This window comes from Taudactylus pleione, unplaced genomic scaffold (genome assembly GCF_031769625.1).
Source record: "Taudactylus pleione unplaced genomic scaffold, aTauple2 ptg000842l, whole genome shotgun sequence".
In the NCBI taxonomy this organism is placed as follows: Eukaryota; Metazoa; Chordata; class Amphibia; order Anura; family Myobatrachidae; genus Taudactylus; species Taudactylus pleione.
In genome coordinates, this window is record NW_028285244.1 from 4,341,052 (window position 1) to 4,485,230 (window position 144,179).

The window sequence follows — 144,179 nt, forward strand, 5'->3', positions numbered from 1 at the left end:
GTGCACAGGGCACACAGTGACATTGGTGTGAGTGGTGGGTGAAGGCGCTGCTGCCACCAGGCTGTATAGCGCTGCTGGTCACATGGGCCACTCTCGCGACAGGATCTCTGTGCAAGGCAATACAAGTAGAACACCTCAAATAAGAAAAATTTTGGCAGAAGCGATTTCATAGTGGGTGAAGCCACGGCCAGCAGCTAGTTATGAAATAGATTGGCTCTAACACTGTATGGGATTTATTCATATGAATTCAGATTTTTATGTCACTGAAGTGGTTTGAAGTTTATAATATACTTTAATATTTTGGACCTATTATGCGACTTTTGACAAGGAGATTAAAAATGTTTTTAGAAGACTTATGGGATGGATGTACTATTCTGTTGTTTGAGAGTGGATTAAGGGTCTGATTCAGACCCGTTCGCTAGCAAGCACTCGCTCGTAGCGAGCAATGTTTTTGAATGTGCGCATGCATATGCTTCGTATTGCACGTGCGCGATCTAGAACGAGCGTTGGCGAAACTCTCTCTTGCCAAGCATAGACAGCCCAGCTGAATGAGTGACAGGTCAAACTGTTTGTGGGTGGTAACAGGGGCAGGCCACTGGAAACGGGGGAGTGGAGGTGCGAACACAGGCGTGCTTGAGATTTTTAATGCCGTTCAGAGGCGAGCTTAATTATCAGCCAGCATCATAGGACGCGTCACTTGCTAGAAATATACACTGAAGTGCTTGCAGTGCTTGCGGCAGGGTATAGTCAACCTCAAGTGTTGCGATCGCTTCCGATTGTTCTCGATGTACCAATGGTTTCATGCACTTCCTGGAGATGACGTACGCAAGTGGGCGTCTTTAGAGCGGCTGGTGGGCATCTACATACAAAAAGTGATCACTCACTAAAACAAAGTGGGCGCGCTTATGACTTGCTCAGCGAGCGGCTGCCCTGACTTCACTTAGCCGAATTTCCATACGCTCGGAACGAGCGATCGCATCTAGCGAATGGGTCTGAATCAGGCTCTAAAGCTTTACAATATATGAATTTCATATTGTTACATTTTCCTTGAAAATGTGCTACTAAGGTCAACAATACTGTAAAATAAATTTGCGCCACAGTAAGAAGAATATTTGCCTTGAAAAATACATGAGATAGGACATTGTTCCTGAGATATTATTTATGAAATACTTTTTCCATACAATATGTGTGAGTTTTGTCAAATTTAACACAGAGTAGTGTTTACAAATTGACTACACTTAATTAATGAAACTCTTACCAATAAATTTAATAAAAATCGATTTTGCCCAATTTGATGCTTTTCTGCGATAACCCGTTGATTTTGCAAAACTGAGATTTACTAAAGGCAAAACCGATGGGAAATTGCATGTCAAACTCAAACTTTAGACATCTATAGAAAGCATTAGACCACAGGTTCTCCAACTCTGGGCCTGATTCAGACCCGGTCGCAAGCGCTGAGCGCTCGCAACCGGGTCGATGATGGCCCAGAGCGCATGCGTACGACGGAGCCGGCTCTGTCGTGCGCATGCGCGAGACCCGGATAGCGACGTGCAATCCATCGCTCCGGGTCTCGTACCAAAGGGGGCGTGCTGTCGATGTTGAGTGACAGCACACCCCCTTTGGTGGGCGGGCCGGGGGGGTGGCTGCCCAAACGGAGGCATTCCCATGTGAACCCCTACTGTTTGGGGCCGGCCCCACTGACATCACAAGTGATGTCAGTGGAGAGATTCCGGCTCTGTTAGAGCTGAAATTTCTCTGGGGCTTGCGGCAACGAGACCCAACCACAAGGGTCTTGTCACAAGCCCGATGGTTGCGATGGTCTTGACCATCGCGACCATCTTCCTGGACGCTCGCTATAGCTGTGGGTGGTCACCCACAGCTATGCGAGCGGCCAGGAGGCCGTTCTAAAAAAAAAAAGACCAGCCCTGATTCAGAGCGAGCGCTCTGTCAGAGCGTCGGGCTCTGAATCAGGGCCTCTGTTCTCAGGAACCCAAACAGTGTATGTTTTCAAGGTCTCATAGAATCGCAAGTGAAATAATTATCTCCACCTGTGGATCTTTTAAAATGTGTCAGTGAGTAATGAATACACCTGTGCACCTGCTGGGAGACCTGGAAAATGTGACCTGTGTGTGGGGTCCTGAGGACCGAGTTTGAAAAAAAACTGCATTACACCATCGGTTAAAACATTGTATGCTTTATATAGACCACAATAGAAGTCACGGATTTGCTAAGAATCGTGTAGGTAAAAACAATTAAAAGCACACCAAAATCGCATCTGAATAAAAGTATTAATCAGATGCCTGTAAAACGTTCTCACCTTCATATGACCCTTAAGAAACTACATGGAGATGTAATTTATCTACAGGAAACCCACCAAAAAAAAGATTCACATCCCTCACTGTCCACCAAGGCTTTTCCTACTGTGTGGTATTCCAATCACGTATAATGGGTGGCAATTCTTCTTCGCGGTCCCCTCCTATTCCAACTGCTGGACGCAAAATGCGATAATGAAGGTAGATACATTATGATTCGAGGTAGGATTGGACACGAGGTTACACTGGCTAACCTATATGTCCCTAATATCGGCCAGCCCAGATTTTTTTGCAATTTTTATCATTAACTTTTTTTATATAGACGGGGTAAGACTCTATGGGTGGAGATTTCAACTCAGTTCTTTACCCACATTTAAATCAGGTCTCCCCTCAGGTAGAAATACGGCACTGAACTCTTCCGCACTACATAAGTGTATAGCCAAGGCTCGTCTGTTTGATGTTTGGCGCTCCCTCAACCCCACCACTCGAGACTATACTTTTTATTCTAACCCTCATGATGTTTACTCTCATATAGATTTGTTATTCTGTTGTGCGTCTTAATCACAAACTGCTCATCGTTCCTCTATTGTCCCGAACACATGATCTGATCACTGTATTTTAGTAGCAGTTTTTGACCTCCTGAAATCTACAAGGGGTAGGCCTTCCTGGAGACTAAATGATACCTTGTTAAAAATTCCTCAGTTCCAGGAAACTGTTAAAACCAAACTCCAAGATTATTTTGCTTTAAACCTCCCCAGTGAATGTAGCATGTCTACAATATGGGAGGCCCATAAGGCAGTTATACGAGGAGATATAACTCAGTACGTCTCTCGTAGAGAAAAGGAACAGGAACAACGTCTTAACTCTCTAACCACCACTATTGCGAAATTGCATAGGACACACAAACGCACCCTTTCTAAAAATGTTCTGTCTCAACTTTCTCAGGCCCGTGCTGAATTACAATCCCTTCAAGTTGAGAGGCTTGAACGCTCTATACGCTGGGCTAACCAGAAGTTTTTTGACAAAAGTAATAAAGCTCACACTTGCTTGCCAAGAAACTTCGTGCCAAACGGGCTTCCCAAGCTATCTCTTTTATTAAAGATTCCTCGGATAAACCAACCTACGACCCCAAACATATCAATAATATTTTATTGAAATATTATGAAGCATTGTACAATCTGCCTCCCCCTCCTCTTGTTCATGTTGAGAAATGTCAGGAGTACTTAGATTCTTGTAATCTGCCAAAAATTGATATTGCTTCTCGCAAATTGTTGAACACTGATATTTCTTTAGAGGAACTAGAAGCTGTTATCAAATCTCAAAAGCCATCTAAGGCATCGGGTCCAGATGGATTCCTGATGGTGTACTATAAAATAATTGCTTCCCAACTCATGCCCCATATGATTGAACTGTTTAATAAAATTATGCACGGCACGCCATTTCATACCGACTCAACTACCTCTTGGATTGCAGTCATTCCGAAATCGGGTAAGGATCCTTCCCTATGCGCTAGCTATAGGCCCATTTCCTTATTGAATACTGATATTAAATTGTTTGATAAAATCTTGGCCAATAAACACCATTTTGGCCTCTCTAATTGACCCTGATCAAGTGCCTTGGACAATACGAGATGGACTATTAATGTAATTCAATGCAATAAACCAGGGCTCAAAACAAGGTTAATGCAATCAACATGTATAATAAGCATAAATTTTAATCATACAGACAAATAAATACTAAATATCAAAATACGCATATATATGCGCAGTTCTTGGTGGTATCTGAATACACAGTAAACCACAATAAAATGTCACAATATGATCCAACATGTACTGCTGAAATTGCAAAATTGAAAGTTTATGAACTGTAATTTCAGCAGTACATGGTGGATCATATTGTGACATTTTATTGTGGTTTACTGTGTATTCAGATACCACCAAGAACTGCGCATATATATGTGTATATTTTAATATTTAGTATTTAATTGTCTGTGTGATTAAAATGTATGCTTATTATCAGGCCCGCTGAGAGCTGCGGTAATAGGGGGCGTGGCCTAATCGTGGGAGGCGTGGCCACGCCCCCTTCCCCCCCCAAAAAAAGATTTGCAGTGCCACGAAGCGGCGCTGCACGCTGGAGAGGGGGGCGCTCTGGGCCCCCTCAGCCCTGCTCAAAGCCAGGGGGGGCGCGATCAGTGTGATCACTCCCCCCCCACAGGCTTAGGAGACTACTGTGGCTGCTGCTCAGCAGCCACGAGCAGTCTCCACTGCAGCTCAGCACACGCTGTGTGCTGGGCTGCTGTGAGGGAGGGGGAGCGGCACCTACCCGGGCCCCCGCCGGGCCCCTCAGGAAGCCCGGGCCCCGGTAATCTGTACGAGCTCCCCCCCCCCTCTCGGCGCCCCTGCTTATTATACATGTTGATTGCATTTTCCTTATTTTGAGTGCTGGTTTATTGCATTGTTTTTCCATTTTGTGGAGGGATTGACTATCCCTTTTTTCCAGCTGCTCTTTTGTTATTTGAGAAAACATTACTGAGAGCGCTCCATTGGTAGCTGTTGTTACCTTCTAGTTATTAATATAATTCACCACATTAATTCTGCCAATCCTTCCTCGGTTGTTCTGGCCCCCGACGTGGAAAAAGAATTTGACCGCATTTCTTGGCCTTTTTTATTTTCGACAATTTCTTCTTTTGGTTTCCAGGGTCATTTTATGTCCGCAGTTAAGGCATTTTATTCTCACCCCTCATCTTCGGTTATGACCAACGGCCTTTGCTCCCTTCGATTTACCTTGTCTAATGGTACACGCCAGGGGTGCCCACTTTCACCGTTAATTTTTGCTCTATGCATTGAACCACTGGCGGCACGTATCAGGGCCAATGTGAATATCGGGGGCAAAACCAGTACAAAATATCTCTGTTTGCAGATGATGTTCTACTGACATTATCCACCCCATTGGTGTCTCTTCCCAACCTACAAACTGAATTATTATTATACGGTTCTCTCTCAGGTTACAAAATGAACCATTCCAAATCGGAAGCTCTTGCTTTAAATACTTCTCCCCAATTTTGGACAATACTGGCCTCTAATTTTTAATTTCTCTGGAGATCTTTAGCTATTAAATACCTAGGAATATCTATCACTAAAACTTACTCTTCCCTCTGCAAAGCTAATTACATCCCTATGATTAAGACACATACAGTACACAAGATCTAGACAGATGGAATCGATTGTTTATTTCATGGATAGGTAGGATAAATGCAATTAAAATGAATTTCCTCCCTCGTTTATTGTACCTATTTCAAACTGTCCCAGTAGCAGTTCCCCACTCAGCCCTCGTCCTCCTGCAGAAACTTTGCAACAGATTCATATGGGATGGACATAAGCGTTGCATTCGTAGATCTATCTTAGCTAAGAGTACAGTTTCGGGTGGTCTCAGTATATGTATATTACAAGACTACTATGCGACATGCCAACTCAACCATATCGTTTCGTGGCATTCTGTAAACGGACTCAAAAAGTGGGTGGACATTGAAAACTCTTTTCTCAAAGGAGGGAATCTTGGCTCCATGATATGGCTTCCCAAGTCGTGCAGACCAGCCTCGGCTCTTTCGGTCCCAACTATTAACTTTACTATACGGTTATGGGATAGGATTTGCGCTACTCACGACTTACCCTTACACACACCTCTTACCCTTCCCTATTGACCCTGATGTGGCACCATCCTCTGTTTACCATGGGCTGTGAAAATACAGTTGCGACTGTGTGGCGTAACCGTGGTATTGAATGCTTTACTCATATTAAAGGTCCGATTGCTCCCTCCTCATTTTCAAATCTTCAGCTTCAATATGGCCTACCCTCCTCGTGCCAATTTCAGTACCTTCAAGTCCTTAGTTTTATCCATTCTCAAACCAAATCTTCTTCACTACGTATGCCTACCCCATTTGAACAGTTATGTCTCTATTCGATTAACTGGAAGGGTAACATCTCAATAATTTATCATCATTATCTATGGAGGATGAGAAGTGGGAAGAGATCAGATTGCGTACAACCAAGGCCTCCATTAATGTATCAATCATAGAAACATGCTACAAAGTCTACTCCCAGTGGTATTTTGTTCCCACTAACCTCCAATTAATTTTTCCGGCCATATCTAATTTGAGCTGGAGGTCATGTGGGAGAGAAGGCACTTATCTCCACACATGGTGGACCTGCCCTGCGATACTCCCTTTTTGGGACCAAGTTCGTTCATTGACCTATCGTGTTCTTGGTTTTGAAGTGACATTGGTTCCTGTAGTGGCCCTGTTGAACGCTCCTATACCTGAGATTTCCAAATCTCAGGAAAACTGCTCGTACACATTTGCAATACAGCCAAATCTCTAATAGCCAAATATTGGAAAGATCATATCCCACCACCGCTATCTGCCCATGTGGCAAAGATTAATTTCATAGCTTCCATGGAGTACATTACCAGTTTGCAAAATAATGGGGTTGTTAAGTTTCAGACAATATGGTCTCCATGGTTCCAATCTCAATCTTTATCTATCCCTGGTCTCTGCTGAACTTTACATTCCCCCCCCTCCCCAATTTCTTGCCACACTCTACTCTTTTTTGTTATTTGCTATTCTTTATAATATTATCAATATTTTGGTGATATCTAGTTTAATTTTCCAATTTTATATTTGATATTATGTCAATACGATTTGGAATTTTAAACTGTTTTATACAACTGTGCAGCAAATATTCGTTGTATGCTTTGGTTGTTTTCTATTAATTTTGTAACCAATATTGTATGACGTATTTTTTTTGTGTCTTTTGGTTGTCTGATCTATTTTAATAATCAATAAAAATGTAAAGATTAAAAAAATAGACCTGCCTGTAAGCGGTGGGTTTCCCCCGAGTCTGGCACTGCTCTTAATGCCCCTGCACACTCACACACTGCAAACAAACAGACTACTGTGTGTGTTGCTCTTGTTTGTTTAAGTGAACCTGCATTTTTTTTCTCAAGGAAATCTATCACTGCAGTATATTGATTATTTATCAAAAAGATACTCTACTGTAACTGAGCTGCACCCCAAGAAGACTTTTCCTACTAAAAACTTGCAGTCTTTTCTAATTCAATTTAGAAATCTTGTGTATTTCAAGAAGTGTGTGTTAAAACAAGTGACACAGAGTATATTACTATTCTGTGTACGGTGGTATACCCTCATCACCTGCACACTATGAATTCCTACCTATCTATACACCCTAAATGTCGCTATTTAGTGTTATAAGTTGCACAAGAAATAATTGCTTTCCAGACTTTGATTGTGTTTCCAAAGCACAAAAAGATATTATTCACCAAAAAGCAGATAGTTACACGCTGTGCTCTAAATACAACTAGCGCAAACAGATTATACAATCACTAGGTACAGTCGAATACATACGCATGCACTCTGAATCCAGATTCCCGGCATCAACTATGAAACCTCCCTCAACAGCAAAGAAAAGATGACTGACTAGCAGATTCAGGGTGCTTGCATATAAACCTTTGCAGAGATAGGCAATACAATAGAACAAGTTGGCATAATCCCAGTGGTTCTTCTTCCTGGTTCTCCTGTTATGATGCAGTTCATAGGTCAGTTTGTATTGTAAAACTTCAGCCTCCAACAGCTTCTTTGTGTCCGTTTTCCCGCCGAAGAACAAGTCTAAACTGGCTAATTACATTACATAAACAGAGTACATTTCAATGCCTATCTCTCTATGATCCATAATTCCCAGACGCATGTTGCGATTTCCTTGCCGATGGAACCGGAAATCTGCAAATAAACAGTGGTTGAGAATGGCACCAAACACGGTCTGCTTATCATGTACTAAACCTGAGATCTTAAATATAGTTGCTTTATTACATAATTAATAATGAATAAAACCTCGGATATTAACCTTAATGCTAGGGAACCTTTCTATGTAAGCGTGCAAAGTGTAAGGATATTAAGAAAAGATGCTAGTTAGCGTTGTGCGACTACGTGTTTGTGAAGTACACCGTGGTGCGTGTTTTGCAGGGTTGTTCATATTATATGATTTAGTAAATGTATGTATTTATATAATGAGGACTTTTAACATTGTTCTATTGCTTGGGAATTGCACGACGCTAAAAACTAGCATCGCCGTATGTACTTATAATGTGTGAGATTCGCTAAAATGGCGCTGAGTGGCCATTCGCAAAATGGCGTCTTGTTGCCATTCGCAAAATGGTGTTGTGCAGATTTTAATTTTAACAGATTCTGTCTCAGCTAATCATCTGGCTTCGACAATCCACCCTTTGATAGCCAACAACATGCTATCGCACTCTTATTTTTTTTTACATTTAATTTAGGCTTACATTATGACATATTATTTAATGTTATACTATGGGATGGCACAAGGTGGTTCTTAAACCATCAATAATGTGTCTCTGGGGGACATAAAACTACCCTTATATGTACATCGCGGATCTTGGGAGATCATGGGAAAGATGTGGGGATGCATCTAACCCATAAGGGGATAGGGACTTACATTATTTAAGATGTTTAAAATAACATTTCATAATACAATTCATGCATGTCTAAATCTATACATCATCTGATGGTACATTCTAGTTCAGGGTTGTAATGTAGTCCTACATTTACCTCAGTATTCATATTGTTACTACTGACCACCATCATAATTTCATTCCTTTGATTTACCTTATCTTTACATTTTCCATATTTCAACACAGTAGGCACACATTTGACACATAAGCCAATTACTATGATGACAACCAATATGAGGATCAGGAGTTTATCTATACTAGTAACCATTTCCTGGACCCACTCTCCTAGACCGGAGAACCATTTCACTGGGTTCAACCATGAAACCCATTCCTCTACCTTCTCCTCTACTTCAGCCATTGAAGCATTATGGTTCTTCCAAAATTCCCATTTCAGCTGCAGAATTTCATCCATCTTCCAGTCTATCACCTCCTTGGGGTCACTAGTAACATATGTAATATATGTGCAACACTTTACACTAAATTGGGTGGCCAAAGTTACACAATACCCTCCAGTGACAGCTGATAAATAATTTAACACTAGCCTATGTTGCACAAGTTCTTTCTTATAAGCTTGTAACTCCCTACCTGTATACCTAAATGTGTCATCATACATCTCGGTGATATTATCTATTAATTTAGCAAGATCTTGGATATATCTAAAATTTAGTGTACCCCAAGCGATCCTCGTGGGATCCAATGTGACTAAAACTTGAAAGCCAGTTGTTTAACTAATCAATTGTGTGGCTTTATGTACATCACCAGATATCATATTTCTTTTGTCTCTATGTTCATACTGTGTGTGAAGATATGGTGATGGTGTGTTTTTATGAATACCAAGCATTTCACCATGTGTAAGGGTCATAACCTCTGGGAGTACTCTTCCCAGATAACACAAACCTTCGGAACTCGGAGAGAACCACTTATACGCTTTTCTACCACATATAAAATTAATATCGTGGAGAACATAAGGGATAGTAAATCTCATTATAGTCACACACATTTCCCTAGCAAGTGGGTTCTCCCATTTGACTCATGCAAGTTTCTGGTTGTAATACCTTGGCACAATACCCTTCTGGTACCCTACCAACCATTCCTTTGGTGGAACTTAGTGTATGTATACCAGAAGTGTCTTCCACTGAGTCTAATTGTGCGTAAGAGTTCAAGATTTATAGGCTCACTATCAGCTCTTAGTGAGAAGGTCATCGTCTGGTTATTCCCCGTCACCTCCCAACTTCCTGGTTTATTGAAGTTGGTGATGTTCAAACATAAAAGTGATTTATCTACTTGGTACTGGTGGAGTTTAGAATGAGGAGGTTTGGATTTAAGAAATTTTCCATCCAGTGCATCCCCTCTTTGCAGTTCTAAGACCTCAGAGACATGGGAACGGCACTAACCCTGCATTATGCTAATCCTGAGGCACATGAGAACACACCCAAATGTCAGTCTGGTTTAAAACTTTGCCCACCATAGTATGATAATCCTATAAAGGATACCAACCCCAATACTGGTTATACTTAGGCTGGCACCGTTGGATGCATCTCTCATTAACTACAGACCCACAAAACTCACACATACAATAATCCTCAGATGATAGACCTTCACACTGTCTCCAAGTTTCCAGAATAACAGATCTCTTAACAATTACTGTACTGGGTTTGGTCAGGTACCGCCCTTGTGACTGTATTGCTCCTTCTCCCAACTCCACTCCATTGATATCACCATCAGCTCCCCTCTCCGTCCTCTGTCCTCCGTCACAGAAACCAGAGATTCCGAAACAACCCAAGATAATGAGAACTCTGGGAGAAAACACAAAGATAACAACAGCAGACCAATCCATTGCTGAAAACAATGATCTACAAATTTCTTTAGCTCAGGTGTCTCACTGTAACTGACTCGCAATTGACAGGTCTACGTTATCTGCCTCGATTCCGCCTTATCTCTCCACTGGTTGGTTGACCTTCTTACAGTGAGTGGAATGGACCCAGGTATCTTTCTCCGCCACTTTCAATGAAGTTGTACTTGTCAGCAACATCTGATACGGACCTTACCACCAATCTGTCAAACAACCTGAACGCAAGAAATTTCTAATCATAACAAATTCTCCAGGTTCAACATCATGACAGTTTGTTTCTGGCATATCATGTGACAACAATTTCAGTTTCTGCTGTTGCTGCTTTAACTGTATACTCATTGTTAGAAGATACCTTACAGTAACCTCGAAGTTACTTTTCAAATCTTCCTGCGGACTTATAATGAAATGAGGCTGTCTACCAAACAGTATTTCAAAAGGGGACTGATTGAGAGGGGGTCTAGGAGTTGTCCTGATACTATGAAGGACAAGTGGTAGTGCTTCTGGCCACCCCAGTCCAGTTTCTGTCATGATCTTACTTAATTTATTTTTAATGGTACCATTCATCCTCTCCACCTTGGTGCTGGCTTGCGGTTCAACAGGGGGTGTGAAGTCTACTATTAATACCCATCAACTTACACATGTTTTGGAAGATATCACCTGTGAAATGAGTACCCCTATCACTGTCAATAATTCTAGGTATACCGTATCTGCATACAAACTCCTGAACAATCTTCTTAGTAGTAAACGCAACAGTATTAGTGGCAGCTGGGTATGCCTCAAACACATCAGTGCACACTAATACATACTTGAGATTCCTGCAGGGTGGTAATTGGATTAAATCAATTTGTAATACCTGAAAAGGTCCATCAGTCGCAGGATTGTTGGATAGCTCGGCGGGGATTGTTTTCCCAATGTTTTTCCTCAAGCAGGTCAAACAGGAAATTGCTCTCTTTTCCGCTTGAGAAGAAAAACCCGGTGCATACCAGTATGCTCTCACCAACTTGCACATACCTTGCTTTCCCAAGTGAGTCAAACCGTGCGCTGCCTCAGCCAGGCTTGGGTAGTACGCCTTGGGGACCACTGGCTTACCTTGTCCATCTCTCCGGAGTCCAGAGGACTCCTGCCCACATCCCTTAGAACTCCAGACTGCCTTTTCCTGAATGGAACACAAATTTGGCATCTCAATTAATATTTGCATATTAATCATTTGAAACATAATTTGGTTAATTGGTATGTTCACTTTTAACCCCGCTGCCCATTTGGCAGCTTCATCTGCCCTGTTGTTGCCCAGTGACACTGGATCATCCTCACATGTATGGGCTTTACACTTAATTACCGCGTTTGCCTTAGGCAATTGGATCGCTGTCAGTAGTCCTTTTATATGCCTGGAATGTGTGACTGGTGTACCTGCTGCTGTCATAAAATTTCTCAGACGCCATAGAGCACCAAAATCATGTACCACCCCAAAGGCATACCTAGAGTCAGTGTAGATATTAGCAGATTTGCCTTCTGCTAATTCACACGCTCTTTTTAGTCCACCAGCTCCACCTCTTGAGCCGAGTGGGGTGGACCAAGAGGTTCGGCTTCTATGATGTCTTCATCATTTACCACAGCATAACCTGTACATAACTCTCCAGTGTCAGTCTGTCTATGACAACTCCCATCCGTGTAAAATGTCACATTTACATTTTCTAAAGGTGTATCCCTGATAGGGGGTGTTTTGTTTCCTTTCCTATTTTTCCATTTGTACGCCCAGGCCGTTGCCAGCCTGTTTAATCCCAATATATCTGAAGCAAATTATTCTATTTTTCATGTAATAACTATCAGGTTATAAGTAACATAAATTTATGAACTTCGCAAAGTGTTAACCAGAATTATATACCTTTTAAATCATTTGGATAATTTCCTTTCATAAAGATAACGATGCACACAAAGTGTTATAAGTAAAACGTTTTATATATCAAATCTTCATAAAATCAATGCTTGTTAAAATACAATATAGACGAGAGAGAGAGATATATGTATATATGATTGCCGAGTGTGTGAGTGGGGGTTGTTGGGACCCTTTGTCCTATTGTTCAAACCGCATGGTCTCTGAACACAAACTCCATTTTGAAAACTCACATTGAAGACTCCCATAATGCCATGTTCTGTAATACCAATACCTTCACCCACTACAACTGTGTAATATCTTTTGACCAAAACAGTACATTATATTGTATACTAGTGTCTAATATTTTCAACTTTCCTGATATAACACTAATACTAGCCTATGATTACATCCACTATACTATACAAGTTTTTCAGATACTATAACGTTGTATAATACATATAAGCTGATTCCTCTGTAATAGTTAAAATACCAGTATACAACTCATAGTACACAATTCTATCATAATACTATAAAGCATCCACCAACCACATGGACCAACTTCAATTTCTATTAGAGACATGGGTCAATGGGGGACGGGGGAGAGCACATGGAATTTCCTTTGTTCATACCACATGGAGGTAGCATCTTTAAATTCCCAAACTATGATAATATATAACTTCACAATACTATCACAACATGGCCAGCAATCCGCAACTCCCATGGAACCACAACCACTAGCTGATATCAAACAAATATACATCTACAGATTGCAGCATTTCACCCAATCTCCATCCCAATCTCAACTACACAATGATACAGTCAGACCACAAGAATACAACACACACCAAACCCATCCCACTCAGACTATGCCACTGTCCAAGCACATGGGAAGGAAGGGGGAAAAAGTACACCTATATCACAGCCAGCTATATGTATAAAACTGAACCCAAATCACTACAAACTATCTATACAAGCTATAAACAGATTAAATCAAAGTTAGTTACAAATACCCATTATAGGCTAACTAATGTACAGTTTACTTAGCCATTATGAGCAGATATCTCCAGGCGATTGAAGCTGCATCTTGGCAGTCTTCTGGGGAGAAAGTCTGCTGTCCTTGTGTCTCCCTGGTGTGTCCTTGCAAGCATGTGTGTTTCTCCAAGTGTTTGTGTCTGCATCTGTGTGAGATCCTTCCTGTGTCTCTGTAGAGTGTTTGTGTGAATGCCCTCCTCCCATTCCTCACCTGTGGGATCTTGCCCATAAAAGGACATTCAAACCTTATTGTATAGGGTCTTAGGCAGGAAGCTGTGTCTCTTAGCTAGGGTAAACAAATGCTAATTAGATTGTATTGTGAGCTGGTTTCTCTGTTGATATTTCTAAGCTCTGGGAAAATTATCACATCTCATTTATATATTTTGGTTTTAGCTGTATAAGGAATTATTATTATTGATTTTAATATACACACTGTAACATTTCCCCCTTTTGTGAGTTCAATGACATCTGACAGTTGAACTGACATAAGCTTGTGTATTATCACTATTTTAGTGTATGTGTTATGTGTATGTTCGTTGATCGTACAGGTGGTGAGAAGAGAGAGAATTCAGTTTGGAGAGAATCATAACAATGTAATTTTCACAGTTCAAAATAAAAGGTAATGAAAGGGCGGAGAAGTAGCGGTCCTCTCCTGCTTCGCATATGTAGATGGAAAAAACCTTGTTTGAGAGTATGTAAGGATAAAAAATCTTTCATATGTGAACCAAACCCTTTCCTAATTTTTATTAACATTTGGGATCAAAAGCCTATAGTTGTCATCTTCGCCACATGGGATGAGGGCGCACTTCTGGAGTGTTGTCATCTTGGACATCTGCTTTGGATGATCCGTATCCTGGTCCTTCCGATCTGTTCCATCTGATCATCTTCCGTTCGATCATCTTAGGGCTTGTGTAGTCATCTGTCAGGAATATCGTCTGTCTGCAGCTGGGCCTTGTCAGCATCTAAATAAGAAATTGAGAGATATCAGTACTTTTGAATGTCTCCATCTTTCCTACCAAATCTGATGTCTTGTCTTCCATCCGATCTGTCTGCAGTCTTCAGATATCCTGTTGTTGACTTGACTTGCCTACATGGATGAAAAACAGATTCTCCGTGCATTAGAAGTCCCTCCCACCCACTGTGATAGTTTAGAATTTTGTCTGCTCCATATTGGAGTTTCCAAAAATCACATATCATTAACATTGGCGAGTGTTACAGACTCAACTTTACATCGTCTTCTCCACTAGGTGGCATTCAAGATCCTACAATGCCTTTGTTTTTCTCATTTTCTATGAAAATCTCCAAAAAATATCCCTAATCTGGGAAATTCTAAATTTCCAACCTTCAAATACCCATATAACACCCCCCCTTTTCTCCTGACAATAATCTGTGTATTAATTGTTGAGGAGAATCAGGGAAGTCTTGGGCCATTTGACCTACTTTAACCTGCATGTCGATGTTCCGAGAAAATAGAAAGAAATGTTAGTTTACATAATACAGACATGCCAATATGTAACTAAATCTTATCTATTCCAAACATATAAACTGTTAATAGATATAGCCAATTGATTTAGTAACAGAAAATCATCCTGTGGAACCTGTTTAAATAAAAGACCATTTTAAAACAACCTTAAATGTAATTTTTTTTCATTAAAAACCCTTAGTAATACCAGGCATTACCACCTCTGCTGGGAAATGGATGTGTATTTCCCCTTCTACTACTCCTCCTCCTAGGACCTGAGAGTGTCCCTACTGGTCACAAGAGGTAAAACATCAAAATTACAACAGGTGTTTTGGGGGAAAAAAAAAACTTACATTCTGCTGAGTTATTGTCACTGCAACAATTTAAAACAGTATGATCATATGCATATTTTTATGATCTATGGCAGTCCCCCTGTTCTGGTGAATGAAACCTCCACCATTGGGTTATCCATAATACCTACATCACAATTTAACTAGATTTTACAGGGATTTATGAACACAACAATATCACGTTTGTGCATGTTACTAACTATCACTTGAGATCTCTAAGAACTATTCCTTATGACCTGTTACCAATTACAACAGTTCCGATGTCATTTACCACATAAGTCACTTTATGAGAAATACACAATATTTTCAGCTATTAATATTTTCCAAGATCCTACAAAAAAGACCTTGTCCACCCATCTTCCAATTCCTATGAATTTGGTCAGGGGTTGCAATACTTACTTATTAACACTAGGGGATTTTTGAATCCTCTACTCCAATATACATATTTATACCATTATACTTTACCTGTATACACCTGGGATTTTAAAATGAGCAGGATTTTATACCACCTGTCTGTTTTTAACCCATATTATACCATATACAGTCTTTAGAACAATTGCATATACCATAAACATTGTTATAAGCATAAAGGTTAAATCCATTATCACCTGTAATCAGTATCATAAAGACGTCTCCTTATTTACTGCAGTAATGACAAATCTAGATTTCCTTATTCCTGCTTTTCATATGATATCCCTACTTCTAAGGAACATCCCATGTCTAACATTCTGAGTATTACGCATATCACATTGTTCTTAATATCTATAATGTAACGTATATCGCTGTCTAAAAAAATCATATTTCCTGCAGTCATATATATCTACCACATGACCTGTTTACCTAAAGGGAAACAATTATTTAGACATCCTAACATCTGTGGTATCTTAAATTAAATTATCCATTTTTACCTTTATTACAGACTTCGCCGACCTGCGATTCAGTCTTTTTAAACCATATTCTGCTTACCAATATATATAGAACGATTATTACAGGACTCATTGCAAACCTGCTATATGATCCAATTAATCATGCCCTGCTTAGCAATACATCACCTGATTCTAAGCTTCACACCGGTGTTACCTATATATATCTGAACTAAATAAATGGGTTAAACACAAATACCTCCCTTTGCGAGTTCCTTAATCTATTTATGGAAATCCATATCTATCTGAGTTATGACTAGTATACAGGGTCAGACTGGACCATAGGGGTACAGAAAACCTCTAGTGATCCCCATTGTTCCAGTCAGACACTGCTGGTGTATTACTTTTTCCTGTCTGTATTGGTGGAAATGAAGTCCTCAATCCTTACTAGATTGGAGAATTTATTTTACAGATCTGAGATCAGCCAGCGAGAGTAGCTAATTCACGCCATTCACAGATTCTCAGTGCGCGCTTCTCTGCTCAAAATTCTTACCGCGTCGCCAAAATGCAGTACCCGCTCAGACAACTATTAAAGACATGCTTCTGTAGGAAGTAATGGTTAGAATTAAAACAACAGAATGCCATACATCATAAGCATCTTAAATCTCTTTGAACCTTGCTAACCCTTCCATACAGTTTTCTTACGTATCCTGTCCTATGCCTCCAGACCCCAGACACTGGGTCGTCATCGCTTATGCTCTATGCATGTATAGCGACCAAAGCTTCATGTGAGCTAAACATGCAAGCTTTCACAGGGCTAATACCGCCCTTATATTCCTTGATAAAACACATCAAGTCCCTGATTATCTTAATGTATTATGCATATTACGCAAACCTTCAAATCATACTCAGTTATAACTGCAAGACTATATGTGGTTCACATGCGATCTAATACACAGATAATACAGTATAACACACCACATGTTATAACTTACTCAGAAGTGGATTTCTTAACCTAAAATCTATAAACTGTTGTATTGCAAGGATTTTTCAGAAGTACATACAAACTCCACACACAAAACCAAGATCATGTGTACAGCACAAATTTCTGTTATGCAGCCATGTGTGTGTTCAGTAATGCCATATTACGCAGGTTCCCTGTTTTCCGAGATTGTGTATAAAACTCCCCCCCTTTTGTTCAAAATTAGACATTGAGAACAACAGAAGATAATACATGCAAATCATGGTTCACATTGGTGCTGAATACTAGCTCCTGTATAAATCATGATTATTCTACCAAACATCATAAAATTTGCCAATTGTAATGTATGTTTGTGACATTATCATAACACACGACATTGGAACAATCCTGCAATACATTGCAGTACAATAGGTAAAATACTTTTACCATCACTAAGATGAATTTCCAATTTACATTCATTTGCTTCAAATATATGAAACATTTTTGTTTTCTGCGATTAATTATGAATTCTCCAGTACTTTAAAACATTGGTACAGGTACAGTGCATGTTTTAATGTGTGACCTTAATGCACAAGTTTCACTGCAGATATGCTGCAGGGTGAGTTAAACAGAAATGAATGGAGTTATATACTGTGAATGTATGTGAGAAGTGTACATGCGTGTGTGTATGGGGGGGATGTGATATTCTGTATGTATATTTTAAGGGATATAAATGTTTTCCTGCACTTCCGGCAGATTAATATCTATAAATAAATTGTGGATTGCAATCTATCAGGGAAAACAATTATTTGTGTATATATTGGCATGTGTGAGTTGTGTGCTTTTGTTTTGCTATGAATGGGGAATGGTGGAGCCTCATGGTAATGCAGCCATGATGTTGTAGAGATCTATTGTACCAAGTGTGAGTGTGTTTATTTTTTTGTAGTGTGTTATTGCAGATATGATATATGCAGCACAGAAAGGGTTAATACAGGGTACCTTGAATATCCAGGAGTCACCATTGCTTAGAGCCTGCTGTTCACTGTAATTTCAGGCCTTGCAGTCCTGCCAAATATGCTTGTTGGAAAGAGAAACAGTTACATATCTTGTGCAACCATTCAAAAATTAAAACAAACATACTGTGAGAATTATAATTAAATCAGGCATCGCTGGATTGCCATTTTACAAGTGGCATCCTATGTACAAACAAAAAAACTAACACAAAAAAAAAAAAATGTGGGTTCTCTCTGCCTTTTTTTTTAATTGTGGGAATTAAAATTGTAAACAGCAACAATTATAAGTTACCACAATTATAAACAGACCTGTTCGGGGTGCTAATGATGATTTCCACAATTTTAAAAGCAGACTTGTTCGGGCGCCATTGCTAGGGGGTGGTTTGTTTCCTTTCCTATTTTTCCATTTGTACGCCCAGGCCGTTGCCAGCCTGTTTAATCCCAATATATCTGAAGCAAATTATTCTATTTTTCATGTAATAACTATCAGGTTATGGTGCATACACACGGTCAGATTTTTCCTTCAGATATGAACGATAAAGATTTAAAAATCGTTCAGTCGTTCATATCTGAAGGAAAATCGTTCATATCTGACATGCCTGAACGATGGACGATCAACGATGCGCGTTCCCGATGGTCAGATAACGATTTCTGACATCTGATGTGTTTGCAGTCAGACTTGGACGATTCCATTCATTTTAATGCAGTCAAAAATCGTTCAATCGTTCAAATCGTTCAAAACTTTGGTAAAATCGTTCAAATCGTTCAAATCGTTTAATCGTTCATCTGACAAATCTGACAAGTCTGACAAATCTGACCGTGTGTATGCTCCATTATAAGTAACATAAATTTATGAACTTCGCAAAGTGTTAACCAGAATTATATACCTTTTAAATCATTTGGATAATTTCCTTTCATAAAGATAACGATGCACACAAAGTGTTATAAGTAAAACGTTTTATATATCAAATCTTCATAAAATCAATGCTTGTTAAAATACAATATAGACGAGAGAGAGAGAGAGAGAGAGAGAGAGAGAGAGAGAGATATATATATATATGATTGCCGAGTGTGTGAGTGGGGGTTGTTGGGACCCTTTGTCCTATTGTTCAAACCGCATGGTCTCTGAACACAAACTCCATTTTGAAAACTCACATTGAAGACTCCCATAATGCCATGTTCTGTAATACCAATACCTTCACCCACTACAACTGTGTAATATCTTTTGACCAAAACAGTACATTATATTGTATACTAGTGTCTAATATTTTCAACTTTCCTGATATAACACTAATACTAGCCTATGATTACATCCACTATACTATACAAGTTTTTCAGATACTATAACGTTGTATAATACATATAAGCTGATTCCTCTGTAATAGTTAAAATACCAGTATACAACTCATAGTACACAATTCTATCATAATACTATAAAGCATCCACCAACCACATGGACCAACTTCAATTTCCATTAGAGACATGGGTCAATGGGGGACGGGGGAGAGCACATGGAATTTCCTTTGTTCATACCACATGGAGGTAGCATCTTTAAATTCCCAAACTATGATAATATATAACTTCACAATACTATCACAATATGGCTAGCAATCTGCAACTCCCATGGAACCACAACCACTAGCTGATATCAAACAAATATACATCTACAGATTGCAGCATTTCACCCAATCTCCATCCCAATCTCAACTACACAATGATACAGTCAGACCACAAGAATACAACACACACCAAACCCATCCCACTCAGACTATGCCACTGTCCAAGCACATGGGAAGGAAGGGGGAAAAAGTACACCTATATCACAGCCAGCTATATGTATAAAACTGAACCCAAATCACTACAAACTATCTATACAAGCTATAAACAGATTAAATCAAAGTTAGTTACAAATACCCATTATAGGCTAACTAATGTACAGTTTACTTAGCCATTATGAGCAGATATCTCCAGGCGATTGAAGCTGCATCTTGGCAGTCTTCTGGGGAGAAAGTCTGCTGTCCTTGTGTCTCCCTGGTGTGTCCTTGCAAGCATGTGTGTTTCTCCAAGTGTTTGTGTCTGCATCTGTGTGAGATCCTTCCTGTGTCTCTGTAGAGTGTTTGTGTGAATGCCCTCCTCCCATTCCTCACCTGTGGGATCTTGCCCATAAAAGGACATTCAAACCTTATTGTATAGGGTCTTAGGCAGGAAGCTGTGTCTCTTAGCTAGGGTAAACAAATGCTAATTAGATTGTATTGTGAGCTGGTTTCTCTGTTGATATTTCTAAGCTCTGGGAAAATTATCACATCTCATTTATATATTTTGGTTTTAGCTGTATAAGGAATTATTATTATTGATTTTAATATACACACTGTAACAATCCCGTATGTCAGGTCTTGCAGTAAAGGTTTGATTCAGATATTCCGTACAATCATGTGCATCAATATACCTGCAGAACTCACCTTCTGCCAGCGACTCACCTCTCTCCACCCTTTGTGCATCCTGTTGCACATATGGTAAATATGTTGCTGGATTTAACGTACTGCACCGTTTGATGGTGATGTTTGCAGGTGCTATTAGGGCTAGTTCCCATTTTGTGAACCTAGCTGAGGAGACATGTCTGGTTTGGGCAGAATTCAACAAAGCAGATACAGCATGGGGTGCATAAACAATCATATCATGGCCTAATACTACATCCTCACTCTTACTGACCAATAGAGCAATTGCTGCTACACTTCTTAAACACGTTGGTATTGATCTTACCACAGTGTCCAATTGTCCACTGTAGTATGCTATGGGCCTACTGGCGTCACCATGTTTTTGTGTGAGGACACCTGCTGCACAACCATTAGGTTCCGTACAGTACAAATCAAAAGGTTTTTCATAATCAGGTATTCCCAATGCAGGTGCTCTTGTCAGACTATCCTTAAGATTAAGGAAAGCCTGCTCTGTTTCCTCTGTGTGTATGACAAGATTGGGCTTTGAGGAAGAGACTAAGGACCTCATTCAGAGTCGGTCGAAGCGGCCGCACGGTCGTACGGAAAAAGGGTCCGGATATTCAAATGATTCCCTCGCAAGTTGCGTCCCTAAGTTCGGATCGGTAGTTGGCCGACCAAGGGGAGGAAGCGGTCGGAAGACAAAAAAATACGCCCCCTTCTCGTACGCATTGCACGTCATCTCCAGGCATATAAGGATTAATCGAGACCATCGGCACTGGTCGTAGAGCTTAAGGTTGACCATACCCTCTCTTAAGCTCTACGATCATGTCAGTGTAAAAACCTCCCATGTCACATGTGCCATGACGCTACTTTGTTAATTATGCACTCCCATAATCCGTATGCACTCCCATAAAACGCCGTTCGCATAATGAGGCACGCCTGTGTTCGGATCTCCACTCCCCCATTTTCAAGCACCTTCCCCTGTTACCACCCACAAATGCCTCCATCTGTCACTCAAACTACCGACCTGGCTGTGTTCAAGGAGAGAGAAATTTCTGATCGTAGCGGCTAGTTTGCGCACGCATTGCAAACTTTATGCATGCGCAGTATAGCGAACATCGGTGGCGTACGACCGTGCGGCCGCAACGACCGACTCTGAATGAGGTCCTAAGTCCTGTAATGGCAAGGCCAAAATAGAAAAACCTGGGATCCACATTCTGCAGTATCCACACATTCCCAAGAAGGTACGGATTTGCTGTTGGTTCTGCGGCAGTGTCATGGTCTGTATGGTTTGGATTCTGTCAGTGGTCAGATGTCGTAACCCCTGGGTTAGGCAATGTCCCAAGTATTTAACGCTGGACTAGCATGGCTGTAGTTTGTCCTTAGCAACCTTGTGTCCTATATGCGAGAAATGATGCAACAAAAGTTTAGTATCATTTAAACATGACATAAACGAATCAGAACATAACAATAAATCGTCCACATATTGTATTAGAACAGATCCATTGGCAGGTTGAAAAGATTGTAAACAGTCGTGTAAGGCCTGGGAGAAGATACTGGGGCTGTCTATGAAACCTTGGGGCAATCGTGTCCATGTGTATTGTACCCCCTGTATGTAAATGCAAATAGGTACTGACAGTCAGGATGAAGAGGGACAGAGAAGAAACCAGAACAGAGGTCAATGACAGTAAAATGGGTTGCATTTGGTGGGATCTGCATGAGAATAACAGCTGGATTCGGCACTACGGGGAATTGGCTTTCTACTACCTTATTAACCCCTCTAAGGTCCTGTACCAGCCTGTAACCCCTCCCACCATTCTTCTTCACAGGAAAGATGGGACTGTTTGCTACACTTGCTGTACGGACTAAAATTCCCTGTTGTAATAACCGCTCAATTATGGGTTAAACCCCTATCTCTACCTCCTGTTTTAGCGGGTACTGGGGAATTTTTGGAGCTTGCCTACCGCTTTTTAAATTTACCATTACGGGAGCTATGTTTGCCATCAATCCAGTGTCCTGTCCATCTTTGGTCCAGAGGGACCCCGGTATCTGAGATAACATTTGTTCTACTTGAGATGGATTTTTATCTGAAACAGTAGAGGGAAACATTAACCTTTGGGGAGTGTCTAATATATCCCTCACCTCATGCGCCACTCTCTCTGGGTTATCTAAGAATATACCATCAGGGGTACAATATATGACACATCCCATCTTACATAACAAATCCCTTCCCAGTAGGTTAGTAGGGGCCGCTGCTGCCAGGAGAAAGGAATGCCTGGTATGCAATGGACCGATAGTAACCTCTGCAGATTTAGTTAAAGGATAATGTTGCACTTTACCCGTTACACCCATTGCTGGTACTGTCTCGCTGGTCATCTGTAAATTAGATGGAGATTTTATCACTGATCTGGTCGCCCCTGTGTCTACAAGAAAAGAATGTTTAGTACCAGCTACGTCAATTATCATTACAGGTTCTTCTCTAACATCCCCAGTTAACCTGACTGGCCGTAGACTACAGGTATGATATGTCCCCTAGGGTTGACTCTCACTCTTCAATACAGCATTTAAGGCCACAACTGGAGCAGGTGACTGTGGAATATTCCCTGCATTCTGCATATATCCCTTATGTGGATATCTAGGTATTACCTGGTTAGGGGGTCTTACCCTCTTCACCTTACAGTTCGTAATTACATGTCCCACTTGGTTGCAGTTAAAACACCTTCGTGAGTGGGGTGGGGGAAAAGGTTGTTGTGTGGGTTGGGCAGTAGAGAAAGATTGTGAGTGTGGGTAAGGATTTTGAGGGTAATATGGTGGCTGCAGGTAGTATGGATTTTGTGGCTGTGTGTAATAAGTGGGGCGGGCTGTGTTTGTGGCGGTGCAGGATTGGTGAGGGCGTGTATCTCTGCAGGTGCATGTGTGTCTGGTAGCTGTTATGGTATATTCATTCCTTCTAGAGCTTGAATGCTAACAGCCATTAGCTTCTTGCTCTGGGTCACTCTCTTCTTGAGGATGTTTTTATCGTGCTCAATAGCAGACTCCCTGAGTGTGTCTACAGTAACTCCCCTCCAGCCAGGTAGAGAGGTCTGGACTCGGGTCTTTAGATTGTCTTTAAGAGCATCCATAAGTACTGTGATGACCATTTCCCTATGGTGAGTGCTATCTTTAATATCTTCTATCCCAGTATACTGGGTGATAGTCTGCAGAGCTCGGGTACAGTAATCTTCTGCAGATTCACTCTCTGTTTGTTTTATGGTGAAAATTTTACTCCAGTTAACTACTACCAGAAAATATACACCCAATTGAGTTATTATGCGGGTAATGTTACCTTGGTTAACCTCATCTGTTAAGGGGTCGTCTCCCTCCAATACGCAATATGTGATAAACTTTTTCACGTCAGTATTGTGTGGAAGACACGCCCTTAACACTATTCGCCAATCTTATTGGTTGGCTCATGAGCATTACCCAAGTTTTTCACAAATCTTTGGCATTTTGCTAATTACTTCTTAAGGTCAGGGAAGTCGGTCATTATGGAATTTAGGCCCTCATTCAGAGCCGCTCGTTAGCGGCAGTACGCTCGTTCCGAGCGATGTTTGCACATCTGCGCATGCGTACGGTTTTTAGTACGCATGCGCGAACTAGTCAGTGCGGCCGAAAATCGTTTGTACGCTATATTGCGAGTGCCTGCTATTTTGAGTGACAGAATGAGGCGTATGTGGGTGGTAACAGGGGAAGGTGCTTGAAAATGGGGAGTGGAGATCCGAACGCAGGCGTGCTTAAAGGTCAAAACGGGCGTTTTATGGGTGTGTATATTTAAAACAGCAGCGTCATTGTCCACGTCACTGGGTTATTTTATAGCCAGAACTGCTCGCAAATTTGTGGTAGCAAACACCAACCACAAGAATAGCGAGCAGTTCATACGCTGGTCGATGTACTCGATTAATCTAATAAATAGCGGACATGACGTATGGTGCGAGCGGCCAGGGGGCGTTTTTAACAAATAAACGAGCGTATGTTTTGCTCGTTCGTTCAGACTTAGAGGTGTGAACAGACTGCAATGTGCGTACGGATCATTTGAATAGCCACCCCTTGTTTTTAAACGAACGACCGCAAATAGCGAACGGCTCTGAATGAGGGCCTTAGTTCAGCTTTTGTCCAAGGCCAATGCATCACTACATCTCTTGTGGGCACCACACCTTTCGCATCCGGATTCCCATTGGGAACAGTTATTGTCCAGACGGGATATATGCCTGCCATAATGCTACCTTTGGCTGAATTACCTAGTTGAGGGTTCAGCCTACTGCTACTACGTACGGTATTAGTAATCTCCCTACTGTTAAAGCGGGGGTTAATACTTCCTGTATGGGTGGGGCTACCTCCATTTCTGGTACTAGAGAGGCAGCTACCTGTGCTTGCTGTGGTGGTACATTTAACATTTGCAACATGGGAGAGAGCGGACATCACAACAGGGTCATCATCTACATCATCAACACGTTCCTTATAATTACTTAAGAGAGGGTACAGGTTACATGTTAAATTTTTATGGGTTTTTACATCGACTGTACCTTCACCCTCATCCGCATTGGGCAGTGGTGGTGCGCGTGAACTACTGACATTACCTTCCACAACGCTACCTTGCTGTGCATGTGCGCTATTTTGCGGTGTGCACGCAATGCTGTTTAGCGCTGCGTGTGCACTACCCTGCATCGTGCATGCAATGCTGGTTTGCGTCGCATGCACACCCCTAAGCCACGTATCCCCCTTGTGCTGCCATAGCTTTAAACAATCGTTATACTTTATTTTTTTCTTTCGAGAGTGCACCATACAGATGCTATCTCGGACATTGTTCAATATCTCCTTATCAAAGCTGCCAATTCTGGGAAAAGGTCTTACACTCATTCTCGTCATCTTAAACCATACATCACAATACATAGTTGCATACGCACCGTACTTAGTATGTATTATATGCCGTGCCGAACCAATCGGCGCTTCCAAGAGCAGCACATCATGTAACATCTCTACCGTTTGCTTGGCTCCCATCTTGGGAAAATAACACTAAACTTTTCAATAGAGATTTAAATCGGTGAAAGAATGTCAAGGCTACTTTCACTTACCTGTGGCCGCACCCACACACCTATAGAAGAATAACCAGGCTGCTTCCACGCACCTAAGCCCTTTTCGAGTACTTTGCACTGCTAGAATTTAAGCATTCCAATAACACTTACCCTTTTCAGTGATTTCGTCCACCACTACTCGGTTCACAATCACAAAATGCCACAACTGTGCGGTTCAATCACAATGCCCAATAACCATAACTGATCACTGGATGCTGCAATCACACTGAGAGCCGATACCTAACACAAAACAACAACTGCACCAGCTGTGTGTATAGACTTCAGTATCTACTACCGAGCCACTAGGCCGACACCAGGCACCTAGCCCCTAAGGGTCCTACGATACCCCTAGCTAGGGAACATGTTACCCCTACCAACACACGTTCACTGTTACACAACTTTCTCCTGCGCAGAAAATTAAATGTTTTCCCATATATGGCAGCACCGACTAAGATCTTTAAAACAATGCTATCACGCTATCAAAATCACAATGCAATCTCAACGGCTTGGTTTAAACACACGGCAGCAATACAGGAAATACATATACGCTATTGTGCGACTAGTCGCATTCACAATAATGCTACCGCTACACAAAACGTATTATTAACCTTACGCTATTGTGCGACTTCCCCTTTTAACATGAAGTTTTATCAATGAAGGAAAACAAACTTTTTCCTTTCTGGTCCCTGGATTCTAATCAGCGCTCCTTGAACTCACACAATAATGGATAGCGGTCTCTCAGCAACAAAGTGGTAGCAGGTATTCAAAGGCACAATGCATTCTTTCCTGCGTATGGCGCCTCCACCCTTCGAGATCGATAACCGTATGTTACCGTGTGAATGGTAGCGTGATTTCACTACGAGCCCCCAACTATGAATTCCTACCTATCTATACACCCTAAATGTCGCTATTTAGCATTATAAGTCGCACAAGAAATAATTGCTTTCCAGACTTTGATTGTGTTTCCAAAGCACAAAAAGATATTATTCACCAAAAAGCAGATAGTTACACGCTGTGATCTAAATACAATTAGCGCAAATAGATTATACAATCACTAGGTATAGTCGAATACATACGCATGCGCTCTGAATCCAGATTCCCGGCATCAACTATGAAACCTCCCTCAACAGCAAAGAAAAGATGACTGACTAGCAGATTCAGGGTGCTTGCATATAAACCCTTGCAGAGATAGGCAATACAATAGAACAAGTTGGCATAATCCCAGTGGTTCTTCTTCCTGGTTCTCCTGTTACGATGCAGTTCATAGGTCAGTTTGTATTGTAATAGTTCAGCCTCCAACAGCTTCTTTGTGTCCATTTTCCCGCCGAAGAACAAGTCTAAACTGGCTAATTACATTACATGAACAGAGTACATTTCAATGCCTATCTCTCTATGATCCATAATTCCCAGATGCATGTTGCGATTTCTTTGCCAATGGAACCGGAAATCTGCAAATAAACAGTGGTTCAGAATGGCACCAAACACGGTCTGCTTATTATGTACTAAACCTGAGATCTTATATACAGTCGCTTTATTACATAATTAATAATGAATAAAACCTCGGATATTAACCATAATGCTAGGACACCTTCCTATGTAAGTGTGCAAAGTGTAAGTGTAAGGATATTAAGAAAAGATGCTAGTTAGCATTGTGCGACTATGTGTTTGTGGAGTACACCGTGGTACGTGTTTTGCAGGGTTGTTCATATTATATGTTTTAGTAAATGTATGTATTTATATAATGAGGACTTTTAATATTGTTCTATTGCGTGGGAATCACACAATGCTAAAAACTAGCATCGCCGTATGTACTTATAATGTGTGAGATTCGCTAAAATGGCGCTGGGCGGCCATTCGCAAACTGGCGTCTTGATGCCATTCGCAAAATGGCGTTGTGCAGATTTTAATTTAACAGATTCTGTCTCAGCCAATCATCCGGCTTCGACAACCCTAAAACAATTCTTGCAAAGGACACCAGTTCCTGGTACCTGAAACAATTGCCAGTTTTTGTATAAAGACAGGAATTATTTTGAAAACATTGCATAGTGTGTTTCCCAGTGGCAGCTACTGGGTACAGTGGTATCCCCCCCAACATCTGCTAGTGTAAAAAAAAAAAACAATAATGGATCAGTTGATAGAAGAGCAGGAGAAACCCAGTACTAGTGCTGCGGCTGCTGCCAGTCATAATACTTCTTCAACATCAACTAAAAGTGGTCAAGGGGAAAAAATGTTTAAGAAAAGGCACCTGAAATCTAAACAATATTTTACAATTACAAAGAAAAAAACAACACCTCTGACAATAAAGGGAAATGTTTGAGGATATAGAATGGAACCAGTATTTGTAGATATCAGATGGGACCGATGTTTTGAGATATTGGAAGGGACTGATGTTGGGAGATATTGGCTAGGACCAATGGAGGCAGATAGAAACAAGTCTCTCTGTTGTAAAACCAGACTGGAGTGTTAGATGGAATGGAGACTTGTAACCAGACTAGAGTGTTAAATGGAATGGAGACTTGTAACGAGACTTGGAAATGGAATCACACGGACTGGAACCGTTCAGATACAAAGTGCCTGGGAGCTCAGCACAGAGCTGTAACTTCAGCAGAGGCAACGTTGTATTGGCAACAGAGGCCAGTCAGAATAAAGAATTTATAAGGAAGGATACCCAGGGATTGGATGCTATGATCAGCTGGTCTGGGAGGAAAGTGACAGTCCAACATGGCTGCACCCATACTGTGGTTTAGGAGGGATCTCTGGCAAGCAGCTTGTGTGCCATCATGCTGGGAAGACACGCTATGAGCAAGGGGCTACGGAGAGCCATCTCCATGCTCAGTGACAGGACACTCTAGGGCCCAGAGTCTACTGATGCTGCGGTGGCCGGCCAGCCACATCAGATGGCTGCTGGCCACTGTGGAGAGAGGATGGGGCCCTGGACTGGGAATGCACATGGGCCCCCTCCTCTCTTAGATGCCCCTGGGGGAGGGGAAATGTGCCTTAGTGCAGCACAGTGGTGAATACTCTCCATTTTATGCAAGCTACTGAAACCATTTGATATAGTAACCAATGAAGTGAGTTCAGATACTGCCAGGTGATTCCGTTAATTAAACTACTGGAAAAGCAGCTAGAGAAAATGAAATTAAGTGATTACTCTAAGTATATTGGACTTGTAGACCAAGTTTTTTTATTCGCTTCACAAGGACCAAAGGGTTTGCAACATCTTGAAACTGGATCACTACATTTTGGCAGCCATGCTTGATCCTAGGTTTAAGTCATATGTAATGTCTTTCTTTCCAACTGACACAGATCTTAAGAGATGCAAAGAGCTCCTTGCGAGCAAGTTGTCAATTCAAGTGGCACATGACACAACGACATCTCCTACTATCTCCTGTAAATGCTGCTGCAAGGAAAAATTGGATCTTTTCCAAGAGACCCACTGGAAATGAGGATGAGTCAACTCAGTGCACCAGAGTGAAACATCATTATGACAACTGGTCAGGCTTGAAAGAATTGTCCACAATTATTTACACCTCTATCATGACTCAATCTGATACAATAAGCATCATTAGAATGGTGGAGCATTATTTTAATGACAATGTACAAATTAACATCTCACAGTCCTTTTGAATAATGAGAGGTAAAAAAGGCAATTTGAAGCAGGGACGTGGGATGAGGTCAATGGATGAGGAGGCACTGGCTAATATCAAAGCCAGATATACACACACATATGAACCTACCCCACTAGCACAGATCTCCCCCCTCACATAGATCCCCACACACACTGATTCCCAATAGCACAGATCCCCCTCACACATATCTCTCACTAGAATAGGAGATACTCCCTAGAACAAAAGATTTCCCCCCACACACACAGATCTCCCCCTAGAAGCAGAACCTCCTCACCTTTTTCTCCTTTGTGTGTTTTTCTGTCAATTACAATAAAGTACAGAGACTTCTGTAATGGTGAATTCCAGTGGGGATGAACTAATATTGTGTGATTATGATATCAACACTGATGAGGATGATAATGGCATCTTCAACTGTGACAATTATTAACAACACTGTTAGCTGCCTTAAATCCATTGGTAGCTTGGTTTGTGGGGGCCCAAACAAACCAAGCACTTCCACCACAAAAGTGGCAGTCCCTGTTGCTGAAGTGCTTGGTTTGGTAAACTTTAATATACAATATAAGGGTGAGTGGGAGGGTCCAAGAGCAATTCCATCATGCACCATTTTTCATTATGGACTTTGACAAGATTGTGTGTTTGACAGGTAGTGTATATTACTGTACTTTACTGGGGCATTCATGTTTTTTGTATCTTGCAATGCCATCCTTCACCAGCTTCTCATCCAGGTGTAAAGGTCTTGTTTCCTGTAGCTTCTCCACCTATAGAGAATAGTATCATTAAATCATATAATTAGTAAGTAATTATCAACTTTGACTAGGCTGTTACTCTGCCTTGAACCCTAAGGCCTGTGATTTGCTGTTTGGATTCAGTTTCCACTTTAAAAATCTCATTGGCATTTTGGAAGCTTGTTTTTTTAAAAGTGGTTTCCATGTCTCTGATTTTTTATAGTTATATTAGTACTGTAATCAATCAATCAATCAATCAATCAATTCTTTACCTGGCTTCCAGTAAATACTTCACCTCCATTTACCTGTGCTGGCCACAGCCACTGATCTAGTTCTTGACTAAGGAAAACATTCAACAGCATTGTATAGTTTATACTAAACTGCCATCCTGTGTGCCAATATGTTTCCTAGATGTGCAATATTCTTTCTTAAAGTGCCATGTGCCTGTGCCGCTGCTCTGTTGCTTAGTTTAGTCAGCCAGCTTGCAGCAGCCTTTGACCAATATGGATGAAAACAATATTGTGAGCTGTGAGGTGGTCAAAATTTACTGGAAATGGAGATTATTCATGTTAATAATATTGTAGGAAAAAAAGCAGGCCAAATTACATGATTTTAGCTGTTTTCTAAATTTTTATCAAGAAAAAACCATAACAAAAAAGAACCAAAACACTTGAGGATGGTTTTGCCAAAGCTAAAAAACAAAACCTTTGAGGGTGGTTTTGCCAAAACCAAAACATGGGGATCCGCGCACATCGCTAGTATTGAGACGCCCACCAGCATCTTTGTAAATGTAAGCATCAAAAAAAGTATCAGCATTGGTCGTAGAGCATTCGATGTTAGCAGTCCTGAGTAACTCTATGGCTCCCAGAGCAATATTTCTTGTGTATGGGATCAGATGCAGGATGTGATATGGCCCCAAAATGGTCGCAACACATATGCGTTTTAAGCCGACACTCTCCATTAACACCCCCATATGTTCCTTGTTTGTCAATCACACTGCAAAAAAATACTCCCTTGCGAGCGACTACCATAACTTGCCTTGATACATGTGCAATGTGACTCAGGGGCATGCGCAGATGGTCAATAATCGCTCAATTGTGATAAGATCGGCATAGTGTACAACTTTGAATCAGGCCCATAGTTTCTGGCACCAGGTTGCTGTTGCACACACTCTTTTATTTGGCACAACACACTTGACTTCTGCACACTTGACCATGAAGCCTTCTAGGACACTTATGGCAATGAAGTTTGTCCCCAAATTGGATACAAATAACGCATTTTGGATGTTTGCGACTATGGTTTCATCTTTTATTTTTTCGGGTGCACTGTGATTGTCCCGACTTTTATGGCTGTAAGCACTGTCTATAATCCCTCTTACTCTTACTGAGGTTAGGTTTAGGCACTAAGGGGGGAGGTTAGGGTTAGGCACCGTGGAGAGAGGATTAAGGTTAGGGGAGGGAGAGGGTTAGGATACTGACCACCAAAGTGTTGATATTCTAACCCTGTCGGGATGCCGGCATCGGGATTCTGACCGTAGAGATCCCGAACACCGAGATCCCATACCGAACCCTTATCGGGGTGGTGGTCACAATAGTTCTCATGTGGAATGTGAAAGTAACTGTTAGGTCACACAGAGAGGGTAACAGGTTACAGGGTGACAGGTAACAGTGGTAACCCAGCGGTATCAGTGGTATGCAGAATAGCGTTATTGCATGGGTTAACAGTGTTAGAAGTGGAGTGCGCTGCTGTACAGTCTCCAACAACATGGCTTCTCAAGGAACACTTTTGTTTCCTTACCAAGATGGTTGCCGATACTCAGGCGCTGCCATCTTGTTTACTGTGTTTGGGCAATATAGTAGAGGACGGCTGTCCTACTCTTAGCTCCTGAGACCTGAGACTAGAAATTGTTATTACTGTTGTTCCAGTGCCTGCACCGTTACCCCAGCATATGAGTTAGTTACTGGCTGGTGAGCTGCCTGACCCTGCTCCGCTTCATACTAGAAAGTGACCTGCGTAACAATGAGTACTGCTGTACACCAATAAACCACACAGCCCTGGATAAATTCACACAGGGACAAACACAGGATTATATATATATATATATATATGTATATATATATATATATATATAAAAAATGCAAGGATTGCACACTTGTGTATGAATATATCTGGAGGGAGGTGCTTGGTAATGGTATGTAACATTGTAGCATATCCAAAAAGGAAAAACCAGCACACAATACGTAATATGAAAATAGAAAGGTAGTATTAGGCATATACAATGGCTTCAATAAGTACCTTGGCTCACATATTTGAAAGTGCATTTAGTGCATGAAAAATAGTAATACATTACAAAAACTTGTATGAAGCCATGGTGGTGTGGAGATGGCCCGACGGCACAGTTAGCATCAAACTGCAGTATGATTCTGTGCCTCGTGACGAAGGTGCTGTTGTGCACCGAAACGGCCGTCGGGCCATCTCCACACCACCATGGCTTCATACAAGTTTTTGTAATGTATTATTATTTTTCATGCACTAAATGCACTTTCAAACATGTGACCCAAGGTACTTATTGAAGCCATTGTATATGCCTAATACTACCTTCCTATTTTCATATTACGTATTGTGTGCTGGTTTTTCCTTTTTGGATATGCTACAATATATATATATATATATATATATTGTGACAAGAATCACATAGACCAGGTAAAATCCATCAGCAGCTTTATTTCTCATCACAGGCAGGTATACAGGATATGGCAGTTTCACTGGCAAGATGTTACACAAAGTCTTCCAAACAGCAATATACTTCTCCAGTGGACTTTCAGGTCCAGGACCCCTAACACTAGTCATCCCCTGGGCCTATAATCTGGGTGACTTTCTCACCATCAGGATCAGTTTCCCCAGTGTCTCTGCAGCTGTTAAACCAGCCTCACACAGGTGTCTGTAATCAGCTGCCTTTCCAGGCTCTGATTGAGGCAACACCTGAATTGGACATTTCACATACCTAATGCCTTTGCTCTGCCAAACATGGGAGATCTGGACATTCCACATTCACTTCATGTGGAACTATGCTGACCCTGTCACAATATATATATATATATATATATATATATATACTCTGTGTTTATTTTATTAATCACATAGGGGTAAATGTACTGAGCCTTGGCGATAGATAAAGTAGAGAGATAAAGTACCAACCAATCAGCTCCTAACTGATTGGTACTTTAACTCTCTCCAAGGCTTAGTACATCTCCTCCATTCACACATAGATTGATATATATGTATGTATATATATATATATATATATATATATATATATATCAAACATGGATATATAACATACACACTAACACATATCCATACATACATACGCTATCATATACATAAACACTAACACATACATACACACTATACATACACATATATACACACTACCACATACATACACACTAGCACATACATACACATATATACACACTACCACATACATACACACTAGCACATACATACACATATATACACACTAACACATACATACACATATATGCACACTAACACATGCCTATACACTTAAGCTTGGTACACACTTAATGATGTATGTATATGTACCCAGCGATGCAACGGACTTCTGCACTGCTGATGGGCCAACATATTGGGTGGCCGGTACACATTAAACGAACCGGTGCCCGGCCTCTCCATATGTCAGCACCAGCCTGCAAGGGGTCATCAGCCGGATTGTCAGATTGACCTGCATGTAGGGCCGAAGTTCTCCAGCGGCATCCAATTAGTGCCGGGAGAGGGCTCGGGTAAGCCCACACTAGTGACAAAGTGCTGTAATTAGGTAATTAGGCCACACACCCATTTTCAGTCACGCGCAATATAACCGCATGCAGGTAACGGGCGCATAAGTCCCGTCTTGCACAGGGCGCATCTCCCCCTGAAGCCGGCCCTTACACAAAGAACAGTCTGTGGATACACTGAAGTGAGTGCCAGTAGCATGACAAATAATGCCACATAGAGGGCATGACGCATGGTAATTAGGCCACGCCCCAATGTTGGTCGCATAGGGCTGACCTGATATATATCTGTGAATGACGTAATTCACAGACATATCTGCTGTACACACCTGACGATGCACTACAGATATATCGTCCACTCAATGGAACGGGCGATATACAGTATCTGTCAGTGTATGCCCAGCTTAAGACTAATGTCCCTAAATATTAAATAATGACCGAACAATGGACAGGATTGGGGTGAGAAGCAAGAGGGACAGGGGAGGGGGGGTGAGGGGAGGAGTGAGGAAGTATGAGAAGGGGCGAGTCAGGGGAGGTGAAGAAAGGAGGGAGATCTAAAGATGTAATTGGTATAAATCATATTCATATGGTGCCTGGGGTGCAGTGTTGTGATAGCTGAACCATCGGGATGCCATCTGCCGGAACCCCGGCATAGTAATCCTGAACCCCGAGACAACACCAGCGTCAAAATCCCGACATGACTCAAGATGATGACGTTGGAATCCCAGCAGACAGCATCCCGATCGTAAGGACACCGCGGAAAGGTGAGTATCAGCCGCGGGTGGGGGGGACGCTTAGGTTTGGGCGCCCCGGGGGGTGTTAGCATCAGGCTGCTGGAGGGGAGAGGTTAGGGTTAAGCTCCGGGCAGGGGGGGTTAGGTTCAGGCACCACCTAGGGAGTTTAGGGTTAGGCACTAAAGGGGGAGGGTTAGGCACTAAAGGGGGAGGTTTAGGTTTAGGCACTTACCAGGGGGGTTTAGGGTTAGGGTGCAGGGTAGGGAGGGTTAGTATTAGGGTACATGTAACTATGGTTCAACATTACCTGTATATGTTGCTGTGCTCTTCCCACGGTTACAATTTTTTACACCTTACACATTATATACAGTATACTTAGTTAATAGAGTGTTTGTATTCTGTCAGTGCCTCCACCCAAGTCATTTGGATACCAGGACTCTCTATAGCAGACTTGGGAATGCTATATACAGTAGATATGGGTACTCTATAGTATTGTTTAGTTGACAAACCTTCTCCTTCCAGTCCTCCCTTTACATAGTTGAGTGCATAAGATGAATCACATTTTATTTAGCTGGAACTCTCCTTCCATATTAGACAACACTATGGCCCGTATTCAATTAGGTGCGAAAAGTCCCGGACTTTTCGCATGCCGGACTTTTCGCCAACATCGCTGGTTTTCCATGCGAAAAAGTATCGCGCTCGTCCCCGCTTATCCCCGTATTCAATTAGAAATCGGCGAAAGCGGCACCCGGCAAATTCTGACCTGGCGTAAAGTGCTGTCAGACTTGAGGAAATCAGCCTGACACCCCCAAATGATGCACTGACATTGGGGATCACTATAGATCCCCTGAATATCCCTGCTGATGGTATTTGGGGTACTTAAATGCTCTCAATAGCTGCTAATTAGCATCTCTGCAGAAGTGGTGAAGAATAGCATTAGCAGGTTTTTTGCTGAAAATAAATAGTGCCAGCAAATTTGGGGTACATTAAAATGGGTGCTAGGATATTTTATAGTTGCTAATGTGAAGTTTTAAAAAATGTAAAAAATCCACCTGCCGCAAACACCTGCAATCTTAAATACACCTGGGGCATACTTGGGGACCCCCCTCGGAGTCTATTTTGCTAGTTTTTAATTTTGTCCCCCAACTTTGTACTTTTTCGCCCCCTTTTTTGGAGTGTTCTTAAGGGGGTTTTTTACTTTTTTTTGACACAGTTTACCATTGGGGGCTGTCCCAAGGGTGTAGGATGGTTCCCGCAAGTTTGCACCCCAAAACCCCAATTTTGCGCTTTTTTTCGACAGCTTTCATAGGCAAATCTTTTTCACCTAATCCAATGCATTGACTTTCCGTCTTGGAATAGAATACGGGGATAAGTTTTCGCCGGGCTAAGTGACGTCGCCAGCTACACTTTTTAGCAGAAACTGACTTTTCGCACCTAATTGAATACCCCCCTTTATCTCAGAAGATGATCCCAATGGCTTATCGAGGAAGAGACAAGTTATGTTACATCAATAATCTTCCAAATGGACAGCAATAACACCGGCAAGTAGATACTTTTAGTGTTTCATCACAGTATATACAGAATATATACTTATATATAGATAAGAAACCTTAATTTGATTTACCAATGACTAATTAGGGCACAGATATGAGTTAACACACACACACACTATTATTGCTCATTACCACTCTATTCCTAACTAGCTAAATGAGTTGGTCCGGCACATATAAATAAGATTATGCAGACAACTTTTTCATAGTTCGTATAATACAAGCGTCCATATATGCACAACGTGGTTGTGGTATTGTCGGTGCACTTATTGGTAATTTTTTAACCGATGCAAGCTGGCTTGTTGTTTGCTTTAGTTCAGGACCTACTTTATAACTTGGTATTAAGTCTAAAATAGGGGAACAGGTAACTCTCCTGAGACTGGTTCAATAAGAAGTAATGTAGATGAAATCAGAGGGGTCACTAGGGCTGGTGTCACCCGGTGCTAGAACTCATGGTGACACCCCCCCCCCTCCCCCACCCAAAAAAAAAATTGCTGTGCAGCTCCATGAACTCTCCCCAAATACCAGTCCAGCTGACACATTTACACAATGCCCCCAGTAGTGGTGCCTCGTACGTTGCAGTGACCGCCAGATAATACAGAGAGCGTCGTAGTAACCGCCAGATAATGTAGAGAGTCACAGTGAATGCCAGATAATGCAGAGACCATCATTGACCCACATATAACACATAACATGAATACACCCCTTACACACACAGAAACACAATAATTATACCCACGCACATACATTGATACACCATCCCCAGCATAGACAGTATTACCTCCCCAAGTTAAAAATAAATACACCCTTCCCCATTGAATATGTATACCATCCCCCTAGGTCTGATGGGCAATGTCGCTGACAAAGCGTAGGAGCACCCCTCGTCAGTGACATAGCGGGTACACACGGGCCAATGTGCCCGATATGTACATATCTTCTAGTGTGTACCTGGCATTAGGTTTAGGGAGGGGGAGGTTAGGTTTAGGCACCAGGGGGGTTAGGCACTAGGTGGGGAGGTTAGGGTTATGTACTAGAGGTGAGAGGGTTAGGCACTAGGGGAGAGGGTTAGGCACTAGGGGAGAGGATTAGGGATAGGCACTAGGAGAGAGCATTAGGGTGCGGGGAGGGGGAGGTTAGGGTTAGGCACTAGGAGGGGAGCATTAGGCACTAGGAGGGGAGCGTTAGGGTGCGCGGAGGGTAGGTTTAGGCACTGGGGAGGGAGGATTAGGGGCTATGGTTAGGGGTATGGAGAGGGGGAGGGTTAGGCACTGGGTGGGCGGTTAGGGATAGGCACTAGGGGGGAGGTTTAGGGTGCGGGGAGGGGTAGGTTAGGTTTAGGCACTGGGGAGGGATGGTTGGGGGTAGGGAGAGGGTTAGGATACCAACTGACAGGTGTAGGTATCCTAACCCTGTTGGGATGCCGGTGTTGGGATTTTGACAACCAGGATCCTGAACGCTGGCGTCCCTTACCCATCCCAAAGGAAACGCTAGGTTAGGTAAGCAAGACATATGGGGAAAGGGAATGAAAACAGAACTCCGCACAGACCAGGCAGTAAAGACCATGCCAATAAGCCATGAGGTTTATATAAAAAAAAATAACTGACAATATTTCTCCTCCAGAAGCAATTACAGAGATTAAAGGTGCCCACACACATACCGACTTTTCATCCAATTTGGCCGATTTCGACGAATCGTGACGACAGATCATGTAAAAAATGGCCAAATCATGAGTTTCTACACTTGATCACGATGCCGATGCTCGTCCCCGCTCGTCGTACCTCGCATCTTCAGATCTGCCGTGCTGTAGGGCAGATTTGCCAATCTGGGATACAATGCACTGGCTGCAAGATAGATCTTAAGTCAGATTGGACATTTTTAACTCCAAATCGTGACCACGACTGCCTGGGGAGAGTTCAGGGGAAATCGTGTACATTGGCTGATTGGGAGCAAGTCGGTATGTGTGTGGGCATCTTTAGTTTAGTGAACTTGGTAAAACAATGCACCACTAAATAGGAGATAAAGCATAGGGAGAACACAGCCCCTGCAGGCACAGGTATACTGAACACACACACACAATGATAGGTAATGCCCCCCCCACATTCACTGAATTATTTACTTCCCATTACATCTACTGTATACATTCATAATAGAGCATAGTCGCTGTGCTGGCTGCTGCTGTCTCCCAGTTCCCTCTCATCCTCGCTGACTGAGAGGTCAGAGGGTCACGCTGGGAACAGGCAGGGACAGTGTACAAACTACTTGCCAGTATTCAAGTGTAATCAACAGTGTTTGAATACACTTGTAAACTGGCAAATGTTTTGTAGACTGTCCCTGCTTGTTCCCAGCGTGACGATCTGTCAGACAGGAGCGAGGAGCAGAAGCTCAGCTGCCATCCATCCACCCCGGAGGCTTCAGTCAGGCTGATCAGTAATCAACCCACTGCCTCTAGCGCTCGCACCCCTGCCCCACATGGAGGGGACTGTATGAAGAGCACAGACGCACTTACTGTATAGTAGGCTGCCGCTGGCTGTCTCAATGTGACAGGCGTAGCGGCAGCCGGCAGAAGCAAAAACTGTCTCAGCAGCTGCTGCAGGGAGAGCGCCTCTCCAGTCTGGCATCTCCCTGCAGTGCAGGACCTGCTGAGCGGGGGGCGGGGACGAGTCGGATTTTGGAGTCACTCCCTTGGAGGGTGACACCCGGTGTGGTCTGCAACCCCCTTGTAATGGTACCGGTCTGGATTTAATGGTACCTGTCTGTCTGTAATCAGCGTGAGCTTCCTAACGCTGTCTATGATTCAGCCTCCTCCGAACGGACCTGAAGTATTCGCCAGGCTATCCTTGTAACAGTTGGTAGTTATAAACTGTCTAGGCTTAATTAGTTGGATGACACTAAAGGGGCCTATCCACTGGGTGACCTGAAAGCGTGCAGACCTTCAGGTCGCCGAGGAACGGTGCCCGCACTGAACTGCGTTCACTGAACGTCATTCAGTGCAGGAGACCGACCTCCTATCTCTGAACATGCCGAACCTGAAGATCGTCGTCAGGTTGACGGGCATGTTCCGTAGATAGTCGAGTTCGGCAAGGACCCAGTGTGCACGCACACCGCTGGTCCTTGCCGGCTATCCATTACATGACTTTGTGAAAAATACAACTAAAACCTCCTAGAGACATGTTACATTTATTGTATTTGCATTGATGCAGGCTGAGGGGTTAGTCAGTAATTATCTGTGTCCTTAAATTTAGAAGTGACATTTTTAATGCGCGCCGCATCCATTCACACTCCGGGGGTCCGGTACCGTCGCACAGTTGCAGCGGTAGGGGGTCCCCAACCTCCTAATTTGACCACGTGCAGGCAATTTCGGCCCACGGGTGAAACAGTAAGGGCAATACTGTCCCGCTGAAATCGGGAAGCTGGGGTGGGGTGCGCCCTCTATGGGTGGCGCCCCTGTGCGACCGTACTGATTGAACACCCCTAGATTCGGCCCTGCATATGTCCTTTTATGTGCTGCAGTGATTTCCCCACTATGAGACATACTTGACAATAGAGAGGACAGTTTTTTGCAGTGCTGTATACACTTAGGCAGTCTCCATCTCCTGTGCCTAGTCCCCTGTCAGTCTCCATCTTCTGTGCCTAGTCCCCTGTCAGTCTCCATCTCCTGTGCCTAGTCCCCTGTCAGTCTCCATCTTCTGTGCCTAGTCCCGTCAGTCTCCATCTTCTGTGCCTAGTCCCCTGTCAGTCTCCATCTTCTATGCCTAGTCCCCTGTCAGTCTCCATCTCCTGTGCCTAGTCCCCTGTCAGTCTCCATCTTCTGTGCCTAGTCCCCTGTCAGTCTCCATCTTCTGTGCCTAGTCCCCTGTCAGTCTCCATCTTCTGCGCCTAGTCCCCTGTCAGTCTCCATCTCCTGCGCCTAGTCCCGTCAGTCTCCATCTCCTGTGCCTAGTCCCCTGTCAGACTCCATCTCCTGTGCCTAGTCCCCTGTCAGTCTCCATCTCCTGTGCCTAGACATTTGTTACTGTGCTATAACAGTTATAATTACTAGACAACTGGTAATGTGTTATATCAGTTATAATTACTAGACAAATGGTGCTGTGCTATATCAGTTATTATTACTAGACAATTGGTGCTGTGCTATATCACAACCTCCTCTTTCTCTGACAGGACGAATCACCGCAAGCTGTATCACTCCGCCTCTCACTGCAGCTGTCACCGCAGCAATAAAGTGGTCACCTGGGCACTCCAAAAACTTCTCATGGGTCCCAGCAGTTTACAAATAAACTACTACAAGCAGAGCTATATTAGTGAATTGTATACCATTTGTTTTAGTACATGCTAATAAACCAGACTATTAGTAAAAAACAATACATGCATATATTAGTTACTACAGGCAGGGTTAACAATGTTTTTTTTCCAGAATATCTTCCCCATTAGTGATGGGTAGTTCACAAATGATCAGTTCAAAATGAACTGATCTTCAAAATGAACTAGTTCATTCAGGCCCTGATTCAGAGCCGGACGCATAGCTGTGGGTGACCACCCACAGCTATAGCGAGCGGCCATGATGATGGTCGCGATGGTCAAGACCATCGCGACCATCGGGCTTGCGACGAGACCCTTGTGGTAGGGTCTCGTTGCCGCAAGCCCCAGAGAGCTTTCAGCTCTAACAGAGCCGAAAGCTCTCCCACTGACATCACTTGTGATGTCAGTGGGGCCGCCTCCATCTCATGGGAACGCCTCCATCTGGCCAGCCACCCCCCTAGCCCGCCCACCAAAGGGGGTGTGCTGTCACTCAACATCGACAGCATGCCCCCTTTGGTTGAGACCCGGAGCGACGGATTGCCCGTTGCTATCCGGGTCTCGTGCATGCGCACGACAGAGCCGGCTCCGTCATGCGCATACGCTCTTGGCCACCATCGACCCGGTTGCGAGCGCTCAGCGCTTTCGACCGGGTCTGAATCAGGCCCTCAGTTCACAGCTCTGGCAAAGATCAGTTCATCAGGAGCTAAAACAAGTGGGAGGAGCTAGACACAGTGACAGAGAGAGCACAGCAGCTCCATTAGGCATGAGTCAGTACTGCTAAATGATCACAGGTGGCACTGTTATGCTCAGACTATGGACCTCATTCAGCGTCGATGTTAAGGCCCTGCGCACGCGCAGCGGCCGCACTGCACGTGCCCAAGCCCCGGAGCGAGACATCGGCTGTCGATGGTGATTTGTAGGCGGGGCAGGGGGGTGGCTACAAATGCGGAGGCATTCCTGATGGATCGCTTGCCGTTTTGTGGGCGGCCACACTGACATCAGCAGTGGGGAGCTTCCTGATCGATCAAGCTTGCGGTTGCCGGGACCCAACCTTAGGGCACCCTGTAGTCAGAAGCAGGGGCCGTGGATGTTGACGGTGCCGCCCACCCCTAGCTACGGCTCTGGTTAATATTACTAGACATTTGTTACTGTGCTATAACAGTTATAATTACTAGACAACTGGTAATGTGTTATATCAGTTATAATTACTAGACAAATGGTGCTGTGCTATATCAGTTATTATTACTAGACAATTCGTGCTGTGCCATATCAGTTATTATTACTAGACAATTGGTGGTGTGCTATATCAGTTATTATTACTAGACAATTGGTGGTGTGCTATATCAGTTATTATTTATTACTAGACAATTGGTGGTGTGCTGTATCAGTTATTATTACTAGACAGATGGTGCTTTGATATATCAGTTATTATTAATAGATATTTGTTGCTGTGGTATATCAGTTATTATTACTAGACAATTGGTGGTGTGCTATATCAGTTATTATGACTAGACAATTGGTGGTGTGCTGCATCAGTTATTATCAGAGCCGTAACTAGACTTTTTGGTGCCCTGTGCCAGAAAGAGCATTGGCGCCTCCCTTATTTTTCAAGGGACATAATGCACCCAAAAAAGGGCCATGGCTTCATGGGAAAGGGCCAGGGAAGAGATAGGAGAGACCAGGAGATGCTGGGGATGAAATAAGAGGATGCTACAAGCAAGAATGATAATAAACAGAAATTTGACAGGCCCAAACAGTGCCCCCTGACCTGTGGTGCCCTGTGCGATGGCACCAGCCGCACTACCCTAGCTATGGCCCTGGTTATTATTACTAGACAGATGGTGCTATGATATATCAGTTATTATTAATAGATATTTGTTGCTGTGCTATATCAGTTATTATTACTAAACATTTGTTGCTGTACTGTATCAGTTATTATTATTAGACAATTGGTGGTGTGCTATATCAGTTATACCCCTGTCATACACCAATTTCTAGACAGGTGGTGGTGTGCTATATCAGCAGGGCCGGTGCGAGGTTCCCTGGCACCCTAGGCAGAATTTTAGCCTATTGTGTGTCAGTGAGTATAATGGCACTGCAGACAGTATAATATATACTCTGTCTACAGCGCCATTAGTCATGACACTGACGCACATACACACAATATACAGTGCTATATATAATATTACATACTTAATATAATATTACATACTTATTAAATTATATTCCACTGCAGGCAACTCTCGATTTAAACATCCATTCTCTTCTCCTCAAGCAAAGTTGGAAGTACAGAGGCAGCCTAGGGGGCAGATGATTGATTCATTGGATTAACCAATGCGGCCTGCACGTGACGTCAGCGCTGGCGCTGACACAGTAGGCTAGGGCAGCCTGACTGAAAGCGCCAGATACAGGGCAGACGCTGTGGCTGCAGGGGCCGGGGAGTGAGGAGACAGTGTGCGTCCGCAGGACGCTACAGGCAGCACTGCTGCCCCCCCCCCCCAATCATGTCATGACCGAGTGTACAACATAGGCAGAAGAGCAGAGCTGTGCCTTATGGATTCTAGCTGATCCACTACACCAAATTGTCGCTTAATAGCGTAATGAGTCGCACAAGAAATAAATGCTTTCAGACTTTGAATGTGGTTCCAAAGCACAAAAAGATATTATTCAATATAAAAGTAGATGGTTACATGCTGTGATCTAAATATAATTAGCGCAAATAAATTTATACAATGACTAGGTACAGTTGATATACATATGCATAAAACAGTGATTAAACTTCAAAATACAACCATACAATGAAAGAGAGAGAGAGAGAGAGAGAGAGATAAATGTCTGCTGGGAGCACATGTCCAAGATGGCTGATGTGGGGGTGTGTGTGTGTGGGGGGGGTTGGGAATGACACATGCCCTATTGTCCAAACCGCATGGTCTCTAGACAAACTGCATTTTGAAAACTCACATAATACACTCCATTTTGAAAGTAAGAAAACTCACATTATGTTGTAACTCTGTAAATCATGTATCCATTAATGATCACAATTATAATAACTACAACAAACTTTTTGTACTATACAACAACAAAACTGGGTAGAATTATAACTATAATCACAAGACTATTCATTCACAACTTCCATGAATCAAGCACATGTTTCAATGGGGGGAGGGGAGTATCACATGTAATGCCATTGTCTAACCCACTTGCTGGTAACCATCTTTAACAAAAACTGCAGTCTCTATCTTACACACGGTTATTACTTATACCATTCAAAGCTGTTATTAATTAAACTTCCATGATATAACACTGATACCAGCCTATGATTACATTCATGATACTATACAAATTTATTCAGGTAGTGAGCACCATATAGTAGCCAAAATACCAGTACTCACAGTACACAATTCTATCATAACACTGAAATTACACCAAACCTATGCCAGTCTTATAGCCATGATCACACTACTAGTAATTCACCATTCCATCGAATCAAGTACTTGGTTCCAGGCCCTAACACAGCTCACCAGCGGATCTCAAACAATTATATCAACCAGCACCAATCATTACAAATACCATAGTTCTGTTTCACATATTACAAAAACTCCATAATCAATCCCTTTCCTGCATGCTGATAATACAACCAGTATAAACAGACAATTGTACACTGCAGCGTGGATGATAACATTACAGACTAGATCACACTATATCATCCACTGTATGCTAACACAGACTTATGAATTCCTTTAAACAAACTTGTTACATACAATCTTTATAAGCTACATTACAGATTAACACACAACTAGCTACAGATACCCAAATAGACTAACTACTGTACAGTTTAACAACAATATACTTAGCCATATTCCAGGAGTACAAAGTCCCATTTTTGGTTGTCTTGTGAGAGGAAGACCTCTCTCTTCCAGTTCCCTGCTCCAAGTGTGTCTGCTAACATGTGTGTTCTCAGCCTATTTCTCTATGAGTGTCCCCAGTGTGAATGCCATACTCATGCCCCTCACCTATGAGGCCGTTTCCATAAAAGGGCATCCCAAACCTCCACCTTGAAACTCCTGTCCCAACAGTGTGAGAGCAGGCCACTGGTATACAAATGCTAATTAGAGTATAGTTTCAGTTAGCCATCTCTTTTGATATGCTGGTTTCTATGTAAACTTGTTCTGACTCTCTCTGGAATATGTGAAATACACATATATATATTTTTGATTCTAGTTGTGTAAGGAATTGTTTTTATTATATATTGGTCTTAATATATTCTATATTATATGGTGATATTGATATACCCTCTGTACAAAATGCAAACAGGCAAACACAATCTCATTGACTTTTGATAAGGGTCATAGTAGCATTCAACAGTTTCTTGGACAATTAGTATGATGTCATTAGGGGTAGTTCTTGGTCTTCTGTTGCTGCTTTGTTCTTGGTTTTCCCGCTCTTGGTATGCCAATCTAAAGGGAAATACTACATACATAGTACATTTCTATCACCTAATATCTTCATAATCCATAACTTGCAGATGCATTTTGCGATCTTCTCACCGATGATACCGTAAATCTGTTGAGACACAGTGGATCAGTACAACACCAAACACGGTCTGCTTACCATGTACTAAACCTTAGATATCAAATAATCTTTATTTCATAACATTAATAATTACTGAATAAACCTTGAATATTACACTTTAATACTAGGGAACCTTTTATGTAAGTGTGCAGTGTGTAAGTATTGGGAAATAGGGAAAAGGCGCTAGTTAGCGCTGTGCGACTATGTGTTTTGTGGAGTACATTATGGTACGTGTTTTGCAGGGATAATCATTTTATATGTTTTCGTGACTGTCTGTATTTACATGGTGAGGACTTTTAACTTCTTTCTATTGCGTGGGAATCGCATGACGCTAAATAATAGTATCGCCGTATGTACTTATAATGGCGAGTTTCACTAAAATGGCGCTGGATGGCCAGTCGCAAAATGGCGTCTCATTGCCATTCGCAAATGGCATCGCACAGATCTAATTTTAAACCGATCCTGTCTCAGCCAATTATCCGGCTTTGACAGCCTGTACAAGGGGACAAGAGCAGTGTTCAGGCTGTGTTATCCTTTCAGCCTCCTCCCTCCCCTACTCTCCCCCCTCTCCTGCCGTACAGTGTACAGTACAACACAGGCAGAAGAGTTGTGGAGATGAGACTGCAGTGTCCGTCCTGTGTTATGCTTTCATCCCCCTCCCTCCCCTGCTATCCCCCTCTCCTGCCATGCAGTTCACAACACAGACAGGAGAAGAACTGTCAATTAGACATAGCAGTGTGTGTAACTTACACGTTCAGCTAATGCATGCATTGCACAGTACAATCATTCTGTCATTCTGAGCGGTGAGCGGTGCCCTCCAGTGGCCGCCACTGATAAGCTGCCTAATGGTAGCACCTGCCCTGTATATAAGTTATACCCCTGGGTTTTTGCTGGGTCTACCCGGGTCGCAGCTCAGTGTAAAAGGGTCTCTGAAAAATAACCCACAATCAGGGGCATCTTAAGAGAGGAGGGGGCCCATGTGCATCCCCGTGCTGGGCCCCCTCTTCTCTCCCTGGCGGCCGGCAGCCAAGTGGCGTGGCTGGCCGGCCACCGCAGAGTCAGTAGACTATGGGCACTACAGTGTGCCCAGAGTCTACTGCGTATGCACAGAACACCAGAAAAATTGCCCCGGCGGCCATTTTATAAATGTTCTGTGCAGTGCTGACACCCAACGCAGGACCACGGACAGGTGACTTTTAGACAATATTGGTGCAAGGTGTGTGCGGTGCAGGGCCACTCTGGACCCGGCGGCCCACGTGCACCACACACCCTGCACCCATTAAAGATACGCCCCTGCCCACAATCCAACCTAGGTAGCTACCAGGGTCGGGCCCAGGATGGACCCGGGTAATGGTGCAGTGTAAACGGCGCAACCCGTGTTATCCAACCTGGGTCATGCCTAAAATTAGCTGATTGGTGGTTGTGGAGCAGTCACCTCTCACTTTTTATGACCTCACAAGTTTAGCAGGGCAGACCCAGGTGCAGTGTGAACGGGGCTGACCTGAGAATAACGCAGATCGATGGTGCTGTGTAAATGGTGTCTGACCTGGGTTGGAACCATGTCTTAAAAACCCAGGTCGGGCCTGGGTTTTTGGTGGAAAAGAGCTATTATTATTACTAGACCGTTGGTGTTGTGCTACATTAGTTATTATTACTAGACAATTGGTGGTGTGATATATCTGTTATTAGTACTAGAGATTTGGTGCTGTGCTATATCTGTTATTATTGCTAGACAATTGGTGGTGTGCTGTATCAGTTATTATTACTAGACAATTGGTGATGTGCTATATCTGTTATTATTATTATTAGACAATTGGTGAAGTGCTTTATCAGTTATTATTGCTAGACAATTGGTGGTGTGCTATATCTGTTATTATTACTAGACAAATGGTGCTATGCTATATTAGTTATTAGTAGTCAATTGGTGCTGTGCTATATCAGTTTATCAAGACAATTTGTGCTGTTCTATATCAGTTTTTACAAGATAGTTGGTGGTGTGCTATATCAGTTATTATCGCTAGACAATTGGTTGTGTGCTATATCTGTTATTATTACAAGACAATTGGTGCTGTGCTATATCAGTTATTAGTAGTCAATTGGTGCTGTGCTATATCAGTTATTACAAGACAATTGGTGCTGTGCTATCTCAGTTATTATTACTAGACAATTGGTGATGTGATATATCAGTTATTATTGCTAGATATTTGGTGCTGTGCTATATCTGTTATTATTATTTACTAGACAATTGGTGATGTGCTATATCTGTTATTATTACTAGACAATTGGTGCTGTGCTATATCAGTTATTATTAATAGACAATTGGTGCTGTGCTATATCAGTCATTACAAGACAATTGGTGCTGTGCTATATAAGTTATTCAAAGGGCAAGGGAAGAATCTGCACAGAGCTTTTTTCAGATTCAAATAGACCAACCATAAGCAATCATTACTCAAATGGTATCATTCAAAAGTCGTTGGTGGTGGTCCCATAGCCCAAAAAGACGATATGTACACAAAGAGAAGAGAAGTAGGGCTGGTTGCTGGGGCACTCTTAGATAAATACAATTAAAATATAACTTTTATTAAATATAAATCAATAAGATATATGGTACCATATTTCCCCCAAAGAAAGCCAGTCAAGTACACATTGATCTGATTAAAGTACAAGATCCTGAGGTAATCCTCTGGCGAAATATTTAACAAATTATTACCATTCCAATGGGTATGCAAGTATTAATTAGGAAGAATAGAAATATTTTATCATAAGATGGGTATAGCAAATAGGAGTATGGTTGTGGTGCTCTGCCAATCATCATTAGGGTCCCATATATTCCTCTTTAGCCTACGGCACCTGGTATTCCCTGGGGGTCTCCCCTCCAAGTACTGACCAGGCCTATCACCATTTAGCTTCCAAGATCAGGCGAGATTGGGCACTTTAGTGATGTATGGCTGTAGTGATAGTCCTATGAGGAAAGATAGATTACCCCCGCCTAGGCTAGAGCAAGAACACATCTAAAAAATATAAATGTAGGACTATCACAATGAGAAGTCCACTTTTTAATATTAAAATATTGTGTTCCAAAAAAGTTGACGCATGAGCATACTTTAATTGTTACACATAGATTGTACACCAACAGTGTCAAATAAATGTGCAGACAAATATATGTATTATGGTTATAATTCGTGTAACAATTTTCAAAAGAGTATAATAAAACACACTTAAATCCAAATGGGATATTCACAGTGAATGCATATATATTACCAGATATCGCATAGTACCCTATATGGCTCACCCTTAATAGAAGATGTCATAAGACAGATAATATCAACTGATAGTGAATATCACAATTGCCTTAAAAATTCTATTACGATAGTTGAATTTCTTAGCATACATGCATAGAAGGTAGCCTACTATTAGTTAGATGAATGCCCAAAAGGGTAAGGTTATATATACTTTACACAACAGCATATATATAAAGCTAACTGCAGGACATGCTAATCCTAAAACAGGTGCATGTCATATAAATATAATCACATAGAGTCATTGCATCCATATAGATGTTTAGTGTGTTTTTCACCATGTATCTCTCTAGGTTACTAGATATATGTGCAGCATATGTTAAAAAGCTAATTACAGGACACACTTATCCTAATGCAGGTGCATAGCACTGTATCCCCTTATGTTGCTCAATATATGTATCATATGTGCATGAGACTAGTTGCAAAACATATTAATCCTAGAGCAAGTACATATCCCAGTGGTTTGGTAATATTAGTCTTTGCAGCAGGGAATAAATAGCCTGCTCCAATAGTAAGCCCATATATAACTGAAATAAACGTTAACCATCTTGGCTAATACGATACCATTCCCATTGTGGTGGGAGCCCAGGGTCCAGTCCCTGCACTGACTGTTTGGTTCTCCCGTTGTGGTAAAAGATGAGAGGATGCGCGTTTCGCCCGACTGAGGGCTTGTTCACCTCGTGTGTGTTACGTCACACACAGCCGCTACTTAAATAGAAAGATTATTCATGTCTCCCGTCTTCTGGGAGATGTCATCGGATAGTATTAAGTTACCCGGGGGATAGGCCACGCCCATCGTTTTCGTCCCTATACAATCATGTGATTGATTCATGCAGCCAATCTCAGCAATAGTGGAGTGAAGCATGCTGGTATATGTAGTCTTATTCCACATAGTTAGCAATTCGGAATTGTGGAGTAAAGCACTGATAAAATAAAGCATGCTGGTATACGTAGTCTTATTCCACATAGTTACTGTTCAAAATACAATGATAGATTTAAGATATATGTATGTATATACAAACAAAAATTTAAGTCTTAGTTAGTCTTAGATAGAGGGATTGAAAGGGAAAGCAAAAGATAAAAGGTGTTACCCTCAAACTTATTTTCCTTTTACTCGGTATGGTTCATATGCCATAATACCATTTAGGGATAAATGTGGATAGCTCTCATATAAATCAGTAGGCTCGATCATACTTTTAAATATCTATCAGAATCCAGGTTCATAGATCTTTTATAGTGTACATAGAAAAAATGATAGTATAGTCAGATTATATGAATCTCTACCAAGGAATACAGCCTGTGGACATTACTAACAAGATATATTATGTATTTGTTAATCAGCAGACATCTAAGGTCTCAACTGCATCTTATTAACCCTTCATACACTGCTGCTTAGTTTATCAAATTAGTGTGAATACCTTGTTTACTGATCAAGTAGTTTTTGTGGGGAAAGGGAAAAAGAAGGGGGTTATCTATATATTAACAAAAATTTATATAGCATAAATATTAAATCTAGACTCTTTTAGAGATAGGCTTATTTATTAATAATACAATATGATGACTAACTGATCCTCAATCAGTGTTACCACCACAGTGGGTGCATAATAATGTATAAGAGTAAGCAGAATGTGTGAAATATGTGAAATAAATGGGACACCTGATGACCGGGTCCCAGTGCAGGATGGGAGACCAGCTAACCGGAGGGAGGATATTACCGGAGCCCCGAACTCCAGACCCTGGACTCAGGTAAGTTTATTTTTTTTACTTTTTTTTTGCAGTGTATCAGCATGTGGTCTGTTTAGACCACACAGCTGATCACTGGGGCCGGCTCAGGGCTCTGCTCTGCCTGTTAGGGAGGAGCAGGAGTCCGTTAAAAGGGGAGACCCTGGATAATGCCACCTCCGGGTGGCGTTATTATCACAGGGTTTCCCCCGGTATTCTTTTCACAAATTAATATTAGTAACTACCAGGCAGATCGCATTTCCCATTATAATTATGGGAAATGCAATCTGATTACTAAATATTAGTGATAATTAGGGGTTGGAGTAGAATTTTACAAATTCTACTCCAATTCCCCTTTAATAACTTTAGGTGAAACTAAAATAATGTGAAAAGAGTGTGAAAACACCCCTTTTCACTTTATTTTAGTAAAAATATTGATAATAAATAGAGCCCTTCGTGATGTGTTATATCAGTTATTATTACTAGACAATTGGTGATGTACTATATAGGCTATTATTACTAGACAATTGGTGATGTGCTATATCAGTTATTATTACTAGACAATTGGTGGTGTGCTACATCAGTTATTATTACTAGATAATTGGTGGTGAGCTATATCAGTTATAGCACATCACCAATTATCTAGTAATTATAACTGATACAGCACATCACCAATTGTCTAGTAATTATATCAGTTATTATTTCTAGACAATTGGTGCTGTGCTATATCAGTTATAATTACTAGACAATTGGTAATGTGCTATATCAGTTATTATTTACTAGCCAATTGGTGGTGTGCTATATCAGTTATTATTTCTAGAAAATTGGTGGTGTGCTATATCAGTTATTATTACTAGACAATTGGTGGTGTGCTATATCTGTTATTATTACTAGACAATTGGTGGTGTGCTATATCTGTTATTATTACTAGACATTTTGTGCTGTGCTATATCAGTTATTATTACTAGACAATTGGTGGTGTGCTGTATCAGTTATTATTACTAGACAGTTGATGCTGTGCTATATCAGTTATTATTACTAGACAATTGGTGATATGCTATATCAGTTATTATTACTAGACAATTGGTGCTTTGATATATCAGTTATTATTACTGGACATTTATTGCTGTGCTACACTGGCATCACTAGAGGGGTGCGGGTTGCACTGGGCAACACCATCCAAGGGGTTGCTCTGCTATTTTGGTGTCACCCCATCGGATGGTGTCACCGTGACATGGAGAGAGGAAGGGGAGAGATTGTGGGCTGCCCCAGCAGCTGCAGGAGCACTGGAAAAGCCCACTGTGTGCCGAGAACGGGAGGCATTAACGCCTCCCGGATCGGCACACATAGTGGGCGTGGCTTCGCAGATGAAGCCAAACCCCATTCCATGAAACCACACCCCTTTTGAGCACGAGCACCTACAGTGCGCAAATCATTTTAGTCCTGCCGCACCGGGTGTCACAGAAGTAAGTGATGCCTCTGCTGTGCTATATCAGACAGTTATTATTAGGGGTGTGCACCGGCCACTTTTCGTGTTTTGTGTTTTGGTTTTGGATCTGGATCTTTCTTCGTGTTTTGGATCTGGATTGGTTTTGCCAAAACCACCCTTCCGTGTTTTGGGTTCTGGGTTTTGTGTTTTGGATCTGTATTTTTTTGAAAAAAAGCATAAAAACAGCTAAAATCACAGAATTTGTAGGTTTTTCTGCTCCTATGCTATTATTAACCTCAATAACCTTAATTTCCACTCATTTCCAGTCTATTCTGAACACCTCACACCTCACAATAGTGTTTTTATGTCCAAAAGGTTGCACCGAGGTAGCTGGATGACTATGCTAAGCGACACGAGTGGGCGGCACAAACACGTGACCCATCTAGGAGTGACACTGCAGTGGCAGGCAGGATGGCAGTTAGAAAAACTAGGCCCCAAACTGTACATAATGCAAAGAAAAAAAGAGGTGCAAGATGGAATTGTCCTTGGGCCCTCCCACCCACCCTTATGTTGTATAAACAGGACATGCACACTTTAACAAATCAATCATTTCAGCGCCAGGGTCTGCCACACAACTGTGGCTGAAATGATTGGTTCGTTTGGGCCCCCACAAAACAAGCTGGCAATTAATGTGTCCCTGCACAAACTGGCTCTACGGAGGCAAGATGTCATCCTCATCCTCCTCATCCACCGATTCCTCACCCTCTTCAGTGTGTACATCCTCATCCTCACAAAGTATTAACTCGTCCCCACTTGAATCCACCACCACAGGTCCCTCTGTACCTTCTGGAGGCTGGTCTCCCTGGAAGAGCTGATAATTCATTTTGATGAACATCATCTTCTCCACATTCTGTGGAAGCAACCTCCTACGCCTTTCGCTGACAAGGTTCCCGGCTGCACTAAACACTCTTTCGGAGTACACACTGGAGGGGGGGCAACTCAGGTAAAATAGAGCCAGTTTGTACAGGGGCCTCCAAATTGCCTCTTTTTCCTGCCAGTACAGGTATGGACTGTCTGACATGCCTACTTGGATGCTGTCACCGATGTAATCCTCCACCATTCTGTCAATGGTGACAGTATCATATGCAGTGACAGTAGACATGTCAGAAATTGTTGCCAGGTCCTTCAGTCCGGACCAGATGTCCAAACTTGGTCCTGCCTGCCCTGCATCACCGCCAGCGGGTTGCTTAGGATACCTAAGTTTTTTCCTGGCAGCCCCAGTTGCGGGAGAAAATGAAGAAGGAGCCGTTGACGTGTCACGTTCCGCTTCAGCTGACAGTGTGTTCACCAGCAGGTCTTTGCACCTCTGCAGGCTTGTGTCGGCCGGAAAGAGAGACACCACATAGGCTTTAAACGTAGGATCGAGCACGGTGGCCAAAATGTAGTGGTCTGATTTCAACAGATTGACCACCCTGGAATCCTGGCAAAGCGAATGAAGGGCTTCATCCACAAGTCCCACATGCCGAGCGGAATCGCTCCATCTTAGCTCCTCCTTCACTTTCTCCAGCTGCTTCTGCAAAAGCCTGATGAGGGGAATGACCTGACTCAAGCTGGCAGTGTCTGAACTGACTTCACGTGTGGCAAGTTCGAAGGGCTGAAGAACCTTGCACAACACGGAAATCATTCTCCACTGCGCTTGAGTCAGGTGCATACCCCCTCCTTTGCCTATGTCATAGGTGGATGTATAGGCTTGTATGGCCTTTTGCTGCTCCTCCATCCTCTGAAGCATATAGAGGGTTGAGTTCCACCGCGTCACAACCTCTTGCTTCAGGTGATGGCGGGGCAGGTTCAAGAGTGTTTGCTGGCGCTCCAGTCTTCGGCACGCAGTCGCTGAATGGCGAAAGTGGCCAGAAATTTTTCGGGCCACCCAAAGCGTCTCATGCACGCCCCTGTCGCTTTTCAGAAAATTCTGCACCACCAAGTTTATTGTGTGAGCAAAACATGGGACGTGCTGGAATTTGCCCAGATGTAATGCCCGCACAATATTGGTGGCGTTGTCAGATATCACAAATCCCCAGGAGAGTCTAAGTGGGGTAAGCCACTGGGCGATGATTTCCCTCAGTTTCTCTAAGAGGTTGTCGGCGGTGTGCCTCTTACTGAAACCGGTGATACACAGCGTAGCCTGCCTTGTAACGAGCTGGCGTTTCTGAGATGCTGCTACTGGTGACGCTGCTGCTGTTGCTGCGTAAGGTGATACATCTACCCAGTGGGCTGTCACAGTCATATAGTCCTTAGTCTGCCCTGTTCCACTTGTCCACATGTCCGTGGTTAAGTGGACATTTCGTACAACGGCATTTTTCAGGACACTGAGGACACTTTTTCTGACGTTTCTGTACAGTCTCGGTATCGCCTGCCTAGTGAAGTGGAATCTAGACGGGATTTGGAACCGGGGACACACTACCTCCATCAATTGTCTAAATCCCACTGCACTAATGGCGGATACCGGACGCACGTCTAACACCAACATAGCAGTCAAGGCCTCAGTTATACGTTTTGCTTCAGGATGACTGCTGTCGTACTTCATCCTCCTCGCTAAGGACTGTTGGAGGGTCAATTGTTTAGTAAAAGTAGTGGTGTTCCTACTTCCTCTCTGGGATGATGAACGACTCCCAGCAGCAGCAGCAACAGCAGCAGCGGCAGCAGTAGGCGTAGCAATGCAGGATCCTCCGGAGGAATCCCGGATAGGAGAGTCAGTCATGCCAGTGATATGGCCTGCAGGACTACTTCCGATCCTGACTAAGGAGGAAATTGACGAGGAGGGAGTTGACGGTGTGGTTTGCAGGCGCTTGGATACAACAGGACAACGGGATTTAGGTGTCCCTGGACTGCTTACGGTCTGAGCCAAAGTTTCTGAACTTGACAGTAACTTTTTATGAACGCGCTGCAGGTGCCGTATAAGGGAGGATGTTCCTAGGTGGTTGACGTCCCTACCCCTACTTATTTCACCTTTACATATGGTACATATGGCAAGACAGTTGTTGTCCGGATTTGGATAGAAATATTGCCAGACCAAAGAGGTGGAATGTTTGGTCTTCTGCCCAGGCATGACCGTGATGGGCTTTTTCATCCCACGGACAACAACTGTCTCCCCCGGAGCCTGATTTAAACAAACCACATCACCATCAGAATCCTCCTCGCCAACTTCCTCCTCAGCGCCAGCTACACCAGTATCCTCATCCTGTTGTACTTCAACAGTGACATCTTCAATTTGCATATCAGCAAGTGGACTGTGGGTGCTCCTTTCAGCACTTGCAGGGGGCGTGCAAATGGTGGAAAGAGCCACCTCTTCCCGTCCAGTGCTGGGAAGGTCAGGCATCGCAACCACCACCACACTTGGACTCTCCTTGGGGATTTGTGATATCTTCTTAGAAAGCACAGTTCTTCGCTGTGCTTTTGCCAGCTTAACTCTTTTGATTTTTTTAGTGGGAGGAGTGCTTCCATCGTCATGTGAAGCTGAACCACTAGTCATGAACATACTAGGGATCGACCTTAGCCGTTCCTTGCCACTCCGTGTCGTAAATGGCATATTGGCAAGTTTACGTTTCTCTTCAGCTGATTTAAATGTCTTTTTCAAGGTCATTTTCCTGAACCTTGCCATTTGGGATTGTATGTGCCCTCTACTATGACATTGGGCATCGGCCTTGGCAGACGACGTTGATGGCATGTTATCGTCTATGTCATGACTAGTGGCAGCAGCTTCAGCACTAGGAGGAAGTGGTTCTTGATCTTTCTCTATTTTATTTTTATCGGAGAAAGTTTGGTCCTCCATTTATGTTATATCGATTTGATATATACGTGCTAAACACAGAAAATAATTTTTTTTTTGGTTTGGACTGGAGTGTACTTTGTGGGTTACAGCACCCTTTAACGGTCAAGCCAGCCGGCCCTTTACTTATGACACAGGCGCACTCTTGGCACTACTTTGTTGATGCACGTGCGGCTACTGCGCACACAATTCACAAACACAGAAAATAATTTTTTTTTGGTTTGGACTGGAGTGTACTTTCGGGGGTTACAGCACCCTTTAACGGTCAAGCCAGCCGGCCCTTTACTTATGACACAGGCGCACGCTTGGCACTACTTTGTTGATGCACGTGCGGCTACTGCGCACACAATTCACAAACACAGAAAATAATTTTTTTTTGGTTTGGACTGGAGTGTACTTTCGGGGGTTACAGCACCCTTTAACGGTCAAGCCAGCCGGCCCTTTACTTATGACACAGGCGCACGCTTGGCACTACTTTGTTGATGCACGTGCGGCTACTGCGCACACAATTCACAAACACAGAAAATAATTTTTTTTTAGGTTTGGACTGGAGTGTACTTTCGGGGGTTACAGCACCCTTAACGGTCAAGCCAGCCGGCCCTTTACTTATGACACAGGCGCACGCTTGGCACTACTTTGTTGATGCACGTGCGGCTACTGCGCACACAATTCACAAACACAGAAAATAATTTTTTTTTTGGTTTGGACTAGAGTGTACTTTCGGGGGTTACAGCACCCTTAACGGTCAAGCCAGCCGGCCCTTTACTTATGACACAGGCGCACGCTTGGCACTACTTTGTTGATGCACGTGCGGCTACTGCGCACACAATTCACAAACACAGAAAATAATTTTTTTTTGGTTTGGACTGGAGTGTACTTTCAGGGGTTACAGCACCCTTTAACGGTCAAGCCAGCCGGCCCTTTACTTATGACACAGGCGCACGCTTGGCACTACTTTGTTGATGCACGTGCGGCTACTGCGCACACAATTCACAAACACAGAAAATAATTTTTTTTTGGTTTGGACTGGAGTGTACTTTCGGGGGTTACAGCACCCTTTAACGGTCAAGTCAGCCGGCCCTTTACTTATGACACAGGCGCACTCTTGGCACTACTTTGTTGATGCACGTGCGGCTACTGCGCACACAATTCACAAACACAGAAAATAATTTTTTTTTAGGTTTGGACTGGAGTGTACTTTCGGGGGTTACAGCACCCTTAACGGTCAAGCCAGCCGGCCCTTTACTTATGACACAGGCGCACGCTTGGCACTACTTTGTTGATGCACGTGCGGCTACTGCGCACACAATTCACAAACACAGAAAATAATTTTTTTTTGGTTTGGACTGGAGTGTACTTTCGGAGGTTACAGCACCCTTTAACGGTCAAGCCAGCCGGCCCTTTACTTATGACACAGGCGCACGCTTGGCACTACTTTGTTGATGCACGTGCGGCTACTGCGCACACAATTCACAAACACAGAAAATTATTTTTTTTTAGGTTTGGACTGGAGTGTACTTTCGGGGGTTACAGCACCCTTAACGGTCAAGCCAGCCGGCCCTTTACTTATGACACAGGCGCACGCTTGGCACTACTTTGTTGATGCACGTGCGGCTACTGCGCACACAATTCACAAACACAGAAAATAATTTTTTTTTTGGTTTGGACTGGAGTGTACTTTCGGGGGTTACAGCACCCTTAACGGTCAAGCCAGCCGGCCCTTTACTTATGACACAGGCGCACGCTTGGCACTACTTTGTTGATGCACGTGCGGCTACTGCGCACACAATTCACAAACACAGAAAATAATTTTTTTTTTGGTTTGGACTGGAGTGTACTTTCGGGGGTTACAGCACCCTTAACGGTCAAGCCAGCCGGCCCTTTACTTATGACACAGGCGCACGTTTGGCACTACTTTGTTGATGCACGTGCGGCTACTGCGCACACAATTCACAAACACAGAAAATAATTTTTTTTTTGGTTTGGACTGGAGTGTACTTTCGGGGGTTACAGCACCCTTAACGGTCAAGCCAGCCGGCCCTTTGCTTATGACACAGGCGCACGTTTGGCACTACTTTGTTGATGCACGTGCGGCTACTGCGCACACAATTCACAAACACAGAAAATAATTTTTTTTTTGGTTTGGACTGGAGTGTACTTTCGGGGGTTACAGCACCCTTAACAGTCAAGCCAGCCGGCCCTTTACTTATGACACAGGCGCACGCTTGGCACTACTTTGTTGATGCACGTGCGGCTACTGCGCACACAATTCACAAACACAGAAAATAATTTTTTTTTTGGTTTGGACTGGAGTGTACTTTCGGGGGTTACAGCACCCTTAACGGTCAAGCCAGCCGGCCCTTTACTTATGACACAGGCGCACGCTTGGCACTACTTTGTTGATGCACGTGCGGCTACTGCGCACACAATTCACAAACACAGAAAATAATTTTTTTTTGGTTTGGACTGGAGTGTACTTTCGGGGGTTACAGCACCCTTTAACGGTCAAGCCAGCCGGCCCTTTACTTATGACACAGGCGCACGCTTGGCACTACTTTGTTGATGCACGTGCGGCTACTGCGCACACAATTCACAAACACAGAAAATATATTATTTTTTTAGCACTTGGGGGGAGCACCCCTGATGGACAGAGCACCCCCTGGACAACACTACAGCACCCCTTTAGGACTGGGACACTGCACAGGACTTTGGAGTGGACACAGCCCCTATGGAGAACTGACTGCACAACACAGTCCAGCCAGCCCCTATGGACTTTGAAGTAGTGGACACAGCCCCTATTAACAACAGCAGCACAGCACAACACAGCCAGCCCCTATGGACTTTGAAGTAGTGGACAACAGCAGCACTACACTACACTACACTACACAGCACTAACTCCCACCCTCCCTCTTCACTGTCCACAGCCGAGTGAGAAAATGGCGCCGACGCGGGTACCTTATATAGGATCCAAAACCCGCGAGACTCGGAAGGCGGGATGATGACGTTTTGCCTCGATGTCAGATCCGAGTCAGGCGGGAAAAGTCGAGCCTGACTCGGATCGGACTCGGATCGGGGGGGCTCGGGGGGGTTCGGATTTCAGAAATCCGAACCCGCTCACCCCTAGTTATTATTAGTATTACTAGACATTTGGTGCTGTGCTATATCAGTTATTATTACTAGACATTTGGTGCTGTGCTATATCAGTTATTATTACTAGACATTTGGTGCTGTGCTATATCAGTTATTATTACTAGACATTTGGTGCTGTGCTATATTAGTTATTATTAGGGATGTGCAGGCTCGGTTCTACTCGGTTCCGTTCGGTTTTTTTTACCGAATCTTATTGGGTTTCAGCTGTCACGAGTTTTGGATAGCCAATAAGATTCGGTAAAAAAAACCGAATGGAACTGAGTAGAACCGAGCCTGCACATCCCTAGTTATTATTACTAGACATTTGGTGCTGTGCTATATTAGTTATTATTACTAGACATTTGGTGTTGTGCTATATTAGTTATTATTACTAGACATTTGGTGTTGTGCTATATCAGTTATTATTACTAGACATTTGGTGCTGTGTGTCAGGGACCCGTACCCAGTATCCCTGACATGGGGGGTACCTCTGCTATAGACAGAGCGCTGTAATACAAATACCTTACTTACCAAACTGCCACCACCGATGGAAATGATTTAAAGAGGCCACCGGTCCTCTATTGTCCCAATAATTGCACAGGCTCAGCAATAAGATTCCCATGCAGTTAATCTTTTCCTCTCCACAATTGCGTAGACTCAGCATCCCAGACGACCACACAGTTCACTGAGACCAACCCTCTGCTTCCCGTACTTAACAATATGTGTATCGTCACCCTAGCGGACTAATAATCTCTTCAAAGACAAGGTTTCGAAGCATACATGAAATAAACTAATAAAGAATACTTTATTTACACAAAAGGTAGTACAATGCTTAAAAAAGAATGTTACAGAGAAAAGAATGGTTACAAAGGTACATACAGCAATATAAAATAAAAATGGTAGAGGTAGACTTACAGAAAACATGCAGCGTTAGAAAACACGCAGCGTTCTGCCCAGGAGGAATGGTAAGAAATGCAAGGAATGCAGGTTAAACCTCAATGCGACAAATTGATCCCCCAGTTTGAACACAGAACCCAGGGCTTCAATCCCTTTATCAGAAGAGCATCACACCTTAGGTGATGTCATCACGGTCCGCACTGATTGGTGGCTGAGATAATTGGAGGACAAGCACCTCCCAGCCGGCTTCTAAATCCCTTTAAACTTAAACCAGAATAAGCCTAATAACTTCCCCTGTGAATGGATTACCTATAATATGGGGTGTTCATCGTACTGGTCCTTATTTTAGCTATTATACAAGTGTAAATATGATGGGTTTGTCATAGGGCCTTCTTGAGATATCTCAGAACTTTAAAACTGTATGTCTCAGTGATCTGTGAATTGCACACAACCTGGATATGGAGTCCCGTTATATGTATATAATTTTCCAAGCTTCCAGCTATCACTGATACATCAATTTTATCCCATAAACCATCCAAATATGACTGATCTTTGATCTGCCATATCTCATCACACCTGAATGTCAGCCTGGTTACTATTTGTTTTACCCCCTAGGGTGCTGACTTTCTATAGATGCAGACACAAAGGCTGAGCAATACCCATGCCCAGATGACAGGGTTACCATAATTGAGTGGACACATAGATGGGTTCTAAGGTAGACAAATCTGTGTAGTATTTCCTTTCTTAATTAACAGGCTAGTGGGAACTTTGCCTATCCCTGTTAATTTCATTACCTGGGCAAGACTCTAACTCATACCCCTTTTCCACCAAAATTCCGGGTCTGACCCGGAGTTGGAACAGAGTTCCTATCCGGATCAGACCCGGAATTTAGCCAGCGCCGACTCAGGATATTCCCGAGTCGGCGCCGCTCACACCGGAGTCGGGTCTGCATAGACCCGGCTTTCCCAGCGTGAAAGTGGATGCTTGGAGATGATGTCATCTCTAAGCGCCACTGAAGCCGGACCAATCGGCCGGCTTGCAGCGCACTCCAGGTCATCGTGACCCGGAGTGCGCTGTTCTCAGAGCACGGTTTCACAGGCTACGCCCGTGTTAAACCCTGCTATTTACCTTGGTTGGATTGCTGGGTCACTCGACCCGGCGATCCAATCCTCACCCCTTTTACACCAGGGAGCTGCCCGGGTTAACCCTGCAATAACCCGGGTTTTAGCTCCGGTGTAAAAGGGGTATCAAAGGTTTCCTGACTTGTAAACTTCAAAGAATAATTATCATGTGAGTCATGACATTAGCATCTTATTGATCAGTGAGGGCCAGAGTTCAACAACAAATTATTATGGAACAAACTCAATCATATAAAATCTATAATTCTTCACACCTCCCCATTTAAAAAGAGGCACGGGGATATGATCCACCAGATCATTCCTCAAGCGTCTCTCCCGTATTGCCCTGACGAGAAAGCCCAGTTATTCTATGGCTTTTAATTACCAATCTGTTATGACGTGAGAAATATAATTTGCACTATGTGCCCTATCGCTATATTCCTCACACTGTGCTATATCAGTTTTTGTTACTAGACAGTTGGTGCTGTGCTATATCATTTATTAATATTATTACTAGACAATTGGTGCTGTGCTATATCAGTTATTATTACTAGACATTTGTTGCTGTGCCATATCAGTTATTATTACTAGACAATTAGTGGTGTGCTATATCTGTTATTATTACTAGACAAATGGTGATGTGCTATATCCAGGGCTGTAACTAGGGTAGTGCGACCAGTGCCATGGCACTGGCACAGGGCACCGCAGGGCCGGGGTGCGCTGCTTGGGCCTGTCAGTTTTCCTGCTTATTATCATTCTCACTTGTAGCTTCATCTTCTTCTATCCCCAGCATCTCCTGGCCTCCCCTATGTCTTCCTTGGCTCTTCTCCATGAGACTACGGCCCTTTTTCAGGTGCACTATCTTATGTCCCTATTTAAAAAATGGGGGGGGGGGCGCCAATGCTATCTCTGGCACAGGGCACCAAAAAGTCTAGTTACAGCTCTGGCTATATCTGTTATTATTACTAGACATTTTGTGCTGTGCTATATCAGTTAATATTACTAGACAATTGGTGGTGTGCTGTATCACTTATTTTTACTAGACAGTTGGTACTGTGATATACTGTATCAGTTATTATTACTAGACAGTTGGTGCTGATATATATTAGTTATTATTACTAGACAATTGGTGCTGTGCTATATCAGTTATTATTACTAGACAATTGGTGATATGCTATATCAGTTATCATTACTAGACATTTGATGCTGTGCTATATCAGTTATTATTACTAGACAATTAGTGATGTGCTATATCAGTTAATATTACTAGACAATTGGTGGTGTGCTGTATCAGTTATTATTACTATACAGTTGGTACTGTGATATACCAGTTATTATTACTAGACAGTTGGTGCTGATATATATTAGTTATTATTACTAGACATTTGATGCTGTGCTATATCAGTTATTACTACTAGACAATTAGTGATGTGCTTTATCAGTTATCATTTAGCGTTCCCGCTAGGCTGTTTTAGCGGGGCGCGGCGCCCTGCCCTCCTTCTGGAGGGCAAAAAGCACCCTGCCCTCCAGGAGGAGGGCAAAAAGCGCCCTGCCCTCACAGCCTGCGGGTGCCGTTCTCACCCGCAAGACGCAGTGTCCCGTGGGTGGAGAACATGCGGTGACCCATGCGCCCGGCATCTAGTCTCCCTTTTTGCAGTGCTTGGGGGCTGCCCGGCATGTCCGCAAGCACCGGGCATGCCCCCAAGTATGACGAAAAGGGGACGCATCTTATAGACACACCCCCTTTTTATGACCACGCCCCCTTTTCGGGCGCGCGCACCTTCGGCGCGCGCAAGGTTGCCCTCTCTAGCTCCGGCGCCCTGCCTGCCGCCGGAGCTAGAGTGAACACTAATCATTGCTAGACAATTGGTGATGTGCTATATCAGTTATCACTACTAATAATATATATATTATTTTTATATATATATATATATATATATTTATATAACAGTATACAAGGGGTTGAGGTGTCACAAACAGTTAATGTGAAGTAAAGACACGGAACAGCGCAAAGAATGAATATGAGTATAGAATAAATTGTGTGGATAAGTATATCGGCGCTTCTGGGGATAAGAGAAACTCTCTTGCTGCCTAGAACTACAAAGGTCCTTTCACCTAGGACCAATAAAATGTCATATAAAAATGGTATGTAGTTCACTGGCGCTTTCCCTCTAATTTAAATTCAGTAGTAGCCAAAGGAATACATAAAAATAGCTTTAATAGACAACATGAATTATCCCAATAGGGTAAAAGATAAATACATCAGTAACAGGCAATGATGCAATAAAAACTTCACTAAAAACAACTTCAATAAATATATGATGTAATTAGTGATTGCTGCTTAATAAAGTGTCCATGCATAAATAATGATAAAATTTAAGATCACTTAAATCATAAAGTGTCTGTGCATATGAAAGAACAATCAAAAGGTTGGATTCCTATCATAAGGTAAAGTATGGGGCCCCTTGGCCTTCCGGACCTAGGAACTCCGGAGGGCTAAAACAACGGGAAGGATGTAATGGGCCCCAAAGCTTGTGTCAAATGGTTTCCAACCTGTAGTCACTCATCCAACGCGTTTCGACCGTCTCCTGGGTCTTTGTCAAGGCTGGACATAAAGTGACTGATCAGGGTTTATATACTGTTGGAATGACTCACTTCCTGTTTGAGAGTACCCAAAACAGGAAGTGATGTTGGAGCCTCAAAAGCTATCAATATAGCGAGGTGAATGATCCTATGTATAATTTCATATGTGGATCCACCTACTAGGGTGGAGCTATTTAATTTCTAAAACATAGCTGGTATATAAAGGGAAGAAAAGAGAGTGTCTAATACAGTAATTTCACGGGAGCGATGTCACTTCCGGGTTCCCTTCATACACGCGGACCAACTGATTATGCTGGATGGTTCCCTTTGATGTTGCTTCGTGGAGGTCGGACTTCCTGATTCCGTCTAACACATGGACGCCGATCAATGAGGCTTCCTGTCACGTTGCACGGCTTACTAAACTTCCGGTGTTTGCCGGAATTGATGTAGCGCATGGTCACGTGATGTCCTTAGTATTGAGTGGCGGACATTTTGTTTAAGGGCACAAATTTTCATAACAGCGGGAACAGTTCCTTCTTTTACTTATATACCAAGCTTGCATTGTCCTTATGTTTACACATGAATATAATTCGTTTGGATGAGTTCTCGTCATTATTATCCATTTTCGCATAAAAAACAAGAGAATAATGGAAACAGTATTAGTAGAAGGTATTAATTGGTGAATGAACAGTTCATAAAAAAAAACAAAGACAAATATTAATGAATGGTGGGGCTAAAATGAGGATAATAAAATAAAGATAATTGAAAATTAGGAAAAAAGGGGGATTTAATAAAATTGTGTCTACAAGAACCACTTGAGTTCAAAGTCTGCATTTAAACCCCCAGGAACAAGGGTTTTCAGATTAAAAATCCAGCGCATTTCAGCCCTTGCTAAACGATCTTCAATATTTTTCTGTCTCCAATTGGGTCTGATATTTTCAATCCCAATGAAGTATTTCAGTCCTACACAAGAGCAATTGTGTGATCTCTTAAAATGTTCCGGTATTGAGTGTGGCACTGTTCCCTTTTTAATATTCCTTACATGTTCTCCTATACGTGTTTTTAGAGGTCTAGTGGTCCTCCCCACATACATAAGGCCACATGTGCACTCCAACAGATATATGACGTTGTTAGTATTACATGTAATGAAATGATTGATTTTAGAGGGACGGTACATCTGCTGTTACTAGGATCATATTGCTTTCCCACTTAATGTCCTCCAATTTGTTTAAAATATCCATAGTGTCTTTTAAATATGAGTCGTTCTTTTTCACCAAGGGCTGGAGATAGTAATCTATAAAGGATGAGAGGTTGGATGTTAAACCATCAACCCCGGATATTATAGGTCTTCCGGGGGGGGTTTCTAGGTTTTTGTGCACCTTTGGTAGGATATAGATCACTGGGGTTGAAGGATTTTCTTTCTTTAAATAGTTAAAAAGCTCATCAGATGAAATACAAAGATCCCACATAAGAACCAGATGTGGACTGTGCATCGCTTGTCGCACTATCAAGGGAAAAGGAACAAAAACTGAAGAATTTTCTGTGAATGGCAAAGTTTATAAAATCAATCATTTCATTACATGTAATACGAACAACGTCATATATCTGTTGGAGTGCACATGTGGCCTTATGTATGTGGGGAGGACCACTAGACTTCTAAAAACACGTATAGGAGAACATGTAAGGAATATTAAAAGGGAACAGTGCCACACTCAATACCGGAACATTTTAAGAGATCACACAATTGCTCTTGTGTAGGACTGAAATACTTCATTGGGACTGAAAATATCAGACCCAATTGGAGACAGAAAAATATTGAAGATCGTTTTGCAAGGGCTGAAATGCGCTGGATTTTTAATCTGAAAACCCTTGTTCCTGGGGGTTTAAATGCAGACTTTGAACTCAAGTGGTTCTTGTAGACACAATTTTATTAAATCCCCCTTTTTTCCTAATTTTCAATTATCTTTATTTTATTATCCTCATTTTAGCCCCGCCATTCATTAATATTTGTCTTTGGTTTTTTTTTATGAACTGTTCATTCACCAATTAATACCTAATACTAATACTCTTTCCATTATTCTTTTGTTTTTTATGCGAAAATGGATAATAATGACGAGAACTCATCCAAACGAATTATATTCATGTGTAAAGATAAGGACAATGCAAGCTTGGTATATAAGTAAAAGAAGGAACTGTTCCCGCTGTTATGAAAATTTGTGCCCTTAAACAAAATGTCCGCCACTCAATACTAAGGACATCACGTGACCATGCGCTACATCACTTCCGGCAAACACCGGAAGTTTAGTAAGCCGCGCAACGTGACAGGAAGCCTCATTGATCGGCGTCCATGTGTTAGACGGAATCAAGAAGTCCGACCTCCACGAGGCAACATCAAAGGGAACCATCCAGCATAATCAGTTGGTCCGCGTGTATGAAGGGAACCCGGAAGTGACATCACTCCCGTGAAATTACTGTATTAGACACTCTCTTTTCTTCCCTTTATATACCAGCTATGTTTTAGAAATTAAATAGCTCCACCCTAGTAGGTGGATCCACATATGAAATTATACATAGGATCATTCACCTCGCTATATTGATAGCTTTTGAGGCTCCAACATCACTTCCTGTTTTGGGTACTCCCAAACAGGAAGTGAGTCATTCCAACAGTATATAAACCCTGATCAGTCACTTTATGTCCAGCCTTGACAAAGACCCAGGAGACGGTCGAAACGCGTTGGCTGAGTGACTACAGGTTGGAAACCATTTGACACAAGCTTTGGGGCCCATTACATCCTTCCCCTTGTTTTAGCCCTCAGGAGTTCCTAGGTCCGGAAGGCCAAGAGGCCCCATACTTTACCTTATGGTAGGAATCCAACCTTTTGATTGTTCTTTCATATGCACAGACACTTTATGATTTAAGTGATCTTAAATTTTATCATTATTTATGCATGGACACTTTATTAAGCAGCAATCACTAATTACATCATATATTTATTGAAGTTGTTTTTAGTGAAGTTTTTATTGCATCATTGCCTGTTACTGATGTATTTATCTTTTACCCTATTGGGATAATTCATGTTGTCTATTAAAGCTATTTTTATGTATTCCTTTGGCTACTGCTGAATTTAAATTAGAGGGAAAGCGCCAGTGATCTACATACCATTTTTATACAGAACACCGCAAGTCTCGCCATCGCTGCCATCTTCGACAAGTGTGTATGCACTTGCCAATGCCAGCACCCGCCGTGTCGCATTGCTAACGAGGTCGGTACACACTAGACATCCTCTAGTGTACCGGCCATTAGGGGTAAGTTTGCTAAGAAATCACATCTGTCCGAGTTAGCATTCCCGTGAGAGTTTCCCATCATTTTTAAACATGGACGTTTACTAAAGGCAAACACGGGTGTAAAAACACAAATCTAACTGCAATACACATCTGGACACACAAATAGAAGTCAATACACCATCGAGCCAACTCACAAGTACTTTCCATTGACAGGAATACACCACAGGGATTTACCAAGAATCATGTCTGCAAACACAATTGCAAATGAACCAAACTCGGGACAAAATAGAAGTTTAAAATAGACCCCCTCCTTAGCAGCTTGTTGTGCAGAAGCATGCACGCACAGGGTACCAAAAAGTCTAGTTAGGGCTCTGCACAGCTCAGTCTGATCTGTGCAGACTTTTGTTTTCTATACTGTACTGAAAGGGTTCAAATAAAAAAAGCATAACCAGCCTTGGACCTCTGAGCCCAATCTGTTACAGGAAAGACCAGGGGAAACTGACATGAGGTCCTCCCTATTTTCCTATAACCGCGGTACCGGGCTGAACCAGCCAAGGTGGTAATGGCACAGCAGGGAGACACACAGCATGTATCACTCACCCGTACTCACACTCTCAATACATACTTACCTATTGGTCTATTTGCTAAGCCTTGGATGGAGATAAAGTATGAGCCAACCAGCTCCTGTCATTTTTCAGCTCCCTGTACCCCCAGCACTGAGGAGGGCCAGATACAGCCCAGACCAGCTCCGATGGCTGCAGGCACTTAGTAGTTTAGGGAGTGTAGGCAGGCAGACAGACCAAGCCACACATCATGGGGCAGTGACAGAGAGCAGCGCTTACCTTTGCAGAAAATGAGGGTGGCTGCACAGTACTGGGTAAGTCGGGACAGTCTCTGGGCCGGAATCAGCGCGTCCTGTGGAGGATGCAGAGGCACCGCAGAAGACCGACCTGAGCTGGAGGAAAGAGACCAGCAGATCGACGCGCTGTGCTGGCGGGCTCAGAGAGGGGGAGGAAGACAATGCAGGCTGCAAATGGCTAAAGAGACAAAGCCAGTAATTGGCTGGAGGTGCTGCTGCTGTTTCTCCCGAGGAGTGGGCGGAGCCTGGCTGTCCTGGTGTCTGGTTGGAGCTGCCTGGAGATTGGGTGAGTTGCGGGGACTAGATGTAGATCAGGAAATGCTGCCGGCGGCTCTTGGTTGTGAGGACGCCGCCGCCTGTGACGATTGGCTGCAAATAGCGCGTCCTGCAGGACCCACTTGGTTTTAAAAATTGGGTCCCCAACAGCCTGTAGCGTGTAAATACGCGCTATAGCGCGTATTTTGTGGACTCTGCCTTTAGTAAATATCCATGTTTGAAAATCTTTGGAAACTCTCATGGGTGGGCTCAGGCACAGGGTAGTGACCACTCTCCACTGTCCATAGGTGAGCAGGTCTTGGGCATGCAGGGCACATGCACTTAATTTGATTGGGTAAAAACCATAGGATGGACTTACCCCTTGTGGTAATGTGTATTGGAGTGACATAAAAGAAGGCCTGCGAGCCTGGTTGTATGTATACTGTATCTTTTTGGAATATCAAGAAGGATTGTACTGCTGTTACACATCTGTATGCTGACCCCCCTTAAGCTGTGGGAAAGAGTTTTTTTAAGACTATCTGAGCAATAAACATCTTGCCTTTACAACAACTACATCTGAATCCTGCGACAACAGAATTGCACCAAACACTATTCCGTTCCCCGGCTGTTCTGGATTGAGCCCAGTGTCTCCAAGCTCAAGCCCGCACCTGACAGTGCATATCAGAGCACAAACCAATCATGAAGTCTAAGAAATTGTCTGTAGGCCTCCGAGACAGGATTGTCTCAAGGCACAAATCTGGGGAAGGGTACAGAAAAATATCTGCTGCTTTGAAGGTCCCAATGAGCACAGTGGCCTACATCATCCATAAATGGAAGAAGTTTGGAACCACCAGGACTCTTCATAGAGTTGGCCGGCAGTCTAAACTGAGCGATCGGGGGAGAAGGGCCTAACGAATCTATCTTGAAGCTCTATACACTCCTGCCTATACCTTCTGATATTCTGCCTATAAACCTCTAAGAATGACGCTATTTTGCATGCGCAGTCATACAATAAATAAAGACTCCAGACCTAGAACTTATGGTTCCAAAGCACAAAGTATTATTCAAGTAAAAGTACAGTCAGTTACACGCTATGATCTAAGTACAATTTAGCGCAAAGGAATTATACAGACCCAAGTACAGTTATACATATGCAGCGCTCTGGACCAGATGTAGGCATCAGCAAGAAACCCTCGTCAATCAGCATTCAGCAAGAAGGACTCCCAACCCAGGGTCAGAGCACACATATTTCTACCCCCCCAGAAATAGACAACACAATAGAGAAGTTTGTTGCTAATACCATTGGTCCAAAAGGAGAGGGCATATGTTACAAGGCATCTAACAGGTTAGTTCAAATAGACACAATCCAGCCTCTAACAACTGGTGGTCTCTGGTTTCCTGCCTCATGCAAATCCTAACAGTTGGTCATATAATGTACATTTTGTTGCATGAAGTCTCTGCGGTCCATAAGTTGAGAATGCATGTTGCGATCTCTACATCGATGTTACCGGAATACTGTTGAAAGAGTACGCATCAGTACAATACCAAACATGGCTTACTTATCACGTATAAAACCTTAGTTACCAAATAATCTTTATTTCACAGCAATTATTATAAATGAGCATACTTGAATCTTATACCTTAAAGCCTATGGAACCTTGTATGTGAATATGTAATGTGTGAGTATGCGGGGTTTGATGTAAAGATGCTAGTTAACTTGGGGCAGATGCGTGTGCATGAAGCTAATATTCAGCGTTTTTATACAGGATCTTATGTATTCGCTAATATGCGACTAGTTAACAGCGCAATTGTGCGTATTAATGTGTGTATGAGAAATGGTGAAAGATGCAGTCGCATGGTGTTAATAGTAATATCGTACATGTACTTAAGTGTGAGCTTATCTAAAATGGCGCTTGGGCGGCCATTCGCAAACTGGCGTCTTGCGATCTTATTTCCAAGATGGCGTCTTGCGGCCAGTCGCAAGATGGCATCGCTGCGATTCAATTTTAAACTGATCTTGTCTCAGCCAATTATCCAGCTTCGACAGTCCACTCTTTGATACCGAACAACATGCTATCACAATCTGATTTTAAAATATAATTTAGGCTTACATTTATATACTATTTAGTGTTATTATGGGATGGCACAAGGTGGTTCTTAATCCATCAATAATGTGTCTCGGAGTGGGGACATAAAACTACTATTATACACACACCGCGGATCTCGGAAGATCATGTAAAAGGTGTGGGGATTCACCAGTCCTATAAAGGCAGTCTTGAAGGGGAATTTGAGACTTTAAAAATAACATTTCAATAATACATTCTATGCATGTCTAAATATAATACATTAAATTATGGTATTTTCTAGTTCAGGGTTGTAATGCAGTTCTGTATTTACTTCGGTATTCATATTGTCATTTCTGATCACCATCATAATTTTGTTCTTTCGTTTTACTCTATTTTTGCATTTTCCACACTTCAACACAATAGGAACACACCGGACACATATGCCAATTATTATGATGACAATCAGTATAAGGATTAAGAATTTGCCTATGCTGGCGATCACTTCCTGTACCCATTCCCCTAGATCTGAGAACCTTTTCAATGGGTTCAGCCATGAAACCCATCCTTCTATCTTCTCCCCTACTTCAGCCACTGAAGCATTATGGTTCTTACGAAATTCCCATTTTAGCTGCAGAATTTCATCCATCTTCCGGTCCATCACCTCCTTGGGGTCGCTGGTATCATTGGTGACCTAGGTGCAACATTTTACTCCAAATTGGGTGGCCAACGTTATGCAATACCCTCCAGTAACAGCAGTTAAATAATTTAACACTAGCCTGTGTTGCACCAGTTCTTTCTTGTACGCTTGCAATTCTCTTCCTGTATACCTGAATGTGTCATCATACATCTCGGTGGTATTATCTATCAATGTAGCAAGTTCCTGAATATATCTAAAATTTAATGTACCCCGAGCGATCCTGGTGAGATCCAGTGCGACTAACACTTGAAAGCCAGTTGTCTCACTAATTAACTGAGTGGCTTTGTGCATGTCACCAGGTATCATATTTCGTTTGCCTCTGTGTTCATATTGCATGTGAAGATATGGTGATGGTGTGTTTTTATGTATACCAAGCATTTCAACATGTGTGAGGGTCATAACTTCTGGGACTACTCTTCCCAGGTAACACAAACCTTCAGAACTCGGGGAGAGCCACTTATACGATTTTCTTCCACATATAAAATATACATTATCAGGGAGAACATAAGGAATGGTATGCATCATTATCATTAGCACATTTCCCTTGCAAACAATCCTATTTCTGGGTCTTCCATCTGGTACATGCAAATCTCTGGCTATATTATTTATACACAATAACCATCTGGCACCTTACCAATAATTTCTTTGGTGGAACTCAATGTATACCGGTACCTAACATGTCTCCCACTAGATTTAATTGAGCGTAACAGATCATGGTTTATGGACTCATTATCAGCTCTTTGTGAGAGGGTCATCGTCTGATTATTCCCTGTCACTTCCCAACTCCCAGGTTTATTGGGGTTGGTTATGTTTAAACACAAAAGTGATCTATCTACTTGGAATTGATAGAGTTTGAAATGGGGTGGTTTGGATGAGAGGAATTTTCCATCCAATGTTTTCCCTTTTTGTAATTCTAAAATTTCCGTGATATTCAGCGGAAATGGCACCAACCCTATGCTGTCCCTGTGGCACATGTGAACACACCCAGCAATCACTTTGATTTAATACTTTGCCTACCATGCTATGATAATCATCTAAAGGATACCCTCCCCAGTACGGGTTATATTTAGGCTGGCACCATTGGAAACACTTCTCATCAACTAGGGACCCACAAAGCTCACAAATACAGGAATCTTCAGATGATAAACCTCCACACCATCTCCGAGTATCCGAAATAATGGCTCTTTTAACAATAACAGTACTAAGAGTGGTCAGACACTCCCCTGATTGGCATTGCACTCCTTCTGACTCCACTCCATCAGCACTACCATCAACTCCCCTCTCCACAATCGGTCCCCCTTCACAGAAACCGGACATTCCCGAACCGACCAGGATGGTGAACACTCTAAAAGAGAATATGAAAATGAACACAGCAAACCCGTCCATTGCCACAACAAGACCTGCAAATTTCTTTTAGTTCAGGTATCTCACTACGACCTTTTCAATCCTCCCGGAACAAGCTTGCGAGCGACAGGTCCACGCTATCAGCCTTGTCTCTGACTTGTTTCTCCACCGGGTGATTGACCTTTTTGCAGTGAGTGGAATGGACCCAGGTATCTCTCTCAGCCACCTTCAAAGATGTAGTACTTGTCAGCAGCACCTGGTACGGACCTTCCCACCGATCAGTCAAACAACCTGAACGCAAGAAATTTCTGATCATAACATATTCTCCAGGTTCAACATCATGACAGTTAGTTTCAGGCATATCATTGGACAACAATTTCAGTTTCTGCTGCTGTTGTTTTAACTGCTTACTCATTGATATAAGATACTTTACAGTTACCTTGTTGTTACCCTTCAAGTCTTCCTGTGGACTTATAATCAAATGAGTTTGTCTACCGAACAGTATTTCAAATGGAGACAGATTTAGAGGGGGTCTAGGAGTGGTCCTTATGCTATGTAGGACCAAAGGTAACGCTTCTGGCCATCCTAGTCCAGTCTCTGCCATGATTTTACTTAACTTATTTTTAATAGTCCCGTTCATCCTCTCTACCTTGGCACTGGCTTGCGGTCGGTAGGGGGTGTGAAGTCAGCTATTAATACCCATCAGCTTACATATATTTTGAAAAACATCACCTGTGAAATGAGTACCCCTATCACTCTCAATGATTTTAGGGATACCGTATCTGCATACAAATTCCTGAACTATTTTCTTGGCAGTAAACGCAGCAGTATTAGTGGCTGCTGGGTAGGCCTCAACCCAATTAGAAAATACATCAGTGCACACTAATACATACTTAAGATTCCTGCAGGGTGGTAATTGGATGAAATCAATTTGTATCACCTGGAAAGGTCCATCAGTCGGTGGAATGTGGAACGGTTCGGTAGGGATCGCTTTCCCTATGTTCTTCCTCAAGCAGGTCAGACAGGACATTGCTATCTTTTCTGCTTGTGAAGAAAAACCTGGTGCGCACCAGTATGCTCTCACCAACTTGCACATACCTTGTTTTTCCAGATGAGTCAGACCGTGTGCAGCACGAGGCACAGCCAGGCTGGGGTAATATGCCTTGGGGACTACTGGCTTACATTGTCTGTCCCTCCAGAGCCCGGAGGACTCTTGCCCACATCCCTTTGACTTCCAGATGGACTTTTCCTGAATTGAACACAAATTTTGCATCTCAATTAATTTCAGCATATCAATTGTTTGGAAAGACATAATTTTTTCAGATGGAGAAAACATTTTTAACTCTGCTGCCCATTTTGCAGCTTCATCGGCTCTGTTGTTGCCCAGTGACACCGGATCATCCTCACCTGTATGGGCTTTACACTTGATTACTGCCACCGCTTTGGGCAGTTGGATTTCTAGTAAAAGATGTTTTATGTGTCGGGAATGTGCAACTGGTGTGCCTGCTGCTGTCATAAAATTTCTCAGACGCCATAGAGCCCCGAAATCGTGCATCACCCAGAACGCGTACCTCGAGTCAGTGTAAATGTTAGCAGATTTGCCTGCTGCCAGTTCACACGCTCTAGTTAGTGCTACTAACTCTGCCACCTGGGCTGAGTGAGGAGGACCAAGAGGTCTAGCTTCTATGATGTCTGTGTCATTTACAACAGCATAACCTGTACATAATTCACCTGTGTCTGTTTGTCTATGACAACTCCCATCCGTGTAAAAAGTCACATCTACATTCTCTAAAGGTGTGTCGTGTATGTCAGGTCTAGCAGTAAAGGTCTGATTCAGATATTCCATACAATCGTGTGTATCATTATGTCCGCTGAACTCACCTCCCGCCAGCAACTCATCTCCTTTCACCCTTTGTACATCATGTTGTACATATGGTAAATACGTTGCTGGATTCAGCATGCTGCAACATTTAACAGTGATGTTTGCAGGTGCGATTAGAGCTAGTTCCCATTTGGTAAACCTAGCCAAAGAGACGTGTCTGGTTTGAGCAGAGTTCAGCAGAGCAGATACAGCGTGGGGAGTGTATACAATCATATCATGACCCAATACTACGTCCTCACTTTTACTCACCAATAGAGCGGTAGCTGCTACACTTCTCAAACAGGTGGGGAGTGATCTCGCCACAGTGTCCAATTGTGCACTGTAGTATGCAACGGGCCTACTGGCATCACCATGTTTTTGTGTAAGGACACCTGCAGCACAACCATCGGCTTCCGTACAATGCTACCTTTTAGTGGGTACTGGGTAATTTTTGTAGCTTGCCTACCGCTTTTTAAATTTACCATTACGGGGCTTACGTTTGCCATTAATCCAGTGTCCTGTCCATCCTTAGTCCAAAGGGAATCTGGAATTTGGGACAACATTTGATCTACCTGGGATGGATTTTCATTTAAACTGGTAGAGTGATACATTATCCTTTGGGGAGTGTCCAACATATCCCGCACCTCGTGCGCAACTCTCTCAGGGATATCTAAAAATACACCATCAGGGGTGCAATATATAACACATCCCATCTTACATAACAAGTCTCTACCCAGCAGGTTAGTAGGAGCCGCAGCAGCCAAAATAAAAGAATACCTGTAAATTAACGGGAGATTTTATCACTGACCTGGTCGCCCCTGTGTCTACAAGAAAAGGATATTCAGTACCAGCTACATCAACCATCATGACCGGTTCTTTCCTAGTACTTCCCGTTAACCTGACTATCTGTAGACTACAGGTATGACCTGACCCCTAGCGTTGGCTTCCATTCTCCAATAAAGCATTAATGGCCACAATTGGAGCTGGTCCCTGCTGGACATTTGCTGTTCTCTGTGCATATCCCATATGGGGATATCCAGGTACTCTCTGGTTTGGGGGTCCTACCCTTTTTACTCTGCAGTTTTTAATTAAATGTCCTGGCTGGTTACAATTAAAACATATTCGTGGATCGGATGAAGACACGGGTTGTTGTGAGGTTTGAGCAGGGGGAAAAGGTGGTGGATATGGGTAGGGATATGGAGTATAAGGGTATTGTGGGGGATATGAAGTTTGTGAGTAGTGTGGGACCTATGGTTGAGTAGGGTTAGTAGAATAGAGCTTTGTTTGTTGTTGCGTGGGATTAGTGAGGGCGTATAACTGTTCAGGTGTAGGTATGTGTGTAGATGCAAGTGTGTCTGTTGGCTGTGATGTTTCCGTCATTCCTTCCAGAGCTTGAATACTGACAGCCATTAGTTTTTCGCTCTGGGTCTCTCTCTTCTTTGAGATGTTCTTATCATGTTCTATGGCAGATTCTATGAGTGTATCTATTGTGACTCCCCTCCAGCCAGGTTGTGAGGTCTGAACCCGAGTCTTTAAGTTTTCTTTAAGACCGTCCATGAGTACCGTGACTATCATTCCCCTGTGGTGAGTGCTATCTTTAATATCTTCTATCCCAGTGTACTGGGTGATAGCCTCAGAGCCCGGTCAAAATACTCTTCTGCAGATTCACTCTCTTTTTGCTTTATGATGAAAATTTTGTTCCAGTTAACTACTACCGGAAAATATATACCCAATTGAGTTACAATGCGGGAAATGTTACCTTGGTTTACTTGGTCTGTAAAGGGAACGTCACCATCCAATCCACAATCCGTGATAAATTTTGTCACGTCGGTATTGCATGATAGACAGGCCCTTAACACCACACGCCAATCTTTATTAGTTGGCTCATGAGAACTACCCAAATTCCTCAAAAATCTTTGACATTCGGCTAGTTCCTTTTTGGGATCGGGGAAATCATTTATGATGGAATTTAGTTCTGCTCTTGTCCAAGGACAATGCATTACTACTTCCCTCGTGGACACTACACCGTTCGCATCTGCATTTCCATTTGGAACAGTTATTGTCCGAATGGGATGCAGACCGGTAGTGCTGCTACCTTTGACCTTGTTACCTGGCTGGGGGTTTAATCTGTTGCTGCTATGTATGGTATTAACAACTTCCTCTATGGGTGCAGAGTTTGTTAGCACTTCCCTTACTGTTACCGATGGAGATGGCGGCACCACTCGTGATTGTTGTGGTGCGGCATCTATCATCTGCACATCACGGGAAATGGCAGACATTACAATAGGCTCATCATCCACATCATGAACATTTTCCTTATGGTTGCTTAAGAGAGGGTACAAATTGCTTGTTACATTTTTATGGGTATTTTTGATAACTGTACTTGCACCTCCATCCACATAAGGTGGGGGTTGTGTGCGTGAACTGCTGGCAATACATTCCGCAATGCTACCTTGCTGTACATGCGTGCCATTTTGCGGCTCGCCCACATTGCAATTAAGCGTCGCGGATGTATTTTCTGGCAATGCGCTCGTAACGCTAGTTTGCGTCGCTTGCGCATATTTAAGCCACGCATCCCCTTCATGCTGCCACAACTTTAAACATTCATAATATTTGACCTTTTTCTCTCGGGAGCGCATCAGACTGATGTGATCCCGGACATTATCTAATACATCTTTATCAAAACTACCAATTCTGGGAAACGGTCTAACACTCTTCATCGTCATTTTAAACCATACATCAGAATACCTTATTGCATAAGTACCGTACTTAGTATGCATAATATGACGGGCCGTTCCAAGCGGCGCTTCCATTAGCAGCACATAATTATCTAACATCTCTATTGTTTGCGTGGCTCCCATTCTGAGACAACTCCTACGTTTTTCAATAAAGATTTAAACTGGTGAAAGACAGTCAAGATACTTTCACTTACCTGCGAACGTCTTGGTAAAAGGGTGTATTCGCAAACCCTATGGAGGACTTCTAGACGCTTCCACTCACCTACGGTAGTAAAGGCCGCTTCCGCTCAGCAATCCCTTTTTGACTACCTTTCAACTGCTAGGGGGCAGCAAAGTACCCTTTGTGTTCCAGTTGATTTCGTCCACCCTCCCACCAGCTCACAATCACAATCTAGCCAAGATTATGCGATTCAATTATAGTGTTCAAATAACAGATCACACACATTGATTACTGAACGCTATAATCACGCTGGGGGCCGAACCCTAACAAAAATAACAACCCATACACCTGCTTTGTGTAAAGTAAACGGTAAGCTGCTACCGAGTCCCTAGGCCAACTCCTGCGCCTAGCACTTAAAGGTCGTACGATACCCTTAACATTTAGGTCCCATGTTACACCCTAAACAAACACTCACAGTTACACACTTTTTTCCTGTGCAGAAAAATACACGTTAACCTAGATATTAGCAACAATTGATAATATAATCTCAATGGCTTTGTTTAAACACGTGGCAGCACAACCGAAAAATGCGTATACGCTATTGTGCGACCAGTCGCATACACAATAATGCGACTACCACCCAACCGTATGACAACCTTTAGCTGTGTACACAAAAGTGCGTCTTGACTGTGTGCAAAACTGCGATTCAGCTGCGTTCTCAATACCCCTCTAAACATAAGGTTCTATCAACAAAGGAAAACAAACTTTTTCCTCTCTTGTCCCTGGATTCTAGTCAGCGTCCATGGCTCACACGAAAACGGGTAGCGATTTCTCAGCACCGAGCGGTTGCAGGTAAACCCTGCATGTGACCACTCCACCCTTTGGTGAGATATCGATAACCATAAGTGCCATGTGAGTGGGTAAGTGACTTCACTATGAGCCCCCAACTAATGAATCTATCTTTGAACCTCAATATGTTCCTGCCTATACCTTCTGATATTCTGCCTATAAACCTCTAAGGATGATGCTATTTTGCGTACGCAGTCATACAGTAAATAAAGACTCCAGACCAAGAACTTGTGGTTCCAAATCACAAAGTATTATTCAAGTAAAAGTACAGTCAGTTACACGCTATGATCTAAGTACAATTTAGCGCAAAGGAATTATACAGACCCAAGTACAGTTATACATATGCAGCGCTCTGGACCAGATGTAGGCATCAGCAAGAAACCCTCGTCAATCAGCATTCAGCAAGAAGACTCCCAACCCAGGGTCAGAGCACACATATTTATACCCCCCCAGAAATAGACAACACAATAGAGTAGTTTGTTGCTAATACCATTGGTCCAAAAGGAGAGGGCATATGTTACAAGGCATCTAATAGGTTAGTTCAAATAGACACAATCCAGCCTCTAACAACTGGTGGTCTCTGGTTTCCTGCCTCATGCAAATCCTAACAGTTGGTCATATAATGTACATTTTGTTGCATGAAGTCTCTGCGGTCCATAAGTTGAGAATGCATGTTGCGATCTCTACATCGATGTTACCGGAATACTGTTGAAAGAGTACGCATCAGTACAATACCAAACATGGCTTACTTATCACGTATAAAACCTTAGTTACCAAATAATCTTTATTTCACAGCAATTATAATAAATGAGCATACTTGAATCTTATACCTTAAAGCCTATGGAACCTTGTATGTGAATATGTAATGTGTGAGTATGCGGGGTTTGATGTAAAGATGCTAGTTAACTTGGGGCAGATGCGTGTGCATGAAGCTAATATTCAGGGTTTTTATACAGGATCTTATGTATTCGCTAATATGCGACTAGTTAACAGCGCAATTGTGCGTATTAATGTGTGTATGAGAAATGGTGAAAGATGCAGTCGCATGGAGTTAATAGTAATATCGCCACATGTACTTAAGTATGAGTTTATCTAAAATGGCACTTGGGCGGCCATTCGCAAAATGGCATCTTGCGATCTCATTTCCAAGATGGCGTCTTGTGGCCAGTCGCAAGATGGCGTCGCTGCGATTCAATTTTAAACTGATCTTGTCTCAGCCAATTATCCAGCTTCGACAGGCCCTAGTCAGGGAGGCGACCCAGAACCTGATGGCCACTCTGTCCGAGCTACAGCATACCTCTATGGCGAGAGGAGAACCTTCCAGAAGGGCAAACATCTCTGCAGCAATCCACCAATCAGGCCTGTATATTAGAGTGGCCAGACGGAAGCCACTACTTAGTAAAAAGCACAAGGCAGCCAACCTGGAGCTTGCCAAAATGCACCTAAAGAACTCTCTGGTTTGATGAGACAAAGATTGAACTTTTTGGCGTGAATACCAGGCGTTATGTTTGGAACAAACCAGGCACCGCTCATCACCAGGCCAATACCATCCCTACAGTGAAGCATGGTGGTGGCAGCATCATGCTGCGGTGATGTGTTTCAGCGGCAGGAACTGGGATACTAGTCAGGATAGAGGGAAAGATGAATGTAGCAATGTACAGAGACATCCTGGATGAAAACCTGCTCCAGAGCGCTCTTGACCTCAGACAGTTCATCTTACAGCAGGACAACGACCCTAAGCACACAGCAAGATATCAAAGGAATGGCTTAAGGATAGCTCTGTGAATGTCCTTGAGTGGCTCAGCCAGAGCCCAGACTTGAATTCAATTGAACATTTCTGGAGAGATCTGACAATGGCTGCGCACCGACACTGCCCATCCAACCTGATGGAGCTTGAGAGGTGCTGCAAAGAGGAATGGGCGAAACTGCCCAAAGATAGGTGTGTCAAGCTTGTGGCATCATATTCAAAAAGACTTGAGGCTGTAATTGCTGCCAAAGGTGCATCAACAAAGTATTGAGCAAAGATTGTGAATACTTATGTACGCAGGGCCGGATTAAGGTCTGTGGGGGCCCCTGGGCAACAAACTTGTGGGGGCCCCTTATTCAATGTTCCCAGTAGCAGTGCCCCCAGTAATGGTCCCCCCTATGCAGTGCACACTGTAGTAATGCCCCTTATATAATGCCCCCAGTAGTGTCCCCAGACCCAGTAGTGGTCCCCCCCTTTACGGTGCCCACAGTAATGGTTCCCCATATGCAGTGCCCATTGTAGTAATGCCCTTATGCAGTTCCCCCAGAAGTGGTCCCCCTATGCAGTACCCCTTATATAATGCCCCCATTGACCTCTGTAGCGGCCCCTCCCCTATGCAGTGTCCCCTATAGCTGCCCCCTCCCCTATGCAGTGTCCCCTGTAGCTGCCCCCTCCCCTATGCAGTGTCCCCTGTAGCTGCCCCCTCCCCTATGCAGTGTCCCCTGTAGCTGCCCCCTCCCCTATGCACACACAAACAAAACAAAAAAAAAATCACCACTTACCTGAATTCCCGCTACTCACGCAGTCGGCGCTGCCCGCTCCGAGTCCCGGCTCTTCCACTGCACTATGGGAGAGACGTCAGCGTCATGACGTTTCTCCCATTATCAGCAGATGCGGGGGGAGCCGGAAGTCGGAGCTCATGAGTGAGCTCCGGCTGGCTCCCTCCGTTGTGCAACAGCCAATGAGAGTCTGACTCTCATCGGCTGCTGTAACATACACACAGCTGCCGCCGGCGGCTGTGTGTATGTCACTGTGTAGTGTAGACTGCGCTCACTGCGTGGTCTACACTACACTAGCGGAGGGGTCACTAGCGGCGGGTGCAGACAGCGCACCACTGCTTGTGGGGGCCCCTCCGGGTGTGGGGGCCCAGGGACGACCGCCCCTGTCACCCCTCCCTTAATCCGGCCCTGTATGTACGTGTACGTGTGATTTCTTAGTTTTTTGGTTTTTTTATTAAATTTGCAAAAATCGCAAAAAAACTTTTTACTTTTAAAAATTTATTTATTCCATTTTCTAATAAGGCTGTAACATAACAAAGTTTAAAAAGTGAAGCGTTGTGAATACTTTCCGGATGCACTGTATCTCTGTACTGAGAGCTAACTGACAGTTTTAAATGTCATAATTGTTCTTTGCATGTTGAAATCATTTAGAAGTAACTATTTTCACTTGGAAAACATTTTCACTGTTGCGCAGTGTTATTTGGAATCTTGCAACATCTTTCCCGGCTCAACCGCTTCCTCTTGTAGTCAACTACCTGAGGAAGCAGTTGAGCCATGAAATATGTAGCAGCTATTCCTTTTTGGCTTTTGCTGTCATATATGACAGCTATTGCTGTCCCACATGTCACGTGACAGCCATCAGAGGCAACCGTGTCATCAGCCAGCTTTGGCTTCAGTGCAGCAAGCCAATAAGAATCAGCCATGATCTAACGGGCAAGTGTCCGCGCAAACAATATTTTGGTCACCCCTGCCTAGAAGGTGACAGGTAATCTTTATTCAGTTAAATTTATCAGTCCGTGGGACACACCATCTACCAATGCTTTAATGGAGGTTATTTAAAATTGTTGGCTCATGAAAATAGCCACATTTTACAGATTTAATTGACAAACACACTCATGGCATTCTTTCTACAATGCATTGGATCAACTGGAAATGAAATATTTAACGAGAAGTTCTTCCCAACATTGTTGCAGAAGTACTACAAATGTGTTGCCCTTGTAGGTTGCCCTGCTTTCATCCTTCTATCCAGTTCATCCGAAGCCATCTTGATGGTATTTAAGTCTGGAGACTGTGCCGGACATTCCATGATTTGAAGCCTATTGTCTTGTTCTTTTCCTTAAAGGTAGTTCTGACATAGCCTGGAGGTGTATTTTGGGTCATTATTATTATTATTATTATTATTATTATTGTTATTATTATTATATTACTGTAGGATGAAACCATGACCAACTCAACATAGACCAGAAGTTATTGCATGGCACTGCAAATGCTGTAGTAGCCCTTTTGGTTCAGGCTGCCTGTCACACTGTGCAAGTGATTCGGGATCCAGCAAAAGACCCCTGACTATCACGCTTTCTCCTCCATGTTTGATAATTGGTGTGACACACTGAAGAACCATCATTTTGCTTACTCAGCGGGGTACAAACACTCTGTGTAATGAACCAAAGATTTAACTTTTGATTCACCGGTCCATAAGACCTTCTTCCAGTCTTCAGTAGACCACTGATGGGGATTTATGGCCCAGGCAAGGCTATTTTTCTTATTTTGCCATCTTAGCATGCCACTCAACCTGTGAAACCTGCACCTCAAAGTCTTCTTTTTACAATTGATATTGACACTTGCTAACTTCAGGCAGTGTTAAGCTATGCTTGAAGCTTTTTTGAGTTGCATAATATGTAAACTGTTGACTCTCAGAAACTTGTCTTCTGATTCTATTGTGGCTTTGGGTCTGCCAGACCTCTGACTGTCAGAGATTCCTCCAGTTTCCAAGTGCCTTTTGTTGATGAAGGAAACTGTACTCACTGACATCGGCGATAATGCAATATTTCTATAAGGGAAAGAACTACACTCTTAAAGGTTATAATTGGTAGGGAAGTAGTCAAAAGGTCGACACTAACAATGTTGACATTCCTAATGTTCACACCACAATGTCAACAGTTATAATGTCGGCATTTTTAAAACTTTGACAGCCAACGTGTCAACATTATCAGAATGTTGACAGGTGAAATGTCGACATTGTCAGAATTTGTAAAAATGGGGAAAGGGGGAAGATGGGAAAGAAAGATTCTGCACAAGAGAAAAACATTTGGTAAATATATTGTTATTGTGGATATAGATTACCAACTATAAATATGAATAACTAGGAGTAAAACTCCTTTTATAATTAAGGTTGTTGGCGGTGCTCCCAAAAGTCATGTATTTTAAACAGAAAAAATGTTCCCTGCACAGGCAGGCCAAGTGGACTATTTGCTGGGGCACTCTTTGATAATTATATGAAAAAGTTTTTGATATGATGAGTTAATAATAAAACATCAATTGTAATACAGGTTGAGTCTCCCATATCCAAAATGCTTGGGACCAGGGGTATTTTGAATATCAGAATATTCCGTATTTTGGAATATTTACATAATATAATGAAATATCTTGGGAATGGGACCCAAATATACACACAGAATGTATTTATGTTTTATATACACCTTATACACATAGCCTGAAGGTCATTTTATACTATATGTTTAATAATTTTGTGCATCAAAAAAAGTTTGTGTACATACATGAAATTCATTTATGTTTCATATATACCTTATATACACAGCCTGAAGGTAATTTTATACTATATTTTAATAATTTGTGCTTTAAACAAAGTTTGTGTATATTGAACCATCAGAAAGCAAAGGTTTCACTTTCTCAGTCATGCTAAAAATATTCCGTATTTCGGAATATTCCGTATTTCGGAATATTTGGATATGGGAGACTCAACCTGTAGTATGCTCATTAAAATATCGGTGCTGAAAGCACTAAATTACAAAACAAGACAAAAGACAAACATTAAACATCTAATAATCTAAAATAGTAGATCCTGTCTGAAGAATTAAATCAAAATTCTTATAGCAGGAAAATAGTGGGCGAAAATATTACCTATCTCTCATATAGAGAGATGGAAATGGCTAGCAGACACAGACAGAGATTGATCATAAATCAAAAGTGTAATAAATACAATAAACAAGTTCTCTCCCACTTGTAGAGAAAAGCGCAGCAATGTATATTATATTCAAACATATATTGCCAATATAACAAATTGACATTGAACCACACAATATGTCCAATTACTCCTAAAGAATTTAGTAAAAAAAGTACATCAGTGTATAAAGTTCATAGCATCATAAATCACCATTTAGCCGTTGCTCGGTACTGTAGAGCTACTCAGTTAGACCATGCATCCAATATGTAATCAACATAAAAGCAATGTGTGAAGCATAAAATTAGTCACATACATTATTCAATATAAATTAGGGAAATTAACCCTTGTATTTGTATGTTGAAATACAGGAGTGATAGCATCACAGGTCACCAATTGGTTGCTGTTCAATGTTGGTAAAAATTCCTAAATCAACCATATATCTGATAAACATTTATGTAAATAGTGAAAATAAATGTAGGCTGAAAAAAGGAAAGTAGGCACATAAGGTTACTCTCCACTTCTGCTTTCACTCAGAGTAAGTGCAGGCCGAGTGATGAGAGAGTGGGGGGATTAGTGTCCATAGAAACAACAGGATGGTGGTATATGTTAAGGATCTGTCAGGTGTTAGGTGGGCTCTGTGAACAAAGCATGGCAGAACCCAAATGCGCCCCAGATCAGTCAAGCTACTACCAGAGGGGATAGAAAGGTACCTGTCCGGTCATGTGGTGTTTGCAAGCAGGAGATTGTCTGCACTGTGCTGCATTTAGCCGTCCGGTCAGCTGTAGAGAGAGTTCTTAATCTGCACTCAGCAAACTGGTATATGATGTGCAGCGCCTATAGTGTGTCGCGCAGTGGCGATCACGTGATGACGGTCAGCTGATCGGGCCTATGATGATGCGCGTTTTGCCCGGAGGCTTGTTCACAAAAGGAATGCTCAGAAGTCTGCTAGCTCCATGTGTCAGTATTTACATGCGCGCTGGACAATCCGGACCTAGTCATTATAATTGATGGATCCTAGAGCCAATGATCTATCAGCCCTGGGTTGGCCAATCAATCTAATACAGAAATGAATGACAACTGTTTCAGCCAATCCTGGTTAGGCTGTTACTTAGCTTAGTGAGTGATAGATATTTCAGTCAATCCTAGTTAGGCTGTTACTTAAAATTAGCTTAGTGAAGTGATAGGACGCATTCTTTTATCTGAGTATTGTTCAGAAACAAAACCCAAATAACAACATTATAAATTAGCTATCAAGCAGTAATGAAAATAAACATATCTATTGGTACATAAATTAATTATGTGCCCGTTCATTCAGTCTGTCATATCGGATTACTTAATTGTCATCCATTTATTGAGACTGTATGATTCTACGCAAATAGTTCAATAGATATAACATAGAAAGAAGGGGTATGTTATATGTATATAAAAAATTACTCCCTTAAATACACATGCATCAACCTAACTAATATATGTGATAAAACTTGTGTTGTCTTGTGAGTAACAATGTAGGAGCAGAAAAACTCCCTAGAAAACTGTGCAACCCTGAGATAAAATATGAATTAACTCTGTGTTGATATAGACCCAATAAACTGTGTAAAGTGAAGAGAGGCCATTATGATGGCCATGATGAGCAATGAATTAAATATTAAAACCTAAATAAACAGATAGTGCAAACCTAATAATGGAAAGTGTGTTTACTATTAATGAAGATATATATGACTGAAGAGTAAAGAATTAAAAATTTAAAAATTAAATGATTAAAATAAATACAATAAAATTAAAATAAATATAAATAAATATCAAAGTTGCATGTGGGAAAAATATGTGTAGATGCATCTCCCTCTATAAATTAAGGAATCCGTGTGCATGAATGGAGATAAATCTAGCTGTATTTAAAGAAAGACACTAAAGTTGATATATTCGTTCATGCCATGGGGTGCAGTGCTGTTCAACTTGAAGGTCCAATAACTCTTTTTTCAGGAGTTCCTTTATGATGTCTCCTCCTCTGATTCCCAAACTCATGGTTTCTAAACCATACATTTTCATACCTTGTATGAATCATTATGCTTCTGGTGAAAATCCCGGGCTACAGTGGTCAGTTGTTTCATCCTCAAAATGTCTTGCTGTGCATTTCTGATCATACCCATGTGTTCTATTATTCTTTCTTTCATCATACGTGTAGTCATTCCCACGTATCCCATCTTGCAAGGACACTCAATGCAATAGACCACGTTCTTGGTACGACAGTTGATGTAATTTTTCAGCTGTGTTATATTGCTATATCTGTCCTCAATTTTGTTTTTATTGTGGATGTGACTACAAATTTTGCAAGAACCACATGGATACGTTCCGATAGTTGTTGATTTTTTAGGAGGGTATTTGGTGTAGTGGCTTTTCACCAGCTTATCCCTCAAATTTGGGGATCTCCTGCAGCTCATAGAAACATTTCGATCTAATTTTGAAACAAGATCAGGATCTGATAATAAAATATGCCAATGTTTCTGAATCCTTTGCTTAATGTCTCTCCAGTTAGTACAGAAATTCCCCACAAATCTAATGTTATTGGTTCTCTTGGGGGTCTTGTTCCCAAAGATAAGTGAGTCACTTTTAATTTGAGAAACACTGTTGGATGCTCTTTTTATAATTCTTCTACTATACCCACGTTCTCTTAATTGGTCTGTTAATTCCAGACTCTGGGTCTTGAAGGTGGTGTCATCAGAGCAATTTCTCCTGAGTCTTAAGAACTCACCTTTAGGGATATTGGGCCTTATTCAGACCCGGTCGCAAGCACTGAACGCTCGCAACTGGGTCAATGTTTGCCCACTGGGCATGCGAACGTCGGAGCTGGCTCCGATGTGCGCATGCATGAGACCTGGTTAGCGACGGGAGCTCTGTCGCTAAGGGTCGCGCACCAGAGGGGGCGAGCTGTTGATGGTGATTGACAACTCGCCCCGTTTGGGAGGCGGGCAGGAGGGATGGCCGGCCCACACGGAGGTGTTCCCGATGGAACGCTTGCCATTTGGGGGCGGCCCCACTGACATCAGCAATGATGTCAGTGGGGAGCTTCCTGCTCGATCAGAGCAGGAAGCTCCCTGGGGCTAGCGCTTGCTGAGACCCAACCTTAGGGTCTCATCGCAAGCCCCAATGGCCGTGATGGTCCTGACCATCGCAACCATCAACCTGGTTGCTCGCTAGAGCTGTGGGTGGTAACCCACAGCTTAGCTAGCGACCAGGAGGCCGCACTTCACACCTCAAGTGGCCACCCTCATTCAGAGCGACCGCTTGTATCTAGCGATTGACTGAGGGCCATTGTCCAGAGTTGGGGGACAGTGAAAGCTTGAATAGTGCAACAGGCTATTGGTGGCTGTATCCTTCCTGAAAAGTTCCGTAGTCAAGATGTCATTTTCATCTCTGTATATTTTCAAATCCAGAAAGGAAATGGCCATGTGGCTTACTTCATAAGTGAATTTAAGATTAATATTATTCACATTCATGAAGTCTTCAAATTGTTTCCTGGTGCCATCCCATATCAACAATATATCGTCGATATAACATAGCCAAGAGATGATGTGTTGCGTATGATGTTCATTATTGTCCCCAAAAACAATTTCACGCTCCCACCATCCCAAAAAAAGGTTGGCATATGTGGGGGCACATGCAGTACCTCTTATCTGCAGAAAAAACAGTCATCAAATTGAATTTTTTTTTTATATAAAACAAAATGCTAAAGTTTCAGAAGAAAGATATGAAAGTTATTTAATCCTTCCATATTAAGAAAAAATCTCACTGCCTCAATACCTTGCTCATGCCCTATGCTAGTGTAGAGGGATTCTATGTCAATACTAATTAGCAAATAATTTTCATTAAGATGAATATCATGGATTCTTCTTAGCACATCTGTGATATCTTGCACATAAGATGGTAATCCTATCACATGTTGGCGAAGGTGAGTGTCAATAAAAATACTTGCTTTTTCTGTTATACTCCCGATCCCTGACACAGTGGGTCTACCCGGCACTTTTGTAAGTTTTTATGAACCTTTGGGAGTAGATAGAAGTTTGGGACTTTCGGATTATCTACGGTAAGGAATGCAAGTTCTTGTTTCGTGATCATGCCCTCTTGAGCTGCTCTACTGATCATCCTGCCATAATACTCTTTATAATTTTCTAAAGGATTAAGAAGAAGTCTCTTGTAACAATTTGTATTGTTGAGTTGTTTGTTCGTTTCTTCAATATACATTTCAAGAGGCCACAAGACGATGTTGCCGCCCTTATCTGATTGTTTTATAATTATATCAGATATGGCTCTAAGCTCATCAATCGCCTTTAATTCATCTTTAATTCATCTTTCTTGAGGTTCCCTTGATAAGTCTGGTATTTCTGTTTTTTATATAGGTCATCCAATTCCTTGGATACCAAATTTAGAAATACCTTTATTTCTGGGCAGGTGTTCTCCTGAGGCTATTATCAGAATGTTGACAGGTGAAATGTCGACATTGTCAGAATGTCAACTTTAGGGTTAGGTTGCAGATGGGAGGGTTAGGGTTAAGCTGTGGGGAGGAGGTTAGAAATAGGCTGCAGGTGGGAGGGTTAGTATTAGGCTGCAGGTGAGAGGGTTAGAGTTAGGCTGTGGGGGGAGGTTAGGTTGCAAGTGGGAGGATTAGGGTTCGGCTGCGGGTGGGAGGGTTAGAGTTAGGCTGTGGGGGGAGGTTAGGGATAGGTTGCAGGTGGGAGGGTTAGGCTGCAGATGAAAGGGTTAGGGTTAGGCTGTGGGGGGAGGTTAGGAATAGGCTGCAGGTGGGAGGGTTAGGGTTAGGCTGCAGGTGAAGTTAGGGTGAAGCTGTGGGGCGAGGATGGGGTTAGAATGTGCGGGGGGTGAGGTTAGGGTTAAGCACTAGAGGAAAGGTTAGGGGTAGGGATTAGGGATAGGGGAGAAATTGGCGGTCTGACCTAGATGTAACAGTCACATGACCCCCAGGGCCCAGTAGACACCACTGCAGCCGCCAGGAGCAGGTAAATCACCGCTAGGCCACCAGGGGCAATATGTAAACATTCTAACATGTTTACATTTAATTACTGTCTACATGATGAACGTCGACATTATGACTGCCAACATATCATACCCAACCCTAATGGTCAGTCTGTCTTCTTTTTTAATCACCTTTTACTCATAATTATGATAGCTATATATTACAGTGCAATATTGTCAAAATAAGACTTTACTAGGTATAATAACAGGCTGTTTCAACACTGCTTTTATACAGACAGGGGGGTTGTAATCAGGTAATCAACGGTAGTTGGGACACCTGTAAATATTAACTTTCAAATATTAACTTTCATTGTCACATATTAACTTTAAGTTTTTGTCACATATTAACTTTAAGTTTTTACCCATTGTGTCTTTCCGGGAAAAGGTATTTTTTATATAACTGTACAATTTACATTATGTTTCAGTTTTTGCTAATCTAAATTCTCTTTTTTAACCTCTAGCAGTTTGCTATTTACATTTGTACCATTTCAGTTTTCTAACTGGACTTGAATTGGTAAAACTGAAAAAAAAAATAAAAAAATCTTATGAGCAGTAGTGTAGGGGTAAGGGTTTGGGCTAAGGGACTGTCCACCTGAAGTCATCCCACATTTGAGGCTTTTAAATAAGGATGTGTGAGAGGGGTTTAAACCAATACAGGGCATAAGGGTCTCACTTTCCTGTACAGTGGGGCCAGAGGGTTACGACTCCAGTTTGACAGATGATAGGGAAGCAATGGTTCGACCGCAAGTGAATAATGAAATCTCTGTGGTGGGAAGATAGTGTGTTCAGTCCCTCCCTACCACAAGTATAAACTAGTAAAAAGCATGGGCCAGCCACTATTGCATCAGAAAGAGCATTCACCATGCAGTATTCATTGGGGTCCCAGTTCAGTTACAACATCCAGTTGCTCGGACGGATGTGACCCCATTTCAGGGCCTCGTGTGGGTTATAGAGACTTTACTAAATTTAATGAAATTTTATCTGACATTTATACTCATCTACAGGTATTTGAACTCATGAGGGTAGTACACTGTATCGAAAAAGGAATAGTTGGCTTGAAACTTAGGTCCCAGCCTGACTGGACAAGCACAGTTCAGATGGGGGGGTTGCTCTATCCAGGACAGCGCTGATGCTGTATTATGGCTGCAGCTGGGCTGGTCGCAGGGGGTGATGGTTTGGCCAGAAGTGGACCATAAAGTCTCAGTGGAATTTGTAACTTCCAAAGGAGGGAAGACATTGAGTTGAGTTTCAATCACAGAGGTAGAGGAGTGAAAAGCATGGACCTGCTTCTACTGCAACAAATAAAACCTTCACCATGCAGTACACACTGGGATGCAGTTTCAGTCAACCACTCTTCCAGGGTCTAGATGTGTCTGATGTTGAGGCCTGGGGCCTGGTCTATGGTACAAAGACAGTCCCACATTTAATGAAATTTTAATGGACAGCAATACCAATCTACAGGTATTTCAGTCTATAATGACTCACATGGTATTGATGAGGCAGAGTAGCCCCGATACCTAGGTCTCAAGCTGAAATGACAAGTGCTAGAGGCAGATCATGGTGTGAGTCCCACATCGTGCAGTAGTTATGCATTGATTCGAACAGCACTCATGATCTTCTTAATTACTTCAGAGAGATGCAGAGTAAAGCTCCCTACACTGAAACTGCCTGGAGTTGGGATATGGAGTACACAAGCTGTTGGATGGAAGAAAGGAAGGAAGTATTTAAAGTAAGATTAAGCAAACAGCAAAATTAGCTGATGCGTTTGTGGCAAATCGCTGTCTATAACTGGGATCTGCCTACTGTGAAAATGGATTAACTGGAGGCTCCAACCAAGGTACTGAAATGCCACTTGTAGAAAATTTGAGAAGAGGATTTCCGTAATGCTCAAGACGCATAGAGCTGCCAGTGCGACTCTGCTACCAATGTAACCTGCCACGGCCTTTGCAGATGGATTATCTCAGGAGTTGCAATTGCCTCCCAAGAGCCCAGTTGGGGCTGTCCATGGTGGCCTGCTGCGATGTGGACCCACCAGCAGTCATGCTATCTGGATGTGACAAAAACAGAGGTGATAGCATCTGAGGTATGGGGAGGGGTTATTTCACAAACAGTGTAATATGCAGCCTGTGTGTGGGGAATCAGGAGGAATTTAGGGACTTGGCACATCAATTATGCTAGTGCAACCCAACTTGGTCCCTATGTCGCAGGTGTTGAAAAATTGCAGGGCACACATTTCTCTGGGACTGAGAACAGATCAAAGACAATTGTGGTAGGACAAATGATCTCGGACTGGATCTAAAAATGGAGAGGAATGTGAAGTGACAGGGGTGTCAAGACAGTGAAATAGGGTTTTTAAATATCACTAGAGGGAGTCAAATGCACTACTGCTAGTATATAAACATGCCTTTTGTTTGTTTAATGTTAGTTGTGTAGTATGATTTCTGACCATTCCATCCATATGCAAACAGCATTTGTCAGCTTTTACAGACATGCTGGAGCCACACACTTCAGGGTGCCTGCAGATGAGCTGATGTCTGGGGAGATCGTTAGCCTGTGGTAAATGGAAAACCAATCCCAGGTGGTAGTGAGGGTAGTGGCACTGTCTATCTGAAGCCATCCCACTGGCACTGTGGGAATATAAGAGTGGTTTAAGTAGACACTGATACAGGGCAGAGGGATTTCTCTTTCCTGAACAATTCTAATGACAGGTTACGGCTCTGGTTGGACTGGTTTCAAGGTGGCAAAGGTGAGATGGTGAAGTCTCTGCAGACTCCACTACTGAATGTACCTGTAAAAACGAGAAGACATGGAGTTCAGTTCCCATCACATGGGAGTAAAGAGCTGAGATTGTGTATGGAAATGACTGAGACAACATACTGTATAGGAGTATGTAAATTGCAATGCATTGAGTGCTATGATATGTGTTTGCAAACAGTAGGCACCTTAAGCTTGGTTACCTGTCTCAATGCCCCAGTAACAGCTCTCAGCTCTATAATGAGGCCTCAGACTCCCACACCAACACTGCCTCAAGGCCCAGTGCCCTATTACACAGTCCTAGATAAGGCCCTGTGTGTAATTTCTATAAAATAGGGGACAGTGGCTGTACCGGTGATGTGGTGAGTGTAAATAAATAAATAAAGGTGTATTTGACCAGAAGAGTTGAGAGAAGTATGGTTTGTGATGTTATATAAGAATAAGTGATATTGGATTCCAAAAGCAATTGAGAAATAAGGTAAAGATAGCGTGAATGTGACAGACAGAGATGTGAAATGTGATTAAGAAGAGAATGTGGATATACACTATTAGACAAAAGTGATTGGACAATGACAGCAAAAAGATCAACAACATTTTATTGACGTCAGTACTTTGTAGGGCCACCACGTCCAGTGATTACAGCAGACACCCTTCTTGGCAAACTGTCCACAAGTTCCTAGACAACAGCAGGTGACATGTTTTGCCATTCCACCTTAAGTACAGTGACCAACTGTGACAATGAAGAAGATCAAGTCGGTCTAGAATGCACCCGTCGCTCCAATTCATCCCAGAGGTTCTCAGTGGGGTTAAGATCTGGACTCTCAGCTGGTCAGTCCATCCGGGTTACTGAATTTTCTGTATACCAGCCCAGCAGGGGCGTCTTTAGAGAGGAGGAGGCCCGTTTGCATCCCTCCTCTCTCTCCAGTGTCTGGCAGCCGACTGACGTGTCTGGCCGGACACCGCAGAATCAATAGACTCTAGGCACTAGAGTGTGCCCAGGGACTATTGCGCATTCGCAGATCGCCGGGGAAATGGCACATCTGCCATTTTCACAGCGATCTTCTCAAAGCGCATGCATAAAACGCTGGAGATATGGTCGCAGTGGTCATTTTTCGCTGTTTGAACAGCGCTGGGAGACCCGACACGAGACTTCAGATTGGTAAGTGTGACAAAGTATGGGTGCAGGGTGTGTCTTGTGCGGCCCCCCCCTGGACCCAGGGGCCCATGTGTACCGCACACCCTGCACCCATTATAGATACGCCCCTGCAACCCAGCGTCACCCTGGAAACATGACAGGTGGCATTGTCGTCCTGATAAAAGCATTCTTTGTTTCCGTAGAACTGCCATAATGTAGGGAGGACAGAGTTATCGAGAACATCTCTACACTTCTCAGAGTGACCATGTGACCATGCATTACAAGTAGTGCACCCATACCAAACCAGCTGAAACTGGGGGTGTCCAATCACTTTTATCTACATAGTGTAGTATTATACAGTTGAGCTACAGATTTAAAAAAAAATTAACTATAATAAATAATTATAAAAAAAAGCAAACAGATTGGGGCAACATTCTAATAGCGAGTAAAAAAGATTGTCAAATTGTAAATATAAATGTAAACATGTCATGCAGATAGACATGGGTATAATGATAAACCTGTGTAGTGTTCCAGATATATATTAGTAATAATGGGTTATATAGAGTTAGGAAGGAATAAAGATAGAAGGAAAGAAAATAGAGGTGATGTAACAGCATTTAGTAAGCACTCTGGGGGCGCCGAGAGGAGAGAGAGGCAGTCATTGATTACACAGGCTCAGGCTTGTTGGAGAGCCCCAGGTTAGCTGCTAAGGGTGACATAGTCCCCCTTTACAGCTTTGCATAGTATATTTTAGGTGGGAGGGGCCATGACCACGCCTCTTGGATTTGGCCACGCCTCCAGTACCTGGGCCATGGTCACCTCTCAATGGCCCTGCCCAGTAGTGACTCTGATAATCAAATCACTTTTCAGTCATTGAGGTCAATTCAATTAGGTGTGAGTTGGGTCCTGTGAGACAAACTCGCACTGCAAATTACATTTGCAATTAAATTCGAAACCCGCATTGATTTTTTAGAGACAATTTAAATTTTTTTTCTGTGCACCCCTCTGAGCAGGTGAAAAGATAGGGAAAATCTTTAATATTAGGTAAAAATGTCAGGACACAGTGCAGATCCTCTTGTACACCCCTCACAATGAATAATCATGCACTTGGAGGGGTTTAAATAGCATAATGAGGCCAATAAAGACATGTCTGTTTTCAGGTAAATTTCTTTAAAAAGCTCAATAATTGGTTAAATGATATGGTACAGGTATGAGAAGGTATAGATGTAGGACAGGTATCTAGAGGTGTTAAAGATGTGGGACAAGTATGTGGAGGTGTAAATGATGTGGGACAGGCAAGTGGAGGTGTAAAAGATGTAGGACAGGTATAGGCAGGTTTAAATGATACAGGACAGGTATGTGGATGTGTAAATGATGCTGGACAGGTATGTAGAGTTGTAAATGATGTAGGACAGGTATGTGGAGGTGTAAATGATGTGGGGCAGGTATGTGGATGTGTAAATGATGTAGGACAGGTATGTGGATGTGTAAATGATGTGGGACAGGTATATGGAGGTGTAAATGATGTGGGACAGGTATGTAGAGTTGTAAATGATGTAGGACAGGTATGTGGAGGTGGAAATGATGTGGGGCAGGTATGTGGATGTGTAAATGATGTAGGACAGGTATGTGGATGTGTAAATGATGTGGGACAGGTATGTGGAGGTGTAAATGATGTGGGACAGGTATTTGGAGGTGTAAATGATTTAGGTCAGGTATGTAAAGGTGTAAATGATGTGGGACAGGTATGTGGAGGTGTAGATGATGCTGGACAGGTATGTGGAGGTGTAAATGATTTAGGTCAGGTATGTAAAGGTGTAAACTATGTGAGACAGGTATGTGGAGTAGTAAATGATGTGGGACAGGTATGTGGAGGTGTAAATAATGTTGGACAGGTATGTGGAGGTGTAAATGATGTGGGAGAGATATAAGGAGGTGTAAATGATGTGGGACAGGTATGTAGAGGTGTAAATAATGTTGGACAGGTATGTGGAGGTGTAAATGATGTGGGACAGGTATGTGGAGGTGTAAATGATGTAGGACAGGTATAGGGAGGTGTAAATGATACAGGACAGGTATGTGGAGGTGTAAATGATACAGGACAGGTATGTGGAGGTGTAAATGATGCTGCACAGGTATGTAGAGGTGTTAATGATGTAGGACAGGTATGTGGAAGTGTCAATGATGTTGGGCAGGTATGTAGAGTTCTAAATGATGTAGGACAGGTATGTGGAGGTGTAAATAATGTTGGACAGGTATGTGGAGATGGAAATGATGTGGGAGAGATATATGGAGATGTAAATGATGTGGGACAGGTATGTGGAGGTGTAAATGATGTGTGACAGGTATGTGGAGGTGTAAATGATGTAGGACAGGTATGTTGAGGTGTAAATTATGTGAGACAGATATATGGAGGAGAAAATCATGTTGGACAGGTATGTGGAGGTGTAAATGATGTGGGAGAGATATATGGAGTTGTAAATGAAGTGGGACAGGTATGTGGAGTTGTAAATGATGTGGGACAGGTATGTGGAGGTGTAAATGATGTAGGACAGGTATGTGGAGGTGTAAATTATGTGAGACATGTATATGGAGGAGTAAATGATGTGGGACAGGTATGTGGAGGTGTAAATAATGATGGACAGATATGTGGAGGTGTAAATGATGTGGGAGAGATATATGGAGTTGTAAATGATGTGGGACAGGTATGTGGAGGTGTAAATAATGTTGGACAGGTATGTGGAGGTGTAAATGATGTGGGAGAGATATATGGAGTTATAAATGATGTGGGACAGGTATGTGGTGATGTAAATAATGTTGGACAGGTATGTGGATGTGTAAATGATGTGGGAGAGATATATGGAGTTGTAAATGATGTGGGACAGGTATGTGGAGGTGTAAATGATTTGGCACAGGTTTGTAGAGGTGTAAATAATGTTGGACAGGTATGTTGAGGTGTAAATGATGTAGGACAGGAATGTGGAGGTGGAAAATGATGTAGGACAGGAATGTGGAGGTGTAAATGATGTGGGACAGGTTTGTGGAGGTGAAAATTATATGGGACAGGTATGTGGAGATGTAAATGATATGGGACATGTTGTAGAGGTGTAAATGATATGGGATGGGTATGTGGAAGTGTAAATGATGTGGGACAGGTATGTGGAGGTGTAAATGATCTGGGACAGATATGTGGAGGTGTAATTGATGTGAGACAGGTATGTGGAGGTGTAAATGATGTAGGACAGGTATGTGGAGGTATCAATGATGTTGGGCAAGTATGTAGAGTTGTAAATGATGTAGGACAGTATGTGGAGGCGTAAATGATGTGGGACAGGTATGTGGAGGTGTCAATGATCTGGGGCAGGTATGTGGATGTGTAAATGATGTAGGACAGGTATGTGGATGTGTAAATGATGTAGGACAGGTATGTGGATGTGTAAATGATGTGGGACAGGTGTGTGGAGGTGTAAATGATGTGGGGCAGGTATGTGGAGGTGTAAATGATGCTGGACAGATATGTGGAGGTGTAATTGATGTGAGACAGGTATGTGGAGGTGTAAATGATGTTAGACAGGTATGTGGAGGTGTAAATGATGTAGGACAGGTATGTGGATGTGTAAATGATGTGTGACAGGTATGTGGAGGTGTAAATGATGTGGGGCAGGTATGTGGAGGTGGAAATGATCTGAGACAGATATGTGGAGGTGCAATTGATGTGGGACGGGTATGTGGAGGTGTAAATGATGTGGGACAGGTGAGTGGAGGTGTCAATGATGTTGGGCAGGTAATTAGAGTTTGTAAATGATGTAGGACAGGTATGTGGAGGTGTAACTGATGTGGGGCAGGTATGTGGATGTGTAAATGATGTAGGACAGGTATGTGGATGTGTAGATGATGTGGGACAGGTATGTGGAGGTGCAAATGATGTGGGGCAGGTATGTGAAGGTTTAAATGATCTGGGACAGATATTTGGAGGTGTATTTGATGTGAGATAGGTATGTTGAGGTGTAAATTATGTAGGACAGGCATGTGGAGGTGTCAATGATGCTGGACAGGTATGTGAAGGTGTAATTGATGTGGGGCAGGTATGTGGATGTGTAAATGATGTAGGACAGGTATGTGGATGTGTAAATGATGTGAAACAGGTATGTGGAGGTGTAAATGATGTGGGGCAGGTATGTGGAGGTGTAAATGATCTGGGACAGATATGTGGAGGTGTAATTGATGTGAAACAGGTATGTGGAGGTGTAAATGTTGTGGGACAGGTATGTGGAGGTTTAAATGATGTAGGACAGGTATGTGGATGTGTAAGTGATTTGGGACAGGTATTTGGAGGTGTAAATGATGTGGGGAAGGTATGTGGAGGTGTAAATGATCTGGGACAGATATGTGGAGGTTAAATTGATGTGGGACAGGTATGTGGAGGTGTAAATGATGTGGGACTGGTATGTAGAGGTGTAAATGATGTAGGACAGGTATGTGGAGGTGGAAATGATGTAGGACAGGTACGTGGTGGTGTAAATAATGTAGGACAGGTATGTGGAGGTGCAAATGATGTGGGACAGGTATGTGGAGGTATAAATGATGCTGGACAGGTATGTGGAGGTGTAAATGATTTAGGTCAGGTATGTAAAGCTGTAAGTTATGTGAGACAGGTATATGGAGGAGTAAATGATGTTGGACAGGTATGTGGAGGTGTAAATGATGTGGGAGAGATATATGGAGGTGTAATTTATGTGGGACAAGTATGTGGAGGTGTAGATGATGTGGGACAGGTATGCAGAGGTGTAAATAATGTTGGACAGGTATGTGGAGGTGTAAAAGATGTAGGACAGGTATATGGAGGTGTAAATAATGTTGGACAGGTATGTGGATGTGTAAATGATGTGGGAGAGATATATGGAGTTATAAATGATGTGGGACAGGTATGTGGTGATGTAAATGATGCAGGAGAGGTATGTGGAGGTGTAAATGATGTAGCACAGGTATGTAGAGGTGTTATTGACGTAGGACAAGTATGTGGAGGTGTCAATGGTGTTGGACAGGTATGTAGAGTTGTAAATGGTGTAGCACAGGTATGTGGAGGTGTAAATAATGTTGGACAGGTATGTGGATGTGTAAATGATGTGGAAGAGATATATGGAGTTGTAATTGATGTGGGACAGGTATGTGGAGGTGTAAATGATTTGGCACAGATTTGTAGAGGTATAAATCATGTTGGTCAGGTATGTTGAGGTGTAAATGATGTAGGACAGGAATGTGGAGGTGTAAATGATGTAGGACAGGAATGTGGAGGTGTCAATGATGTGGGACAGGTATGTGGAGGTGAAAGTGATATGGGACAGGTATGTGGAGGTGTAAATGATATGGGACATGTATGTAGAGGTGTAAATGATGTTGGGCAGGTATGTAGAGTTGTAAATGATGTAGGACAGGTATGTGGAGGTGTAAATGATGTGGGACAGGTATGTGGAAGTGTAAATGATGTGGGGCAGGTATGTGGATGTGTAAATGATGTAGGACAGGTATGTGGAAGTGTAAATGATGTAGGACAGGTATGTGGATGTGTAAATGATGTGGGACAGGTATGTGGAGGTGTAAATGATTTGGGGCAGGTATGTGGAGGTGTAATTGATGTGAGACAGGTATGTGGAGGTGTAAATGATGTGGGACAGGTATGTGGAGGTTTAAATGATGTAGGACAGGTATGTGGATGTGTAAATTATGTGAGCCAGGTATATGTAGGTGTAAATGATGTGGGGCAGGTATGTGGAGGTGTAAATGATCTGGGACAGATATGTGGAGATGTAATTGATGTGGGACAGGTATGTGGAGGTGTAAATGATGTGGGACAGGTGAGTGGAGGTGTCAATGATGTTGAGCAGGTAATTAGAGTTTGTAAATGATGTAGGACAGGTATGTGGAGGTGTAGTTGATGTGGGACAGGTATGTGGATGTGTAAATGATGTAGGACAGGTATGTGGATGTGTAGTTGATGTGGGACAGGTATGTGGAGGTGTAAATGATGTGGGGCAGGTATGTGAAGGTGTAAATGATCTGGAACAGATATTTGGAGGTGTAATTGATGTGAGATAGGTATGTGGATGTGTAAATTATGTAGGACAGGTATGTGGAGGTGTCAATGATGTTGGGCAGGTATGTAGAGTTGTATATGATGTAGGACAGGTATGTGGAGGTGTAAATGATGCTGGACAGGTATGTGAAGGTGTAATTGATGTGGGGCAGGTATGTGGATGTGTAGATGATGTAGGACAGGTATGTGGATGTGTAAATGATGTGAGACAGGTATGTGGAGGTGTAAATTATGTGGGGCAGGTATGTGGAGGTGTAATTGATGTGAGACAGGTATGTGGAGGTGTAAATGTTGTGGGACAGGTATGTGGAGGTGTAAATGATGTAGGACAGGTATGTGGATGTGTAAATGATTTGGGACAGGTATGTGGAGGTGTAAATGATGTGGGGCAGGTATGTGGAGGTGTAAATGATCTGGTACAGATATGTGGAGGTTAAATTGATGTGGGACAGGTATGTGGAGGTATAAATGATGTGGGACAGGTATGCAGAGGTGTAAATGATGTAGGACAGGTATGTAGAGGTGTAAATGATGTTGGACAGGTACGTGGAGATGTACATAATGTAGGTTAGGTATGTGGAGGTGTAAATGATGTGGGATAGGTATGTGGAGGTGTAAATGATGTGGGACAGGTATTTGGATGTGTAAATGATTTAGGTCAGGTATGTAAAGGTGTAAATGATGTGGGATAGGTATGTGGAGGTATAAATGATGCTGGACAGGTATGTGGAGGTGTAAATGATTTAGGTCAGGTATGTAAAGCTGTAAGTAATGTGAGACAGGTATATGGAGGAGTAAATAATGTGGGGCAGGTATGTGGAGGTGTAAATAATGTTGGACAGGTATGTGGAGGTGTAAATAATGTGGGAGAGATATATGGAGGTGTAAATTATGTGGGACAATTATGTGGAGGTGTAAATGATGTGGGACAGGTATGTAGAGGTGTAAATAATGTTGGACAGGTATGTGGAGGTGTAAATGATGTAGGACAGGTATAGGGAGGTGTAAATGGTGCGGGACAGGTATGTGTAGATGTAAATGATGCGGGACAGGTATGTGGAGGTGTAAATTATGCTGGACAGGTATGTGGAGGTGTAAATGATGCTGGACAGGTATATGGAGGTGTAAATGATGCTGGACAGGTATGTGGAGGTGTAAATGACGTAGGACAGGTATGTGGAGGTGTAAATGATGCTGGACAGGTATATGGAGGTGTAAATGATGCTGGACAGGTATGTGGTGGTGTAAATGATGTGGGACATATATGTGGAGGTGTTGTACTGATGGGAGAGAGGTTTCTTAACTTGCAGATGAGAGGTAAAAGTGTATATTGCAACGTGTTAAACCTTATATGATTACTATACATTTATATAAAGGGAAAGGGGAGATGGGGGAAAGTATCTGCACACTATTGTTTACAGTATAAGACCCCTATATAATCAATACCTAAATAGTTGGTTAAGTAATGGGGGTTTGGCCCTAATCAACTAAATATGGATCATGAGGTCAAGGGAAAGAGTAAGGTGCTGTTTGATTGGGCGCACAAGAAGAAATAATATATAATATTAATATGTAACTTTTATTAGTCAAAACATAAAAAATATCCCCATACAGGGGAAATAAACAGTGAAAAATAAGGATTTAAAATAATTAGTAAACAAGACACACATGTAGAGAAAAAGGCAGGTCCACTAATGTATTGTTGATAGTATCGGGTAATTATATACCTAGATGTAAGGTAGGAGCGTACTGATTGAGATTCTTGAAATACCTAGGCAAAAGCATAATATTAGTAGAGTTTGAATATTTGTCTATATTTTTGCCTATTATTGGCTAGTAATGCCTGATTGTATCTACAATATAAAATTGACTCCCATCCCTAATGGGTGCTATGAATAGATGGTGGTCAAAGATTAAATCTTATATAATTGGAATAGCAAATTAAAATGCGTTGTTGTTTGAACACCTTAAATAAAGATATTAACTGAACTTTGTCTGAGTTTCACTGTATTATAATTCATATATTCATAAATGTAAATGTTTTATATAATGTAGCTGCTCGGGACGCTCAGCGGTTTATTAAATATATAGTAGTCAGAGATCAAACTGTCTCACTGAGGTAGCAAATAGATAGCAAAATGTTGTTGTTTATACACTAAATAAAGATGTTGTCTAAATTTAGACCTCTATCATTGTAATCTGTGTTGGAGATTTTCTATACAACAATGTGAGGAAAAGAGGATTGATATGTATCCACAGTTCCCAATCAGTAACAGATATTATAGGTGGAAACTATTATTAGTATTCATAGTGCAGCATAGTACACAAGTTGTAAAATTGTTGCTATAATAAGTTGATTGATTGCTGGCTGGTATCAATATCATTCAGTTCTTGCTAACAATTATATTAGTAGAAATGACAAAACTGCTCAGAATACTCAGCGCTTACTGAGATATCAATAACAGCCTGAATGACATAAGTAATAGTAAACTGACTTATATATCATGCTATAAATCCAAAGTGCTCAATAATTACTGGAATATCAGTCACAGTTTAAATAACATCAATAACTGTGAACTGATTTGTACGTCTTGCTGTATGTAATACAGCTACTCAGAGGGCTCAATAATTACTGAGATATCAGTGGCAGCCTAAATGGCATTAATGAGAGTGCACTGATTGCTACTAGTCTGAGACAGTCTCCCCTGTTCATTGGTGTATTTAACAGTAACGCCGCTACATAGCACATGTATCAAACTGGTATATTTAATTTTTTCCCAACAACAAACATAGTGGAGCCACCAGTGACGCCGATGTGTGCGTTTCACTGTGAGCTACAGCTTTATCAAACCTTTACGTTCTAAAAAGCATTCAATGTATCCTTACACATAATTATTTTATTTTTAACAATACCTTTTATTTACAAATACCTGGTACTGCAATGGGGACCAGGTTTGCTCCAAGTCTAGAAAATATCTACATGGTCTCTTTCAGAGAGGAGCTGATTTGGGGCGGTGATTATGGAGCAAACCTGGTCCTATATAGGAGATATATAGACAACCTATTTTTCATCTGGAATGGGGCTGAGGCCTCTATTCTCAATTTGTGGAATATTTAAATAATAATCATTACAACCTAACATTCACGAGTTCTTATCATGAAATAGAAAGGACCTTTTGGATATATTTCTAAAATAATTTTTAATAAAATTGAAACCTGCACTTACAAAATGAATGTAGACACACACAATTACCTAAATTATGAAAGTAACCATAAAAATAGCTGGCTAAATAATATACCATATGGACAACTAAGATGGTTAAAAAGAAACTGCTCTAATGTTGATACGTTTTCCTTACAAACTAAGGAACTAATTCAAACCTTTATAGGTAAAAACTACCCTGAATCACTCTTAGAGGAAGCACTTGAAAGTATTTATTAATTAGAACGTGATTCAAATGAAGAACATTTAATGGCATTAATAATAAGATTTCACAGTGAATCACATTAAATTAGAAAAGTTGTTAACAAACATTTTCACACACTGAAACAAGATCCAGCATTAAAAGATTATTTGGGTGATAACCCTAAACTGATCTTCAAAAGAGCAAAATACTGAGAAGTCTACTTGCTCCAAATTTTGCTCCATATAGAAACCAGCCAATCCCAAACCAACTAGATTCAAAATACCATGAAAGGCTTTTTTAGATGCAAACAAACACATTGCACTACATGTTCATATACAACACATCGTGCTAAAAATATTAGATCCACAAAGACTGAAAAAACGGTCCCTATAAAATCATTTAGAACTTGGTATGTCATTTATGTACTACAATGTAGTTGCCAACTACAATACGTGGTTAGCATCACTAGATGTTTGAGAACTAGGTTTATGGAACATAGACGGAACATACTAAATAATAACACCCATCACAGTATTTCCCACCACTTTACCCAATTCCATCAGAGTAACCCCCAAGAAATCACCGTTACAGGTATAGAAATTATTAACCAAACCAAAAGAGGAGGGGACAGATTACGGTAATTACGCCTCAGAGAAACATATTGGATACATCAATTACAATGTTTGCATCCGGAGGGGCTAAATGAAACAATTGACATAGATTTGATACTTGTAGGGATATATGTATAGTTGAGGTTCTGTCATATTTTTTAGCGACTGCCTGGTGGCATCATATATGATCAACTTTCGAATCCACCTGTTTCTTATTTAATATATGGTTTTCTCTAAAACATGTGGATGTAAAGATATTTACATAAGCCAAAGCATCACCAGGTTTTTTCTATCAACAACACTTTGTCCTCTGTAAGCAACTACATTCTCACAGACAAGCCCGTGCATCTCCCCTGAAAACCTCTACCATACCTGCTTACAATGAATGGATGCAGCATGTACGTTCAAGATCTGGCAGACCTATGCTACATAAATTCGTACATATTTGATCCTTTATCCCCCTTCTATTAGTTGTATAAATAATCTCACCATAAAGAGATAAAAAACACCCGATAATGCCACAGAGACTTCTAATAAGGTCTCGATTACCTATAATCTTTTATAGATATTAGATACAAGCTAATTATATAAATATATGGATATATCTACATATATATATATATATGTACACTAAAAAGTCTCTTTCTTTAAAAATATATATATATATATGTGCTGAATTAAAAATCAGAATGAGCTACAGATGATGTATTAATGATAATATGAATATATATACATGTGCTGAATTACAAATTAGATACAAACTTCAGCTGATATATTAATAACAATATAAACATATAGATATATGGAGATGATTTGTTTAGGTCTCTTTTCCAGAACTATAACCACTGATGTTATATTATGGTACTAAAAATATCTCTCTTAGTGGATCTCTTAGGGGATCTCTGGATCTCTTATCCAATTAGTCGCGGTCAGGGCTGCCAAGAGAAATCTTGGGCCCCGGTACAGCAACTTTACTGGGCCCCCTCTTGGAGGTGGTGTGGCCACAGCATTTTGGAGGCGTGTCTAGCACATGAAAGGTACCCACTCACAGGATCATGACATATCTGCATTTTTTACCCGGATGGGGGTCTTTGCAATAATAAAATGTTTATATCCTGATCTTATTTTGATTTAAAAGAAGAGATTAACATTTTATATATGAATTCTTCTCCTCTTCTTAGAGGTCCAGTTGTCTGCAGCTTTTTCATGATCATTGGACCTGATTCAGCAGTGCACGCAAGTGCACTGCTGATCGCAGATTCACGATCTGGAATCTGCGCGTGCGTAGGACCCATTCTGCGAGTGTGCAGAATGGGTCCTGTGTAGTCGCACACAGGGGGTCATTCAGACGCGCTCACGAGCAAAGTACGCTCGCAAGCGGGTCGATGTTGGGAGCTCCGTCGTGCACATGCGCGAGACCCGGCGAGCGATGAGAAATACGTCGCTCGGGGTCTCGCACCAAAGGGGGCGTGCTGTCGATGGTGACTGACAGCACGCCCCCTTTGGTGGGCGTGCCGGGGGCGTGGTGGCCAGACAGAGGCGTTCCCATGGGAACGCCTACCGTCTGAAGCCGGCCCCACTGACATCAGTAATGATGTCAGTGGGAGTGATTTTGGCTCTGATAGAGCCAAAATCACTCCTGGGCTTGCAGCAGCGAGACCCTACCGTCTCGTCGCAAGCCCGATGGTCGCGATGGTCAAAGACCATCGCGACCATCTTTTTGGCCGCTCGCATATGCTGTGGGTGGTCACCCACAGCTATGCGAGTGGCCAGGAGGCCGCTCTATTTCAGGTAGGAGGGCCCTGATTCAGAGCGAGCACTCTGGTCAGAGCGTTCAGCTCTGAATCAGGCCCACAGACCCTTCAATGCCTCTTCAATGCTTCTGCCTGATTGACGATGATGGTCACGACGGTGATACCAGCCTGCGACTTCCGTCACAGTGCTGGAATCGCAAATGCAGCAAGGGGTGTCATACACCTCCTGCTGCATTTGAATTATTGAAAGGATGAAATTGCAAAGCTGCCTGCGTACAGCTCTGCAATTGCGATCTTTGCTGAATCAGGTCCATTGTCCCTCTAGTGAAATCAGCATCAGATTAACAGTGCCCAGATATTGTCCAATTGTTTTTGGACATAAATAAAAAATTTTAACAATGCCAAGCTACTGCACCACCTGCTGGCTACACATATGGCCCAGTAACACACAACACGCGGCCGCTAAAACGCAGAAAGTAGAAGCAGGCTGTCTGTCCATTTTCTTCACTTTTGACCGGCAACGATTCACCCTGTCTTTTACACTGGGGGAGGGATCTGCTCTGCCCTCCAATCGGATCCTGCTTGGCAGCCAATAAGTCACAGTGACATTTCTATATGAAACGTCAGTGCAGCGTGACTTTCTGCTGCGTCAAAGTGCTCAGGCAGCAGGGGAATTAAGCATGGGTAGAACAATGATTTTTATATACTGTATGTATATATATATATATATATATATATATACACAGTATATATATATTTATATATACACATATGTATATATACACACACATATATATATATATTTGTATATATACATGTATGTATTTATGCATGTATGTATACATGTATATATACATATATAGGATGACTATTTAGCATGCATACACTACCTACATAGAATTTATCCCCATAGTGTCACTCACTGAGTGTGGTCCTCTCTCACACAGCTCCACTCGAGGAGCATGCCACTGACACACTGACTGACTGCCGCCGGCGCCCGCTACAGGAAAAAAATACCCACCCAGCTTGCCTGTTTTCTCCCAGTCCCTGAGCCTGGAGAAGAGACATAGGCTCGCGAGCTGATGATGTCATCATCTCGCGAGACCAGTCCAGTAGTTCCGCAGCGGCGAGTGACTGGTGAACAGTTGCACTGTGCTGAAGCACATACAGTGAGTCTGGTCATCGGCTCCTCCGATGACTGGACCGGATGACTCAACTCCTACTCGCTCCCCCTGTCCCCCCCATCAGCCGTCCTCCTGCCTGCGGCAATATAATAAAAGTGATGTCAAAGACATTCATGTAAGAAAAAAAAAAGAAAAAAATCTGCGGTAGTTACTGTAGTTCCTTCGGGCCCCCTGGCATGTACCCGCTCCCCCCCCCCTCCCTCTCGGCGCCCCTGGTCGCGGTAATGATACATTTTCTCCGGAGAAAACTTTTCGCACTTATCGTCCAAATTTGCAGCTTATTGCATGTTTGCGCACTTCCGTTTATCATGCTATCCTATTGTAAATGTGGAGATAACCAATTTGAATGATAATACTGGCATTAGTACCGGTGAAAATGGGGAAATCAGCCTGTACCCCCAATAAAGGTAAACTAAGGTAGGATAATGGCATATAAGTGTGTTAGTGGCCATAATCCAAGGGTTTGGGGATATTAAATTGTGTCCAGTGGCTATGTGCATTTTTCTCTAGCAGTGAAAAAATGATCGAAAGCAATATTTTTTGGTCAAAATAAATGCTGTAGTTAAATTAGGGGTATATTAAAACGGGTGCAAGTATATATTTGTGTTATTATAGGGCATTTGCTAAAAATACACCTGTCACTTGCACCTGCAATATTTAAAACACATGTCCTATCACCCCCATATACCTGTCCCACTACTTTAAACTAGGGGTGAGCGGGTTCGGATTTATGAAATCCGAACCCCCCCGAGCCCCCTGATCCGAGGCCGATCCGAGTCAGGCTCGACTTTTCCCGCCTGACTCGGATCTGAAATCGAGGCAAAATGTCATCATCCCGCCTTCCGGGTCTCGTGGGTTTTGGATCCTATATAAGGTACCCGCGTCTGCGCCATTTTCTCACTCGGCTGTGGACAGTGAAGAGGGAGGGTGGGAGTTAGGGCTGGCTGGGCTGTGTAGTGTAGTGTAATGTAGTACAGAGTAGTGTTGTGCTGTGCTGCGCTGTGCTGCTGTTGTCCATAGGGGCTGTGTCCACTCCTTCAAAGTCCATAGGGGCTGGCTGTGTTGTGCTGTGCTGCTGTTGTTAATAGGGGCTGTGTCCACTACTTCAAAGTCCATAGGGGCTGGCTGGACTGTGTTGCGCAGTCAGTTGTCCATAGGGGCTGTGTCCACTCCAAAGTCCTGTGCAGTGTCCCAGTCCTAAAGGGGTGCTGTAGTGTTGTCCAGGGGGTGCTCTGTCCGTCAGGGGTGCTCCCCCCAAGTGCTAAAAAAAATAATTATTTTCTGTGTTTGTGAATTGTGTGCACAGTAGCAGCACGTGCATCAACAAAGAAGTGCCAAGCGTGCGCCTGTGTCATAAGTAAAGGGCCGGCTGGCTTGACCGTTAAAGGGTGCTGTAACCCCCAAAGTACACTCCAGTCCAAACCAAATAAAAAAATATTTTCTGTGTTTGTGAATTGTGTGCGCAGTAGCCGCACGTGCATCAACAAAGTAGTGCCAAGCGTGCGCCTGTGTCATAAGTAAAGGGCCGGCTGGCTTGACCGTTAAAGGGTGCTGTAACCCCCAAAGTACACTCCAGTCCAAACCAAATAAAAAAATATTTTCTGTGTTTGTGAATTGTGTGCGCAGTAGCCGCACGTGCATCAACAAAGTAGTGCCAAGCGTGCGCCTGTGTCATAAGTAAAGGGCCGGCTGGTTTGACCGTTAAAGGGTGCTGTAACCCCCAAGGTACACTCGAGTCCAAAGCAAATAAAAAAATATTTTCGGTGTTTGTGAATTGTGTGCGCAGTAGCCGCACGTGCATCAACAAAGTAGTGCCAAGCGTGCGCCTGTGTCATAAGTAAAGGGCCGGCTGGTTTGACCGTTAAAGGGTGCTGTAACCCCCAAGGTACACTCGAGTCCAAAGCAAATAAAAAAATATTTTCTGTGTTTGTGAATTGTGTGCGCAGTAGCCGCACGTGCATCAACAAAGTAGTGCCAAGCGTGCGCCTGTGTCATAAGTAAAGGGCCGGCTGGCTTGACCGGTAAAGGGTGCTGTAACCCCCAAAGTACACTCCAAACCAAATAAAAAAATATTTTCTGTGTTTGTGAATTGTGTGCGCAGTAGCCGCACGTGCATCAACAAAGTAGTGCCAAGCGTGCGCCTGTGTCATAAGTAAAGGGCCAGCTGGCTTGACTGTTAAAGGGTGCTGTAACCCCCAAAGTACACTCCAAACCAAATAAAAAAATATTTTCTGTGTTTGTGAATTGTGTGCGCAGTAGCCGCATGTGCATCAACAAAGTAGTGCCAAGCGTGCGCCTGTGTCATAAGTAAAGGGCCGGCTGGCTTGACCGTTAAAGGGTGCTGTAACCCCCAAAGTACACTCCAAACCAAATAAAAAAATATTTTAAGTGTTTGTGAATTGTGTGCGCAGTAGCCGCACATGCATCAACAAAGTAGTGCCAAGCGTGCGCCTGTGTCATAAGTAAAGGGCCGGCTGGCTTGACAGTTAAAGGGTGCTGTAACCCCCAAAGTACACTCCAAACCAAATAAAAAATTATTTTCTGTGTTTGTGAATTGTGTGCGCAGTAGCCGCACGTGCATCAACAAAGGAGCAGCGCCAAGCGTGCGCCTGTGTCCCATAAGTAAAGAGCTGGCTGGCTCATTTCTTAAAGGGTGGTGTAACCCACAAAGTGCACTACTCTCCAGCAAAAATAAAAAAATATTTTCTGTGTTTGTGTGCGACTTAGCCGCACGTATATATCAAATCGATATAACATAAATGGAGGACCAAACTTTCTCCGATAAAAATAAAATAGAGAAAGATCAAGAACCACTTCCTCCTAGTGCTGAAGCTGCTGCCACTAGTCATGACATAGACAATAACATGCCATCAACGTCGTCTGCCAAGGCCGATGCCCAATGTCATAGTAGAAGCCACATACAATCCCAAATGACAAAGTTCAGGAAAATGACCTTAAAAAAAACATTTAAATCATCTGAAGAGAAACGTAAACTTGCCAATATGCCATTTATGACACGGAGTGGCAAGGAACGGCTAAGGTCTTTCCCTATGTTCATGACTAGTGGTTCAGCTTCACATGACGACGGAAGCCCTCCTCCCACTAAAAAAATCAAACGAGTTAAGCTGGCAAAAGCACAGCGAACAACTGTGCGTTCTAAGAAGATATCACAAATCCCCAAGGAGAGTCCAAGTGTGGTGGCGGTTGCGATGCCTGACCTTCCCAGCACTGGACGGGAAGAGGTGGCTCTTTCCACCATTTGCATGCCCCCTGCAAGTGCTGAAAGGAGAACCCACAGTCCACTTGCTGATATGCAAATTGAAGATGTCACTGTTGAAGTACAACAGGATGAGGATACTGGTGTAGCTGGCGCTGAGGAGGAAGTTGGCGAGGAGGATTCTGATGGTGATGTGGTTTGTTTAAATCAGGCTACGGGGGAGACAGTTGTTGTCCATGGGATGAAAAAGCCCATCACAGTCCTGCCTGGGCAGAAGACCAAACATTCCACCTCTTTGGTCTGGCAATATTTCTATCCAAATCCGGACAACAACTGTCTTGCCATATGTAAAGGTGGAATAAGTAGGGGTAGAGACGTTAACCACCTAGGAACATCCTCCCTTATACGGCACCTGCAGCATGTTCATAATAAGTTACTGTCAAGTTCAGAAACTTTGGCTAAGACCGTAAGCAGTCCAGGGACACCTAAATCCCGTTGTCCTGTTTTATCCAAGCGCTTGCAAACCACACCGTCAACTCCCTCCTCGTCAATTTCCTCCTTAGTCAGGATCGGAAGTAGTCCTGCAGACCATGTCACTGGCATGACTGACTCTCCTATCCGGGATTCCTCCGGAGGATCCTGCATTGCTACGCCTACTGCTGCCGCTGCTGCTGTTGCTGCTGCTGGGAGTCGTTCATCATCCCAGAGAGGAAGTAGGAACACCACTACTTTTACTAAACAATTGACCCTCCAACAGTCCTAAGCGAAGGAGGATGAAGTACGACAGCAGTCATCCTGAAGCAAAACGTATAACTGAGGCCTTGACTGCTATGTTGGTGTTAGACGTGCATCCGGTATCTGCCATTAGTGCAGTGGGATTTAGACAATTGATTGAGGTAGTGTGTCCCCGGTTCCAAATCCCGTCTAGATTCCACTTCACTAGGCAGGCGATACCGAGACTGTACAGAAACGTCAGAAAAAGTGTCCTCAGTGTCCTGAAAAATGCCGTTGTGCCCAATGTCCACTTAACCACGGACATTTGGACAAGTGGAACAGGGCAGACTAAGGACTATATGACTGTGACAGCCCACTGGGTAGATGTATCACCTTACACAGCAACAGCAGCAGCGTCACCAGTAGCAGCATCTCAGAAACGCCAGCTCGTTCCAAGGCAGGCTACACTGTGTATCACCGGTTTCAGTAAGAGGCACACCGCCGACAACCTCTTAGAGAAAATGAGGGAAATCATCGCCCAGTGGCTTACCCCACTTAGACTCTCCTGGGGATTTGTGATATCTGACAACGCCACCAATATTGTGCGGGCATTACATCTGGGCAAATTCCAGCACGTCCCATGTTTTGCTCACACAATAAACTTGGTGGTGCAGAATTTTCTGAAAAGCAACAGGGGCGTGCAGGAGATGCTTTGAGTGGCCCGAAAAATTTCTGTCCACTTTCGCCATTCAGCGACTGTGTGCCGAAGACTTGAGCGCCAGCAAACACTCTTGAACCTGCCCCGCCATCACCTGAAGCAAGAGGTTATGACGCGGTGGAACTCAACCCTCTATATGCTTCAGAGGATGGAGGAGCAGCAAAAGGCCATACAAGCCTATACATCCACCTATGACATAGGCAAAGGAGGGGGTATGCATCTGACTCAAGCGCAGTGGAGAATGATTTCCGTGTTGTGCAAGGTTCTCCAGCCCTTCGAACTTGCCACACGTGAAGTCAGTTCAGACACTGCCAGCTTGAGTCAGGTCATTCCCCTCATCAGGCTTTTGCAGAAGCAGCTGGAGAAAGTGAAGGAGGAGCTAAGACAGAGCGATTCCGCTCGACATGTGGGACTTGTGGATGAAGCCTATCATTCGCTTTGCCAGGATTCCAGGGTGGTCAATCTGCTGATATCAGACCACTACATTTTGGCCACCGTGCTCGATCCTAGGTTTAAAGCCTATGTGGTGTCTCTCTTTCCGGCCGACACAAGGCTGCAGAGGTGCAAAGACCTGCTGGTGAACACACTGTCAGCTGAAGCGGAACGTGACACATCAACAGCTCCTTCTTCATTTTCTCCCGCAACTGGGGCTGCCAGGAAAAAACTAAGCTATCCTAAGCAACCCGCTGGCGGTGATGCAGGGCAGGCAGGACCAAGTTTGGACATCTGGTCCGGACTGAAGGACCTGGCAACAATTTCTGACATGTCTACTTTCACTACATATGATACTGTCACCATTGACAGAATGGTGGAGGATTACATCGGTGACAGCATCCAAGTAGGCATGTCAGACAGTCCGTACCTGTACTGGCAGGAAAAAGAGGCAATTTGGAGGCCCCTGTACAAACTGGCTCTATTTTACCTGAGTTGCCCCCCCCTCCAGTGTGTACTCCGAAAGAGTCTTTAGTGCAGCCGGGAACCTTGTCAGCGAAAGGCTTAGGAGGTTGCTTCCACAAAATGTGGAGAAGATGATGTTCATCAAAATGAATTATCAACTCTTCCAGGGAGACCAGCCTCCAGAACGTACAGAGGTACCTGTGGTGGTGGATTCCAGTGGGGACGAGTTAGTACTCTGTGAGGATGAGGATGTACACAACACTGAAGAGGGTGAGGAATCGGTGGATGAGGAGGGTGAGGACGACATCTTGCCTCCATAGAGCCAGTTTGTGCAGGGACACATTAATTGCCAGCTTGTTTTGTGGGGGCCCAAACGAACCAATCATTTCAGCCACAGTCGTGTGGCAGCCCCTGACGCTGAAATGATTGCTTTGTTAAAGTGTGCATGTCCTGTTTATACAACATAAGGGTGGGTGGCAGGGCCCAAGGACAATTCCATCTTGCACCTCTTTTTTTTCTTTGCATTATGTACAGTTTGGGGCCTAGTTTTTCAAACTGCCATCCTGTCTGCCACTGCAGTGTCACTCCTAGATGGGTCACGTGTTTGTGCCGCCCACTCGTGTCGCATAGCATAGTCATCCAGCTACCTCGGTGCAACCTTTTGGACATAAAAACACTATTGTGAGGTGTGAGGTGTTCAGAATAGACTGGAAATTAGTGGAAATTAAGGTTATTGAGGTTAATAATAGCATAGGAGCAGAAAAACCAACACATTCTGTGATTTTAGCTGTTTTTATGCTTTTTTATAAAAAAAATACAGATCCAAAACACAAAACCCAGAATCCAAAACACGGAAGGGTGGTTTTGGCAAAACCAATCCAGATCCAAAACACGAAGAAAGGTCCAGATCCAAAACCAAAACACAAAACACGAAAAGGGGCACACCCCTACTTTAAACCCATTTTCCAACACTTTTTAATTTTTCACCTCAAACATGACATGTCATTATTGGCCATATTAAGCTAATTAAAAAATATTTTTTGGCCTAATTAGACAATAGGGAGGGAGTCCCAGTGTTTCGGCACCAAGTCCCGACATTTTTAGCCAAAAATAGAGGTTTTGCACAGCTTATCACCCGCTCAGAGGTGGTGAAAAGAAATGTACAATAATTACTATACCACTTTACACATATGCGGAAACTGCATAACACGATAACACGATAATAGGATAACACGATAACCATTTTTGGAGAAAAGTTTTCACTGGTGAAAACTTTTCGGAGAAAAACGGGTTATCGCGGCTAATTGGATACCCCCCTTAGGTGGGTATTCAATTAGGCTGCAAAAAGTTGCAGTAAAAGTAAGTTGAATAAAAAACTGATGATGTAATTTTCGCCTATTTCAATTATCCCCGTATTCAATTTCAAAGCCTTTTCGCATTTTCGAAAAATCTTTGAAAAAAAAACGGTGATAACTTTTCACCATGTTTTACATGGCGAAAAAAGTGCAGAATTGGGGTTTAGGGGTGCAGGCTTAAAAAAAATAGCCTGCACCCCTGGGAATGTCATTTGAAAATAAACTTTGTCACAGAAAGTATAAAAAAAAAAAATAGGCAAACCCCAAAAAATGAATAAAAAATTTGGGGTAAAAAAAAAGAAGGGGAAACAGTGTTTAAAAATAGGGAAATAGGTTCAGGGGTATTCTGTAAGTATGCAGCAGGTGTTAGGCTATTAGCGGCAGGTGCATTTTTGCAGAATTTAAAAAAAAGTGACTTTAGGGACTTCAATGTCGGGAAAAAAACACCTGCCGAGGCTATTTAAAAACCAGACTTTCTTCTGCAGGCAAAAATGGGGGTACCCATAGTGATCCCCCATGTCTGGACATCTTTAGGGGGGTCCCAGGCACATTTCCTGAAAATTCACATTTTTTCGTAGATCCCAATTCGCCAGGTCCCGTTTTCGCTCATTTTAAATTGAATACGGGATAAAGCGGGCACGCGCCCGATACTTTATCCCCAGAAAAGCTCCGATGTGGAGCAAAAAGTCCAGCACGGTCTTGCGCTCCCTAACTGAATACGGGCCTATGAAGCTAGCCTGACAAGCTGTTTTTAATACTTTGTTAATTTGTATTCAAAAGAGATGTTTACATAGTACAAAGATTATCTGATTGGTATAGAAGAGAAACTAAAAATGAATTAAGCTCCACATTCTGAATGTAATAAACTGTCACTCTATGGTACAAGTTGCTTTCCATACTTTGTTATTAATTTGTATTCAACAGAGGTGTTTACATAGATTATCTCAGGGCCATAACCAGGGCCGGCCAGCCTGTTTCGACGATTACGCATGTGCGTAGGGCGTCAGCCAGCAGAGGGTGCTTTGATTTGCGCACCCTGCCGCCACACTCCTTCTCACCCACCCCCCGACTGCTTCAGGGAGGCTCCATTTGCCGGGCGCCCGCTGAGTTTTTACCAGCAGGCGCCCGGCTCTCCGCAGCGGCAGCCGGAGCTCACTCATGACGTCTCTCCGATAGTTTCGAGGAGCGGCGGATGGCAACAGATGCAGGATCGGGGCTCAAGGTAAGTATTCTGGGGGGTTTTTTGTGTATGTGCGTGGCACACTTAGAGGGGGTTTAGTACTGGGGCACTATTACAGGGGACTTACTACTGGGGGCACTCTTACAGTTTGCACTATTAAAGGGGGCTTACTACTGGGGTATTGTTACAGGGGGCTTACTACTGGGGTATTGTTACAGGGGGCTTACTACTGGGGGCACTTTTACAGGGGCTTAGTACTGGGAGCACTCTTACGGGGGCACTATTACAGGGGGCTTACTACTGGGGGCACTCTTACAGGGGGCTTACTACTGGGAACACTTTAACAGGGGGCATTACTACTGGGGGCAATTTTACAGGGGCACTATTACAGGGGGCATTACTACTGGGGGCACTTTTACAGGGAGCATTACTACTGAGGGAACTTTTACAGGGGGAAGTACTACTGGGGCAATTTTACAGAAGCACTACTACTGGGGGTAATATTACAGGGGCATTACTAATAGGGGCACTACTACTGAGGGCTAACTACTTGGGGCATTATTACAGGGACATTACTACTGGGGGCACTCTTACAGGGGGCACTATTACAGGGGGCATTACTACTGGGGGCACTCTTACAGGGGCTTACTACTGGGGGCACTTTTACAGGGGGCATTACTACTGGGGTAATTTTACAGCTGGGGGCACTACTACTGGGGCCACTACTACTGGGGGCTAACTACTTGGGGCATTATTACAGGGACATTACTAATGGGGGCACTACTAATGGGGGCTAACTACTTGGGGCATTATTACAGGGGGCTTACTACTGGGGGCACTTTTACAGGGGACTTAGTACTGGGGGCACTATTACAGGGGGCTTACTACTGGGGGCAATTTTAGAGGGGGCTTAGTACTGGGAGCACTGTTACGGGGGCACTATTACAGGGGGCTTACTACTGGGGCACTATTACAGGGGGCTTACTACTGGGGCACTCTTACAGGGAGTTTACTACTGGGGGCACTCTTACAGGGGGCTTACTACTGGGAACACTTTAACAGGGGGCATTACTACTGGGGGCAATTTTACAGGGGCACTATTACAGGGGGCATTACTACTGGGGGCACTTTTACAGGGAGCATTACTACTGAGAGCACTTTTACAGGTGGAAGTACTACTGGGACAATTTTACAGAAGCACTACTACTGGGGGCAATATTACAGGGGCATTACTAATGGGGGCACTACTACTGAGGGCTAACTACTTGGGGCATTATTACAGGGACATTACTACTGGGGGCACTCTTACAGGGGGCACTATTACAGGGGGCATTACTACTGGGGGCACTCTTATAGGGGCTTACTACTGGGGGAACTTTTACAGGGGGCATTACTACTGGGGCAATTTTACAGCTGGGGGCACTACTACTGGGGCCACTACTACTGGGGGCTAACTACTTGGGGCATTATTACAGGGACATTACTAATGGGGGCACTACTAATGGGGGCTAACTACTTGGATCATTATTACAGGGGCATTACTAATGGGGGCACTATTACAGGAGGCATTACTACTGGGGCAATTTTACAGGGGCACTACTACTGGGGCACTACTACTGGGGGCACTACTACTGGGGGCTAACTACTTGGGGCATTATTACAGGGGCATTACTACTGGGGGCGCTCTTACAGTGGGCACTATTACAGGGGGCATTTCTACTGGGGGCACTAATACAGGTAGCATTACTTTTGGGGGCACTACCACTGGGGGCATTACTGCAGAGGGCACTATTACAGGGGGCATTACTACTGGGGCCACTACTAATGGGGGAATTGCAGAAGGGGCACCACTACTGGCGGAACTGCAGAAGGGGTTTCACTGCTGTGGGCATTATGTGTAAGTGCCACTACAGCTGTAGGCATTGTACACGGGGCACTACTACTGTGGGCATTGTATTAGGGGCACTACTATACTACTACTGTGGTCATTGTATTAGGGGCATGTCTATTGTGGGCATTGTATTAGGTACACCATTACTGTGGGCATTGTATTAGGGGCACTACTACTGTGAGCATTGTGTATAAGGGGACCTAATGTTGGCATTGTGTAAAAGGGGTACTACTGTACGTCAGAACTTAAATAAGGGACACTACTATGTGGTGTAATGTGAATCAGGGACACTGTGCGGTGTAATGTGAATAAGATTGTGCTACTGTGTGGTGTAGTTTGAATTGGGAATACTATTGTGTGACCATGGCCCTTTCTTTTGAGACCTTTCCTTTAGCATGCCTCCCAACCATCCCTATTTTGGCGACAAAGTGTCCCAGATGGGGGGGGAAATGGTGAATGTCATTTAAAAATAAACTGTGTCAAAAAAAGTAAAAAAAAAAATAGGGACACCGCAAAAATAAGAGTTAAAAATTTGGGGTGAAAAAAAAAAAGTGGAAACAGTGTTTAAAAATAGGGAAATAGGTTCAGGGATATTCTGCAAGTATGCGGCAGGTGTATTCTAGAATCGGTTATTAGGAGCAGGAGCATTTTTGCAGAATTTAAAAAAAATGACTTTAGGGACTTAAAAATATGCTAGTACCCATTTTCATGTACCCCAAATTTGATGGGACCACTTAAAAAAATGAAAAAAAAACAAAACCTAAGTGCTCTTCTGCAATTGTCGGGAAAAAACACCTGCCGTGGCTATTTAAAACCATGACTTTCATTTGCAGGCAAAAACAGGGGTACCCATAGTTATCCCCCATGTCTGGACATCTTTAGGGGGGTCCTACAATTAATTTCCAAATATTCCCGTTTTTCTTCATAGCTCCCAATTCGCCAGGTCCCGTTTTCGCTGATTTTAAATTGAATACGGGGATAAAGCAGGCACGCGCCCGATACTTTATCCCAGCACGGACTTTTCGCTCCCATATTGAATACGGCTCGATGTCTCAATAAATCATTTATTTTTTTAGATAGACATTAAGGGGTAAATTTACTAAGATGGGAGTTCTATTTAAGAAGTGATGTTGCCCATAGCAACCAATCAGATTCTACTTCTCATTTATCTAGCACCTTCTAGAACAGGCCTGGCCAACCTGTGGCTCTCCAGCTATTGCAAAACTACAAGTCCCAGCATGCACTGCCACAGTTTTAGCATTCCCCAATTACAAAACTGTGGCAGGGCATGCTGGGACTTGCTGTGGGAGAGCCACAGGTTGGCCAGGCCTGTTCTAGAAGATAATACCTGGAATCTGATTGGTTGCTATGGGCAAAATCACTTCTTTACCCCTAATTCTCTATTCATCACTCTAACACCCTCTTTAAATAACCAAGGTGTTTGTGGAGCTTCTCTACTCTTTCTCATATTGCTTCTTCCATATCGATTGAGAGCCCACATCTCTCATCTTGTGATAGCGGCCGTGACATCACGGTTTATAAAGGTTAATCAATATTGCTCAGATTCTATTTTGATACAGTGGGGAGATTTCTGTAAGCCGCTGCTTCCCGGCAGGTTGTGGGTCTATATTTAAAACAGCACCCGCGGACCCCCTTGGTGTGCTTGACACTGACTGCGGGTCACTTGCAACCCGCTCACAGAAGCCGCTGCTTCGTAAATTGACTCTATAAAGTTGTCGCCATGAATAAAGGTGTTTTTTTTTAACACAATTTCTTACTACTTATCATTTAGTGGCTGATTCAGATTTACCCGCAAGTCAACCGCAGATGCAGCTGCATTGACTCGCATTCAGAGTTGTACACATCCGTGCGGCTTCATTGACCCAGTCCCTCCACTTGTGAAAGCAGCCATCATAACTATCAGCGAGCATTTGTACCAGCCCTTACTTTGGTACAAGAGATCCAGTGGCATACCTATAATGGGTCCAGTGGAGGCCACACTGCTTACCTTGCACCCATATATTATAATCACCCCTCTGGAGTCCCATATCATGGCAGTGCCAGAGTCTACTGCACCGTGAGAGAGGAGGGGCATGCACAGAGACTGTACACAGGCTCCCTCTTCTTTTAAGCCACCCCTGAATAGATCCATCTGAAGTCACACAGATGTCTGCCTATGCGTAACTCTAAGTAAACCCACAATTCTGGCTACACGTTCATGCTCCAGTTGGCATCCATTTATGCCAATTCAGCTGCAACTGATATGCGACTGTGCTGCCCTCAACTCTGAATCACTTGTAGATGCATTCCCTCAGCTTCAGCGCAACTACGCAGTTGTTAAATATGATGAGATCCAGCTGCAAAAGCGACTTGCATGCAACTCAGGAGCAGCTAATTTGTTTTCTAAAACTGCTTCACCTAGCAAACCTGGCACTGTTATACCCACAGCTGACCACAAGAGGTCCTCGTCTGCTCACACTTATAACTACTAGCTCTAGTCAAATATATCTTAGGGCAGGGGTCAGGGAACTTTTTTACCTTTTACCCTAAAATATATTTAGATAGGCTGACGTTACCCCCCTTGATTTGAAAGGAAGGAAATCATATAGTAGTACACCCATATAATGTCCCTGTAGTAGTGACCCCATATAATGCCCCTGTAGTAGTGACCCCATATAATGCCCCTGTAGTAGTGACCCCATATAATGCCCCTGTAATAGTGCCCCATATAATGCCCCTGTAGTAGTGACCCCATATAATGCCCCTGTAGTAGTGCCCCCATATAATGCCCCTGTAGTAGTGACCCCATATAATTACCCTGTAGTAGTACCCCCATATAATGTCCCTCAAGTAGTGACCACATATAATACCCCTGTAGTAGTGCCCCCATATAATGCCCCTGTAGTAGTGACCCCATATAATGCCCCTGTAGTAGTGCCCCCATATAATGCCCCTGTAGTAGTGACCTTATATAATGCCCCTGTAGTAGTGCCCCCATATAATGCCCCTGTTTTAGTGACCCCATATAATGCCTCTGTAGTAGTGACCTCATATAATGCCCCTGTAGTAATGCCCCCATATAATGCCCCTGTAGTGCTGCTTGTACAAAAAAACCCACTTACCTTAATCCCCGCTCCTGCATCTACCGCCGTTCTGTCCACCTGGCTGCTCCTCAGAACTATGGGAGAGAGACGTCATGATGTCTCTCCCATAGTGCGCATGGAGAGAGGCGGAAGCTGGAGTTCAGAAGAGAACTCCAGCCTCCGGCTAACGCGGCGCTGCTGGGAAGGAGCCGGGCGCCCGTTGGTAATAACATCTCAGCGGGCATCCGGCTTAGAGCCTCCCTGCGGCACAGCCGAGCATGCATATGAATCATTCATATGCATGCCCAGCTGTCCGTCCATTACCCCCAGGAATTAAATGTTTACCCCATGTGGGGTAATTACCCCTGTTCCCTGACCACTGTCTTAGGGGATACTTAAAGTAAGTACATCATTATTGGAACTGGGGTCTAATCTTATTTTTGTACAACACACACTGGGCCTGATGCAGAGGTGGACGCTAATGCCAGCACGACTGCAACATTTTATGCTGCACTAATACGACTTTATACTAATACCGCAGCCGAAAGAACTCTGCTAATTGCCGCTTTGTGTAAAAGTTGCTCCATTGGTCGCACCATCGGCATTGCACCAGCCCTATGAAGGCTCAGAAGAAAATACTAAGCGCAGAGCGCTGCAAAGGGGCACATTTGTTCTCCTCAGCAGCTGACCTGGGCACCCACCAGGCTAACCCAACTAGCCCAGGCCTGTGTAAACAGTAGCCTCCCCCCCCACACACCTCTTACCGCCCCTGATTACATGCATCTCCAAAATTTCAGTGTCTCATCAGGGCCACCATTGAGTATCGTAGGTCTCCATCTTGAGTTTGATACTTAGGTTTCTTCATTGATGACCTCTGGTTTCATATATGGACTTAATCAATCAATCTTTATTGTCACTATATAAAACATAACTCTATGTTATGGGATGTAGGTTAGCCCAGTCTAGTTTTATAGTTTCTATACACTGATACTGTATCTGAGAAGTATATTTTTCTTTTTTGCCATTGCAAATGTTATGGCTATTTAGAGTTTTAAGATATACATGACGGCTGTAATAATTTCTAGTTACATTATATCCTAGCATATTCTCTCTTGCAGGCATGGTTGGTGCTACCATTAGGCGGTATGTAGTCAGGAAGCTGACGGTCGAAATGCCGACCGCCGGCTTCCCGACTTTCAATTCCCGGCATGGGATTAATGATAGGCGTCAAAATCCTGATACCTATCATTATCTACCTGCCGAAATCCCGACGCCCGGCATACCGAACAGAGGTAAGCTGGGCGGCGGGTGTGGACAGCCGTGGGGGTGGAGGGTTAGGTTAGGGGCTCCTGGGGGTGACTTAGGGTTAGACACCCACAGGGAGGGTTAGGGTCAAGCTAGGGGAAGGGGGGTTGCGGTTAGGCACCCCCGGGGGGGAGATTAGGGTTAGGCACCCCCCTGGGAGGGTAAGGTTTGGGGTGTGGGGAGGGGGGTTAGGTTTAGACACTTGTGGGGGGAGGTTAGGGTTAGGCACTAAGGGGGGAGGTTAGGGTTAGGCACTCCTAAAGGAGGGTTATGGGAGGAGAGGGTTAGGGATAGTGAAAAAACATACCTGTCGAGATCTGCTGTTGCTGGTATTCCGGCGTCGGGATTTGAACACATACCAATTCCCATTAGGCAGCTTTAGGCAGCTTCCTAAGGGCACCAGAACCTGAGGGGGCAACACTGAGGCAGCTGGCATAATAATAAGGATGTGTCTCAAAGAGACATTCTTATTTTTCTTAACACTGGAGCCGGATCCCACAAGTCACAGCTGCCGCCTCCTCACTTATCAGTTGCTGCCTGGCTGAGACTGTAGACATGTCTGATGCAGCACTGAATCAGCGATTCTGGCTGCAGGGTGCCATTCCAGACAACCTGCCAAAGAGATGCAGGGGCTCTGCACTCCCTGCGGTTGCACCACTCGCACTCCCCTAGTTATGGCACTGCATATATATGTTGCTGTATCTGCCAGTGGAGACATGTTACATGCTTTTATCATCTTATATATTGTAAGTACAACTTGTAATTCAAATTTCTTTTTTTTTTAAAGGAATCTGCACTATCTTCTGTGTGTTTATGTGACTTCCTATGCCTAACTTTGCATATTAGTGTATAAGGGCTGGCAGGCACGTCTATATTACAGATCCATCAAGGTATAAATAGAAGAAATCATCTTCAGGAGAACTGGAACTCTTTTGATTGAATACTGGGGATTTGTGTGACTGTGGGGGTCTATTTATAAAGCAGTGAAAAGCGTGGAGAAGTGGACCAGTGGAGAAGTTGCCCATAGCAACCAATCATCTCCTACCTATTATTTTATAGACTGTATTTGACAAATGCTACTTCAAAGCGGATTGGTTGCTATGGGCAACTTCTCCTCTGGTTCACTTTTCACTGCTTGATAAATAGACCCCTATACTTCAACATTTCCAGATTAGAAAAGGATTTATATATGTGGTCCCATGATTAAGGGTGAATACGCTTTAAATACTAGATGTGTTTCACACCCTGGTGATCATTTATGTAAACATGGTATTTGGAGAGCGCTTTTGAGTTTGGTACATTTTATGCTAATCTCTTCTTCTATACATCATTGGATAAATCTGCTCGGTCCCACAAACAAACATTTCTTTCCCACAGCTCCCAGATACTCCGGGACTATCTCTTACTAACACATATATACTCTTGAATAAATGTGCTCTTTGTCTGGCAGTCCCTAGTTCACATTTACATCATAGCTGGTCTCAGCCCCTTCTCTGGGACTGATCACACTGGAGTATATTATTATAATTATAATTATCGTTTATTTATATGGCGCCACAAGTGTTCCGCAGTGCCTTACAAGGAACATAACCAAAAAGTGACTTACAGTAAAATACAATTCAATGAAGGACAAGGACATGGATAATATATATTGATACATTGGTGGCCATAACACCCAATTAAGCAACAAAGCATAGGTACCAAGTGTTAGGTGTCCTAGTGGTGAATAAGAAGTTGGTGAACATAAAGTAAGGAGTAGCACAAGAGTGTAGAGGCTCTCCTCACAAGAGCTTACATTCTCAAGGGGAGGGGCAGACAGATGGGCATGATACAGATGGGGAAGACAGGGAGGAGGGAGCATATAGTAGCAAGTTAGGATGAGAGCTGGAAAGCATTGATGAAGTATATATTTTGTTAAATTTAATAAAGCCATTACCTCATAGTCATTACTGTTGCCTACCAATTACTCGACCAAACTACTTTTGAGGAGATCAAAGGTACAGTTTAAACATTTTTAGCTGAAAGTTTAAGATGAAGTGGTAAAAGAAGCTATGTGTGAGGCTTATAAAGCATCCTTAGAGATATATTGTCTCAGCAATTAAAAAAACAAAACATATTGCTTAGGATATAATCAAATTGCATCTATTTTGATGCAACAACATGAAAACACTCTCATTGAGGCTTCTTGGTCAAATCACTGCCATCAAAGGACAATTAACTACAACTCTCTCTTGTAAAGTTGCCAATATACTGGAAATGCTTTAGCAATGTGTCTGTGACAAGACTGACAAGGCAGATGGGCACTTGGGCTGATCAACTATATTAAAAAGACTGATAGAAACCAATCTACTGTACATACACTTCTCTAATTAAGTAAAGGAATCTAGGGACTATACCTTCGCCTGCTTTGTTGAGAGACCAGGCAGACTCTTACCGCATCCCTTGTTTACTTCCTACGATGTCTGAAGAGCATAGATTCAGAATGAGAGCAGATATAACTCTATAAGAGACCCAAGCAGGGATTATGACCTTGAAGACTTCAACTGCTCCTGGCTCTGATAGTCCGACACTCCAATATCACACAAAATTCTCAGAGATCTTATCTCCAATTTTGAGGGATTTTTAGAATAAAATTACAGATGGCGTCTCTTTTGATGGTGCAACAATGGTGACCAACGTAATTGTAATTCCTAAGCTGAGCCAAGATCCTACCCTAAATTCAGAATGTAGGCTTATAATGATACTAAATGCCGAACTCTAAAAGAGATACACAATAAATTATTGCAAATTGGTTTTTACCATACTTATTTATTTAATTTGGCCTTGTCAAGTAGGTTTTTATAAAATACCATCAAGCCCATAATAATGAGACTATCAATGCGATTCACTGTATTTATCAACAAATATACCCCCTCTAGTAATGGCGTTGTATCCAAATAACTGTTGACAGCATTTTTATGACCTTTTATGCCGAGTGCTCAAGATCGATGTGTTTCAGTGATATGTTTCTTGCTGGTACCCATGTGTTATATCATCTCTTATATCATCTCTTAAAGCCACAATCTCTTATCCAATCTTGCCCATCCAGCCTCCATTCCGTTTATAAACTCAAGCGTCACTAAATAGGAGTTCTAACTCTTCTATCACTTCTAACACTTCTATCTCTCCTCAAAAATTTCTCAACAAAAACAGACCTGGTCCAAATGGTTTTTCTTTCATTTGCATCAGAGGAAACTTAATCATTTGGGTATACCCATTACCAGACAGTATAATCACTAGCTCCAGGCCAATTTTCCCCAACATCTCCACTGTATTAAATCAGACCTCGGTAACTGTAATTTTTTTTACCTAGGTGTGGAAGTCACGGACATCGCATTTTAATGTTAATCTAACACTTTTGAGTTTTCATAACCCATCGGTCAGTTCATCTGGTTCCCCTTCTTATTTTCCTGATTCCGATATTATCTCCTCTAGAATTCTACCACAATGCTTTTCTCTGTCATTCCCTTCTCTTTCCTTTCCCTCTCTACCCCTCCCCCATTCTTTGTTCTTTAATATTAATATGGAACAGCATGTGTTGCCTACATTCTTCAGTGTTCGTATTGTTTCCTAGTTGTGATGAGGTATAGTCAACCACACACATGTATAATTTATGGGTCTCAAAAAGCACAGACGGTGTGACTATATCAAGACTATAATCTCTCTGTGCTTTTTTAGGCACATCAATAACTGTCTACATAAGCCATGTAGTGCTGTTTTAACCAAGTATTTTGCACAAGGAAATATTATTTGAATTTTCTATGCAATATTTACAGTCAGAAATCTGAAATATCTTGGCGCTGTATATTTATTTTCTTATTATAATCACATGATTACGCTGGGACACACAAGTGTGATTTTAATTTGCACATTAGAGTCTTTCAGGCGTATTTATCAATTATCAGGTTTTGGACACCAAAAAATAGTAGTTTCTTATTGTCCCTATTCGCAGCAATAAGAAATTAATATTTGCCCGAATGTATTAAAAATCACACCCAAGGACAGTGTCTCCCTGTGAGGTGTAAAGGCTCATACACACTGGACGATGTGTGTGATGAGCGATATATCGTGAGCGGCAAGCTCACACTTGCCAATGTTGGCCACAACGAATGATGGCTGGGGGGGGAGTGGGGCCATGCTAATGAAATCCCCAGCTTGAGCTGTATGTTCAGTCGATGGGGGATATCGTTATCATCCCGTGGGAGCGAGCATCATCGATCGTTTAGTGCATACACACATACACACTGGACGATATGTCGTTGAACGATATCGTTATCGTTCACCTTTATCGTCCAGTGTGTACGGCCCTTTAGAAGTGAATTATTTGCATTAGCGATCTATCCACTTCTCTTTTGGGACCCCACAGTGCTACTAGGCATGCACAGGTCTGCTGACTGCAGCGTTAGCCGCTGGGGCCAAGCTCTGAAACGCTTTGCATTGCAGAGCATGGTAAATCGACGGCCTAACAGCCCCTATAGAAGCCAATGGGGCTGCTTCTGCTGTCAGAAATGGCGGGACTGCAGCAGATTTCTGTTGCGGTCTCTCCATGTTACAGTTGGGGGAAAGGTAATATTTGCAGATGTTTTGGGGGGATAACCTGCAAATATTATTTGATAAATAGGCCCCTTAATGCTGCAATCTGCTATGTCACTGCCAGTGAGAAATAATAAACAATTACACAGCCTCAGACGCTACATTCAGAAAGTGTGAACTGCTGAGTATGTCCTGTCAATCTTTTAGTTACACTGTTTAAACTCAAGAGTGGTTCTACTACGCTTGGTGATCTGTAAATCAAATGTTTTGCAATGCAAACACTTTTTTTCCAACTTATATATGACTTCATGATACCATGACCAAGTTTCCAAGGCGGTTTAGTTTTGATCTATCAAGATGTTATTGTCTTATTGTCTTCTACAATGGACATTTACATAAGCTATTCAATTAAACACTGTATTAAGGTTTATCTGTTCCTGGCTAAGGGGTTAATCATTGCAACCAAAATCTTATATTCTACTATTTACTTAACCTTTCTCACATTATTTAAATCAACCAAAAGAGCTAGAAATTTCCCCCAAACCCCATCATTTATTATTCCAACTCTCTAATTTATCAAAGCACAATTGTATTTCAAAACCATTGACTTTCCAGATCTCGAGCTATATATAAAACTTTATTTCCCCAGCCATGTTTGAAAAGCTAAAAGCAGGCTTGCCTACCCTCCCGATTTGCCTGGCAGCCTCCCGAATTTTGGGTGCTGCTCCCGTCCCCCCGGAAAGGCAGGTAAGCCTCCCGGCATCCACCAACCCTCCCGACCTCCCCCCAGAATAAACTAGAAATCCCTACAGCGGGAAGAGGGCGGTGACGCGATTCGCGCTGAATTGTATCATCTTTTGGCCCCGCCCCCTGCTCCACAAAGGCATTGTGAAGAGGGGGCGGGGCCACGATGACGCAATCGCGCGGCTCTGCCCCCAATGTGTCATAACTTTCCAGACACGCCCCCACTGTTAGCCGACAATCAGCTCCCTCCTAGAAGCAGGGAGCTGATTATCGGCAAGTATGGCTTAAAGCTTTTCCTATTCAATTCAAAGTATTCATTCATTTCAAGCCCGATGGAAATGAACTGAGCCTTTGAAATAAATGGGATTTTTTGCGATATAAGCATAGATATGAAAGTCTTCAATTAGTCTCTACTTATGTGGGATCAGTCAGGAGACCTCATGACTCTGTTTCATTGTCAGACAGTTAGTGATTGGCTGCCAGGGAAGGGGAGTCCCCGGAACTACCGATTTTGATAAGTTTGTTGTGTTCAGGGCTAGTGAGCGGTGGGTTATTTTTTTTATGCGATTTTATTGAGTTTTTCCCCATTAGATCCAATTACCTCTGCCTTTTACCATCTCTTGGTTCTCCCATCAGCATGAAACAGCAGAAATTGTGATACACTGGGCCAGTAGAGTTTTTCTTTTCAGTCCTCAAGTGTTTAAATACCTTGGTCAAGTATATCTGCACCAGGCAGGAACAGAATGCAGTCAGACGGTTGGCTGCCCTATCTCTTACATGGCAGGGTACATGCATTCTAATACTAATCCTTGTGCACCACTGGTATATGTAGAGCTGGATTAGGGCTTTGGGGGGCTCCGGAGTAGTTAAGACTGGGGGGTCCTAAAGAGCAAAATTTGGGATGCAGGAATCAGGTTCTCGTGTTCTAGCCTTCGATGCATACATGAAAAGGGAGCATGATCACACATCACGTCCCCAATTCTTGGCACACAGGGTAGGTGTATATCACTTCTCCAGCTGCTAGACTGTCCCCTCTCTTGAACGCACAGAAGGTGAGAGCGTTTGCTCCCTATCTTTCCTTCCTACAGGACAATGCAGCCCAAGGGGGAGGGGTGGACAGTAACTGAAAAGCAGGATTGTCTCACCAAAATCGGGATAGTTGGTGGACAGCACAGACGGTGTAATGGTTAGCGTTACTGCCTCACAGCACTGAGGTCATGGGTTCAATTCCCACTACGGCCCTAACTGTGCGGAGTTTGTATATTCTCTCTGTGCTTGCGTGGGTTTCCTCCGGGTACTCCGGTTTCCTCCCATACTCCAAATATATACTGGTAGGTTATTGGCTCCCAGCAAAAAATAACCCTGGCGTGTATGTGTGTGAGCATGTGGTAGGGAATATAGATTGATGTGAATGGCCAAATATTCTCTGTAAAGCGCTGCAAAATATGTGTGCGCTATATAAATAACTGGTAATAAATAAATAAAATACATACATAGTCATACGCTTATACACATACAGTCACACACATATATACATACATATAGTCCCACGAATGCAGACAAACAGTCGCACACATATACACATACATACAGTCACACATACATAAAATCACATACTAATACACATATGCACATACATTTACACACTTATACACATACATATCTATAATCACATAATAATACACATATACACATACAGTTGCACACATATACACATACATACAGTCACGCATACCTAAAATCACACACTAATACACATGTACACATACAGTCGCACACATATACACATACATTCAGTCGCACATACATAAAATCACATACTAATACACATATACACATACAGTCACACATATATACACATACATACAGTCACACATACATAAAATCACACACTAATACACATATACACACAGTCACACATACATACATTGTTACAACTATACACAATACACATACATATATACACATCCATAGTCACACGCATACATGGGGTCTGATTCAGCAGGAACGCAGTTGCTAATATGCATGCAATCGGCCGATCGTTGTGTACTGTGCATGCGTATGCATCACAGTGTGCGTGCATGAACTAGCCATTGCGATCGGGTTTATGATCGCATTGACTACGCAGACCTATTGCAGAGTGATTGACAGGAAGTGCCTTTTGTGGGTGGTGAAGGGGGCGTGGTTGGAGAAACACAGGCGTGCCAGTGCGTTTGAACGTTGTTGCAGGGGCGTGCATAAATTAGCCACTGCGATGCCATAAGCAGCGTGAGGCCTCATAGTGTGCGCTGAAATTAGGAATTCCTGAGTAAGGTCAGAGCTTGTGCAAGTGTGCGTGAGGCTCGATTGTACTAATGTTTTTGCTGTCTTGCTAAACATTATGGATGTGTGTAAGGTAAGGTGGACATCCTTATGTAGTGCTGCGGCGACATTGCGTTCACAATGAATTAGCATTCTATCGCAGTTGAACTGCGTGCATAATCGCTAATGCATTCGCAGTTGTGTTCCGTAATTAATGAGGCCCATAGTCACACATGCATGCATAGTTATACATACATACATACATACATAGAGTGTCCCCCTATCTTACCATATAAGCTGGCTGCTAGATAGACAGGTCTTCTCCCCTCCTCTCTCCCATGCTGCACACTGAATGTACAGTTCTGTGTAGCCCCGCCGCTAGCTTAGATTCCACCTCCCTTTTGCTCTACAGCTGCCGGCTACAGCTGGTTAAAGTATTGGGAGGGCCCCTGAGAGAGGGGAGCCTGGGGTATCTTGACCCCTGCGCCCCCCTTCCCCCCTTAATCCAGCTCTGTGTACTGTATATGCATCTGTTAGATTTCTGACTGTAACCTTCCTGTTACCCTACACATGCATTTCCAATCACCAGTTCATGACATAAGGCAGGGCCGGACTGGCCATCTGGCACTTCTGGTGAACGCCAAAAGGATCGATGGCCTGATAGGCCAGTCCAGTCTTAAAACCTGGCTGAGCAGCTCCTCCTATCGGCGCTCTGCTTAGCCAGGATACTGAAAGATGGCTGCGAAGCCAGGATCTCATGACTCGTGGCACATCCCCGTCTGACTTAACCATGTCCCTTTTGTGGCAAAGACACGCCCCTTTTTGCAGGCCCACGCTGGGGGCTGCCTGGGCTGATCTGGAGCCCCAGTCCATCCCTGAACACAGGACAACTATTGACTTGATGTCATGTAGGTGGTGGCCAGTGGCGGCTCCATGGGTGGAGCTGCAGCGCAGTCCAAAATTCAGATAGGGGAGCCACACCAACTGCCATTTCAAACGCTGCCAAACATCACAGGCTGGGACTCACTGGCAGTTGGTGTGGCTCCCCTATTTGAATCTTGGACTGTGCTGCAGCCCCCCCCCCCCCCCCTCTGCAGCCTCCACTGGTGGTGGCCAATTCTTGATACACCCCTGACATTGTTGTGTGTGACAGTCCCATCAGTGTTGCTGTTCCCATCTGAAATTTGTGTTAAAAAATTACTAAATGTTTTGTTTTGATAATTTTCCTTCTGAATTCGATACATACACTTGTTTGATACACGCCCACTTCATTAATAAAAGTTTCTGTGAATAAAGAATGATGCTATTCATGTCTGAACAGTCAATTACTTGGGAAGGACTTGTGTACGTTATAAACTGTTCACTCAGTGCATGATAAGTGCTCTAGAAGTTAAAATGACCATCTGGTTAATCAGCACGATCAACCAAAAACAACAATTGATTAAAATGAATCACCCAGGAATCAATCTGTTTAAGCATAGTAGACAGACTGATGTATAGTATCCATCTTTTTTAATCTCCTTTAGACATTGAAGCAGTTGTGTTTGGGCCACTTTGGTTTGCTTGCAAAATACAGCCTCTATAGTCAAAACCAATGTATCATAGAAGTTCTTTTATCAGATAACATTAATATATACCATTATTACCATAAATACTTTGTGAATTGAGGAGACTGTGTCCGTTTGTTCGAATATGTGACTGGAAACACTGCATCATATTAATGTCTAACTGTTCAATTTTCAGGTTAGAAATCAGAAACAATGGGTGACTGGAGTTTTCTGGGAAGACTATTAGAAAATGCGCAAGAACACTCCACTGTCATTGGAAAAGTCTGGTTGACCGTATTATTTATCTTCCGGATCTTGGTTTTAGGTGCAGCAGCAGAAGAAGTCTGGGGAGACGAGCAGTCTGACTTTACGTGTAACACCCAGCAGCCCGGCTGTGAGAATGTCTGCTATGACAAAGCCTTCCCCATTTCTCATATTAGGTTCTGGGTCCTCCAGATTATTTTTGTGTCCACTCCCACTCTCATCTACCTGGGCCACGTCCTGCACATTGTGCGGATGGAAGAAAAGAAAAAAGAGAAGGAGGAAGAGCTGAAGAAGTGCATTAAAGGTAATAGCGAGAAGGAGCTTCTTCTCAAAAAGGGTGTGGAGAAGAAAGAGAAACCCCCTATAAGAGATGAAAGGGGAAAAATTAGAATAGGAGGTGCCCTCCTCCGCACTTACGTCTTCAACATTATCTTCAAGACTCTGTTTGAGATTGGCTTTATCGTAGGACAGTATTTCCTGTATGGTTTTGAGCTCAAGCCCCTTTACCGTTGCAACCGTTGGCCTTGCCCCAACACTGTGGACTGTTTCATTTCCAGGCCGACAGAAAAGACAATTTTCATCATATTTATGCTTGTAGTGGCTTGCGTGTCTCTTTTGCTGAATATGTTAGAGATCTATCACTTGGGGTGGAAGAAACTCAAGCAGGGCATGACTAACCGATATATCCCTGACCCTGCTTGCAATAAAGCAGAGCCTCCCAGTCTACTCCCGCGAACTGCCCTACCTAGCATGGCTTTCCCGCCATATTATACTGATGCAGCTGCAGCCCCAACCGTGCACCATGTATATGCTAGGTCCCCCCTCTCTGATTTCAAAATGTCATCACTTGCAGAAGAACCTCTCGGTGAATCCTACTTCAGTGGCCACCTTGAACACCATACTTTAGCCAGTGAGCAGAACTGGGCCAACCTGGCAGTGGAGCGGGAAAGGAAGCCTGGATCAAGCAGCGCTAGTGCTTGCAGTGCAACTACTTCTACTCCAAGCAGCATAAGAAACGACGGAGGAAGCGAGGAGGTTGTGGGACCAGTAGTTTCAGGAATCGGAAGCAACACAAAAGCAGAAGTGGATGACAAACCAGCCACTACCACTGTAGAGATGCACCAGCCTCCAGTGTCGATAGACACGAGAAGGCTCAGCAGGGCTAGCAAGTCCAGCAGTAGCAGAGCTAGGTCAGATGACTTAGCCGTGTAGCAGTGAAGCTAGCAACAAATAGTGAACCTGAGATATCAGCGGAAGTGTTCGCTGTGTATAAAAAAGGAAGGAATGCTGAAAAAAAAAAAAAAGAATTCTGTTAACCCATTGAGTGTTAGTGGGGCCTGTTTTAGTAACCTTTGGCACTGAATGGGTTTTAACAAGTCATTACAATGTACAGTAACATGAATCTAAGTAAAAGAGAGAGCAAGAGAGATTAATAAAGTGGCAAAGATACCTATTAAGCTTGTTAACCCAGACTCCAAGCTTGCTGTTATTGCACACTGTGAGTTGTAGATAGCACTTTGTCAATTTTAGATGAGTTAGACACTAGAAATTTTAGTTGTGACTTATACTTTGTCCTTCTGAACTGCAACAAAACCATTATTGAAGTAAAATATAAACAAATACTCAGTGTTTTTTTGCTCACAAATGCTTTCATGATGCTAAGAAGAAAACAAGGGCAACTGATGACTAAACACTGAGATGGGTATGTACTGGAAGACAAGTGCAACATGTAATGTGCTGTATTGAAATGATATAATACATTCTTAGGTTATGCTAAAGACACAACACTACTCCAGTAGTCGTAGTAGTATCAAACACCACTGACTAGAAAGGTCAATAATACAAATGCATATTGATAAAATGTAGGCCCCTCGAGAATACATACATGAGACTATATAGGGTGCTCTGTAAACATGCTATAACAGTACCTTCATGAATTTATGCATATGTTGAATTTAAACAGTGCACTGGCTTATTCATCAATTTGTTAACAATGCTAAAAGTAAGCGCATACCTCAGATGGCCGTGTGTATGTATATATATATATATATATATATATCTTTGTACTTTTCCTTGCCATAAAAAAAAAAAATAGCTACTCCCATGTGCAAGTATTCTTTTATTTCTTGCCTGTCCAAACCCCCATCAGTGACCAAGACAATATTGCAATCAGAACTATTTTAAGCAAGCCCTAATTTTGAGGTATAATAGATGTGTTTATGACACCAAAATAATAATTTTTTGTAGATAGATTATTTATTTAAAGTTATGCTATGTAGTTATCTTTCTACATGTCAGTATCTTTTAGAATACTTTCAGTGTTTGTAAAAATATTTTTGACAATCTACGCAGTTGAATACATTATTTTGCATTCCAAATAAATTTTAAGGCAGACATTCTTGCAGCTGGACAGACTTAAACTAATGTAATTTCCACGGCACTTGAAGGAGCAAACACAACATTTAGGATTTTAAGAGTATCTATTAGTATAATTTTGTTTAATACAACAGCACAATCTGTAACATTTCAGGGAGATTTATATAAATTGTAGCCGCACTTTCATAAGGAGCACAAAAGTAAATTTTTGCTGCAAATTGCCATACATTGTACTTTCACGTAACTATTTGCTCTAATTTAAGTTCACTGTATTTCATATTTTAAATGTAGACTTTGCATTTAATTTAAAGCAGAACTATAGTCTGCATTGTAAAAGAAAATCAATATGAAACATTAGCAATTGGGGAGATTTTACTGATGGTGTAAATTTGACTCCAGCTTGGTGGATCTTTGCTGGATCAAATATTTTTTTACATTTCTTTTAACATACTTGGATATAGGAATAAAACACAGATTTGCCAAACTGTTGCAAAGTTAATACCATTAGCAAATCACTGACATTAATTTTAGTTAAACTTAAAATTAGAGTGACTACTTGCATCAGACCTTCACATAGTTCACCTTACACCTCTATTTTTGTTTGCCAATAAAAATTTAAATATGGTTAAACATTTTTTGGGAAGCCATAATGTAAAAATATTACATTATGACAAATATCCCTAATTTAAATAATCAGCAATATTTTTTCCTTCTGAATTCAGAGTGAATGAATTTGACAATCTACTGATGTAATTTCCCAGAGATGTGTCTGTTTTTTAGTTTTTGTTATCTGATGGAATGTATCCAATCACTGTTGAAATTACAACATGTTTACATACACAATATGCACAACCAAAAATGCACATTTTATATATTTTTTAAATATCTATTATACACTATATAGAAAAGTGCATTTAATCTGTTTTTACATTTTGTTGTTTATACAAGTCCTATTCCTTCTCTGTAGCAGTAGTTATATGAGATGTCTGGTGTATTAATTAATATTTGTTAAAGACATTGGCTGGTATCCTATTAGCCACGTAAATTTTTCTCATGAAAAAAACTGGCTTTTGTGCCCGATGGTCAATATCAGGTTATTCAATTAGAACCTGTTTTTTCTTTCTCGAGAAAAATTAACAGTTTTTGCCCAAAAACACACAGGGTCCGTGACACCTGTGTGTTTTTGTGATTGCAACAACAAAAATGGGGCTGACTTTGGATATTTTGTTTGCCTGCCTGATAAGTCTGGTTTTTGGGACTAATTGGATAGCCCCAGCCAGATCAATTAGCCTTGGCAAATTACCGTGGCTAATAGGATACCGACCATTGTTTTGGAACTTTCAAATGACCTTATCTGAGGAGACAACAAAGCACACTGGAAACTAAAAAAAAAGCCAAGATCAAAATGAATTTGTTGATAAATTAATGCTGGCCAAATTGTTATTTATTGTGCACTAGTAAACAATAGAAAATGAAGCTGCATAAATACAACCTACGTTTAATGGGCATTGTAGTGTAAGCTCTTATTTCAAATGTGAAAGTTACAAAAGGTAATGATGGTCAGTTGTACTTTTGTCAATTACCTGTGTTATTTTACCTATTGGTCTTTCAATTGATGGCATTAATACTTGTTATCAGTAATATGAAAATCTACAACTAACAGATTGTATATTATCAATTTATTATGGTACAGTAACAGCAATATGAAGTATTATTTAGATTTTTTACTTATGATTATGCTAAACATTACATGTAGACACTAGAAAAATGGCGGTCTACATTCAGACATCTTCTGCCACAGTACACCCTCCAACTCTGAAAGTTATGTTTTAGTTAATTTACTTTATTGATCGCAAAATGTTTTCTAGAGCTCTAAAGATTGTTGTGGCAGAATAATGCTGAGTAAACATCATTAGCAATGGTACTTGTATTACAAAAGGGGAGACAACTATTTTTAGTTAACTTGTAGCAATTAGTTAAAATATATTTACATATATACGTTGCAATACTGAAAAATGGATGTCTTCTATCTGAACAACCAAATAATGTTATAATAAACCAGAAATATTTTTTCAAGATAGATCATTGCCATTGGATAGAAATTGCTGTTATGTTTTCAGGTCAATTGTCTTTAATACACAATGGTAGCTGACATATCATTTAGTTAAGAATCTCAGAATAATAGGACATTCTGACTGTGTGAACAGGTGGGCTGTTTGAAGATTTCAACCTGCTTAGATCAAATGTTGAATTGTTGTAAAATTCCAAAATATAGAAAGAGTTGCACTTTGAATATAATAAGTAATGCAGCATTTTTATGTTCCCAGCATTGTACAGTTCAGTAAAAGTCATGATTTACATTATTATGAATAGATTTATTTATAATTTTACATTTTCAACACATTTCATTATATACAAATCTAGTAATCTGCTGCAAAAAAAGGTCTGCTTTCAGCTCCTTACATACCCATTTACTAGAAAATTCATTTTGATCAACTTTCTCAATATTTTGCCTCAATTATGTCAGGAATATATTTACAAAATAAGTATTCATTTTGTCAAAATATTGCATTTTACAATTATAAAATTTACTTTATTCAGTGTTTTTAATTTCATTTGCATGATAAAATAAATATTATAATTTAATAGAAATATCTATAGATATATATCTTTATTATTTTCCAAAATACCTAAAAGGACCAGAAAAACTTTTTAAGAATATGATAAATGTAAACTATTGGTCCCTTTTAATTTAAAGATTTTTTATTATTATTTTTTGTTAATCCTTACAGCTACAGGTTTTTTTTCCTACTGTTCCTGCTTTATTTGCACCAATTTTTTTTTATCGTGAAATGTGTGCACTATATTTGTAATTTTGGTTTCTTGAAGTTTACATTCATCTATTTGATTTCTTAATTGCACATCTCGACAAAATACAGATTTTGAAGTTTACATTAGTATGATAAATGTAACCTTATTGCTTTAAATTGTGTTTTTCCTAAAATCAAATGTCTTAAGAAGGCACATGAGCTCTTCAGGTGTAAGGCAGTTTAACTTAAGCATAATCCCCCCCCTCCCCCCAAAAAAACCATAAACATTTCTTGCACCATCTTTCCTCTGTTGGTTTTAAACAATGCTTATGTGCCTTGTAACAATTTTTTGCTGTATGTTTTCCTGAAGTCATGAAAAAAATCAGGTTATTTAGATAAAGATTAAATTGGACCCACAATAATTTTAAGTAGTAGTTGGTTCAATGGTTTAGATTTTGGGGACTATATGATTTTCATTAGCACTAACAATATTTTGTTTGGCTCAATTATAAATTAATAACATTTTAAATGTAATTTTGAAAATGTTACAATGGATAGTGAAGCTCAGTGCAGTCAAATTTATTTTAAAGTACATTCTATGTTTAAAAACAGAAAAGGGTTCTAAAGCAAAGAAAAATTCCAAATCTTGAGTTACTCACGCAAAATATACTTATCTAGCATCAGTCCCCAAAATGTAGTCCATTAAATAAATTACAGCATTTATTTCACTTTTGTCTTTTTTTTATTTTATTAACTTGCACCTTAATAGCAACATGACAAATTGAATACACCATATGTTTTAATCACTTTAGAGATTTTTTTCTAGATTAAGAAAAAAAGATCTTATTTAATAAAAAAAATTAGATCAATCATAGCCTCCCAGCTGTATTTTAGTTGCTGAACTTCAAAAATATTCTATGAATTCTTACAATTTTTTTAGTTTTCCTTAAATCTGCAGAATGTATATGAGTCATACACATCCAAAACATCAAACAATAGGCTTTTAAAAAAAAATACATTTGCTCTATAGCACATAATAATTGAATATATTGTACTGTGGGGTTTTATTAAGGACGTGTCCACACATTCTCAGGTGGTTCAAGCAGTGTGACCCGTTCCTATGCACCCACCCTGTGATTCTGGTGTAGATCTAAAAAGAACCAGAGAGGCAAGCCACAAAGAATATTATAGTGGTTTGTGACCCAGAATATGTGTGAGAGTCAGGCGTGATTATTCACAATCTTATGCACTGTATTTTTGTTTTCCCTTTGCAAACTATTTTTGAAATACAGTTTTATTGCCTATTCCAATCCCTTATTGCAAATTGGAATACGAGAATACTATCTTTAATAACAGTATTTATATTTCGAATGCATTAAATATAATGTCTTAGTCAAAGAATGGTACTTTCATTTCAGCTACTTCAGCCCATCTGCATCATTTCTATGAATACTGTATTTTGGGTAATGTACCTTGAATTTTACAAATAAAGGTTTGTCTTGCAGCTGAAAGCTTAAAGAGGTTTATTGTTGCCTAAAAGATGTTTGTCTTTTCATTACAAAACCTCATAATAAAAGGAAATAGTTTTTTTTCTGGGCAGTCAGGGACATGTAATAACATAAAAAGCAGCAACATTGTTTAAAGAGCTGTCATTAAGAAGTGCCTTGTGTATTAAATTCTGTAAGGACAAGTTGATGTAAATGTTAATTTACCTCAAATGTTTACAAACCTGTTACTAAATAAACTTTTTGTACCAAAATTTGGCCTAACATTTTATTTTCTTATCCTTCAGCATGAAACACAACAGCTCATGTGACTTTCTTGTATTCTTTATTAAAGGTATTTAGGTATGAATATGTTCTAGGTGCTTTTTGAAACAATTGGCTTTGGGATCAGAAGGTGGACAATAATATTAGCTGTCCAACAGCTAACAAAGTAATTGCAATATGGCCTTTTATTCAATAACAGAGTAAGTTCTGTTTTTAATATTCATAGCAACAGAATAAAGGATCTTCTATTTGCACTGTTTATTGTAAAAAAATGGATTGGGGCCACTGATTGGTTCTCAGCTCCCCAGTGATAAAGGCTGGCAGTAGTAGGCTTTACCGGTCAATAGACATCTCTTCTGTGCCTGTGTGATCCAGCATTGCCAGATCACAGATTCAATTAAAATAAAAATAGAAAAAAAATATATATATATATATATTTATTTTTTTTTAAATCAATCATTTAAAATAATATTAAATAAACTGAAAACATGTTTTTAAAAAAAATAAAAAATAAATAAATAAACCCCTTTCTCTTCCACCATTCCCTCTCCTGCTATCATCATTGTGAGATGCATGACCATAGCTTTTGCTAAATATTGAGAATACCTATCACTGGTGGAAACACTCATTTATGACTCTATTCCCTATGACAATTAAGGCATGATTCTGAGTCAGACGCAGTCGCATATGTGTCTGCATCATGTCTTTTGCCCCTCACACGTCTGGTACTTAATGCTAATGCAGCTACAAAGTCCTTTCCTGGTGTACATCCATGTGTCCACATGTGCAAGGACTGAGAAGCCCAATGTTAATGTCCATAGCATAGGCAATGATATACTGTTTGGCAGGTGCAAATTTTCCATCTGAGTATGGCCTCCTAGGTGATCGATTAAGCAACAGTGTACACAAACACTTCAGCAACACACCCGAGACACTCCCATAACAAGTCCTTAAGACGGACCATCATAGCCTGTCACCAACTAGGAACGCCCAATACACTTTCAATGTACTTCTCTGTGCATTTGTCCGAAATTGCAACATAATCGGGATGCATGCCCGGTTTGACTTGGATGGCTACACAGTGAAAAAAAATGCACAGCAATAGTCAGGGCCGTAGAGAGCAGTGCCGGGCCCAGGTAATGTTAATAATAATTAAAAAAAGGGTATTTGCTGCACCGCTAAGTGGCACAGAGTGTTCCACATGGGCAACTCTAGGGGGTGGGGGAGGTGATTAGTGTGATTGCTCCTCCCCCCTGCACAGTCAGAGGAGACAGCTCCTGATCAGCAGCAGCAGCCTCCTTGCAGCCACCGCAGCCTAGCACACAGAAGCGTGTGCAAGGCTAGACACAGGATGCTGCCGCTGACAGGTAAGGGGAGGGTGGGCCCGGGTAATTAGTACCCTCCCCCTTTCTTGGTGCTCCTGGCAATAACACAGTTCACAACAGCATACTATAGCATAAGTACCAAACCTTAATATCACACTGCAGGCTGGGTAGGAGAGATAACCAAGGCAATGTGACTGAGTGAATTGGGAATGACAATTTTACATATGTTCCTAACGCATCCTGGGACTATTCTGGTGTGTTCCATGTAATATATGCTTATGAAACTGGTTAACCACAGTGCCAACACAAAGCTAATGCCCATGAAAGCTAGGGCTAAAAAGAAGACAATATATATTATAATGTAGATGTTTCGGAAGAGAAGCAAACTGGTAAAGTCAAAAGGACTTTTTGAGATGGAGTTTTTTACTGGCGCCATGGGGAATAGAAGAATCCTGTGGATTTCCAGCAATATAATGGCAAATATCTGAAGCTTACATTGGAAATTGAAAATGCAGTCTCCCTGTGATATAGGAAGGCTTTCATATTATTTTAAGTGTCAAATTGCAGCGTGCAGAAATATGAATGGTGTGTGTGCCATTGGGGATAACCTATGATCAGTATACCGAACATGGCGTGAAAATCTAAACAGAGAAATTAGGTTCAAAACAAAAGTCAAATATTTCAAGATGTTTTAGAAAAGAATTGTAGCTTAGAATTTTCAAAGCCAACTGGAATTACAACATACAGAATGAGGACATTTCTTTGGGAAGAATGGCGCAAACATACTCCAGTCACTTGTGTAACAACCTTACCATTCACCTCCTTCTGTGCCACACTGCCCTCGTAATACAACTGAGTAGGCAGGGTAATTGTGACACAATCTGGCTCACCCTCTACCATTCGGCGGAGCTGCATCACATCTTATTTCAAGAAGAAATGTACTGCATTGGTACCTTCTGAAATTAACAATCAGCAAATACAACCTAATAAGAAGGAAATATTTATATTGTCTACTCCAGGGCTTCTCCAAAGTCCCCAAGGCACACTAACAGTCCAGGTTTTAAGGAAATACATGATCGTGCACAGATTATATAATCAAACTGACTGAGGTACTAATTAAGTCCCCTGTGCTTAAGCATGGGTATCCTTAAAACCTAGACTGTTTGAGAACCACTGGTCTAGTCAATTAATATGCCACATTGGGATACACATATTTAGAAGTACCTCCACTAAAATCAGCTTGTCATTGGATTATGGTTCTTTGTACAGAAGAATGAATATTCTTTGCTGATAGCTTTGCTTGTAGTTCTGCAATAACTTTTTGATTGTGTAGGGTGGCAGGAAGAGGTCAAGTACTTTTAAGGATGTGGTTGGTTTGTCCTAGGCGGCACACGGTTTTGTGGGCTCCATTCTCCTACGAAATTTGGTTGCCTGCTGGCAGAGTTGAGGCTGGATCACATTATTGTTAGGGCGAACCCAGGGTGATCCCATGCTATGCGTCTCCTTGTTATTCTGACCAGTACAGCCCATCAGCCTAATGCTGGTTGGCATTTTTACACACTGAAGCTGGGCACACATCTAAAGATTATCTGTCCAACCAGCCAACTAGTTGATTGGTTGGAATGAAAATCTGGTAAGGTATGAAAGCAAATGACAATCAGCAATTTGCTCCCAAATGCCGGAAAATATACAAAAACTGTTGTTTGAACAAATTGTTTACATCAAACATTTAATAAACTTGTCTGAACGACCATTTTCATCTGTTTTCTGGCATTTAGGAGCAAATTGCTGATCATCATTTACTCCCATGCGTTACCAGATTTTCATTGCAACCAATCAACTAGTTGGCTGGTTGGACAGATAACACTGGGGAACTGTCAATCTGTTGCCAGGGATTTAAGAGTCGATTTTGATTAATTTTGTACTCCTGATCATGAATATGCCATGCTTAATTTTCAATTGGCTCTAGTTTTTGAGATATGCATATGTCTTGAATATTTATGAAAAGATAAATTAAAAAAAATTAAAAATAGTTAAAAGATATTTATTTTATTCTGATTAAATTTGATTCGCAAAATGTTATAAAAAGACACAGGATAATTACATACATAAGTGTTAGGAAGCTATGAGAACCGTTTTTTGTAGGATTTTATTTTGTATTCTTGTTGGGGGCAGTCCCTCTGCAGACTCCAACGCTAATCGGCCATCATGTGACGATCCCACCTGCCTTGATATCTTTATTCCATTACCTGAATATCCTGGTGGAACCATTCACCCTGTTCTTCGCTTAAATCTCCTAGATTGGGCAGGAAGTGATCTAAATAGCTGTAAAAAAAAATCTACTTTAATACTTATGTTGGCACCTACTTTCTCAAAACATTTTAGCATGTTGTGGACTAATTCATGATAGTTGTCTGCCTTGTGATTGCCTAAAAAAATTTGAATGACATACACATAACTCAGCCATGCTTCAGATTCGGTTTCAGTAATAGATGTGGTAAAATTTGGATCCTTCACCAGTTTCCATATCTGTGGGCCGTCAAAAATTCCTGCCTTTAATTTTTCAATACTAAGGGGTAAATTTACTAAAGTGAGAGTTTTTAGAAGCGAGTTTTAAAATTAATGTTGCCCATAGCAACCAATTAGATTATAGTTATTATCTTCTAGAAGGTGCTAGTTAAATGTTAAGTAGAATCTGATTGGTTGCTATGGGCAACATCACTTTTAAAACTCACTTCTAAAAACTCACTTTAGTAAATTTACCCCTAAGAGATGGAAATGTTTGACAAATATACGTGAAACAATCGCCTTACTTGTCCAATGCTTTTACCAATGGTTTCAGTAAACCCAGTTTGATATGGAGAGGCGGCAGTATGATTTTTTTTCCTGTCAATTAAGGGCTCATGAATGATGTAGGCTTCTCCTACAGTTGTAACTTCTCTTGGAGGCCATATGGTTTGCTGACAGTGCTTTTGTTTTGCACAACTATCCCATAAGCATATGTGACAAGGATACTTAGTATATCCACTTTGTTGCCCAAAAAGAAAGTTTACCATTTTTAAATCAACACAAACCGACCACTGATGCTGAGAATAAGCAATTTTTTCTAAGACTAACTTAATATTTTCATACTGTTCTTTACATTTTGTTGAATGACCGATAGGAATCGACACAAATTTATTCCAATTATGCAGTAATATGCCGTTTAAGCTCCTTTTAGAACTATCCAAAAAGAGCCACCAGTCTTCTTCTCGATATTCTGGTAAACCCATCGTCTGGAGAAGTCCTGGAATATTGCTGCAATACACAAGATGGTTAAAGAACGGCAGTATGGCTTGCTCTCTATTTCAATACGACGTTATAGTAACATCCGGCTCAAGACATTGCTTTTCTTGAAGTATGGATGCTAAAAGCTCAGCTCCTTTTTTCGATAAATTCAAGTCACAAATTAAATCATTTAGTTTCTTTTGAGAAAATTTGTTGGAGTAGAGAAACTTTCTTCAAACTCACTTTCATCTATGTTGTCACTTGCACTGGATGAAATTAACATTTCCAAATCATCACATTCAACTTTGCACAAAGAACTGAATGATGGTACAGGTAAATCTTCGCTATGTGGTATCGGTTGGTCTGCAGAATTCATACTTGTGAGTATTCCCATTCTTAAATTGATTCATACCCTTCACATTTACAGCACAAAAATAGCAGTCACTCAAGTGATCTTTTGGCTCACACCACATCATATGTATGCCGAAATTAAGTCCTTTTCGATTACCTTTAATCCAATTGTGGAGTGATTCCACGCAGGTTTTACAAACTTTGTGAGGCACCCAAATCTTGTCTTGCTGGCTTATGTGACATCCAAAATAAGTCTGATACGCTTGTTTTACGAATACAGTTATATTTTTTCTTTCTTTTGCAACACTATATTTGCCACAAATATAACAAAAAACATCAGGGTTGTTAGTACACCGTCTCCAAGAACAACTAATTTTTACGCTGAAAATGTTTTGTTTCACACATTCAGTGCTAACTTCCAACAAAAGCCGAGGACGTACTGGACAAAACAAGCCCAACCGGCGGGAAATTGGTTGTGGTGGGACAGAGAGAGGGCAGAACAAAGGAACGGGAGGTGTGCTGACTGCGTCACTCGGTCTTCTCCATTGCTCCTCTCTGTATGCTGGGAGGAGGTGTGGCTGTGGTCTGAGGATGTCCCAGCAGGCCCAGCAATGCACTGCCACGCCTCCTCCCAGCGTTAGTGAGGAGATATGAATGTGTTATGTGTTGCCTCTCTCTGTATGCTGGGAGGAGGCGTGGCTGTGGTCTGAGGATGTCCCAGCAGGCCCAGCAGTGCACGGCCACGCCTCCTCCCAGTGTTAGTGAGGAGATATGAATGTGTTATGTGTTGCTCCTCTCTGTATGCTGGGAGGAGGTGTGGCTGTGGTCTGAAGATGTCCCAGCAGGCTCAGCAGTGCATGGCCACGCCTCCTCCCAGCGTTAGTGAAGAGATATGAATGTGTTATGTGTTGCCTCTCTCTGTATGCTGGGAGGAGGCGTGGCTGTGGTCTGAGGATGTCCCAGCAGGATCAGCAGTGCACTGCCACGCCTCCTCCCAGTGTTAGTGAGGAGATATGAATGTGTTATGTGTTGCCTCTCTCTGTATGCTGGGAGTAGGCGTGGCTGTGGTCTGAGGATGTCCCAGCAGTGTACTGCCATGCCTCCTCCCAGCGTTAGTGAGGAGATATGAATGTGTTATGTGTTGCTCCTCTCTGTATGCTGGGAGGAGGCGTGGCTGTGGTCTGAGGATGTCCCAGCAGGCTCAGCAGTGCACTGCCACGCCTCCTCCCAGCGTTAGTGAGGAGATATGAATGTGTTATGTGTTGCTCCTCTCTGTATGCTGGGAGGAGGCGTGGCTGTGGTCTGAGGATGTCCCAGCAGGCTCAGCAGTGCACTGCCACGCCTCCTCCCAGCATTAGTGAGGAGATATGAATGTGTTATGTGTTGCTCCTCTCTGTATGCTGGGAGGAGGCGTGGCTGTGGTCTGAGGATGTCCCAGCAGGCTCAGCAGTGCATGGCCACGCCTCCTCCCAGCGTTAGAGAGGAGATATGAATGTGTTATGTGTCTCATACGTGACTACCAGCTACGTTATCACAAATAAAACAAATTCTTGTTATTGTTGAAAGGGGGTAGTTGTTAAAAAAGCAAAACTAAGTCGATTCTGTTAAGTAAAGAGGCCTAGACTAGTAAGGTACTTCAAATGGAGAAAATAATTGAATTTTATAATTTTTCATTAATTTGAAAACTGGAGCCAATTCAGCTATAGCGAAGATCTAATGCGAAAATAGGACCTGTGAGTACTCTCACACCGATCTTAAATGCTTGGCAAGGAAAAAAAATGTAATGTAATTTTTTGTTCCCTAGTGTAATCTTTAGATGTGTGGCCAGTTTAACAGTCCAGGTTTTCAGAATAAGAGTCCAAGTTTTAAGAATAGCCATAATTGATCATAGATGACTTAATTAGTACCTCAGTTATTTTGATTTAACCATCTGTGCTCATGCATTGATATCCTTGGACGGTTAGGGTAATAAGAATTTGATATTAGGTTAAGTGTTACATATTGCATATTGGTCCAACCATATTGCAAGGTAGAAAGTGCTGAATGGGTTTTATGACCTAGTCCTACAGCAATGTTTGCAGCAATTTTGGCCTGGGGTCAGAGGGTTGTATGAGTTGAAAAAGAAAACATGTAAATTTTGTTTGAACTGTGCAGAGTGGGTGGCAATTAGTACAATTGCTCAGGGTGGTGGGTATTAATTAAAAGTGATAAGCTTGTCTGAAGAGGTGAGTTTTCATTAAAGGCTTGAAGATTTGGAGGCTAGAGAATCAGCCTGTGCATAGTCACTTTATGTTGTAGTGGACAAACACTCAGATTGCACACCACATTTTTTTTTTTTCTAGCAAAGATCACTTGACAGGTATTTCTCTAAAAAATGCATTAGGTGCAAATACAGTACAGTTTATTAGCATTGTATACAGCAACCGTGTATATAGTGCTCTTGGGGGTGTAAGAACATGTAACTCTGGGGAGGAGCCTGGATCAGAGCCAGCGGTGGGGAGTGGAGAGTGTGATTTAAGGAGCACAACAACCTCTATTAGCTCTGTAAGAGTTGAGTTTGGTTGAGTTAAGTTTAGTTCAGATGTGTTCAGATGTCTGAGCACTTAAGCAGAGACAAAGGGGCCAAAAACTGGAGAGAGATAAAATTGTGAGAGATAAAGCATTAAACCAATCAGCTTCTAACTTACATTTTACAAGCTGTGTTTGAAAAATGACAGTTAGGAGCTGATTGGTTAATACTTTTTCCCTCACAATTGTATTTCTCATCAAGCTTTGATACATAGGTCCCAATGTGAGAGCAAAACTGGAAAAGAAAGATAGGATCAAGTGAATTTCCAGAGGCTGAGATGGAGACCCAAATGCTATTCCACACTCTCCTTCAGCTTCACTAATCAAAGCCCTTGTCTTAACTTTTCTAATATCATCTCGGGGTAACAATTGAGAATACCATACAGCAGGTACTGCATAACTTAGACGGCAGCTGAAGCCAGGTATAAGAATTCCATCCCCATACATAAAAATAAGGAGATTGTAGTATTGTACATTCAGGAGTTTTAAGTAAGTAAGAAGCATATATTACAACAGTAATATAAACAGTTGCAGAATCTGAAACATTTCTAAACATCTTTTTTATTGAGTTCTCGCTCTTTCAGGGGGTCTTTAGCATACTTTAAACAGGCAGCAATGTTCTTGGAGAGTATTTCCTTCCTGCTTGCTATCTTCCTATGGACACTACTCTTGTTCAATGTTTGCCTGAGGAACACTGACAACAGCCATTGCAAGATAGTGCTGCAGAACCTGTGATCCAGTGGTTCTTTGTGATCTCCATGCCTTCTTTGTGATCTCTGTGCCTTGCACTGGTGAACGCAGGGGGGGTTTCTGAGTACCCAGAACACCCCTCCCCCCCCCCTGACCAACCAATTTTTTCAGACGGTGCCATGTCTCCATCTCTGCACCAAACGCGGGCCACCCTGGGAGTTGCTAGGCCGCTGCCTGTTTATCTCAGTGGCACACTTAGCGGGGGTTTCTGGGCAGGTCCGTAGCTAGGTTAGTGTGGCCGGTGCCATCGCACAGGGCACCACAGGTCAGGGGG

General features: G+C 42.4%; 2 protein-coding genes across 2 annotated transcripts; one reads left to right on the top strand and one right to left on the bottom strand.

The window, feature by feature from the left end:
- Window positions 1-43,226: 43,226 nt before the first annotated feature.
- On the bottom strand, window positions 43,227-86,380 carry LOC148474487 (uncharacterized). Its single transcript, XM_088458584.1, has 4 exons — window positions 86,235-86,380; window positions 85,325-85,700; window positions 83,645-83,776; window positions 43,227-45,101 (listed from the first exon to the last, which is right to left on the bottom strand). Exons 1-3 carry the CDS (start codon window positions 86,378-86,380, stop codon window positions 83,729-83,731), a joined length of 570 nt encoding a protein of 189 aa, XP_088314710.1. The 3' UTR covers window positions 43,227-45,101; window positions 83,645-83,728.
- A 42,258-nt stretch (window positions 86,381-128,638) lies between these two features.
- On the top strand, window positions 128,639-129,901 carry GJA3 (gap junction protein alpha 3). The gene has a single exon (XM_088458582.1). It carries the CDS (start codon window positions 128,639-128,641, stop codon window positions 129,899-129,901), a length of 1,263 nt encoding a protein of 420 aa, XP_088314708.1.
- The last annotated feature ends 14,278 nt before the right edge of the window (window positions 129,902-144,179 follow it).

Excerpts from the sequence above, each read along its gene's own strand:
- LOC148474487 (XM_088458584.1), bottom strand. The coding sequence starts at position 86,380 with ATGGCCATTTCCTTTCTGGATTTGAAAATATACAGAGATGAAAATGAC. Across the intron at positions 85,701-86,234 it reads ACTCTGGACAATGGCCCTCA|GCCCAATATCCCTAAAGGTG; the intron begins GTCAATCGCTAG and ends GGTCTGAATAAG. Across the intron at positions 83,777-85,324 it reads GGGATAAGCTGGTGAAAAGC|CACTATAGGCGCTGCACATC; the intron begins CACTACACCAAA and ends CACTGCGCGACA.
- GJA3 (XM_088458582.1), top strand. The coding sequence starts at position 128,639 with ATGGGTGACTGGAGTTTTCTGGGAAGACTATTAGAAAATGCGCAAGAA.